Source organism: Filicampus tigris, chromosome 15, assembly GCF_054856515.1.
Source record: "Filicampus tigris isolate MCC_2025a chromosome 15, RoL_Ftig_1.0, whole genome shotgun sequence".
NCBI lineage: Eukaryota > Metazoa > Chordata > Actinopteri > Syngnathiformes > Syngnathidae > Filicampus > Filicampus tigris.
The window spans coordinates 2,095,001-2,214,410 of record NC_141231.1 but is presented as its reverse complement, the minus strand read 5'-3'; the positions used below and the strand labels follow the sequence as shown (position 1 = coordinate 2,214,410).

Below are 119,410 nucleotides of genomic sequence, written 5' to 3'. Positions count from 1 at the left end.
TAACAATACTGTAACTACAATCAATTCAGTTGTAAACAAACGTGTCCACCATAGCGGCACGAGGCACTTCCAGAAGCAAGAAAAGCACTGATGAAACACTTTAGGTTATGCCCATCACATCACATCACCTCACATCATTTTCATTAATTCATCGCAAATTTCTGTAATGCGTCGCTAAAATGCCTGTTTTTGTTTGTTTTGGTAGGCGTATCTTTATAAACATTTATAAACATCAAAATGACCCCTTATGATGAGAAAAATTAATGGACCACGTTTTCCCTCGCCCGGACGCGGGTCACCGGGGCCCCCTTCTGGAGCCAGGCCTGGAGGTGGGGCTCGACGGCGAGCGCCTGGTGGCCGGGCCTGCACCCATGGGGCCCGGCCGGGCTCAGCCCGAAAAGGATACGTGGGTCCCCCTTCCCATGGGCTCACCACTGGTGGGAGGGGCCAAAGGGGTCGGGTGCCGTGTGAGCTGGGCGGCGGCGGAAGACGGGGACCTTGGCGGTCCGATCCCCGGCAGCAAAAAGTAGCTCTTGGGACATGGAATGTCACCTCTCTGGCAGGGAAGGAGCCTGAGCTGGTGTGTGAGGCTGAGAGGTTCCGATTAGATATAGTCGGGCTCACCTCCACGCACCGCTTGGGTTCTGGTCCCAGTCCTCTCGAGAGGGGTTGGACACTCTTCCACTCTGGAGTTGCCCAGGGTGAGAGGCGCCGAGCAGGTGTGGGCATACTTATTGCCCCCCGGCTTGGCGCCTGTACATTGGGGTTTACCCCGGTGGGCGAGAGGGTAGCCTCCCTCCGCCTGAGGGTGGGGGGACGGGTCCTGACTGTTGTTTGTGCTTATGCACCAAACGGCAGCGCAGAGTACCCACCCTTTTTGGAGTCCTTGGAGGGTGTGCTGGAGGGCGCTCCACCTGGGGACTCCATCGTTCTGCTGGGGGACTTCAATGCTCATGTGGGCAATGACAGTGAGACCTGGAGAGGTGTGATTGGGAGGAACGGCCCCCCCGATCTGAACCCGAGCGGTGTTCGGTTACTGGACTTCTGTGCTCATCACGGATTGTCCATGTTCAAGCATAAGGGTGTCCATATGTGCACTTGGCACCAGGATACCCTAGGCCGCAGTTCGATGATCGACTTTGTAGTCGTATCATCGGACTTGCGGCCGCATGTTTTGGACACTCGGGTGAAGAGAGGGGCGGAGCTGTCAACTGATCACCATCTGGTGGTGAGTTGGCTCCGATGGTGGGGGAAGATGCCGGTCCGACCTGGCAGACCCAAACGTATTGTGAGGGTTTGCTGGGAACGTCTGGCAGAATCCCCTGTCAGAAGGAGTTTCAACTCCCACCTCCGGCAGAACTTTTCCCACGTCCCGGGGGAGGCGGGGGACATCGAGTCCGAGTGGACCATGTTTCGTGCCTCCATTGTTGAGGCGGCCGATCGGAGCTGCGGCCGCAAGGTGGTCGGTGCCTGTCGTGGCGGCAATCCCCGAACCCGCTGGTGGACACCAGCGGTAAGGGATGCTGTCCAGCTGAAGAAGGAGTCCTATCGGGCCTTTTTGGCCTGCGGGACCCCGGAGGCAGCTGACGGGTACCGGCAGGCCAAGCGGAATGCGGCTCTGGCGGTTGCTGAGGCAAAAACCCGGGTGTGGGAGGAGTTCGGGGAGGCCATGGAAAATGACTTCCGGACGGCTTCGAGGAAATTCTGGTCCACCATCCGGCGTCTCAGGAGGGGGAAGCAGTGCACCATTAACACTGTTTATAGTGGAGATGGGGTGCTGCTGACCTCAACTCGGGACGTTGTGGGTCGGTGGGGAGAGTACTTCGAAGACCTCCTCAATTCCACCGACACGCCTTCCACTGAGGAAGCAGAGCCTGGAGACTCTGAGGTGGGCTCTCCTATCTCTGGGGTTGAAGTCACCGAGGTAGTCAAAAAGCTCCTCGGTGGCAAAGCCCCAGGGGTGGATGAGATCCGCCCGGAGTTCATAAAGGCTCTGGATGTTGAGGGGCTGTCATGGTTGACACGTCTCTTCAACATCGCGTGGACATCGGGGACAGTGCCTCTGGATTGGCAGACCGGGGTGGTGGTCCCCCTTTTTAAGAAGGGGGACCGGAGGGTGTGCTCCAATTACAGAGGGATCACACTCCTCAGCCTCCCCGGCAAGGTCTATTCAGGGGTGCTGGAGAGGAGGGTCCGTCGGAAGGTCGAATCCCGGATTCAGGAGGAGCAATGTGGTTTTCGTCCTGGCCGTGGAACAGTGGACCAGCTCTACACCCTCAGCAGGGTCCTCGAGGGTGCATGGGAGTTTGCCCAACCGGTCTACATGTGTTTTGTGGACTTGGAGAAGGCGTTCGACCGTGTCCCTCGGGGAGTTCTGTGGGGGGTGCTTCGGGAGTACGGGGTACCGAGCCCCCTGATAAGGGCTGTCCGGTCCCTGTACCACCGATGCCAGAGTTTGGTCCGAATTGCCGGCAGTAAGTCGGATTCGTTTCCTGTGGGCGTTGGACTCCGCCAAGGCTGCCCTTTGTCACCGATTCTGTTCATAACCTTTATGGACAGAATTTCTAGGCGCAGCCGAGGTGTCGAGGGGGTCCGGTTTGGTGGCCTCAGTATTGCATCTCTGCTTTTTGCAGATGATGTAGTACTGTTGGCTTCTTCAAGCCGCGATCTCCAACTCTCGCTGGAGCGGTTCGCAGCCGAGTGTGAAACGGTCGGAATGAAGATCAGCACCTCCAAATCTGAGACCATGGTCCTCAGTCGGAAAAGGGTGGCGTGCCCTCTCCAGGTCGGGGATGAGATTCTGCCCCAAGTGGAGGAGTTCAAGTATCTTGGGGTCTTGTTCACGAGTGAGGGTAAGATGGAACGGGAGATCGACAGGCGGATCGGTGCAGCGTCTGCTGTGATGCGGACCCTGTATCGGTCTGTCGTGGTGAAGAAGGAGCTTAGCCGAAAGGCGAAGCTCTCAATTTACCGGTCGATCTACGTTCCTACTCTCACCTATGGTCATGAGCTGTGGGTCATGACCGAAAGAACAAGATCTCGGATACAAGCGGCCGAAATGGGTTTCCTTCGCAGGGTGTCTGGGCTCTCCCTTAGAGATAGGGTGAGAAGTTCGGCCATCCGGGAGGGACTCAGAGTCGAGCCGCTGCTCCTCCGCGTCGAGAGGAGCCAGTTGAGGTGGCTCGGGCATCTGATTAGGATGCCTCCTGGACGCCTCCCTGGTGAGGTGTTCCGGGCATGTCCCACCGGCAGGAGACCCCGAGGACGACCCAGAACACGCTGGAGAGACTATGTCTCCCGGCTTGCCTGGGAACGCCTTGGGATCCTTCCGGAAGAGCTGGAGGATGTTGCTGGGGAGAGGGAAGTCTGGGCTTCCCTGCTGAAGCTGCTGCCTCCGCGACCCGACTTCGGATAAGCGGGAGATAATGGATGGATGGATGGATATCTTTATAAACAACTATTGCCTGCATGTGCGCCCGGCTGTTTGATTGACAGCATACCCCTGCCTCTCACAGTCCCGCACGCAGCCAGTCACAGCCGCCCGAACACCATACCAACACGCCCCCCCCCTCACACAGACACACACACACACACACACACACACACACAGCCCGAGACCCGCCCCCATAATAGCCTCCACTGTGTGTTGTCTGCTCTCAGCACACAGGCGTTTCGACGCACGTTTGAAAGTTGGTGCCTGCCGATCACACATGTGGGACAGCGAGTCAATTTGCGGGACGCATTAAAAATCATTACAGTCCCTCGCAAATCGGGACATATGGTCACCCTACTACAAGGCCTTGTCAAGGGGGCGTTCCGTACCAGGGGGCGTTCCGTACCGGGGGGGGGGGGGGGGCGCAGGGGGCGTTCCGTACCGTGGTCTGCGGGCTGCAGTCTGACCCTTCTCAGAGGAGGAGCACTTCCTCTTTGGATCCATCACAACAAAGCTCTAAACGTGATTAAGTGAATGCTGGGAGTCGAGCGTTTGCACTACAGCCATCAGCAGATATTGTGTAAATATATATTCTTGCACACTTTTATTTTTTTTTCAAATAATAAAATCAATTCACATCGGTTTAATGCAAGTACATATATATATTATATACATGTAGACAAACAACCTCCCCCACCCCAAAAAAAATCTCTCTATATATGTATATATACATCTGATATGTATATATATACATATATATATATATATATATATATATATATATTTATATGATATATATATATATGATATATATATATGATATATATATATATATATATATATGATATATACATATATAGCTGATATATATATATATATATATATATATATATATATATATATATATATATATATATATATATATATATATATATATATATATATATATATTAGTGCTGTCAAGCTTACAATTTTTAATCAGAATCGCATTTTTTCATGAAGTCCGCTGATAGTGTAGTGGTACACACGCCTGAGTTGTGTGCGGGCAGCGTGGGATCGATTCCCGCTCAGTGACAGTGTCGATGTGTGCCCTGCTACTAGCTGGTGACCAGTTCGGGGTGTAGTCTGCCTTCGCCCATTGACGGCTGGGATAGGCTCCAGCAACTCCCCGCGACCCTATATAGGATAAGCGGTTTGGAAGATGACATGACATGACATGGCATTTTTTCATAGTTAACTCGTAGTTAATCACATATTTTATTTATTGTAAAAAAATCCCTTGATTTTTCTGTCCCATCATTTTTCTTGAATTTTAATACCCTTAACATGAATAAGAGGATTTATTTTCTTATGCAAATACTTTATTCAATCGAAGTCAACCCAAACATTTTTTAAGAATATGCTCCATGCAAGCCCACTAGTTGAAACAAGGTATTCTGATAAATATTGCATTTGTGGAATAAGAGTTACTCCACCTGTTTTTAGTCATCACTGGGGGCGGCCATTTTCAACTGAAAATGATATCACAGTTGCTCAGGGCTCACCTAAAGAACAATCACACCTCACTTGTTTTCTGAAACTGAGCCATGATTGGTCGTTATTTGAGCCCTCATCTGTGATGTCATTTTCAGTCGACAGAAGTAATAAAATGGCCGACCCTAGAGAAGATTTATGGATTTTACAACTTAACTCATATTCCACAAACACAATATTAACCAGATCGCCTTGTTTGAACTACGGGGTCTGCATAGAACATATTATTGAAAAAAAAAATTTTTTCATTTTTTTCCCCTTCAATTGAAAAAACAAGCATTGGATTCAAGTCACACAAACAGCCCCTCAGCCCTTTTCAAACACACACACATACACACTCCCCTTCGGACCTGCCTGTGTTCTGCGTGACGTCATCCTAATTTGCATGTTGTGCAGATTCGTCCTCACAAAAGTGATTCGTCCTCAGTTGGCAATTCGTGCGTAGTGAAGATTCGTAGTCGTAGAAGCGAGAGTTGCATTCACAAAACTATGGTACTCATAGTTTGTATTCGTACTCACAAGAAAAGAAGTCAAACCCTCACAATTTTGATTTGTAGTCACAAATTATTACTATTACGGATACGAATCTTTAATCACGGATATGCCTGTTACAATTACGGATACAAATCTTTAAATCACGGATATGCCTTTTTGACAGCGATCTTAATCTTACATATGCCCAGAGTTGCTGCCGCTGCCCACGCTTGCCGGCCGGGACGAAGCGAGCCGAAGAGCTGAGTGCGAGTGGGGGCGAGCTAACGTGCTATTGCTACGCAGCTTCGGCGGCAGGAGCCCGAGGTTGCGCGCCATGCTCGCACACATTTTTTTTTTAATCGGTCGTACTTCGTTAGTAGCTCTTCCGCGCGGCTAACTAGGAATCGAAACTTAGCACCGACATTCTAAAATTGGAACGGTTTCGGGTGAACCGTAATGATGGAACCGATTCCACTCGATTCTGGGGTTTCGGTGCCCAATCCCAAGGGGGACACAGCCGTCCATGTGTCAGCCGAGCAATTCATCCTCATCGTCAATATTTTGAAGCAGATGTAACACCTCCTCTACTCTAAAGCTTTTTTTTCCCAAGATACATGTATAGATCATGGTGACCAGCAGCCTTTATCAATGCAGCTGCTAGTAGCTATGGAAACCTTAATCACGCGATCAAAAAAATTGACAGCGTCAAAAGGGGTTTGGATTAACTTCGAAAATGACGCGCTAAATTGACAGCCCTAATCTATCTATCTATCTATAAATGTATATATACTATATGTATATATGTCTCTCTCTCTCATATATATATATATATATATACACATACACACATACACACGCACACACACACACACACACATACACCCATACATACATACATACATACATACATACATACATACATACATATATATATATATATATATATATATATATAATCCATCCATCCATTATCGATACCGCTTATCCTCACAAGGGTCGCGGGGCGTGCTGGAGCCTATCCCAGCTGTCTTTGGGCAGTAGGCGGGGGACACCCTGAATTGCTTGCCAGCCAATTGTAGGGCACACAGAGACAAACATCCGCACTCACAATCACACCTAGGGGCAATTTTAGAGAGTCCAATCAATTAACCATGCATGTTTTTTTGGAATGTGGGAGGAAACCGGAGCACCCGGAGAAAACTCCACACAGGGAGGCTGGAGCCGGGATCGAAGAGCCTTGGTGAGAGGGGTTCGAAGGTTCACCTTTCAACAGGACAATGACCCGAAGCACACTGCTAAAATAACAAAGGAATGGCTTCAGAACAACTCTGTAACCGTTCTTGACTGGCCCATCCAAAGCCCTGACCTAAACCCGATTGGGCGTCTCTGGAGAGACTTGAAAATGGCTGTCTACCACTGTTCACCATCCAACCTGGCAGAACTGGAGAGGATCTGCAAGGAAGACTGGCAGGAGATCTCCAAATCCAGGTGTGAAAAACTTGTTGCATCATTCCCAAGAAGACTCATGGCTGTACTTACTCAAAAGGGAGCTTCTACTCAATAAAATATGTCAGTGACAGCGTGTTTATACTTATGACCATATGAAATTTCTGTTTTTCTTTTTTCATAAATTTGAAAACATTTCAACATTTCTGATTGTTTTTGTCAAGATGGGGTGCTGATTGTACATTAATGAGAAATAAGATTAACTTTTTTCATTTTGGCAAACGGCTGCAATGACACAGAGAGTAAAAAAATTCAAGGGTCTGAGTACTTTCCGTACCCACTGTAAGGCGCGCCTCCCCTGCAGGAGGCTGCCATGTTTCGCTGCCATCATTGCGCTACGGATAATCGAAGGAGACAAATTTAGCGAACGTAGTTCCTCCATGACTACTGCATGTGTAACAGATGCATTGCATTTACTTCACGCCTTCAGGGAATACTGGAAGTCGTTTGTGATGCCATTTTTCCTGCACCTCTGCTGACGAAAACTGTTGATAGGCTTGGGACGTGTGGTCTCTCGGAGGCATTGTCGTGCGTGAGCTTCAAAATGCACAGGCTTCCATCTTAGGTTGATGCATTCTATTAGTTGACCACTAGATGGCACTGAATTTCCCCCCACCTCTTATGCCATTCTGCTCTGTGAAAGGTCAGAGTCTTCCTCCACCAGAGGTACACTTCTGGTGAATGAGAGTAAATGATAGAAATGCTAACAGTGCATTCGAGAAATGGTCCCCTCCTGTAGCCAGAAATGATCACGTTGAGTTATGTTGAAAAACAATTATTTTCACCTTGCCTTTTCAAAACTGGTCCTTTAAAATCATAAATACTTTGCATGATTAAAGGCTAAGTCATTCAAGTTGAAAGAAATGCCAGCTATGGAACAAATAGATGAGTCAAAATATATGGTGCAGTTTTTTTTAATTCTCAAAAAGCATTGCTCAAGTCACATTGATGTCTTTACAAAGTTATGGAGAGCCTTAGATTTATTCGTGTTTCAAACAAACTATAAATATTTGCCTTCAAGGATGCAATCAGCAAAACTGGACAATCATATTGGATATTTTAAATCAGAAAACCGATGTCATCCTTTAGAATTTCACATTCGTGCATTGTAGATTCACTGATTAACTGACATTCAGGTTGAAAGAAAGTTGACAAAGACGGGACTATTGACAGTATTCTTAGCAGCCAGAACTCACTGATTACATCCGTAGTTTGCTTGCATGTGTTAGCTGTAATGTATTTCACTGACAGGTATGAACATCTCTACATATTCTGATAACAAATATGATGTTACGACAAATGAAACCATCCAAATCAGTCCAGTCTGTGCTGCGGTTTGATGTTGCATTTGGAGCACAATGGACAATGACACTGATGATTGACTTGGCAGATCCAAATGGCTTTATGACACAAAATCACCATGTAGTTCCAGGACAGAATGTAGCATGCATTTTCATCTTTGTTACCAAACTGATATATTTGAGTTTCTTCACTTCAAACTATGAGACACTGAAGGCAGCTAGCATGTAATTCTTGATTATAAAATGATGATGGTGAATATATGGCCCTGTTTGCCTTTGCAGTTCCCTTAAGCATACCTAACAGAAAGGCACCATTGATATTTTCACACGCTACTATATACATTGATATTTTTACACACTGCTACATACTTGTGTATGGCACTTCATCTACATCAAGAATTTTGTACATTTTTTCTTAATTTATAAAACTCTATATTCACTACATCATTAAAATAAAAGTCTTGCTTTTCATTTGTCATTAAAAGTCTTTTTGCCGCAAATAATTGAGTAGAAAATAAAGGTTAAGTAGTGACTGTAATTTTTCTAAACAAGCAACTTTGCGCCCTTCTTTACACAGTTCTTGGGTCTTGTTTGGTGGTGGCACTGGATGACATGAGTTGCAGGTCACCATTCCGTGTTGCTGCAGTAGTCCTACTGCTATCCTTAGCCCTTAACAGCAGGGCTTTCGCGTTCTCGATTGAAATAAATGGTGTGTGATCCCCCTTCGGATCCTCTGGTTCACTGGCCAACATGCCGTCGATACTGAACTCTTTACTATGAAGCACATGGCCGTTAATGACCGCTGCTTCTGTGATGCTGTGGTTATTGATAATGTTGTTTGCATTAACTAGCTTCTCTGTGGATGCTGAGATCATATGGCTAGCTGCAGTAGTGACCGTGACTTGGTAGTTATCATTCTCCATGGCACACAGCGGGCTAGGTGGTAAGCTATATGCTTCTTGGCCATGGTTGTAATGCGCAGAGGTCCTCTTTAGTTCATCTCGACTTAAGGACTTGGGTGGCTGATGAGCCTTTGACAGCAGTAGTGGGCGCTTCTCTTCAGCAGAGGGGCTTAAAGCCACAGAGGGGACAGACATGGCTTGGCTGGAAAGAGTGGCTGACATCTCTGAGGGAGGAGAGCTTGGAGTTGCAGGAGGGCTGCAGGAAACTGTAGACGGATGAGGCGGGGTTTCATCAGCTGATAGATGCCTGTAACACAAACAAAAAAAACCCCACAAGAACAGATTAGGGCTACCAAGATCAGTTGACTAGTCACGTGGACGATCAAAATCGTCGACAATTTAATAGTCGACGAGTCATTTATTTATATATCTTTTTGGCGCTTTGTTTTTCTGTCAAACCTGCCTTATCTCACGCTTTTCCCGCTGGCTGTAAGCCTTGGCTATGATGCACATGCGCAGTAGTGGTAAAACCAGATCATCCGTGATGTAGTAAACATTTGAGGCATTTGAGGGTGATACAGCGTCATGGCTAACCCGTGTTAGCGACAGAGTCCGAAGGTTCGGGCCCATTTCACCAAAAATACTTGATACTATACTATCCCTTTCATTGCAGCACAGCAGTGATAAACAAGCATCTACAAAGGAAGCACATTGTGGTTGACGCCTGATTTCATTTCTGGCATATGGACAGTCGTGTCTGCAAAGCATTAGTACACACAGGCCAAACATGTCACCTAGAATTCATACCAAAGAGTTTGATCTTTCTCATCACATGAGACAATTTTCTTTTTCATGGTATTAGAGTCTTTCAGGTGCTTTTTGGTAAACTCCAGGCGGGCTGCTGTGTGCCTTTTACTCTGAAGTGGCTTTCGTCTGGCCATTCTGCCATACAGGCCTGATTGGTGGAGTGCTAGAGAGATGATTGTCCTTCTGGAAGGTTCTCCTCCCTCCACAAAGGACTGCTAGAGCTCTGACAGAGGGACTATCAGGTTCTTGGTCACTTCCATGACAAAGGCCCTTCTCCCCTAATTGCTCAGTTTAGAAGAGCAGCCATCTTTTGGAAGAGTCCTGGTGGTTCGGAATGTCTTCCATTTACGAATGAGAGGCCAATGTGGTCATGGGAACCTTCACAGCAGCAAAATTTTTCTAAACCCTACCCCAGATTTATGCCTCGAGAAAATCGTGTCTCAGAGATCTACAGACAATTGCTTTGACTTCATGCTTGGTTTGTGCTCTGACATCCATTGTCACCTGAGGGACCATATATAGCGGGGGGCGGGGGGTCAATTCCGGCGTATCCTGCATGTTTTCTATGTCGCCCTGGTGCAACCCACCTGATTCAAATGATCAGGATCGTTATACAGCTTCTGCAGACCTTGCTGATTATATGATCACTTGAATCAGGTGTGTTCCAGCAGGGAGAGTTGGAAAATAGGCAGGATACCGACCCTCGAGGGCCGGAATTGCCCACCCCTGATAGCTGCAGAGGTGGGCATTTTACAAAAATGTTATTGTTTATCGCCATCCGTCTGCAGCCTGGGTACCCTTCTGCCGTCCGTTTATCAGCCTTTTTGTCCGGCCGGACCAAATAGTTATCCTATAAGTCAGTCCGGTTAGTGTTTTCAATGGAATGTTTTTAACGGGCTTCCGTTTGCGTTTCCGTCAACCAACTTTGGGCTCCACCGCCGCCCACCGCCCACACTGAGCTAAATTTGAGACGAAAAACTCACTGTGGAATGGAATCCTCCCCGTGGCCGGACTTAATGCATCTCCTTTAGGACCCAGAATCTGTCAAAAAGCCTCACTGCGCCCAACGGGAAATGGAATCCTCACCATGGCCATAGACTATAAACAAGGCATCGACAACCCTTAACACTCCAAAAACCTTTTCTACCCGGTTTCCACGGAAAACAAAACACTGGAAGCCGCAAACACTTTTTCACATCTGAAATGAAGATGTTAGCCTATTTGTCATTAACCGCATCTATAAAGTGCATCATACAATAAAACTGACTTACCTCACGACACACGAGACACGATTGAGGGGGGGTCGTTTTACAATGAAGCATCATATTAAGCAAACAAGCCAACATAATCCAGCGTACCTTACTATTTTCATTTGTTATTGTCTAAAAAAAAAAAAAAAAAAAAAAAAAAAAGGGAAAATAAAACACTAATCAAAAGTAAATAGGGGCGGCCATTACGCCACACTGCTTCCGCATTCCACAAACGGAGGACATGTCATTGTGTTGTACACACCTCCAGAAAACATACACATAAGTTGCGGCCAATCGTGCTTTATTTGAATATTTGCTATTTTCACCGCATCAAATTGGCTAGAATTGCATAAAATTTACAGAAGAAGTAGGAACGGACCATTAGAATCGATACGTGGAAAATAATTAATTTGAGCATATTTGGACTTCCGAGATTTTTGGCCCACAGAGACGATATACAATTTAATTTTCATATTTCATGATCACAATAATCTTCCAATTTATAACTACATTTAAAGCGGAAGTCAACCCAAACATTTTTTTCCAAGAATATGTTCCCAGCAGTCCCACTAGTTGAAACACGGCATTCTGGTTAATTTTGCGTTTGTGGAATATAAATTAAGCAGCAAAATGCACTCGTTGTTAGCCATCTGTGGGGGCGGCCATTTTGTCTTCTGTCGACTGACAATGACATCACAACTGCTCACAACGACCAATCACCGCTGACCTGTATTCTGAATCTGAGCCGTGATTGGTCGTTGTGAGCAGTTGTGATGTCCTTTTCAGTCGACAGAAGCCAAAATGGCCGCCCCAGAGATGGCTAAAAACTAGTGGATTAACACGTATTCCACAAATGCAATATTTCTCAGAATGCCCTGTTTAAACTAGTGGGCTTGCATAGAACATATTCTAGAAAAAAACTTTTTTGCGTTGACTTCCTCTTTAAACAAACAAACACACAAATAAAATACTTTGTTCGAATATTGTGCCGCGTATACCGGCTGCCTCCTGACACGTCAAGTGCTGTCAAACGTCTGAAGAAGGCGAATGCTGATCACAGAAATTGCACAAGGTCTGAAGAAAGAAGTTTAAAAAATGTGACTTAAGGAGACATGATACACGTTTTTGAGACATGCTGTAACAAATCATGTCACAATTTCAGTTTTCCTGATTCTTTAGGCATGGCTAAAACATCACTGGGTGACACACCTTGGAATCCGGTATGAGTTGTCCCTCCCAAACTATATAAGAACTTGAGTGACTTCACTTGCGACAGCGGTTATCTGGCACAATTGCAATGTGCAGTTAGTTAGCTAGCTATGCCTACACCCCGAAAGTACATCTTCACTTCAGATAGTCCTCTGCCGAGGCCACTTTAGAGCACCTTGTCGTTGGCTATGAGCGGCATCACGTCACGAGACGTGTTGCACAGTCGCGTGGAGAGCATAATAGGAGAAAAAAAAAAGTCAAACATTTCTGAGCATTCAGCAGACACATCCACAGCGTTCAAGAGCGGCGTGAACGGCTTGATTTTTCAAGATAAGTCCTCATTTTAAATACTTATACTTAAAGCTACTTCAAATTTGGCAAGGTTGTTAACACTATTATCTGTGGTGTGTCATCTTGAAAAGTATTTATTCTATTTATTTTCTTTACACAAACTTTAAATGTACATTTGACTTGGATTGTAATATCCATCCATCCATCCCTCCATTAGCCATACTGCTTATCCTCATTAGGATCGCGGGTGCGCTGACTTCTGGCGAGATGCAGGATACACAGGTCCTTGATTGATGCTAGCCAATCGCAGGGCACATATACTGGAGACAAACAACCATTTCCACTCAAATTCACACCAAAGGACAATTTGGAGTCCCCACACAGGAAGGTTAGGCCCAGATTCGAACCCACAACCTCTGCACTGTGATGCGGACATGCTAACCAGTCACCTAGTGTGTTGCTGGGATTCTAATATTGTATGTTTTTTTTTTTTCTTATTTTAGGATGTTTTACATTAGAATTTTCTTGTATGCGTTCTCTGGAAAGTCTGGCAATTTTTGTTGGTCTGACTGGTTCTTTGTGACGCAAAGTTGAAATTAATCAGTTACCTCATACGTTAAGGAACATCCCTGTTGGAGTTGGATATGTCCCTGCTCTTCTTTGAATGAGCACTTAGGTCTTTGATGCCACCAGTGGCATTCAGCCGACCCCTACGGGCTTGTGTAGCATGCTGGCTATTCTCCATCAATGACATCATGGAGACAGAGTCAGTGTCAGACACAACACTGTTGCTCCAGTCATTACTCCAGCTGTGGAGACAGGGAGGGGGACGTTTATATGTAGACAGTTCTCAGACAGGCTTCTTTAAAAGGACATCAATGTTTTGGAGGTCAAATTGGAATGTTTTTTCTTTTTTTTTTTTTCCTTCTTCATTTGTCAGACTTACTAATCCAACAGTTCATCATTTGAACTTTTCAATTATTTTTCTACATCAAAATCTATATCAGATGTGAAAAGGCGGGCACAAAAAATATGATTCAATTCCGTTAATGGTTGTTTTGGTCATTATTGGGAGGACATGTTACACAGAACATCATAAAGACTCAGTGTTCTGTTTTTATCTATTCAGAACATTTCCAGGGATAATATTGTTGGTATTGGTATTGCAGAACTTTGCAAGACACGTTGCCATCCATCCATCCATCCATAGTTGCATCTTACATGCACACACAAACCAAATTGTTGGTGCACTTTAATTACAAAAAGAAAACCCCACAAGCTCATTGTTATAACACAAAACATATGAATTAGGGATGTTACAATATCTGAAATATCGTGGTATCGCGATATTAAAATTGCCACAATATATCGTCGTCGTCATGTATATATATATATATATATATATATATATATATATATATATGATATTAGGGGTGTAACGGGGCGGCACGGTGGTCGACTGGTTAGCACGTCCGCCTCACAGTTCAGAGGTCGTGGGTTCAATCCGGGCCCCGGCCTCCCTGTGTGGAGTTTGCATGTTCTCCCCGTGCCTGCGTGGGTTTTCTCCGGGTACTCCGGTTTCCTCCCACATTCCAAAAACATGCAGGGTAAGTTGATTGGACTCTCTAAATTGCCCCTAGGTGCGATTGTGAGTGCGGATGTTTGTCTCTGTGTGCCCTGCGATTGGCTGGCAACCAATTCAGGGTGTCCCCCGCCTACTGCCCAAAGACTGCTGGGATAGGCTCCAGCACGCCCCGCGACCCTTGTGAGGATGACCGGTATTAATAATGGATGGATGGGGTGTAACGTAATCTTTTAATTCCTCTTGTAGGGAACACTCAAACTGACAATTTTTGAAGCATCATTTCGTTTTCAGAAGATTGATCCGATGATTCGAGCATCTCCTGTTGACAGACCTGTTTCAAGTAACGCTAAGCTGTAAAGCTTTTTGTCCAAAATAATCTTGACATGCTGAAAGTCTGTATGAAAGGGTTAACTTAAGCTATTCGTAGTGAGAAAACAGTCTCAAGACCTTTGGCTCCCACCACCGTGGTTCATCAATGTGCTATGCCGGTACTGAACATGAGCCTTTCAAGTTACTCTTCCACCAGTCTGACGCCAAGCCAAAACCATGTTCACATGTGAGGGTGGTACATATGAACCACTTGCCAGAAAATCTTGAAGCTCACAAAACAGTTCCCAGTGGTAGAAATGTGTGACGATATTTACAGACACATGACGACAGGGGTCTGTGCCCAAGAGTCGAGAGTGACGGCCCTATTTGAGGCAGTATTATCAATTTATCTCCCTATACTGACAAAGCTACCACTGGCATGCTGCAACAGCCAGAGTAAATTTTCACGGCCAAGGATTAAGGTCACATCACGTGCAGCAAGTAAATGACTGCATTTTCACCCAAAAATTCAATCATTAGCTCAGTCAAATCTTAATCGTAGTTTTAAACCCTGAAAATGCTCAAAGGCCAACACATTTGAACTGCCCCACCATCTTAATATCGCTCCCGTGGCTGCATGCTTAGAAAATGGTTTGTTGTGTGGTCCAATGTATGAAACACAAAAATGAATACAATAATTTTACCAAAGAAATAAAATGTATAGCTGACTTCATTTGTCAGCTTTGAAAATATGTGAACATTCTGCAACAGCAGCAGAGGTAATGTGTTCTGTTCTCACTGTGTTTTTTAAGATAAATACGGAGTATGAGCCAATAGCATTCGCTGTAAAGTCGACTACAAAACTGAAACGGTGTGGTATGAAATCAATCCATCTTTACTGGCAACCTCCACATGATGTGCCAGTGCAAACATTTGATTTCAAGTCCCCCTTTACCTTTGGCTGGAGATGTTGGTGAGCGTGGTAGGTTGTTGTGTTGATAAGGCATATTTGCTTGCGGAGAACGTTGTCTCTGTCTCTTTCTCAGCTGCATGTTGAATTGCTGTCCCATTACAATGCTATTAAAACATAACAAATAAAATAGATGGAATTAAGTGATTAGTATCAAGCAGAGTATAGTATACCTTTGAGGCATATTATATGCATGTCAGTGAGTTCAAGCATACATTGGTCTGCTGCAAATCCTGTAGAGGCAAATTGGAAACCTGACGTCGGCTTGCTGATTTTGCCAGCTTGTTCCTCTTGGTTCTCAGGTTCTGCCTGAGACGGTCATGGAGCTTTTTCCTCTGCTTCCTGTTTTACAAGAAACATACTACATTCTGGGGCTACTCAAAGCACAAGAACTAGAATTTATCTGGTTACCCTTAAATTCAATAGACTTATTATGTTTTGACTGTGACAGCGGCCGCATAAAACATATAGCTGGTTGGATTTACACACCACAATTTACTGTAGTTATAGCGTCCAAAAGTCAAGGGAAAGTCATGTCTTCAATAGAATATCAAGGAAACTGATTGCAGAACAAATGCTGTAATTGGTTTTGTCATCCAAATGATGATATTTAAGTTCTGGACCAGAAAACCGGTAACTTGCATAGATTTTCGGACACTAATGGACACTATAATTAAATCATTGACTTTACTTTTTAGTGATACAAAATCATACGTAAGAATGTGGCATACTGTACTTTGTTTTGCAGTAGGCAACCACACACATGATTCCAACGACTAGGAGTGCAATGCAGATTCCCGTTATTGTTAAAATACGTTTCTGATACAGCTCCTCAGCTTCTGAAAAAGAGGACAGTACATCCTTTAAAATTCATGTCTGAGAAACAGAAACTCACACGCACACACACACACACAACTGGCACAGGTTTCTGTTCATTATTGGGACCTTTAATAGTGCTCATAATCAATGAACATATGGGTATGTATATATATAATATATATATATATATTGCTAGTATATGTATGTAAATGTATATATATATATATATATATATATATGTATATATATATATATGTATATATGTATATATGTATATATACATATATTTATATATATATGTATATATATATATATATATATATGTATATATGTATATATGTATATATACATACAGAAAGATTATAATTTTCTAGCGCTCCATGCCAGCAAACACACTTTGTAGAAGAGAGGTAGAACTAGACCTACAGCACTGGGGAGGGTTGATATCACGACCATGGACATAGAAATGAGGTTGAAGAAAAAGGAAGAACGAAAAAAACAGTAGGACAGCGGTGTATATTGAATCCTTGATTGAATCACACTGAATAAAAACTACAATAAGTGGGAAGAAATAGTTGAAGGGATGTGAACAAACAGTATCAGATCATACTACCGTACCCTTTCGTGGAGAATTCAGAGAAATAAATGTCTGACTTACATTTTCAAAATGGATGCATTTGGTGTAGAAAGCACGCACACAACAACCAGTTGTTTGTTTGTGTGTGTGCTTTGTAAAGGAAATTATTCAAATTAGTACTCATTGTTTTGTTCGTTATTTATTTTCAATGTGTAAAGAATTATATTTGTGCAAGTGGTCCTGAATATACAATCCCTTTATTTAACAAGCATAAACTAACTAAGGGCTTACATTTTCAAACTACTAAAGTAAGAAGCAATGGTCCATACCATTGAATTAAATTCCAAAATATTCCAACATAGCAGTCAAGTGGCAGAGAGAATATGGAATTTTCAGATGAAATGGATTTGCTGAGTCTAAAGTCTGATAAATCTGAAAATAAAGTTGTGTTCTGTAATATTGTGACCATTCAATATAAAAACTTAATGGTTCATGATTTTATTGCATGGAGGATTTGAGTAAAGTTTGAACATACAGATCAATGTAACATTTTTTAGGATTATCCATTCATTGTCTTTAGCTACTTACACCTCTTCAGATAAAAATCGGCTCAGTGCGCTCCTCACTATATCACAAGATTACCGATTTGTAATACTAATTCCATTGGCGCGACAAACGTTTTAGGCATACGAACACTCCCATGTTAGTTAGATTCCTATTTTTTGAATACTTCCAAAACTCCAGTGTAGTACCCTGTTGTGTTGCAACATACCAGGTTGCACGGTGGTCTGGTGGGAGAGATGTAGCATTATTAAGAGCACCAAAAAGGGTCAGAGAGCATCCTCAACTTACTTCTGCTGTCTCCAGTAATACTGTTGTCACTGTTTCAGAGAGAATATATTCCTGTGAGTATTGTTATACGATTTGTTTGTACTGTATGTGTTGCTGCCCTGTGTGTGTTATATAGCAGTTGTTTGAAGGTTCATAATCAGAGCTGGGCAATTTACTACAAATTGAGCATCCGTTATTCGTCATCCGTCTGCAACTTGGGTACCCTTGCGTCGTCCATCATTTGCCTTTTTTCGGGGGACTAAAAAAATAGTAACCGCCTATAGGCCGGTCCACCTCTGATTTTAAACGGGCTTCTATCAGCGATTCTGATTGCAAACTTTAATAGCACCCCCTCTTGCTGCAGAGTGGGCGGGGCAAGGGGAAGTGGGCGATGCGCTTGGGCACACGCTTGCGGTTTCTCCGGCACTGGAGGATGACCCGCGGGACGGCAGAGCCGTCACCTGAACACCGGCACGAAGCCAGGTGCCCTTCGATGGCGTGCGTCATGGCTGCCATTTGGTGTGGTGGTGAGGGTGGCGACTGGGATGTCTGGCTGACCGATGCGTCACGCCAGTCGGTCTGCCCGGGGCGCTTGCTGGCAGGCTGAAGGAGAGAATGTGGAGCAGCATTTTTGGGAAATTGATAAAAACATTCAGTCCAAGTACCGTTCCAACATGACTGACGTTGATTGGGAGGTGTGCACACCGCTCGTTATCAGCAGCTCCTGTCCGGACTCCATCCCCAAGCTAATCCCATTCAGCCCAAGTCATCAAAGTAAGGAGAGAAAATGTAAACTAGTTGTATTGTGCAATACGTAGCTATAAAGAATCCTAAATACAAATTGTATATTTAAACGACAATATATAAATAAATTAGAGCTGTCAAAAGATTAATCGCGATTAATTGCAAATACGGACTTTTATGTAGTTTTACTTTAAAAAGTTACATGACGGCTCATTGGAGAAATCCAAAATAATTTGCACACTTTACACAGCCAAATTCAAAAACCATATTTGTTGTAAATCTTTGGTGTATCGTTCAACTGTTGTATTTTACAAGAAAAGAATCGTATTCAAGGATCAAAGAAAGCTATTAGAACAGTCTTTGAATTGAAATATACCTTTTTGCACATTAATTCCTAGATTTTACTCAAGTAAATAATGATACAAAGCTTCATAAAAAATTTAGTTGAAAAATACGATTAATCGCGATTAATCTTTAGACAGCGCTAAAATAAATACATAAGTAAAGTAGGTAGACCAATGGGACTTGATCATTTTATAAGTGGCTCGCAAGCTGACAAAGTGTGTGCACCCCTGATTTAAAGCAACTACATTGCCTTCGCTACCTGAACACTAACATACGATGGGAAACTCCACAGGCACATGGGCTAAAAATTTGTATGTATGTGGCGGTGTTTGGTACTCTTTAACCCATTAAGGCCGGGAGTGCATAACCGCATTACTAGGAGTGCTGTTGCGTGTTTCTACCTTTAAAGCGGAAGTCAATCCAAACATATTTTTTTCAAAACTATGTTCCCAGCAGGCCCACAAGTTGAAACAGGGCATTCTGATAAATATTGCGTTTGTGGAATAAGTGTTAATCCACTCGTTTTTAGCCATCTCTGGCCATTTTGTCTTCTGCAGACTGAAAATGACATCACAACTGCTCACAACGACCAATCACGGCTCAGATTCAGAAAACAGGTCAGCCGCGATTGGTCGTTGTGAGCAGTTGTGATGTCATTTTCAGTCGACAGAAGACAAAATGGCCGCCCCCAGAGATGGCTAAAAACGAGTGCATTTTGTTGCTTAACTCATATTCCACAAACGCAAAATTAATCAGAATGTTGTGTTTCAACTAGTGGGCCTGCTGGGAACATATTCTTGAAAAAATATGTTTGGATTGACTTCCACTTAAAAGCCAGGCGAGTGTATATGTTTTTTCTTTTTTTAATCAAATTCTAGGTCTCTTAGCCAATAAAATGCATCAGAATATACACGCAATGGTGTCGTGAGACCGCAGAGGATGATTTTTTAGTGTAGTAATGGCGACGCAGACGATCGCGGGAGCTCTGAAATAAGTGACGGCAGCGAAAAAGACGACGCGCTGTGAACTAGTGGAACCAGTCGAACGTGATATATGGTTAAGATATACGTTTGTAGAAAATGACAATATCAACGGCTTAGTAACAAAATAGAGGATGGTAATTACCACTCCATTTTTTTTGTAATTAAAAGTAGTGCTTCTCTTGCACTGACACTTTATTTTTACATCTTTGATTGAAACATTAAATAATAATAAACTCGGGCCTGTGTGAAAGCCACGTATAAGCTCTCAAATTCTTTTGGAATTATGTTTATCTGCTATAGGGGCTCAGATAATTATTTTGCTAGGTGTTGAATTTCTGGGAGAACCTTAGGTTTAAGAGGGTAATTCTATAGTCGCCCTTAGGTTTTGGGGAGATGTTGAGCAAGGCGCTTTAAGCCTTAATGGGTTCAGCAACAGATATTTGAACACAAACTGCTGCAACACAAGTAGACAGACCATGTAACAATGCTCACAGGCATTATATTACTTATCCTCTGCAAAGAACAACTAATATTTGACTCTCCAGTATAGTATAACTTCTTGAACATCTTATACCTGCCTAGTATATGCCTAGGTGGCCAAGGTGCACATATCAGAATGTGCTGCTTTAATTATATTCAATTGCATTATAAATACATTTGCAATGTATTATATTGTATGTTTTTAAAAAGTATAATATTATACAGTGCTATTTTTCTCATTGTTAACCATGTTATAATTTTTTGGTTTGTTGCTTTGTTTGGGATGCTGGAACGTATTAATGACATTTCCATTCATTTTGTTGGGAACAGAGGATTTCAGTTACCAGTGTTGTAAGTTACAAATGTGGTCAAGGGATAAATAAATTAAACCACTGTACTGTAAAAATGCCTTGTGGTGGCGCTAGTGGAATGCAAGGTCACTCTGTCTCTCTGCATTTTTTTTTAACGTGTTTTCAAAGTATGTTCATGTGCATATTCAGAACTCTGCAGCTTGGGTTCTTCCCAGCACAAAGAGATCAGAACATATTACTTTAGTCCTTAAAGCAACACTTGACTAATTTTGCAATTCTCACATCATCACAGTTCACATAACGCTCACAAGCTGAGTCGTGATTGGTTGTTACCTGAGCCCTCAACACTTGTTCAGTTGACAGAAGTGACGAAATGGCCGCACCCTGAGATGGCTAAAAACGGGTGGATTTTGCTGCTTAACTCGTATTCCACAAGCTTAATCAGAATGCCTTGTTTTAACTAGTGGGCCTGCATTGAACATATTCTTGAAAAAAATATGTTTGGGTTGACTTCCGCTTGAAGACTTTACACTGGCTCCCAGTCAACTGTAGAATGTTTTTTTTAAAAATTTAAAATCGTGCTAGTGGTCTATAAATCATGAATGAGCATGAGCATTTAGCTGTTTTGCTGCACGCAAGTGTGCCTTTCTGCTTGGCTCTGAACAAAGGCGGACACTTTTTGCTCTGCTCATCTCCCCTTTGATTTGGTCTTTGTTTGTCTTTTTGTCTCAACTCTCATCCTAGCCTCCTGCTGTATTTTTCTTCCAAGAATATAACCATGGAATTGGTCAGCTGGACTCTTGACACAATCGACCAAATTTTCTTGACGAGAAGAGAAGGCAGCGGTGAACCTTCTTGCTCCTCTGTGATATTTATTTCTGGGTACACCCTCGATTCCTGGTATAGGTGGAAATTTGTGTGCCTATCTATTCCATCCATTGAGGATGTGGATTATATCTACATTATTGGGATTATGATAACAGGTTTGGTACTGTTTGGAGCTGGCAGTCTCCTGATCCATCCCAAAATTCAGAAGAAGCTCTATTGGAAGTGAACAAGCTGCAGGTCAATGTGTGTTTGTTTTCAATCCATCCGATTTCATATTCCCCAACAAAGGCCTGCTATGTTTCAGCATTTTTCCATCCTCTGACTGGTTGACTGAGATAATAACAATGAATGAATGGGTGACAGAGGAAGACGAATGTCAGACTCAGACATTATTCAAAATACATTTTCAAGGCTGACTTTCCAGATAAAACTGGACATTGTGTGATAGGTCGTCCATCACGGTAACCGGTTGGCTTGTTTCAAACCCGAAATTGATTTATTCTGCACTTCCAGAGCGGCACGTACGAGGGGGGCAACTCGCTATCTCTGAGTGACTACACAACACAACAACTAGCTAGCGCTGATGAGCAAAGAAAGGAGGAAGTATTTTGTATATAAAAAAATAAGGAACTCTTTAGTACTATGTATTTTATTTACAGATTTTATTTTTTGTCATGTTGTTAGATAAGTATTGATCGTGAACTGTCATATTGGAGTGTAGTGTTTTAGAGTTGTTTAGTGTGATTAGCGTGATTAGCTGGATTAGCTGTTTCTTGCTTTAGTAATATTGGAATTCATCCTAAAATATTTATATATATATATATATATATATATATATATATATATATATATATATATATATATATATATATATATATATATATATATATATATATATATATATGTGCCCTGCGACTGGCTGGCGACCAGTTCGGGGTGTAGTCTGCCTTCGCCCATTGACGGCTGGGATAGGCTCCAGCAACTCCCCGCAACCCTATATAGGATAAGCGGTTTGGAAGATATATATATATATATATATTTTTTTTATTTTGTGTTAAAATTTGTTGATATTAAAGCATAAATCAAGTAAAAAATGTCCTGACAATAATGTGTTCTATGTGCCCACCCACTGGTCTGAATACGGTAACGACCATCACGGCTCATCTGTTTTGTGGGCTTGGTCATTGGACGTTCGCAAGCTGAGCTCTTAGGCACTGTGATGTCATTTTCAGTCAACAGCAAATGGTGGTACAGTGCAAAATGGCAGCCATCTGAGATTGATAAAAAACAGTGGATTTTTCTGTTTCATTTATATTTCACAAAAGCAATACGAATCAGAATACAGTGTTTTGACTAGTGGGGGCTCATAGAACATATTGAAAATAATTTTTGGACTTGACTTCCCTTTTATGAACTGGATTGGGTGACTTAAGTCCCCACTGACGTCCCAGTTCTGAAATGCAACCACCTGCCGCCGATGTACTGCATATGTACAGCATTGCGATTTTCTGTATGTCCAGGGGATTGATGGTACCTGACTTCGACCCCCCTCAGGCTAAAAGTGTTAAATAGAGCGGGGGGGGGGGGGGGGGGCTGGGGGGGCTGAATGGTTCTTTCATTTGTGCACTGCATGAATTAATGTTCATATTTATGTCTCTTCCTTTCTTATGATTTTTTCTGTACACCACTGGGTTGTGTTTAGCCATACATGCATGGTAGTTCCCTATCCATAGGCTCCTTAATTGTGTGTGTGTGTAGGTGTGTGTGTCCAGGTGTACTTAACTTAATCAATATCGCATCCAGCTTTAACCCACTGAAGCAAACTTTGACATGCAAAAATCATAACTGCACACATCACAGCTTTGTGGTGAAACATAACTTGGAAGGAGTGACAACACATATACCGCTAATGAAACATGCACCATTAAAAAAAAGACAGAGACAAGTGGAAATAGACATACTGTAAAAGCTGGCCATTACATAGTTTTGGCAGCGATCACCAGTAAATTCATTTGGACACCTGATTAGGAGAAAAGAGAAACAGACAAGAAAAGACAGGCAGTTAGTTTATAAAAGTGAAGACGAACCCACAATGGTCATCACTGGTGTTGGCAGGAAGGGCTAGCCAGACAAATGTCTAGTTGGAATTCTTAAATTTGAGTTCAATGAAAAATGTCTTAGACTTAGGTCGTTTTTCGCTTTAAGCAGATGACTGAAATATGCATGTAAACAGGCAGCCGCTTGGGCCGAGTATTTCTGTAGTTCCTAAATACGTTTTTTGGTGAAGCCCAACCCAAGACTTACATTGGCCCAGATACACAGGACTCATGAAGACCACAGGAGGAGCCTCAGCCCCCAGTGGTCACTTGAGTCCCAGTGTTGTGAGATATTTGATCCAAAACTTTGTTACAAATCACAAGCTAGCATTACGTACGTACGTGCATGTGTTAGCCTACACGCTGGTGTCAGGGGGCGTGCTGAATGAAAAATTAGTAGGGGTTGAGTAGTCAAAAAAAGACACTGTTTTTTCAGTGACGGACACCAGAATGGGATGTGATGAAGTGGAAGGTACATGCAAGTTTCAGTTCATTGTTGCTCGTAGAGAGGACTTTGGTCCTTCATCAAACCCAGATCACAGAACTTGGATTATGGCTTTCTTGTGACCAAATTTAATCATCATTGTTCATAAAAGACAGATGAACTTCTCAACTTTAACAAAAAAAATGAGGGTGAAACACCAGTAATGACATGTGGGATTGAATACAGTGGTCACATACGTTTTTGGTTTGAGACTTTCTTAAGCACAGCTTGTTCACATCGGTGCCCAGTGAATCCGGTCAAGCACCTGGTCCATGGGTAGAAAGGACAAGAGAATAACAGTACTGACATGTTACACACAGGACAAACAAGATGGACAAAACAAACAAACTAAAACACGGATAATGGGAGTAAAATCTTGGAATGAAGTATTTTTAAAGAAAATGTCAACTCCTTACTTCATGGGCCACATGTGGCAGTGAACATATGGCCAAATGATTGAAGTAAGATAAGACAAATGACCTTCTAGTGCACACTAGACAACTCCAGCACAATTTGTCTGACAGCACAAACAATATTATTCACCAGCTGAGTTACATGATGACTCACGAACTGTGTTGCAACCCCAACACACAATTTCCATCTTACCAATGAACCAGCACTGGACAGGAACGCATCGGTTTACTCATGCGGCACAGCAATAACATTGCACTATTCTTTGTTTGTTGTGTTTCAAACCAATAGACCTACAATTGGCTGCTTATATTCACAAACATATATACTTAAACTACTAAATCTACTACTAAATCCCTTAAGTATTGTCAGATTATAAAATAATAATACTAAAAAATAAATAACCCTCATTTTGTAGGGATGTCACAATACTGGCAATATCTATGACGATATTGCGATATTAAAATCGCCACAATATATCGTTATCGTCATGTCACGGTATTAATAGCAGCAAATCTGTTGTTTTCCATATGTGCAGTTCCAGCACCTTCTGGTGGTTAGTTTATTAGTGCAGTTTAATTTGATGCCACCTATGTATAAAGGCCTAGATAGAGCAATCCGACGTTGGCCAACAGTGACAGACGCTTCCCCCCGTAGCGTCCGGCCGGCTGTCGGCACGTCACGCTGGAGAAATACACCACAACGACAGACAGCTACGCTGACCATTAAAGTACCTTCTGCGCATGCGTGAGATGTACCATCGGCTGTTGGATTATAAAAACGTAAGCAATGCATTCAGCTATATTCTTCATTCACGATGAACTCGCATGTGAAGTAAACCATCATGTTCTTGACACGGTATTGTGGAATACTTACATTGTCAACCCTCGCTCTTGTACTTGTAAGAAGATTAAGGCAGCAAAGGTGTGCTCACTGTTTTTCCGCATTTGTCACTTCCCGTTGGTGCTCCGAGCGCTGATTTGCTTGCTAACAGCCAATCTGAGTGACCAAATGTCACGACTGGGGATGCCGATTCAACATTCAACAAATGCCCCCCAGACGCTTACTGACAAGTTACAACACTACGACGGTGGCCACTACACTAATCAGACGGCGCATTCAGACGCCACGACGCTTCACGACCTCCGACGTCGGTTTGGTCTAGGCCTTAAAACCCACCCAAATTGCCAGTCGGAGCCCATGACTGGCCAAGCCTATTTCTTTGTGAATGCTGTTATTATGTACAATCCCGCCAACCTCCCCACAATATCGTGCTAATTATTGTGAGGTTCATATCGTGATATTTTCGTATCGTGACATTTGGATACTGTGACATCCCTATCATTACTATGCAGTGGTCTACATTTCTGAGAAGAACCAAGAAAGGTCCCTTTCTCTCTTGGACAGAAGCAGTGGTGCTGTGAAAATATTTTTCGACTTCTCAAGTGCCTTCAACACTATAAAGTCTCAGCTACACAGGCACAAACTGTCAGAGATGTGCTTAACAACCACGGGGGACCGTCCTCTCTCCAGTCCCGTTCACCATGCACACATCATCAGACTGTAACGCTGAGCTTTGCAGATGTTTGCGGATGACACTGCGATCGTGTGCTGCATTAGGAGTCAGATGGAGGAGGAGCACAGGACACTGACTAAGGACTGATTAAGGACTCCCAACTACCTGCACACACACACACACGGACTCCGAATGGAATGCATCTATAGCGTTAATTCTGAAAGAATGACGCCGTATCATTTCCAGCTCATACTATGAAATAAAATCTGCTAAATGAAATTATACTTTTGATGTGAAAAATGCAGCACCAGATGGTTTTTTGATCAGACATGGGCACTTGACCCTTTTTTGTCATCCGTCCTCCGTCCGCGACCCGGGTACACTTCCGTCCTCGTCCCTCTGTCCTTATTCATAAAAATAGTCGTCCTCCGAGCCCATGCATCCTTTTCCTTTTAAAGCGCTTCCGTCCTTATATTCCGTCGGTTCGACCCACCTCCCATCCCCCCCAAAAATTACAAAATAACAACGTTCATGCACTCATAATCATTATTCAAAGCTCATTAGCTGGCTAATTTCCTATGCATGTCCACTTACCGGCTGGGAATATTGTGAGTGGATTGAATTGTTTACAAATGTTTAACCAAGATAGCATTTATCTACCAACACAAGACTGTCGTGATGTAATGATGATGATGATGATGATGATGATGATGATGATGCGGACAGTAGCAAACCAGGGGACATCATGAGAATATTGAAAATTGCATATAAACGCATTACTATTGCGTTTTATTGCAAAGCATTTGCGTTTTAACTCAAGAAGTTTTACGTTTTTATTGCATAAAAACAATTATTGCAAAATAACACCATGTTATTTTAGGAGGAGAAAGAATGTCTTCCACTTGCGGGTCATAGCTTTCAGTGTACGGCGGAGGTGGCATGACCCGTCAGGTTTGAATAGATTTTTATATAACCCATCATGTTTGAATAGATTTTTATATAACCCGTCAGGTTTTGATAGATTTGTACGGTCTACAGATGTCCTAGACAAGCACATACTTCGCATGCAAAGGGAAAAGGTTTGTACTAAATGTTAACAATTAGTTAACAAAACAAAATTGCTATAATTTTTCCTTTTTCCTCATCAGTAAAATGGACGTCCACTAGAAGGCAGACTATGCCTGTGAGAACAAAAGTGCAGGGAGGGAACGCACCTGAAAAAGAACACTGTACAGTGTTGTGCAGGCTTAGTCATGGCTCCTCCGTGGTATCGGGGAAGAGAAGAGTGGTCTTTGTTTTTAAAAGAACCCAACACAACACGTCAGCCGGTAATTGACCCGGTTAGGGACGAATAGAGGGACGGACGAAAATCCACTTCCGTCCTTGCTTAGTCAGTCCTTTTTGAAAAAAAAAATATTTTCCTCCGTCCATCCGTCCACAAAATGGTCGGACGGACCGTTCCGCCCCTAGTACGGAATGCCTATCTCTGCTTTTGTTGGCACAAAATACACATTGGAGAACGAGTGGACTAGGAAGTGGAGCAGACATGGTTCTCAATTGCCAGCTACACACACATGACTCTCTCACAACTCTCTCAAAGCTGTAATTAATACAGCATGTCCTCCTACCTTACGATGAACAGAGTGCTGCATTGGTCTGGCGTCTCAACGGCTTAATTTACGTGCGTGGCTCTTCTCGCATTATAGACATAACGACCCACAAGCCGCAGCCTGTGCTGGGCATCACGAAGTGGTGAGACTCAGAGTAAGCACAGATCCTCCATCTCGCTGATCAGCCCGGGTCTGGCTCGTTAAAAATACTCGTTTGTTTTTTAATGTCACCTGCCTGACGTATCTTCTCCAACTGTACATCACTCCTTGTCCAGGAAATGTTCACTGAACACGTGCGCGTGCCTGTCTGTCCTTGAGCACACCAGGAGCTTGGCAAAACTTGCATAATTACACTTTTTGTAAAAAAATGTGGAATAACACGCCAGTGTGAAAATTGTTTGCCGGTTCTGGCCGAGCCCTTGCAAGTTTTTGCACGGCATTTTGGCATTCTTTACGTCCTCCTTGTTGTCCAATGTGTGTCTATTCTCCAGCAGTGCTATGAACCCAAATGTTGCCATAAATGTGAAATACATCAATATAGAGGTGTATTTCTCAGCTGTTAGGCATTTTTCCAAGCTAAATTGATTAATTACTACCAATCAAGCCACACATGTAATATGAATGAAGCCTTCCTTTAAGGAACTTGATTGTTGAATTGCTACTTTTGCGAAGGCAGGATGGATCTTTTATTGGATATCCAACGCTTAAATTGTGAGAGTACTATTTAGTGGCTGGTCTAAGGGTCAGTGTCAAGAGAGTGAAATGAATTCTTTCCAGAATTGCTTGACAGAATGAACACAGTAAAACACCAAAACAGCAAACGGATCACACATAATCACAAAAGCTTGAATCAAAGCCAGCAAGTCCAGCAAGTCCCAGTCCTTACCTGCACAAAAACTTTGTGCTGCCAGGCATGATTTCAAGGGTAAAGCATTCCCCTCCATTGACACAGTAGTTCTTCTGGCTATCACTACAGCGCGTCACATGGCTGGAAGTCTTGGCTGTCGTGGTTGTGCTGGTGGAAGCTGCAGAAGACACCCATAAAACAGAATGAATCAGGACATGTACTGCAATCCATTCATGTCTTGTTACAACTGACACCCGGCCTTCAGTAAAACACCAGAGTTGACTTTGGTGGAGGCTCATCACAAAAATGATTGTCTTCATTCATTTTTAATTATGCATTAAAATATCAACTTGCACTCAAATGAAATACTGCTAATGACTTCTAATATAGACACTCAGGAGTGTGAATGTTTTGTGGTGCCTGACCACCCTTATGCTGATTGCTGATCAATATCGAGCAGTTGTCTCTGTTCTTAACAACCTAAAAGGAATACAAACATAATTGTCTGATATTTTTTGCTGTTGAGTCCAAATTATTAAAGCAGTGTTGGAACTTAGCCAACAGGATGTTGTCTTCATTTTTCTGATGGTCCAAAATCTTGGCACGGCGCGAGGCATGTGTTTTCTGCTGCAGTGGCTGGTGCTACTGTTAAGTCATGTTAAGGACAAAACATGATGCACTGCACCAGAAGTTGAGGAATACTGTATCTCACTTGCGTCGTCCCACTCATTTGAAAAGTTATTCAAAAACGGGCAAATTTTGAGTGCTAATTCCCATTCAAAGAAGGCAAATTAAGGCCACAGAAAATTTTGTGTCGGAAGTCAATTATTATATAGTATAAACAAGTGAAAAACGGAACTGCATGTTGACATTCACTGTATTTTGGTACTACTGCGCAGAGTCCGTCAGACTGACAGAATCGTCCGTCAGTCATTCACCGACAGACGTCCGTTTTGCTGACGATTGACGGGAAACTAAAAAAAGACGGACTAAACACCGACGAAAGTGGGTCTTTATCCATCAGCGTAATCGTAACTAATTGGGTCAAGTACCGACAGACTTCTCAGTCTGTCACTGATGAACAGCCATTTTGCTGACGACTGACAGAAACGTGCTCCGTCTGTCTTGTGTGTGTTTGTTCGCGGGGGTTTAGAGAGGACTACATAGATAGACTATATACTGTATGTGTGAGAGTGAGTGCTCTTGTTTTTAATAGGATCTCTGGCGGGGACTGTGATGGAACGGCTGCGATTGGCTAAGGAGGCGGAACCAGAAGATGTCACTTCAACACAAATCTACAGTGTCCATTATTTTGTGCATCTCTCTTTCATTTTTTTGGGAAGAACTAATTTATATTTATTTTGTGTAAAAGTTTATGTTTGCTCAATTTTCCTCCATGTGCTCATTGATACCCACTCGTTTGCATGCCACTGAACTCACCATTTCATTACAATAGATATACTGTAGTACATGAACAAGAGATACAGGGCATGCCCTTTTGAGTAACTAGCTGGAACCAGCCGGTTGAGTAGAAGCCTGTGCCTGGAGCACCTGTAGCTAAAGCCAAGCTGTGGCAGGGTTTTTACCTTGAGCACTTGGATTTCCCATTATCAATTTTATATTTAATATCAATATCAGGAAGGGGCATGAATCAAAAAGCAATACACAAAACTATTCTTACAAGTTCATCTGTATCATTCTGATAATAACAAAAGCCAAATAAAAAAAAATGATGACCATTGTATTATATTGTATTGTATTGCAAATGCATGGAGGAAATATTCCTGGTGAAATATCAAATGAACTACAAAACATTCTAAATAAAATTGTAAACCAAACTGCAATTAAGATTGGTGACAGTGTAAGAGCATGCTAAAAATGTGTCATATGTACTAAGATGCAAGCTTTTTAAGGGGCACGCCCTCATCCAAATAGTCAGAAACAGCCACAAGAGGGCGCTATCTCTCCGTTTTGCTATCAGTTGGCTGAGGCATGAGGGTTAGTTTCTCACACAACCATGAAAAAAATGATTACTCATTCAAGCCATTCTGCTTTTCTCATTAGATGGAATGTGTTCAATTTCAAGAAGGCAGTTATGGCAAGCCATCACAGCAGTGACGTTACGACTTGGCATGTTTGCTAGGAAGCATAGAACGCCAAAATCCCCAACCTATCTAAGGATTGCTCACTAATACCTGGCATGCCGAAGCCGAATCGTGAAACCTGAATGAGACGGTATTTGCTTACCAGCTTTTTTGGCTTCCATGATTTCTGTGTGAAAAATCAGCACAAATAACTACAAATTGTTAACTCCCTGTAAGCAAATACAGTATATCTTGAATGCTGACCCCAAATTGACAGCTTTCCAGCACACATTAGGATTCCTCAGAGCACTGTGATAATAATCAATAATACATTTCACATTAAAATAACAGCTGTCCTTTTTGTGGCTATCGTCACCAGAGCTGGGCATACCGCCTCTGTGACGTACCGGTCCGCCTATCCGTCTTTGACTGACGCCCATTTTGTAGGCGATAAACGATTGACGGAAACTTACAAATATAGTCGGACTAAGCATAGTCAGAATCCCCTTTTTCCCCGTCTATGTAATCGTCTACTTTCGTGTGATCTTTGGTCATTGTCCTGACGTGAGGCATTGTAGATGCGCTGTTGGCATTCAAGCAGAAGTAAAGAAAGCTATCAACAAGATCGCAGTTGTCTCACGTTTTTATTTGTTCAATTCACCCAGTAAGGACGGCAACGCATAGCCACTAGAGCCAGGAGCACTGTTGCATCTTTATGCCTTTGGAGCCGGTAGAGCGGATACATCTTTTTCCTTTTTTAATACAATTCTTGGTCTCTTAGCCAGTTAAATGCATCAGAATATACACGTGAGGTGTCACGAGACTGCGAAGGATGTCCCTGAATTTTTTCAACCCGTAATGGACGTCGATTACAGGAGTTCTGAAATAAGTAACGGCAGTGATAGAGACGACACCCTTGTGGACCTTGGACCAGTAGAACCAGTCGAACGTGATACAGTATATGGATAATATATACATTTGTAGACAATGGCGATATCGACGTCTGCCTGAAAAGAGAGGATGGTAATTACTATTTGATTTTTTTAAATTAAAAATAGTGCTTTGCCCTGCGACTGGCTGGCGACCAGTTCGGGGTGTAGTCTGCCTTCGCCCATTGACGGCTGGGATAGGCTCCAGCAACTCACCGCGACCCTATATAGGATAAGCGGTTTGGAAGATGACATGACATGACATGACAAAATAGTGCTTCTCTTGCACTCACTGTATTTTTACATCTTCAATTGAAACGGTAAATAATAATAAACTTAGGCCTGTGTCAAAGCCACATGTCGAAGCTCTCAAATTATTTTGGAATTATGTTGCAATCTGCTGCAGGGCTGAGATCTCAATTATTATGTAGATGTTGAATTTCCGAAAATGTCAGGTTTTCAAGGGTTATTCTGTAGTCGCCCTTCGGTTTTGGGGAGATGTTGAGCCAGGCGCTTTAGGCCTTAATGGGTTAAACAACATGACACACGACATAAGTGTAAAGAAGAAGAAGACTAAGACGAAGACAAAGAAGAAAAAGAAGAACGGAGATGGAGGAGTGGAACTCAGTCGACAACATAGTCAAGCAGCTTAAACTTTGAAAAGAGGGCATCCTATCAAAAACTATTTTTTTCCGGCCGGACAAAATTTGGGGATAAACGGACATCGGAGGGGTACGCCGGCTGTAGGCGGAAGGCGATAAACGGACTGCAAATTTTTAGTAAAATGCCAGCTCTGATCGTCACACACATTTACCAACTGTACATATACTTGTAGGTCTTGTATTATGATATCATAATATTTTTATAGAAATGTTACGTACATTTGCTATACAGTATGTTTATCTGTATTCAACTTAAGACATATTTTTACATATCACTGGCATAGGGCTGGGACCTCATGTCAAAATTTGGATATGTCACATTTTTTTCTACATATCAAGACTATACTATTGGACTGTCCACACGTGGTGTTAATTTGACAAATTCTTGACCAATCTGAAGTGTTGAAAATGGCTTAGCGTACTCTCTTTGAGATGATCTTTGAGTCTGCATGGAAAAGAAATGTATGGTGGATTTATGACCCTAATCATAGGTTTCTCAACAAATTACAGGCTATGGTGGACAGTTATCACACTTGCCGGCTGGCTGAAGCAAGGAATTGGTCTGGTCAGGGGCATAGATGGGATTTCGGAAATATAATATGTCATACCTGTATATGTGTGCGTAGGTCATGAACAATTACAGGATTTCAGTGTAAAAGTTTGACAATATTGTGAGCAAACACAGTGTTGTTTTTTATGTGATTTGATGACATGTTGCTGTAAATGAGTTTTTTTTTTTTTTTTTAAATTGCTCCTGAAAAATCTGTTTCATTGTTAAGTTTTATTATGAAGCAGGTAATTAATTTTTACACAGTATGTGTAATGTTGAAACTTTGGACATTTCCTGTCCAGTTAAAGGGTTTATGATGGCAAGACTGTGACTCTGCAATATATTTATGATTTGCTATGAGAAGACTTGCTTCCAAATTTAAACAAATCAGACTTTGAAAGTAGAAAATGACAGGTCTAAGTGCACACTCTATCTAAATATCTTGCGTTTGCTTGGTTCAGGAATCCCTAACGCCTTGCCTTCATCAAATAATGATAGTATGCAAACCACAATTTTCAACAGAATGATTTCCCCGCCCTCGGATCCTTGTCAGTCCTGTTCACTTAAACATGCTTTACCACTGTCATCGTAGATCTTATCTGTAAGCGTTCTTTATCTGACAGTCTCTTCCTCCGTCCCTCACTCTGACCCTCTGTGGCCTCAGACTTCATTCAAGCACACTTTGATGCAAATGTTTCCTCTCTGGGGTCTGTGTGGAACCGTGCGTTCATGCATGCTGCACAATCAGCAACTAGCCGTGTCTTTGCTCTTTTTTTTTTTCACTCTGCCGCATCATCCTACTCCATTTTACTCTGTGGTCTTCCTCTATACCAAAGAGTGGTATGTCGATTAAAAAATGTTTCTCTTTGTCACTAGCCTTTTCCTTACAAATGTGTGTTTCTATTTCTGTAATTCCTAGCCTATTCTAGTTAACATGCCTGGTCGACTTCATCAATCACTCACATCTATTATGTCTATGGGGCCTTGTAAAAGTGTCTTTGAGGAAAAAAAAGAAAAGAAAAAAAACCCTGACCTTTCATTAGCTAAGTACGTATATCGTATATGGTGATGTGTTAATCAATTTGAAGGGTCAACTTTATTAATCCCAAAGGGGAATTTGAGCATCAGATGCTGCAGTATAAGCAGCAGAAGAGAATGTAGTGTCATTGTAGTGCAGCTCTGTTGAGAATGTGAAAGAGAGTGTGGCAGACAGAGGTAATGCAAGAGCAACATTTACTGTTGCAGTATTGGGGTGTGGCTCGGTCTGAATCACGTTTGGGGAGACCTTGTACAGTAGCGCTTAAAATACGGACAACTCTAAGGCCCTACTTTGATAAATGACTGAAATGAATGAAACGTTTCCTGAAATACGATATCAGGCTCTATATTTCAATCAGTTATAATATATGTAACTTGCTGTACAGAGCACAACTCAGTTTACCCCTTGCTCACCGGGCAGTGATTCAAATACTCTTCTGCGGGTGCTTCTTGAAGCAGTTATTAGCTGATAACACACACCAGAAAAATCTGAATCAAGATTAGCATTTTATATGTCCTGATTAACGACTCATACCATTCGCCCCACACGCTGGTAAATTAAAAACCGAAACCAGGGAGCTGATGTCAGATTTGGTTGTATTTACTAAGCAACCGATTGTCGTTATGACTCATAGTATAATTATATCCTGAGTGGGATGTGAGTAATCACTCGTACAGACATTGTCTAAAAATTATGCTACAATGAGTACATGCAGTTAGGCGTTTTTCTGCCTTATGAAAGTCCAAGATGTCAACACCACCATGAGACAAACACAAGAAGATTTCCGCAAATGTCTAATATAATATTTGTTTCCCTTCATTAAATCATTTGTTTCAACCTTAATTCATTCATTCATTCATTATCCATACCGCTTCAAGGGTCGCGGGCGTGCTGGAGCCTATCCCAGCTGTCTTCGGGCAGTGGGCGGAGGACACCCTGAATTGGTTGCCAGCCAATCGCAGGGCACACAGAGACAAACAAACACACTCACAATCACACGCAGGGGCAATTTAGAGAGTTCAATCAACTTACCATGCATGTTTTTGGAATGTGGGAGGAAACCGGAGTACCCGAAGGAAACCCACGCAGGCATGGGGAGAACGTGCAAACTCCACACAGGGAGGCCGGAGCCGGGATCGAACCCACGGCCTCTGAACTGTGAGGCGGACGTGCTAACCAGTCGACCACCGTGCCGCCCATCAATCTTAATTCCCATGCTTAAAACACATCAAAGTCTACATCATAATGATCGCTCCAAGTCCTCACACATTCCTTCTAATGCAAAGGACTAGTACATCATCTGACTGCGCATGTACAGACTTGATTCAGGAAGAGAGTAACAATTATCAAAACAAACAAGTTGCCACACAGAGTAAAATTAAGTGGAGAACGTGAGAGGGAACACAGCTATTGTCAAAACTACCAAAGGCTTCAATTCACAGTGACACTAACTGTGCGTAACCGACAACAGCGAGCGCCGGGCGATCTTGCCAGTAGCGGTTGCACTGCTATTAGTGTCAACCGAGGAGGATGCAGTAGAAATGAAGTAGGGAGTGACACAAGTCCGCAATTAAGCACTTCAAGATGATGTACGGCCTTTATGACAGCAGGTCAAATGTACTTGGAAAGACCTTTCACCTACATCTACACGAAGAGTCAATATTAAAGTGTACTTTTGTCCCAAAAAGGCAAGAGAATCATTAGAATGAAGAGGAAGAACGAAGGAAACGCCGTCCATGTTGAACCCTAAACATGACAGTTAAATGCTGTTATGTTTAGTCATCATAACACCAGGAGTAATCTTTCAATGCTACATATTCACCTGCATGACTCTTGGTTTCGCCATGAGGGTATTCACGCTAGACAAGTGAATTCAAGGCACTATTTATGTTAGTATAACAGACAATAACGTTCACAGGCACTTGTTTCCTAAGAAATGTCCAAGACAAGTTGATTCTTGCAAAGGTGGTTGTGGTACACAATGAGAGGGGAAGACAGCAGATTCCAAAGAGGTGACACATGGACAGTTGTGAACTCCGACCACACTTGACAGCGACTAAAATGACAAATCTGATGAGACTGGAAAAATGGTAATTATTACCGTATTTGGATATTATTGACTTAAGCGCAAAACGATCCATACAGTTACTACCTGTACTACACACCAAGAGCCTCGGGGGCATCACTTCGCTAGCTACACAATTTGTAACCTCCTATTAGGGTTTGATTTGGGATTTACACAAGAGGCTGTCAAAAATAGAGCCAATGATGTTGAGTTAACTTGATGGATCACATCAAGTTACTGACTGGCCGTTGAAAACATTTAATTTATTTGCCAATATAGATAAAAAGATAGGAAGTCAGAATGTATCAAATGGCGGTATGGAGAAGTAAAGGAATAGCTCATGATCCAAAGCATACAAGATTGTGTTCCCAAAATGGTGGTGGAAGTGTTGGTAGTACGGAACGGGTATGCGTCAATGCTAACTGAAGCGGCTCACTTGTTTTTACTGATGATGTGTTGTGACTGCTGACAGAACTAACAAGATTAAGTCGGAGTCATATAAGGCCCTCTGGTTACATTCAGTCATACAAAACTGATAGTATGGCACTTCATTGTTTAACATAATGTTCTACAAAAGCAATTTATGACTTTTTGAAGCAGGTGGGACATTCTTCTATGGCCAAGGCAGTCCCCTGTAGTGGTGGGAAATAATGATGTAAAACTATGAAATATACAGTACATAGATTACTAATTGCGTAATGTTTTTCTGACTACTTTTTACTTTTATTCCATACTTTTTTTACTTTTATTCCATACTTTTATTCCATTCCATCATACATTCTACGACCTTATTTGGTCAAAGAAGGCTTGGTACTTGATGACTCTATGTAAAAAAAATTACGAATAAATCAATGTAAAGGTAATCTCGGTTGAGATTTTGACTGACTGATCTGGGGGATTGATAAATCTGCAAAAATGTAAAGCAGCGACACAGCATATGTGAACTATGTACAGAGCAGTTATGGATGATGCAATCAATCCAAATACACAAGTATTCTCCATTTCACAGACTGTACTTTTTTTTTTAACTTAGATTTAAGTGACAGAGTTGAATAAGCGCTTCTACTTTTTTTTTATGCAAGTACTGTATCTGTATTTCTTAACCACAGAATGTATTTGCCATGCCAGGTCCCCTAATCATAACTCAACAGAGCATGAAGTTGTCTCCATTTACTGAAGCAGTAAGCGAACCTAAGTATAAAAAATTCAGTATGAATATGTTAATTATTCAAATACTTTTGAGATACCAAAAATGGATGTGTTCTAAATAAAATGGTTGTACTTTGTCATTTCTGAATGGTAAAGGCTCTATGATTGTAAAAACTGAAAAAAGATGAGAGTCTACAGTAAAACTGTCAATAGGTATTTCATTCAAATAGGAAGGAAGGAAAGTCAATTTCAACTTTGACTTTGGGAAACGCTGCTACAGACCAGAGGGAGGGTGCCAGCAATTTTTTTTTACGTTTGTGCTGAGAAGCATTTGTGATTTTACATTTTGTGCAGTTACAGTATGCAGCGGTATACAGTCAAGTCTTGCAAGACCTCTGCTGGCCTAAACACCATCAGAAGCACTGACCAGCTTTTTTCAACATAAAGTGGAAGTCAACCCAAACATATTTTTTTCAAGAATATGGTCTATGCTGGCCCACAAGTTGAAACACGCCATTCTGATAAATATTGCGTTTGTGGAATAAGAGTTAATCCGCCCATTTTTAGCCATCTCAGGGGGCAGCCATTTTGTCTCTTCTGTCGACTGAAAATGACATCACAACTATTCTGAGCTCAGGTAACGACCAATCATGGTTCAGCTTCAGAAAACAGGTCATCCTTGATTGGTCGTTACCTGAGCCATGAGAAACTATGATGTCATTTTCAGTCGACAGAAGTGACAAAATGGCCGCCCCCACAGATGTCTAAAAATGTGTGGATTAACTCTTATTCCACAAACCCAATATTTATCAGGATGCCTTGTTTCAACTAGCAGGCCTGCAAAGAACATATTCTTGAAAAAACTATGTTTGGGTTGACTTCCGCTTTAAGTAAAATTGTAATATGTTTTCAACAGTCGATTATTCTCATTTCATGGCATGTCTGGCTGCCCAGCTTCCGGTGATGTGAATGTTCTTTTTTTTTTTTCGTAGAATCAGATTTCAGCTCCTATGTGTTCCCACGTCAGTGTAATCTGCCCAGGGTCTTCACAATCATTATCATAACATATACACACTATTAACTATTAACAGTTTTATTTTCTCTTTATTTCTTTTTTGAAACCAAATCAGATATCAGATTCAGCACTCTTGGCCTTCGTACAGGCTTTGAGTGGCGTCAGCATTTGTCTGCTGTCCTCTGGTTTAGCTAAATAGTCTTACGACGTGCGCAGTGTGTGACAGAGGAAGACGGATGCCAGTCATTAATAAATACTCATTTCACTTGTCAAGAAAAACTGCACTTTGTGAGGATAGGCTGGCCAACACTGTTGCTGGCTGGCTTGTTTCAACCCCGAAAATAATTTATGTAGCACTTGCACATCAGCAAATGTGAGTGCTAAAGCTAGTCTACAGGCTGGAGCAAAGAAAGAAGTGATATTTTATCATGAAATAATCAGCATTGCTGGTGAGTATGATGTATTTCATGAAGTTTTATATTTTTTTCATGTAATTAGATAACGGTTGTGAACTGCTGCAAATAATATTGTAGTAGGAGTTTGGAGTTTTTGGGAGGAAGATAAGAGGTTTTAACTGTGTTTCTTGCTTTAGCAATATTGGTATTCATCCCAAATATGTTAAGCGCATATGTCTACCTCTCTCTCACTCTCTCTCGACAGGTGACGGCTGCTGACTGTTGTTTGTGCCTAAGCACCAAACAGCACCTTAGACTCCCCACCCTTTTTCCTTGGAGTCCTTGGAGGGTGTGTTGGAGATTGCACCCGCTGGGAATTCCTTCATTCTGTTGGGGGACTTCAGTGCTCACACGGGTAATGACAGGGAGACCTGGAAAGGCGTGTTTGGGAGGGATGCTCCGCCCCCATATCAGAACCCGAGCGGTGTTCTGTTACTGGACTTCTGTGATTATCACGGATTGTCCATAATGAACACCATCTTCAAACAAAAGGATGTCCATATGCGCACTTGGCACCAGGACCCTAGGTCGCAGTTCAATAATCGACTTTGTGATTGTGTCATTAGGTTTGCGGTCACATGTTTTGGAGGTGAAGAGAGGGGCGGAACTGTCAACTGATCAGCACCTGGTGGGGTATTGGCTCAGATGAAAGACGCTGGTCCGTCCAGAACCAAATGCATTGTGAGAGTTTGCTGGGAACATCTGCCCTCTCAGAAACAGATTCAACTCCCAGCAGAACTTCGCCCACGTGCCCGATGGGGTGGGGCACATTGGGTCCCATTGGTCCATGCTTCGCGCCTCCATTTTTGCAGTGGCCAATCGGAGCTGGGGCCCTAAAGTGGTCAGTGCTTTGACGGCGGCAATCCCCGAATTTGCTGGTGGAGACCGGCGGTAAGGGATGCCGTCAAGCTGTAGGAGTAGTCCTATCTGGTCTTTTTGGCCTGTGGGACTCCGATGGCAGCGGTCACTGAGGTAAAAAGGCGGGCATGGGAGGAGTTCGGCGAGGGCCATGGAAAACGACTTCCAGACGGCTTTAATGAAATTCTGGTCCACCATCCGGCATCTCAGGAGGGAGAAGCAGTGCACCATTAGCACTGTAGATGGAGCACTGCTGACCTTGACTCAGGACGTTGTGAGTCAATGGGGAGAATACTTCGAAGACCTCCTCAATTCCACCGACATGTCTTCCTTTGAGGAAGCAGAATCTGGGGAATCTGAGGTGGGCTCTCCTATCTCTGGGTTTAAGCTTAAAAAGCTCCTCGGTGGCAAAGCCACACTGGATGAGATCTGCCCAGTGTGTCTCAAGGCTCTGGATGTTCTGGGGGATGTCCTGGTTGAATAATAATCGAGGACAGTGCTTCTGGATTGGCAGACCAGGGTGGTGGTCCCTCTTTTTAAGAGAGAGATTACACTCCTCAGTCTCCCTGCTAAGGTCTAATCAGGGGTGCTGGAGAGGAGGGTCCATTAGGAAGTCGAATCATGGATTCAAGCAGTGTGGTTTTCGTCCTGGCCTTTATAACAGTAGACCAACTCTACACTCCCAGCAGGGTCCTCGAGGGTACATGGGAGTTGGCCCAACCAGTCTACATGTGTTTTGTGGACTTCGAGAAGGCATTCGACCATGTCCCTTGGGGAGTTCTGTGGGGGTGGCTTGGGTGTAGGGCTGGACGATTTAATTTATCAATTTATCTTTCACAGCTGCTTGGCAGTGCTGGCACTACACTACCTTGCTTGCTCCGCAGCAGTGCGGACTTTATATCTTATGTTAGTCCGTGTGCAGCAGCAGCAGCTAAGAGCTGCGTGATGCTGATCCTTTCCTCCGTGGTGACAAAATAAACTACCCTACTAAAAAGTAGCGCTTTCACCGAGGAGGCGAACGAAGAGTCGCTATGCAAGTTAATTGCAGGGTTGGGAAAGACCCAAAATAAGTGCTTAGGTGTACAGTAGACTTTTCACAGAAGTCTGTCTAGAACTCCGTTTTTCATCCGGAGAGCCAGCAGCCATGAACAGAAAATGTGTATTATAATTAATACGTACAGTATCTAGACATAAAATAAGACAATGGCTACATTAGCAATTTAGCACACGCTCGAATACCGAATTTCAGCGCGTGGACACCCAAATTGGGTGCACCCAAAAGCCCTGCTACATCTACTTTGACCTGTACAAACAATGTATTTGTAATTTTAACCAGAGCTGGGCATGTTATTAAAGACTTCAGTTTATCACCTTCTGCCTAAAGCCAGGTTACCCTTCCGCTGTCCGTTTATCCGCCATTTTGTCCGGCCGGACCAAATAGCAATCGTCTATAGGATCCTAGAAACCTTGTTTCGTAGCAGCCATGTCATCTGTTGGCTTTTCTTAATTGGCTGCTGCTTGAGAACCTCGCTTCAGTGCGACACACATTAAGAGGACTATAACTCCCAGATGACTGTTCGACCTTTTCTTATTCCGGCTAACGACCATGCAGTAATATCGAAATAAATGTATTTAAAGTCAACCCCAAAGACTCGTGTATGGACAATTCCGAATATCGATGCAACGCACCTTAGTTGGTGAAATCAACCCACCGTATTGGATTGCTTTTGCTTGTGACCAGCATATAAAGCTCGCAGAAAATCATGCCTAGTAGTTATTGTGCGCTAGGATATCCCAATCATAACATGATGTAAACTAAATTATTATTCCATATAACTGTGTGACCGTTGGAGAAAGTGGGTAAAAGGATTGAAGAGACTGGATGGTTAGGAATGTAAGCTAACCAAGACAGCAGTGCTTTGTGGTATTTCTGTCATCCATCTAACGTTAGACTAATTACTTAGATTTCTGTTAAATTCCCACTTTTGCTGCTGCAGGCACATTGTTATAGTAGTCAAATGACATTTCATCACAAAGTCCACTGATAGTGTAGTGGTACACACGCCTGAGTTGTGTGCGGGCAGCGTGGGATCGATTCCCGCTCAGTGACAGTGTCTATGTGTGCCCTGTGACTGAATGGCGACCAGTTCGGGGTGTAGTCTGCCTTCGCCCATTGACGGCTGGGATAGGCTCCAGCAATTCCCCGCGACCCTGTATAGGATAAGCGGTTTGGAAGATGACATGACATGACATTTCATCACATTTTGAAATCAAAATAATCCTGGCAAATCAAATGACAACGATCCAAAGTTCAATGCTTTTCAATGAGCGGACAGTTTGTTTTCACCGACTTGACCGCCATCTTGACTAGTGACGTCATTTTGTCGTAAGCTCAAAATTGTCCATTAAATGAATTTCCAAAGACGAAAACAAAGGACATTTTTACAATAATTATAGTTAGTTTTAAGTAGAAAATGTAGTTTGACTTAGTTTTTGTCTTTTTAAAAGCATTTTCTTTTATTTTATTTCGATACCGAAAATGTTTTTTTCAATTTTAGTTTTAGTTATTTCATTAGTTTTTGCTAACTAAAATACCTTGAGCAGCATCAGATTTAAATGGAGGCTATTTAATTCCCATAGTGTTGACAAGAGGTTCAGTTTTCAGTTCACTTTTAGCAGGAGGATTCCTAGTCATTCATTATTTACATTATAATCCAATAGAAAGCTGACCTGATCATCTTCAAACTGTCTTGTGTTTTCAAAACCTTTTCAACTTACCAACATCATGTAGTCCAGGCCCGGAGTTTGGGAAAATCATGTCGGTCATCCTGGCTCATCCTGTCATTTTACCTCACTAAATGTTAGACAGCAAATGGTGGTCCGCTTAGACCATCATTCTCCCCTTTGGTTATGTTTGTCTTTTGTCTGTCATATATTAAATCCAGTTATTAGACTGCGTAATTCTACCAGAGAAAGGACACAAATGAACGCATATTGATTTGTTTGTATTATGTGTACTGTTCAGTGCTCCTACGTATACTGAACATAGCGCATTCCACCTCCGGAAGATGTCAGCAGACTAATGGAAGAATTTCTTAATTTCTTCTATCTCAGTTGGATTCTTCTTTCATGTCTGACTCATTTAGGCTGAGATCGCTGAAGTCACTGAATACGCTGAATACCTACTCCACTTCCACTCCAGTCTTCTTTAAACTTCCAAGCAATCATTGTTGAATGGAGGCGTTTAGATTTTTTTAAAAAATGTTCTAATGGATGGATGTACTTTTCATTTCTTGTTATTAATAATGTATCCTAATGTGTTCTGTTAATTTAAATGGATATTTAAATTTGATTATTTTCCATCTTGCCCTTTTTAGAGCACACATGCTAATGTATATAGTGGAGCTGCTCGATTATGACAAAAATATTAATCACGATTATTTTGGTAATAATTGATATCACGATTATTTATTTTTTTGCTACAAAACAAGAACAGGTTTAAACATGTAAAAAATATTATGACAGCATTTTTTGAAACGCTATAATAAATTAAGTTCATTTTGGACCCAACAACATTTATTAAATTCATTATTTAAAAAAAAAAATTAAGTACAAATGTATAAATTAAAGTATGGTTTCCTTGTATAAACAAATGAGTTAACTTGCTATGCACTTATAAATTGCCAAAGTAGTAAACTGCTTGGAGTAAAATGCCAATTTTGACAGAATAACAGACATGATATTCATCTATACATTTAGACCTTTGTCTGGAGCCTTTTTTGTTTTGTTTTAAAGTAATATTTACACAAAGTTAAAGTAATTTGATTCTGATAAATTATAAATTTAATATGCTGATTGGGTCAAACTAATTTAAATGTTGACTGTTCCATACTAGTACGTAATCTATACAATACTTCTAAATGACAGTAGGCCATATATTAACTGTAGTAAAGTATAATGACCAATAATATGTATGCAAATTGCATTTGAAGCAATTTGAAACAAAAATGAACACAAAAAATGTGACTTCATATTATAGACTACACAAGAAATTTAACTTCAGTCAGAGTAATAATGTTTAGCATGGTTGCTATTTTTGTGCTGGTAAAAGTAGTGTGTAAGTAGATGTGTAATTTAAAATAAATCCCTCATGCCGATTGCGAAGTGGAGTCTGTGCCCTAAACATTTGGAGGCCTTGTCCGGGCAATAGATTCTGTTATCTTTTTGTGTCTCTCCGATGTTGATAAATGGGGGTTGCTGCGTACAGTGTTTCTACGACTGAGATCTGCGTTGCAGACGACGCCAAATCTAACTCGGTGTTTTCTTGCTTTGGTGTATCATAACATCATCGTAAACCAAACGATGGTTGTATAGATTCGTTGTGTTGCCGGTGGATGCAGCGACAACTTGCATTTCATACGTCTTTGCTCGCCGTTTTCCAAGGCAAACCCAAAATGTAACCAGATAAGCGATTTGCCTTGCCTTGCTTGTTTACAAGTCGTTTCTGTGGCGGGTCTTGTGCCATTTTTAGGTCTGTTACCAACTTAAAACGTTGAGTAGGAGCGTGTGATGTGTGACTTGCGGGGTGCGGGCTGGTTGGCTAGCTAGCTAGCTAGCTTGGAGAGGGCGGCGCCGCTGAGTAACTCGTGTGTGCACGCCTCAAAAAACCTCCAAATTAGTAATAATAATAGTGTTTATTTTTTTACGATTATGCCAATTTTGTAATCGTGGAGTGTAATAATCGAAATCGTATTGAATTTCGATTAATTGCACAGCCCTAGTATATAGCATTGGGCATACTGTCTGTAAAGGGTTAGGGTTATTGTTTTCTGCATTTAACCATTCCCCAAGGAGCTGTAGGCATTAACCAAATTGGAGGCCAAATTCAGATCCTGTTCAGTGAAGCTCACCGGAAATTAACCCAAAGGTGAGTGGACTGAAGAGGGATCCAAGCTGGAATCAAACCAATGATTGTTTTTGCTGCATGGGAGGGAGCAGTGCTCAATAGTACTCTTCCATTACGGCACCTACCTTCTAAAATAAAACAAAACATGTAAATCCAGAGTTACACACTTGAATAATTATTAGGAGTCATTTCACAAGCTAATTTTCCTTTTGAGTTTTCCAAAAATGTGATTCTTATAATTGCATGAAATGCTAATGCTATATTATTGTAATAAACTAACGTTTCACAATATTCCATGACAATTCACTTACATTTTTCAAAATTATACTTATTCTTTCTAGCTGGTTTGCTGAGACAAATGATCTGTTTGTGAGGAATGCGGGCTCCATTTTGAACACCTCTATCAGGAAGGGCACCGGGTGTAAAAACAGGGCCAAACATGCAAGTGATTTGCTGTGGCGTCACCTGACAGCGGAAAGCTGCGGCTGCTGCTTCTTAGAAAATAATTGGTAACCACAGCTGCTCTGATAACTTGGGATCCATTTCTTGGTAGCTTTAACTCATCAGTATGGGTAGTTTTTAACCCATGTCGGATCAAAATCTTAAAGCAATGTTCTGGGTTAAATCCTCAACCCAGAGTGATGGGCATAAATAACCCAGCATTGGCTCACTCCATTTTAGACACAGTACTGGGTTTGCCACACCACCCAAATCCGGTTACTTTTGACCCAGCAATTTTAAGAGGGAAACTTTAGTGTGATGAGCTATAATTTTGTATCAGATAAAGCGATCAGCAAGTAATCATGTAATGGAGTCCAAATTGGACACCTGAGCTGCCATCCCTCACCACCATCTTTATCACTCATTAGCCACCCAAAGAACGATGCAATAAATCCGACATATATGTGACTACCATTGAATCATCATGCTGCAGACAGCATTAGCGTGTCGTGTTTTTTCCACCTGCGGTAAAGGGATGCCGGGGACATCAATTAGCCTCCAGCCGGCTCTGACCTTGAAAAGAAGCACTGGCAGTGAACAGGAAGTCTCCCTGTGCCCACAGGCTGGTGTTTCAGTTTGTGTCATGCATTATTGATTTTCACTTTTTCATATGACGGTAATATCGTATGCTGCCTCCAAGTGCAGATGTGCAAAGTAGCACCAGCTCTCCATCCATCCTCGTGTGCCAAAAAAATCAAAGTGTAAAACTTGAAACAATGATAATTACATTCAGTCAATTATATGTTGAAGTCAGTTTGACTCGCACACACCTAGAGGGGAGCAATATTTCAGAGGCTTAGTCATGCACCTCCATGATGCTCTCTGCAAGTCACAACCTGTCTGCTCTAAGGCAAAGGCCAGACAGCCTATACTTCCTGCAGTAGTCGATAGAACAGATAATTCCTTTGGAACAAAACACCCTTTTTGTTTATATTGATCAAAATCACACTTTAAGATGCAGATGAAGAGCTAGTACACCTCTCCTATCGCAAATTCCTGTGCCATGATGTGAGAGGGGCAGTTCTGGAACAAAGGAATGAAAAGATAGCCCGGGCCCAAGTTCTTTTCAGAAGCAAGTACTTACAGATTGTTGGGATGAGGATGTCGTTCACTTCTTGTGTTGTCAAAGGCAAGGGGGTCTGCTTTGGGACGGTGGGAAGTTCAGCAGTGGATTTAACCGTGACAGACGGTTGAGATTGGGTCCCTCGCGGGGGCACGTAGGAACCTCGTGTAGACTTGTCCTCCATTAAAACCTCAGGACGCGCTGAGGTTATGGCGGCAGTGGTGGCCAGGGAGACAGTTGACGTTGAATGAGGAATTGACATAGTTAGTCCCAGAGTGGGGTCCACCGATATGATAATAGGGTCCTGCCCTATGCGTTTCGGATCTAAATGAGTGGGGGGTTCATACTCAAAGATCTTATCGGCAAAGACCCATTTGAGTCCAGCTGTGCATAGAGCTAAACTAAGCAGGCAGGCCAGGATGGGCAGAATGCAGATTTTCTCAGAGTGCAGGCAATTGTTAATCTGTTCCATCTCTATGCACACACAGCAGGTGCCTGGCAAGGCCATAACTCCCAAAGCTGCCGGATGCTCCCCACCATCATCATCATCTCCTCCCTCTGCAGTTACCTCTGCAACCTCCTCCCCGTTCTCTCCAGCTGCCTCCGTCTCCTCTGGTTTCTCCTCAGGGACTTGTCCAGTATCAACAGTGGAGCCGGAGGGGGAAGCTAATCCAGGAGGGGGAACTGGCCCTGCAGAGAAATCCTCCACTCCCTCAGTCATCTTTTTTTAACTGCTGGATGCAGGATCTCTGAACGCTATTAACTGAGACGGCGTAAGCCACCAGTCGCTTGAAGTATGTTGTCCATCATGAGGCGAGTCAGGATAGCGAAGGAAAGTGGCGAAACGTTCTGGATTCTGACCTTGTTAACAGTCTGGGTTGTATGTGGACGGCCTTCCATGCACAACGGAAAGGAGTTCCATACTCTCAAAGAAATGCACTCACGTGGCTACAAGTGGAACATTCGGATATGCTGCAGGAAAAAAGCAGAAAAGATTTCATAGATTCCTCGGATGTCCCGCATAGTCTGAGAGGAAGGATGGCGGAATAGTGTCGGCTCACTCACCTGAGCACTTGGACGGAGGAGATGGCGTTGTCGTGATGGGACGTCTGCAGCTGCGGTAGTTGAAGTGCATAGGACAGGACGGCCGGGCACTGCAGAGGCAGGCGGGACATGCTGCCTTGTCTGTCTGTGAAGCTCCCGGCAGCAGAATGGCTGAATCATGAGGGAGCGGCAGGTGTCCTTCCTCTCCAGAGCAACCGCAGAAACAGATGAGTAAGGGAAAGAAGAGAGAATGATAGAGGAGGAGGCGGGAGGGCGGGAGGGCGGGAGTGGGGAGCTTGGGAGGGAGGAAGGTTGGCTGCAGCAGCAGCAGCACACAAGGGCAAAGAAGATGGGTTCCTCCCCTTTTCTTCTTTCACCCCTCCTCTCTCAACTAAAGTGGTGAGCGGGGCAGGCCTCCTCCCTCTCTCCTTCTCTTCCTGTCTTGCCGCTGCGTCCGGGCTCTCTTGTGCAGCCTGCTCGCAATCCCAGCACAAAGCATCAAGCTAAGCAAGTTCCTTAATCCAATTAAGAGCCCATGTCAGCGAATCACGGGCAGGCCAACCGCTAGAGCCACCTCCTCCAACAGCACTCCCCATTGATTATGCCCAAACCAAAGGGTGTGTTTTGTGTCTAGGGGAAGGAGCCAAGCAAGCAGACACATGATCCATCCCAGGAGGATACAGCCAGTGTTTTCTAGTCCTCTCAAGTAACTGAGTAATAACGCGGACAATAACGATAATGAATAAGACGAAGGCGCTTTGAACCACGACTGTGCATTAATACCATTAAATCATAAACACAATTTCAAGAAGTAATTCATTAACTGCTGGATCGAATCATACACATATTTGTCCGACAAGGACAAATAATTGGGCGTAAAAGTCAACGAGTCACTTCAAGCATTATGGTGGTCACCATTAAAACTATGAAGTACCTGCCCCAACCACACCAAGTAATAGGCCGCCAGAAAAACCCAAGGACTTCTGGGGGATCGAGGGGCTTAGACAAGATGAAGAAAGGTCAGGTCACCTCCACACGGAACGCTGACCCTGCTGTGACCCTTTCCAATCCTCAGACAGAATTAATATCAGTAATGGTATCTGTGGGAGAGGACTTCCTGTCAGGCCCTTGAATTAGGGACCTGAATATTGATTATACTCTCAGCATTTTCGTCCCTTCGTTTTTTTGAAGGAGACACTTGTCACAAAGGCTAATCGACAATAGCTCGGAGGTTTTTCCAGTTTTAGAATCTTTTTAAATTGTGTACGATTTGCTAATTATATTGATACAGTAAGGGTAGCGGTGAACACAACCCTTCTCCAAAAGGCCCACCTTTGCTTAAAGCCTAACACCAAAAGCAGAAAAAAAGAGCAAGCCCAAAGCATGATTCGGCCATTACTATGATCACATTGAACATGGTGCGCGATATTTTGCAGAGCTGGGCATTCCATCTCTGTGACGGTCGTCGGTCCGTCACTGATGGATGCCCATTTTTCTGACAGTCTACGAATGACGGGTCATATTTTAAAATAGACGGATGTGACGAAGACCCCTTTATTTAGTTCATCATTCGTCTGCAGTCGGTCAGTAGTCTTTTTCGAGGCGAGGCTTCGATGGCCGCAGTGAGCGCGAAGAGGAAAATAGTGAGTTGTAGTTGCTTGGGGACAGATTTGAGTGAGGGACCAGCCTGGGAAGAGGCTTCCAAAACGCAGTGAGTCACTGTTTCTCTTCAAACCTCGTCAGATTCAGTTCGCTTGACTTTTCACATTCAGTTTAACAAATACAAATTCAAATTTTCATTTCAAATTCATTTTGTGTGGCAAACATTTGGGTACTTGATAGTGTTGTTTCGATGCCATTTTTTGGCCCTGATACCGATTCCAATACCGAGCTGTGCGGTATCGGCCGATGCCAGACTTTTGAAAAAAAAAAAAAAAAAAAAGATATATCCATCCATCCATTATCTGTACCGCTTATCCTCACAAGGGTCGAGGGGCGTGCTGGAGCCTATCCCAGCTGTCTTTGGGCAGTAGGCGGGGGACACCCTGAACTGGTTGCCAGCCAATCGCAGGGCACACAGAGACAAACATCCGCACTCACAATCACACCTAGGGGCAATTTAGAGTATTCATTTAACCTACCATGCATGTTTTTGGAATGTGGAAACTCCTGGAGTACCCGGAGAAAACCCACGCAGGCACGGGGAGAACATGCAAACTCCACACAGGGAGGCCGGAGCCGGGATCGACCCCACGACCTCTGAACTGTGAGGCGGACGTGCTAACCAGTCGACCACCGTGCCGCCAAAAAGATATATTTGCACATTTTTTTCTTGTAATTCTAAAGAACTGCATACTCACTTGGATGTAAAACCATTGCTATCATGGCTTGGTCAGACTTAAAAACCTTTGTGAAACAGGAAAAAATAAGAAAAAATATACACAAGGTATCTTTGAGAGGGATTGTGTCGGATTGATTACAAAAGCTTGTTTTGAGTATTAGTGACCCAACGCAACAACTTCTGCTCCCAAATCCACTTTCAAAACCAAAAACAAGCAGTAGAAAAATCCAACAAGTTCAACTCCAAAATGCAAAATTGAGCAGGGTTTGTTGCTGCGGTCCATTCCCCTTGTTCATGCTCGCTGGTGCTGCCGCCGTAAGCTTTTGGTGCTTGTTCACATGTTTCGTCCTCAAATGTTTTATCAGGTTTGACGTATTGAACCTGGCCACTTTTGTTCCACCTCTTGCAACTTTCGCACCGCTAATTTTGCACTTATCTGTTGTACTCGCTGGAGTTTCTATGTTGAAGTACAGTAGTTCCATATCGCCACCGACATTATTTCTCCTGTAGCCTGACTGGTTTTTTTTTTCTCTCAACATGAAAAAGCAGCCCCGCCATTGGTTAAGAGCATCCGGTCTGGGCCAAGAGCGACGGCTAATACTGAACAGTCACCACACACCAGTGTCGTGAATGAGCAAGATACTGTACAAGGCGCTGCATTCAATATAAATTGAGCAGGGTTTGTTGTTGCGGTCAATTCCCCTTGTTAATGGGTTAGGCCTAACCCTAACCCTAACCCTAACCCCCCGCCTCTTACAACATTCGCTCTAGCTGGAGTTTCTATGTTGGAGTAGTTACATATCGCCGACATTATATCTCCTGTACCCCACTGCACCCCCCCCCCCCCCCCCCCCACACACACACACATGAAAAAGCAGCAGGGAGCAAGATACAAAGCGCTGCCTTCAACGTTCTTTACTAGTACAGCATCGGGAAATGGCATCGGCACGTCATTTTTAAGTACTCGCAGATGCCGATACCAGTGTTTTAAATGTGGTATCCAGTATCGGTATCGGAACAACACTAGTACTTGAGGATGAGCAATCGATTACAGAACTCAGATCTCCTCTTTGTCCAATCAGCATCTTGGTTTTGAGCATGTGACACAAGTTCTCCGGAAAAGATGTTATCTCCTAAGCAGCTCTTAACCTTCACAACACCTTTCTTTCTTCAGGTCAGGGAGGGATGAAAAGGTGTTTCCTTTCAAATTTAGGAAAGGAAAGACGAGTTGTTTCATGTAGATATGCGAGAGAGAAGTTTTACCATTTCAAGCAAAGACATGAGTTGACTCAGAGGCTTCGTTAATACACTCATACAAGGTGCGTAATTGGTTCCCGGTAGGGTGACCATATGTCCCAATTTGCGCGGGACTGTCCCGCATTTCAATGATTTTTGATGCGTCCCGCAAATTGACTCGCTGTCCCGCATGTCTGATCGGCAGGCACCAATTTTCAAACGTGCGTCTAAAATCTTGTTTTTTATCAAACGCCTGTGTGTTGAGATTAGCCCCTATTATGGGGGCGGGTCTCGGGCTGTGTGTGTGTGGGGGGTGTATGGTGTTCGGGTAGGCGTGACTGTCTGCGTGCAAGACTGTGAGAGGCAGGGGTATGCTGTCAATCAAACAGCCGGGCGCACATGCAGGCAATAGTTGTTTTTAAAGATACGCCTACCAAAAATAAGCATTTTAGCGACGCGTTCCATACATTTGTGATGAATTAATGAAAATGGAGGAGTCTAAGGAAAGTAAGAAGACTGCAAAGAAAATGAAATGCAGTTACAACAAGGTCTGGGAACTCATTGTCCGTGGGTGAAGCCAGATAAAGTCAGATAAAGCTTTCTGTGAACTTTGAGGCTGCTGTTGCTGTTATGGAGAAAACATAAAGACTTGAGTTGTGATGGACATAACCGAAAGTGTTCATCAGTGCTTTCCTTGCTTCTGGAAGTGAAGTCAAGTAGTAGTGTGCTACTAGTAGTGTTGCTATGATGGATACGTTTGTTTGCAACTGAATTGATTGTAGTTACAGTATTGTTATCTCCTGACTATTTTTGATATACTTCTTGTTTAATTTTCGTTTTATGCTGTGGCTGTTTAATTTGAAAATAATTTGAATTGCAGTAGTTGTAATAGCCTGTCTTTGTTTGGATTGTCTTTGTTGCTGTCATAAATTGTTACTGCACTTCATGCTCTACATCGTAAATGTCAAAGTAAAGGCCCGCGGGCCACATCCGGCCCGCGAGAAGGTTTTCTACGGCCCCTGGGATGATATTGATTTATTATTAGAACCGGCCCGCAGACCGCAGCAAGCCGGCGTGAGTAGCAGATGTGATCGGGTCCTTCGCGCCTGTCGATGACGTCACGCATTATAATATATTGTAGCGTCTTCCGAAAATACATCGTCAGACGTAGTTTTATTATCACGTTTTTATTAGTCCAACCGGCTACTGTGGGCCGCAACCGACGCCAATACAGTTTTTCCGTCAAAAAAATGCAACAGCTCTCCTCTTCGTCCTCCGCTACTCTCGCTCGCATGCCCTCCCATCCAGCGAGCCGCGCGATGGCATTCATTAACCTCAGAAACAACACAACTCGGCAAAACATAAATTCGACCACAACACAGATCACCCAATTTGTTACACTATTTAGGTAATATATTTCTTTGCGTCTGTGTTTGTCAACCCCTGGCTGTTGTGTTTGCTAAATAAAAACTAAAATAAAATAACGAACATTACCGCTACTTTTGCGAGGATCGTCCTTCGGTCGTCTACGTGTCGACTGAAGACGTCACGTTACTGTTTTGTGGGTTTCGGAATCGGATTGTAGTGAAAAGTTATTTGAAGTAAAACACGTTTTATTAAGAAATACTTCACATTATGTACATTTCATACAATCTTGCAGCCCGAGTGAACCAGATAATTGTTCCCAGTTTGGCAGGAGATGGGGGCAAACGTCCCGCTGATCTTGTTTCATAAGACAGGCAGCGGTTTCTTCTTGGGTGGAAGTGACGTCCTTTTCCTTTTTTTTCTTTATTTTAATCTTTCATTTATATACATTCTTGAACAAGAAAACATTTGGCATTCTTCAGAAAACATTGTCTTGAAACATCAGAAACAGAAAAAGAACATTTGCAAGGCCTTTTCAAAAATGTCTTTGACAAAAATTGATTTAAATGTTTAAAAACATAAAATAAAGTAAAAACGAAATTTGAAGGTAACAATCATTGAGACTCTTCAAATTCAAACAAATTATATTATTTTGCAGTTTCCACCAAACCTTTTATCTTTTCACTTCTTTCTACCATTAGGATTAATGATCGGAAATATTTGTTCAACTCATTTTTGGAAACATTTTTGTGATGGGCACTTATTTCTCCATTTGCTGGAGTGAATATGGTATTAACCTAGTATAATTATTATGTTTATCAAATTTGACAACGGGGGGATTCATCTTTGAAGAAAATAATTAGTTCTTTATTAAATGGAGTGATATTTACCATATTGTGTTTTAGCCAATCAAACAAATATTTCCAAAATAGTTTGATTACTAGACATGAGTAAAAAAGATGTTAAATAGTCTCATTGTGTGCATGACAAAAAACACATGGCTCCACATCAAACCCAAATCTCTTGCGTAAAGTGACCTACGAGATGCCTCGCAAAAGTAGCAGTAATGTACTTTATTTTATTTTTATTTAGTAACTCAGAACATACAGACACAACAGCCAGGGGGGTGACAAACATCGAGGCAAAGATTATATATATATATATATATATATATATATATATATATATATATATATATATATATATATATATATATATATATATATATATATATACAGGCCCACCCAGATTGACAGACTGCCCACCCTGTGAGATTCATGAAAAAATATATACTTTTTACATTTTTTGTAAATTATTATGAAATTATTTTTGAATTTGTGTTTCATTGTGGTTTTTTTTTATTGTATTGAATATTAAGAATGGCATAATTGTGGTTGTCTAAGGAGGATCTGAACTTCATATTATTCAGTTTGTCATTTTATTTGAATATACGATGTGTCGGGATAGGAGGATTGTGCTCAGTGAGAGAAATATTCAGGCCCACCCTGATTTTTCCAGGCCCACCCATTAGCCACGTTCTGCCTCCGCCCCTGTCCTATTGATATTAATGTCTCAGAGATTTCTCTTTTTACTAGCAGTTTGTGTTGTATGCAGATAATTTCAACTGCAATTCTGTGTTCTGTGTTTTTATTGGTAGATCTATTATTTTGTTACAGTTTATTATATTATATGTTACTGAACAGTTGACAAGCTGTGTCATATGCATTTTTGGTGTCTGTCGCGAGCCTCAGCTGCGTCCCACATTGTCCCCCACAAGCATACTCCCTGTCCCACATATGTTAAGTTTGGATTTGGTCACTCTAGTTCCTGGTGTGAGATCGACCAATGAGAACACCAGAGCTGGGTAGGTCAGGACTCTAGGTGGGCCAGTCAACAACAGTCACGGAGTTGTTCTGAAGCCACTCCTTTGTTATTTTAGCTGTGTGCTTTGGGTCATTGTCCTGTTGTAAGTTGAACCTTCGGTCCAGTCTGAGGTCCTGAGCACTCTGGAAGAGGTTTTCCTCCAGGATATCTCTTGGCCGCATTCATCTTTCCTTCAATTGCAACCAATTGACCTGTCCCTGCAACTGAAAAACACCCCCACAACATGACGCTCCCATCACCATTTTTGACTGTAGGGATTGTATTGGGCAGGTGATGAGCATTGGCCGGTTTCTCCACACGTACCGCTTAGAATTGAAACCCAAAAGTTTGATCTTGGTCTCATCTGAGCTGAGAATCTTATTTCTTATAATCTGGGAGTTCTTCATGTGTTTTTTTTGTTAAAATCTATGTGGGCCTGCATGTGTCTTGTACTGAGGAGAGGCTTCGGCCACTCTGCCATCAAGCCCCGACCGCTGGAGGGTTGCAGTGATAGTTGACTTTGTGGAACTTTCTCCCATCTCCCTACTGCATCTCTGGAGCTCAGCCACAGTGATGTTTGAGTTTGGCTGGACGGCCAGGTCGAGGAAGAGTTGTGGTTTTCCCAAACTTTTTCCATTTGAGGATTATGGAGGCCACTGTGCTCTTAGGAACCTTGAGTGCTGCAGAAATTCTTTTGTAACCATGGCCAGATCCGTGCCTTGTCACAATTCTGTCTCTGATAACCTTGGACAGTTCCTTCGACCTCATGATTCTCATTTTCTCTGACATGCACTGTGAGCTGTAAGGTCTTATATAGACCTTTCCTAATCAACTCGAATCACTTTAATTAAAAACAGGTGGACTCCAATAAAAGAGAAGAACTATCTCAAGAGGAAAAGAATAAATGGACATCATTTGAGTTAAATATGAGGTTTTTTTGCAAAGGGTCTGAATACTTATGACCATATGATATTTGATTTTTTCTTTTTTCATAAATTTGCAAAAATTTCTACATTTCTGTTTTTTTTTCTGTTATGATGGGGTGCTGAGTGTACATTCATGAGAAATAATGAACTTTTTTTGAATCATTAGAATCAGTTCATCAAAAAGAACCATTCAAAAGATTCGGTCATCGAATCGTTCGCCACCACAGTGCAACTTCCCCTCCCCACACAGCCCACCCACACACGAACACACCACCTCTCCTCCATCACGGACGGAGTAAAAAAAAAAAAATATATATATATATATATATATATAAATATATATATATATATTGTGCTCTATGTGGTCACCCTGATGTTGCAGTAATTGTAATTTGTGTGTTTGTATTATTATTAATATTACTATCAAAAACGTTGCAGCTATAATGTATGAACGAGAATGGCAGTACAGTACGTTCATTCACTGAATCGTTGGTGAATGGGAAATGGCAGCACGTTCTCTTACTGAATCATACGTGAACAGGAAACGCAGTCCGTTCACTCACTGAATCGTTCGTGCAGGAAAAACGCAGTAAATTCACTAACTGACTCGTTTGTGAACGTTAAGTTACGTCACTGATTACTTTGTGAAGGGGAAGTTACCTTACTGATTCCTTCGTGAACGGGAAGTTACCTTACTGATTCCTTTGTGAATGCCAATAGTGTGGTAGTATGTTCAGAAAATCCCTCCTCCCTCTGACGGCGGCTGCTGATGGTTGTTTGCGAAGATTGACGACGTTCATATGAACAAACAACTTGAGGAAGTGATCCATTCACTCTCGTTCACTGAAAAGATTCGTTCTTTTTGAACGAATCGTTTGAGAACAACCCAACACTAGTGTGGAGAAACAAATCGCACACAGGAGCAGTTTCTATGCTACTATGTTCAATTGAATCTGGTGGCGCGATTCAATTAAAGTCACTGTAGTTAGCACGGGCGAGCACGGTTACATGCGGGGCGGCGTGGATGATGCGTTTGGAGGGGTGGGACGCGGAACAAAGCACAGAAAATCCACCCATTCGTCGCGGCTAAACAAATGAACTTTCTTCCCTCTTCGCCTCGTGCCAGCCAATCAGCATTAGGGAGTACTGCGTCACACACAGCGTCCTGTACATTCGGCGGGTCTTGTGGAGAGTGCAAAATGGAGTAAAAGATTATCGTCGCGGTTTGTGGACATTCCCAGCTATATAACATGGCTAGCTACAACTGGCGGGACAAGAAAAAAAAGAGACCAGGCTTGGAGAACCGTGAGCGGAGCTTGTTATAGCTGGTATGTTTTGACTTTCTTTCTTTAGTTATTTAACGCTGTTGAACTTTACCAAGACGCCAATATTGTTTGCATGAGGTTTAGCACAGTGACGGCCACTTGCTTGTCAAAACTTTTTTTTTTTTGCCAGTCGTTGTCTACTACCAAGCAAAGCCCCTACGTGCACACGGGATGGAATGCCTAGAACTGTGTGTATATTTATTTGTACTTATTTGATAAATATACTTCATTTCACCTCATTCATTTTTTTTAAATAAAGAAAAAAATAACACTTCGTTTAACCTGAGATTTATTTTCACTCACGTTTTCTTCGTCTCTTCATGCATTGAAAACAAAGGTACAGTATAGTAAATAAATGATACCAGAATTATTTGAAGATGGGTTATAAAATGCCAGATTTTGTTAAAAACTACAGTATGTTACAACATGCCGACTGCAAAGCATAGTTTGTATAATCAAAAAGTTAAAAGGATGCAGTCACCAATAAGAATTATTTCTCTAATGATGATAAAATACAAGTGTAAAGCCATACATATTGATTCCATGGAAAGTGACATTAAATGTGTACATATGCATCCCTTATAGCCTACAGTTCCCGTGACTCACCTTGACTTCTCATACTATCACGAGTGAGAGACAATTCAAACACAGTACATGATAAATCCCTTTGACTTGTCTGAGCAGGAATAAACAAACATCTAAAGTTACCTTCAAGTAACCTTTTATCACATCGCAAACCTACTGGCTGCAAGACAGAACAAAGCAGGAGACTGCATAAATATGTAATTGAATTCCAGGTGGATGTTGTACATGTCTTTTTTTTGATGACCACAAATGATAAAAGTTGGACGATGGCACACCGTGGCCATGAACATTAACACATTTTATTCTCCCTTAAATCCATTTAGAGATTTTAAATGTCCACCACGTTTTAACCCTGCCAGGGAATGTGCGAGTTTACATGAAGAACTGAGCCACCAGGTTGGTCATACCCAACAAGATAAGAAAACTGTGAAAGACCGCTGACGGCCAGCGGAGGGCACCCTGTCGTCTCAAGGAGATCATGTGGATCAAGGAGGGGAATACAAACACTAAAGCCAAGCCGCACGTTGCTCCAGAAAACCTGCAACAAGAGACATTGCCACAAGTACCAAACAAGTCACAGAGATCTATGCTGCAAAAAAATTTAGACAACCACTTTAAGAATGAAATAAGACTTAAAAAACATACCGAATAATGGATCCGATGTTGGGATAAAACTTTGCCATCAGCACACCGGATCCAACAATAAAGATGTTCAGAGTGAGGACATGAAAGAAACTAAAGTGATAGAAAGATAAAAAATCCTTTATTATGAACCCATGATGAAGCACTGAATGATTCAGTGACTGAATCTTTTTTAATGACCTGATTGTAGTGGTTCAGTACAGTCAAAACAACTGCCGTTCCCTTCACTAAACTGGAGAAGCGATTGACATTGTGCGAGTTAACTAAAAGCCCTTTTCAAAAGCCTGAACATAGCCAACTCTTTAATGCATAGCATAATTCATGAGTTAGTGCCTTGTGAATATTATGTTAGCTTTTTAAACTGAAAACAAGTGGCCGCACTCCGCCCACTGCTACTTAAAATGTAAAATGTGTTTTTGTTGCACCGGAGCGGGAATGTCGCCGGTCAACACGAAATATGAACGATGAAATACTGAAAATACAGAAAGTTATTGGAGGAGGTGATAGGCTTAAAGCGGAAGTCAACCCAAACTTTTTTTTTTTCAAGAATATGTTCCCAGCAGGCCCACTAGTTGAAACACGGCATTCTGATTAATTTTGAATTTGTGGAATATAAGTTAAGCAGCAAAATGCACTCGTTTTTAGCCATCTCTTGGGGCGGCCATTTTGTCTTCTGTTGACTGAAAATGACATCACAACCGCTCACAACAACCAATCACCGCTGACCCGTTTTCTGAATCTGAGCCGTGATTGGTCGTTGTGGGTAGTTGTGATGTCATTTTCAGTCGACAGAAGACAAAATGGCCCCCCCCAGAGATAGCTAAAAACGAGTGCATTTTGCTGCTTAACTTATATTCCACAAACGCAATATATATCAGAATGCTTTCTTTCAACTAGAGTGCTTGCATAGAACATATTCTTGAAAAAAATATGTTTGGCTTGACTTCCGCTTTGCTTTAAAATGGAATTCAACCCAAACATTTTTTTCAAGAATATCTTCTATGCAGGCCCACTAGTTGAAAGAAAGTATTCTGATTAATATTGCGTTTGTGTAATACGAGTTAAGCAGCAAATTCCACCCCTTTATATCTATCTCAGATGGCGGCCATTTTGTCACTTCTGTCGACTGAAAATGCCATCACAGCTCACCTGTTTTCTGAAGCCGAGCCATGATTACTTGTATTAGACAGTGTATTACTCGTTCAGCCCGAATCATATTGCATTGGAAGTGTGAATACAGTTGACACAATCAATACGACTGATATGTAGCAAATTCCAATTTGGAACCATAATGAACTATGAACATTTACCTGGGGTAATGATTGCCAAACATCTGTCCCATCATCTGCACTCGCACCAAGTATCCCAGCAAAGGATAGACCGTGATCATTTGGAACAAGAGGAAGGCCCGGGCCACAAACACCATCACATCACCACTGGAGAAATTATCTAAGAAGTTCTGATGAGCAGGGGGACGGCAATAGTATGTTTCACTCAAAACTTTCTCTGCACAAGTATGCTCAGTTTATCTTAAAATACAGCTTTGAAGAATAGGAGACAGGTGACAAAGAATTATGGCATGAATTATGATGGACTTGTTTCACAAAAGCACAACCATTCTGTGTTCAAGCGTATAAGAGAACATTTTTCAGTCTTACTGGTTCAATGCAGTCTTTGCTGAGAGGAGGCGATGGAAAAGCAGCAAATATCAACACCCCCACATAGAGGTACGTCAGCCCCACAAGGAGATAAGCCACAGACAGGTCCCGTACCTGAAAGTACCAAAACTCGGTCACATTGTGCTTGTGAGGCAAGTCGAGTTATTAGAGCAAAACAAAGGTTGTAATCACTGAATGGAGCGACAACTGTTATTTGGAGGCGGATTCTTTCCTGTGTCCGGGGTGCAATTTAGAACCCTGGCGGGCAATGATTCACTCAGAGCTACAATCAGCTTACAGAGTTCAACGTATGTTTACATTCTGTGAAGCTGAGTATAAACACGAGTGACAAAGGCTCACATTATTCTCTTGATGTTTGTTGTTCTTCATCAATGTGATGATACAGTTGTGAATGAAGAAAGCCAGCGTGAGGACACCCGTCAGCTGAGGGAAGAGCAGCCGCAATTCTGGAAGAACAAAAATCATGCAGCTAAGATGCATCTCCCCAACATGCAGCGAGCTGCTTTACTCCAGTCAAAAGTAGTAATTGTTTTTTTTTATAGTAGGTTTATAGACACAAGGCAGGACAGCAGGAACTCTAAAATGACCCATAAAAAGTCAACATCAACTCAACATTTTAAAATTGTAAGACAAACTCACCAGACACCTCATTCGTAAGGTGCAGAACAAGAGCTACAAATTAACTATCATACTTTTCGAGAGCGGGAGTAAAAAATAACAGAGAATTTGGTTGCTCACGTTTACACAGCCTTTTATAAGTGGGGAAGTGGCTTTGGTCAAAATCTAAATTATGTTAAATGGGATTACACAGTCGCACGTAACCGCCACCATTTAAAGTGCAACCCTAAAGAAAGTGAAGATGTTCTAGTCGGCTTTTCTGTCAACAATGACCGGTATTTAAAACTGTTCATAACTCTGAATACAGTCACACCCCCAGTTATAAGATTGCATTGCACACTTGTGTTTTATCATGGCATTGGAAGTTCAAGGGGTGTATAGACTTTGACAAACCACTTTATATTGTGTACGGCAGCTGTTGCTTCTCCAATCAGGACAGAGATTTTTTTTAAAGCCCCTTTTGTGTAGACCAGGGGTCTCCAAGTCCGGTCCTCGTGACCACCTATCCAGCCTGTTTTATATTTAATCCTGTTCCAACATACCTGATTGAAATGGTCACGATTGTTATCAGGCTTGAGCAAAGATTGCTGATAAGATGATCATTTGAATCCGGTGTGTTGGAACAGGGTTACATATAAAACAGGATTCATAGGGGCTCACGAGGACCTGACTCAGGTGTAGACCAAGAGGTATCTAATCTGATTTTTTTTTTTTTTTTTTCATACCCATACAAGTGTGAATAGATGTCCTCCGTACCTACGATGACAAAAGAGCTCAAACTTGTCAAACTGTGCCGTAGACAGGCCCGCCTTTACCGACGGGCTTACCTGGGTTGAAGGCCAGGGGCCTGCCGTACTCAAACGTACTCAAACGCCTATCAGAATTTGTAAGATTAAAAAAAAAAAAATCCAAATTTGTTGGTTTTCCTGTCAATCACTTTACATTCTTGAAACGAGTTGACCAACACACAGGCGATTCTGTGCAGTGGCCGTAATTATGGTGTCTTAAACGTCTTAATAGTTTCATGTTATTCTGCCACTTTCTATCAGTCACTTTGCCGCAGGAAATGTTTCCAAAGAAGCCCGCTCTACGGGGCCGACAGCTTCATGCCAAAGGGCCTGTCGAAGGGCAATGAAATCCACATTATTCTGCCATTTGTTTATATATCAAGTGACTGATCCCCGCGTGCATTTGTTTATGCAGCCAAGCTAACGGGACCGCTACGGTAGCAGTTTTCAGTCAATATTCTGCCCAAGAGAACTGACATCTCACTCTGGCTTCTACTGGAACGCAGCGGAGCAGAGCTGGCCGGCCTCGCTCGGAGGGCGAGAAACGCGGCTCGCGGGGCATCCCGCCTTCGTCACGGTGGCAACCCCGGCGCTGGAGAGCAACCCACGGGCCTGAGGAGCCGTCTGCCCGAACGCCGGCGCTACAACTTAATTGGTTCTTCTTTTTGTAGCTTGCCCCATCTTTTGCCCCTTGTTGTTGGGGCACCCTGATGCACACAACAACTATCTACCATTGTCCAAGTGTGGTGTTTCCTCAGATTATTTCAATATAATTCCTCAATTACAAGTTTTCTACCCTGCCTATATTACACTGTTTGCATTTGGCGTAGGCCAGCGTGGGATGTGCGAAGCCAACGTCCAGAGTTCAGGTTTTGTATATTTTTGTACTTTAATATAAGTATTGTAGGCACAAATGTGGCTAAAGTGGAAGTCAACGCAGACATTTTCTTTTTCCAAGAATACGTTCTATACAAGCCCACTAGTTGAAACAAGGCTTTCTGATAAATATTGGGTTTGTGGAATAAGTGTTAATCCACTCGTTTTTAGCCATCTCTGGGGGCCCTCCATTTTGCACAACTACTCACAATGACCAATCACGGCTCAGATTCAGAAAACAGGTCAGCCGTGATTGGTCGTAGTGAGCAGTTGTGATGTCATTTTCAGTCAACAGAAGACAAAATGGCCGCCCCCAGAGATGGCTAAAACTGAGTGCATTTTGCTGCTTAATATATATTCCACAAACGCAAAATTAATCGGAATGCCGTGTTTCAACTAGTGGGCCTGCTGGGAACATATTCTTGAAAAAAATATGTTTGGGTTGACTTCCGCTTTAAGTGTAGTTGTTTGTTATATCAGTGCAATAATATTAAAACAAATTTCTTATTCATAGAAGTGACTGGAAAAAATACACTATTGGTTTATAAAAAGTATAGTATGTGAACCTTTGAATTGTTGGCTATTCTATTTGTTAAAATTGATTAAAAGCATAAATATGCGTACTGATCTGTTTATCAAAGTAGAAAAATGAGCAGTTGGGGTTGGGGAGAGGGGTCGACAGTATATTTAATGGTGAGCCCCTGTGGCCTATGAGGAGGTAAAGGCGGACGTAGACTATCACTAAACTACTCTAACGCAGTAGTAAAGTCATAATTACATGTTTGTATGAGAAACATTACAAGAAATAATCAAGTGGATGGATGAAAAAACAGTAAGTACATCACAATGAAGAAGGTATTTGGATTACCTGGAACATAGAAGTTAGTACTGTCAAACCAGTGGAACTCGAGGTGAAAGCCAAGACGGGCAGCTTTAATTGTGACCAGAACAATCAGGTAGATCACAGATATGGTGCCTGGACAAAGAACGACAGAGCATCCGTGAATGTACTGTTTGGATGATGCAGCACAATACAATATTCACAAACTAACCGTTCTTTTACTTGGTAATGCAGTAACAATTAACATTAAAACATCAACTCTTGGTAATTCATAATAATATAGTTGCTAAAACGGATCCAAGACCACTGACAAAATAGGAAAACAGGCTGTTTGAATGATGAGAAGGTGGCTGGGGTCGCGAACTAGTCAGATTACACCTAAAATGTTTATTTTTTGTTAGGATTATTTGGGAAAAAAAAGGATGGATAAGAGTTTCAAGACACAAACAGTCAGCTGGGAAAAATATTCCTGTTCAGTCTTACCCAAGAAAGTGAATCTTGCAAAGAAGGAGGCTGATCGGAAGCAAAGTAGTGGCAGCAGTAGAATAATGAGATAAAATGGTACAGTATTGGTTTTGCTCCACCAGTGTCCAAAAGAGTTGACATCGGATGTATCATTTCCACTGGTACTGACGTAATGTGTGCTGAAAGTGTGGTTCCTTCCAGGGTCAGTGTTTGGGTATGGACAAATGACTGGTGGAGAAATAAGCAAAAGTATTATAATCCTAACTCAAAGTTGATCAACTCAAATCAATATTTAGGCATGTCTCTGGAAGTGCAACATAAGACATAAAAAACAAGACCAAATTCATGATTTCAACCTCCAGAACCTTTCCACATTGTCATTTTACAACCACAAAAGCATGTTTTATTGTTATTTCATGTGACCAACACAAAATGGAGCATAATGGAGAAGTGGAAAGAACATATGCAGTGGAGATTAAAAATACATGCACACTTTTTTTTGGCTTTCTGGTAGAGCAATTGGTAGAGGAAGGTTGCGTGCTAACATTGAATTGTATTTGGAATTGCTCCTAATTCTCTTCACTTCAAAGGCCTCGAATGCGTCTGGGCTAAAATGACGAGAGCAAAGCCGCGGGGCTTTGGGCAGGTGGACTCTTCCGACGGCATCTTCCCACTGTTTTCGTATTGTATTGTATTAACTTTATTTCTTTAGGAAAGCCATGCAGGTTTACCTCACTTTCCTTATTCCCCTTTGATTGAAAATGACATCCAAAAGCCTGCATGGTGTGTGGCATTTTGACTCCTTTTCGCTGATGCTGGGAGTAGTTCACAACTGTTTTGCTTTGCTCGGCTGAGGGCAGCAATGTGGGCAGAAACCAAATCACGTCATCATCCAAGAAGGCATTGCGCATGCGAAAACTTGGCGGCAAATGTGTGTCAAATTATATTGTAAACAAGCTATTTGTAACTTGCAAGAAATTAATATATTTTTCTAACAATGTGTTTTAATAGTAAAGGTCAGTGGTTGTATTTTGAGACCCTTTTGTCGTTATGCTCAAGGTTAATTTTTAACACGTTTCCCTTTAAGCTTTTTGAAGATTTTGAAGTGTGCACACTTTGTGCAGCTACATTAACTGTTTATTTTTATGTTCTTATACTTCACCTTCAATTTTATTTCATTTTTCAACTCATTGAAGTTTTACGTTTTATACATCACGTTAATGGTGGAAAAAGCTTTGAAATTATGTCTTGGTCTCATCTTTTGATATCACAAACAGAATGGAATTAGAAAAGCGGTGTGTAGACTTTTATATCCACGGCATGCCTCATTAAAACAAACAACACTTTCTCAATATGGAAAGATATCAATGAATACACTGTTTTAATGGGAGCTCAGGTGTGCTTCATGAAGGCTTGGCTCCCATGTAACTTCAAATGTGGAATTAATTAATATCACTGACTAAATCAATAAATGAAAACCTGCAAAATATATTCATACATTGTATATGAATGCTTGAGGCTATGAAAGCTAGGTGTTGCGTAACTATCAAAAAAAAAACTAAATTAGTCACTGAGATGGGAAAAGCAGGGCTCTGTCTGACACACTGAATCCAAGATGGAAGCCTGAAGACATTACTGCAGTTTGTTGGTGTTTATTTGACTCCTCATTAAATTATACTTCCAACTGTACAATGAATCAAGACAAAGATGCAGTGTTGGACAAAAGGATGGGGAAAAACTAGCGGTCAACCGAAATATCTGCACCCTGCCTTCTCTCTCCCTGTACCAAGCAAATAAAACATTTCCAAGTAGACACAGGTGGTATTAATTAGGCAATCACGCCACCCCAGTTACACGCCCCAACACACTTAGCTCCGCCCATACACGCACAAAGACACCTCTCATCCATAGCAACATGCAAGAAACATCACTGCCTCTACACTAGGTGTCTTCTGACCAATTTTGTCGTGAATCTAATGTGTAAATAAAATTTGAACACACTTATTTCTGACTTACCTCTATCTGTGCCATTGGTTCCAAACTCTGAATCTGACATGTTAACATTATGAGCATAGTCTGTAAAACAGGAGAGGGAATACTTTGGTCAAAGCAAATTCATGAATACAATTAACGTAAAATCTACAAGACCTAAAAAGTAATACAGTTGCCTCCAAATTCTCACATCAGTTTGTTTTTACTAGCCACGATACTAGTTTTGATGAAGATTAAATAAAACAAGAGAAGGAAGTAGCCTGCAACTAAATTCTAACAAAGATGTAAAAGTTACATGCTGACACAAGTCTAAAATGCGCTTCTGGTTTGATAAGAGTATTATTGTCTTACTGTAGATAAACTGGCCGGTGTTGTAGAGGAAGTTGGACATGAGGACCCAATAAACCACCATAGCTCCAATAAGAGACACCATTGAGAAGACCAAGCTGGACCACTGGCCAAACTTGCCAAAGTAATACCGACAAACATCAGGAAATTCCCAGTCGGATGTGTCCACATAGGCTGCACAAGACATAAGGACAGAGCGGTGACAAATATTTCATGGTGTCAAGTTCAACACTTAGTTGTTAGTTGGCTACAGCTTGAAATTGGCATGCAAAAGCCACCTTTCCTGAACCACAGTCAAACAGCATAAATGGGCAAAATGGCACAAATTGAATTGCACTTTGGGGTTTAAGGGGAAGTCAACCCCAACATGTTCTTTACAAGTAGTTGAAAACACTGCATTTTGATTAATATTGCATTTGTGGAATATGAGTAAAGCAGTAAAATCCACAGGTTTTTGTCCATCTCAGGGGCAGCCATTTTGCCACTTGCTGTCGACTGAAAATGCCTGAGAATGACATCACAGTGGCTCAGGTAACGACCAATCACGGCTCACCTGGGAGCAGGGAGAGACACCAAACATGCAGGCAAGCGGACCTCAAGAAACTTATTGTTTACAATAAATCATTCAATTGGTCAATGTTGCTGTCTGTGTCCTCTCATTTTTTGGCCACAGAAATTTAACAACCTTTTCATGTAGTTTATACTTGATCCAGATTTTAGACGCAACTGACTGTGAACAACCAATATCTTGTGCAACATTGCGTGATGATTTACCTTCTTTAAGAAATTCGACAATCCTCTCCTTTATTTCAATTGACATCTCTCACATTGGAGCCATGATTCATGCCAGTCCACTTGGTGGAACAGCTCTCCAAAGTGTCCGGTTTGTCTGTTTAACTGCAGATTTACGAGTTGATCTAATCTGATGCTGGTGTTGGTTTTGGGAATGGAAATTTACAGGGGGAGTCCATGGCTGTGCCCGAATGTCCACCCTTATCCCCTAACCCCTAATTCACTATATATTCCCACACTATATAAAAGCCTATACAATAGTTCCCTCATTCTGTTTGGGGATTCGACCAGCCAGCTAACTACTTGTTCCGCGTGACCACCGGACCTGTCACGATTATTTCATGTGAATAAAAAAATATTTATTTCAAACGGTATTTTAATTCCTTTGCTGTACATATTCTGTACATTGTAGTGGTTTCCTTCTTTGTATCTTGCTTTTTTGGGGACTTTGTTAATTTTGTATTTTGATATTTTCTAAGTACCTTGTTTTTGTTTTGGGTTTTTCTTAATTTTTTTTCTGAGATTCATTTTGTCCTGCTTCCGTACATTTGGGCCCTCCACCTTTTGCCATAACACCAGGCAAACCCACCTACCCGCTTTCGTGACTCAGAGCCAATAGACAGAATATACAGTACAGTGTAATGTCAAGTCGAACAGCAGAGCGATCATACAAATTGGACTTGACCAAACATACAGCAGTGTTGTATGAATAGGCTTATATATCCCAATGTAGGTAATTTTATATCTCGACATTTATTCAGATATAGTATTTTTTGGGTTGTTCATTTGTGCCCTGCGATTGGCTGGCAACCACTTCAGGCTGCCCTGCCTCTTGCCCAAACACAGCTGGGATATCTCCTGCACGCCCGCAACCCTGGTGAGGGTAAGCGGTTTGTCGCATGAATGAATGAATAAATACCGGTAGTATTTTTTACTTTAAATTAAAAGCAATTTTCTATTTTTTCTCCAATCATTTATAAAACACATACATTTTAAAAAGAAAGCACAATACAATGAACTCACGATAAATAAAAGCAAACAAAACACAAATTAATACCATTCAAAATATCTGGCAGTACAACCAGTTGTCAAGGAAGGCAATAAAGTGCAAAGAACTGAAATAAATACAAAAATAAGGTAGGTCAAGTTACATTCAAATATGCTAGAATTTAACTAGTAAAAATGCTAATAAATTAGCTGTTTGAGAGCTTGAGTTTTAGGAAGCCCGAGTTTTACAACTCATTCTGAAGGCCCTGGTTTACCCAAAAGTGGTGTCTCAGTGTGAACACTCGGCGCATTATGTAAAATGAGTACATACACAAGAGATGTACATAGGAAGAAGAAATAACAAAAGAAGAAGAAATAAAAGATGAATTGCGCGGATATGCAAGTGAGAAGATAATTTATATGGAGAAATTTTTTATACTCACATATTGCCTTTGGTGATTTGAGGACAATGTAACAACAGTAGAGCATAAGTAAGCCTACAAAGATAAGGATGAGGATCCCAAGAGTGAAACCAGCCTAAAAGCAGAAAATAATAACAGTCTTTCTATTAATGGGACATTTTTAACATGTCAGTGTTACAGTATAATGTATAATACTTAAAATATGTCCAATTAACTTGTTTTACCTGCTTTATACCCCAAGGTATACTGAGTATGGATGTGCCCATCATTGTGTTCCAGATTGCAAATCTGCAAGAATACCGAAGGTAATGATGTAAGCCTGGAAAGACGGCGACTGATTTCAAGAAAGACGCTCACAGGACTTACATGGTAATGATACTGGGGTTTTTTGTCATGTGATCCTTGCCAGACACCTTAAATGCTGTCCCCAATGGGCTGTAGATGTAGATCTCCTCTGCCCTGGGGATCACATGGTTTGGCGGACTCTAGAAGACAGGAAGAGGGGAAAAAAAAAATTCAAAATCAATATGCTCCAAATGAATGGACCTTAGCAATACCTCAATATTTAATGGAATATTTGGTTGCAATTTGAAAACATGACAATTTCAATACTACCCGACACCACCCCATCCCATTTACCTAGAATGAACATTGTGACAAACTGAAAAGAAAAACAACCTAACCACAAGGTCATGAAATTTAGAGCCCGACCGATTAATCGGCCTTAACGTATGTATTCCATCTGTGTGTGCGTTCACTAGAAGGGCAATCTCCTGCTTTGGTGAGTTCTAGCTGAAAGGCGCATCCAAACTACTGCTACTATCAAGCTTTACTGCAATTTGGTGTAAACACACTGTAAAAAAGGGCTCTTCTCAGTTCACAAAAGCCTGAGCAAGCACTGAAGCTTGAAGTTTTGCATGACAACTTGATGATACTGCTTAGCATGACTATTGCCAAAACAACTGCTTGTCCAAAATGCTTTCACTCACACATTGGGATAAGGAGAATCTACATGCAGGTGGGCACTGCGAAAACAAAGTACAGTGTGGAGTGGGGTGTATTAAGAGTATTAAGAGTACGTAAACACACCATTATTTAAACGAGAACATCTCTTAATGGTGGTCTACCTGAGGAAACACTGGAAAGTTTTGCCCTGGTTGACGCAAGGACACTTGGTCGAGTTTTCTCCCAGGTAAACCCAACAACCTGCCTTTTGGATCCAATTCCCACATTTCTTTTTAAGACATTTTATGGATTCTTTGAGGAACACATTTTAAACATAGTCAATATTGCTCTCTCCAGACGGGTGTCTTCCCCGCCGCCATTTTAAAGGCCTTTAAAACGGCGGCGGTGAAGCCCCCTCTGAAGAAGAGGAACTCTGACCCCAGCGTTTTTAATAATTACAGACCTGTATCCAACTTACCATTTTTAAGAAAGATTTTCGAAAAACTGGTGTTTCTCCAGTTAAATCATTTTTTAAACACAAATAATATTTTAGAGAAATATCAATCTGGTTTTAGGATGAACCACAGTACTGAGACTGCTCTTTTAAGGATTTTAAATGATATTAGGTATACTGCAGACGTGAGAAAACCCACAGTCTTGGTGCTACTGGATCTAAGCGCTGCTTTTGCTACAGTAGATCACCAAATTTTATTAAATAGATTTAAAAACCTAGTGGGCATGTCTGGTACTGTTTTTAACTGGTTTTATTCCTATCTCACAGACCGATCTTTCTTTGTTAGTATGGATACTTGTTCCTCGAGAACGCATGAAATTAAATGTGGGGTTCCCCAAGGTTCAATTTTAGGCCCAATACTTTTTCATCCTTATATGCTTCCCCTTGGGGATGTCATCAGGAGACACGGCGTCAGCTTCCACAGCTATGTTGATGACACACAGCTGTATATTGCCGTGTCTCCTGATGACACCCTTTTAAATTGCATTTTAGATATTAAGTCTTTGGCAGAGAATTTCCTACAGCTCAATCAGGACAAAACTGAGGTTTTAGCTATCGGCCCTGAAGTTCAGAGAGAGAAACTTTTACCAAAACTACTAGATTTTAAACCCTCAGAATGTGTGAAGAACCTGGGCGTCATCTTTGACTCTGAGCTCAGTTTTATTCCTCATATTAAAAATGTAACCAAGATAGGTTTCTATCACCTTAAGAACATCGCTTCCCTTCCCGCGGGGGACGTCATCGTAGGGGCTTCTTCGGTCCAGGTGGCTGGGGGCCTCTACACTAGGTGTGGGGTCTCCCCGGCTAATTTGGGCCAGGGGTCTCTATGATGGTGGCACTCTGCACTCCCCGTGGCCCGTGGGCTGTCATTCCCCTCAGCGTGAATGAGCCCCCCTTGGGTATCCTTTCATTATATGGTTCCTCTGTGCCTTGTCATGTCTTTTTTAACAAAGTTTAGCAGGTTGTGTGCTTTGTGTGTGTGTGTGTGTGTGTGTGGGGGTGTGTGTGGGCGGGGGTGTGCGTGTGTGTGTAGGTGCGAGTGCTGATGTACTGGCGGATATATATCTTTGGGTTTGTTGGGAGGGAGGGCAGGAGCGGGTCTTCCTTTTTATGTTGTGTTTTGGACATTTTTACTAGACAGCAATTTGAGTTGAATTCTTTTTGTATGAAAAGTGCTATATAAATAAATTTGATTTGATGATTGATGGTCTCAAGTTTGCAGAGGATTTAAGAGACATTCCTTGTGTACAGTTTGTGTACGCTATGATTATTCAACTATTATACGTAACTGCATGATGATGAGACCTACCAGCAGCCTATCAGAAGAACCCGTTAGTTTGCTATAGTAATGCACTCTGCTGCTGAGGATGGCAGCCTCGGCCGACACACGCTCCTGCGGTTCATCAACTACGATGTTCCTTGGCTCCACGTAGAAAGGTCTGGAAATAATGGACAAACACTGAAATTAATTACAGTTAATATTTGTCTGTTTGTGAGCGTGATCAGGCAGAACATGCTTCACCAATTTCAACTCTGGGGGTGGGTAGGGTATGGCAAAATTTAAATCTCATTCCATTTATGTACAGATCTACAAATGTTTATGTGAAGAGGCCTGTGAGACATTTTGTCAGTAAATTATATATTGATCTTAATGACAAAATTAGCAGGTCAGTACAATTAAACGTGTACAATCCTGAACGATAAGAGGACTGTTAAGCCTCAGCTGGCAGACATTTTATTGTCTTAATAAATGAATGCAGTCAATTAATTTATTATTATTATTATTATTGATAATAATAACACCAATAATTATCATATACATAAAAGATCCACTTGATTAAATCTTTATATTTTAGGGGTTTTGGCTGAATTTTTAAATTAGGAAAAAAAGGAGTCATTCATATTTTACATTTCAATTACACTGAACACAGTAAATAATCTTTTAGTTTCAAATGGCCAACATTGTATTGGCACAATAATGTGACATAGTCGGTGGAGATGTTTTGAAAGTTAGTCAGCCATTGTGAAATTCCCAACTGGATTAAAATTCCGGAGAGACTTCTAATGCAGTTGTGATTGATGAGGATAGCACAAACACATTAGTAATTGCATGTCAAGTAAATTCCTGGAAGACCAACTTGAAGAAAATACCCAATTTATTATTTTGCAAGCACTATAAAAAATGCCAGACATGCATGATCATGAACAGTCAATTGAGTTGTCTGGGGCCCATTTTTGTCTGAGCTTCTTTATTGACTTGACTCTTGCCTTTTTTCTCATAAAAATAAACCTGAGTAAACATATCCCATAAGCTTATCTGAATCAATGTCTGAATCAATCATCAATGTCTTTCATTGATGATGCAGATAACATACCGGTATAAGATGTATTATTATGTAGTACTGTGTTGGCAATACTATAATAGGAATATTTTTTTCATCATGTCTCCTCATTACTTTTATTTGTCGTATACAGTGGACCTCCGCTATTCATGGGTTATAGGGAGCGGGTTGGCCCACAAATACAGAAATTCCATATAAAAAACACCCAATGAAAAGCATGAGGGGGCGAGGGTGGTTGCGCTCGAAAAAAAAGTGAAGAGAGGGGTGTATTAGAGATCAAGACGTGCCTATAGACCCCTTTCTGTCATACCTCATCAAAAGCTGCGTGCGAATCACTGTAGCAAAAAACGTCAGACATTGGTTGTGTGGATGGTGAAGATACAGTATGTTTTTTTAGTGTGCCGCTGTTATAGTTTTTGAATAGTTTCATACAATATCAACATGCCTAGTTGTTGTGTGTATATGGGTGTACGAATTGGAGTGGAAAGCGGTTAAAATTGTGATAGAGGATACAGGCCATTTAAAAAACCAGGGGAGCCCGTGCCTGCATTAAACACAGACTGGATCGAGGACATAATTACATTTGCGGTGCTCATTTGATATCTTTAAAGTTCTGTTGAGTAAGTGGTCAGTAATTGTGAAATACAATGCAATGTGTTTGCTACTAGTGATAACTCCTAAGTGATAGCCAACTCATTCAGCTATGATGAGCTTCAGTGCAAACTAGCTCCATGTAACTTGAGCTTTGAATTCATCAGCATTATTGTTTGTGATGTTTACCTTAGCCGTTCGTCCCTGGGCAACCTAGAACACCTCTACAACTTAAAAGTAGCCCTAGAGTACTTCTCAGTTCCCTTTTATGTAATACTGTATAACAAACAACAAAACAAACTAGCTAGCTGTAAGGAGGTAGTTCTTCCTGTCAACCATATCCCAAGCAGGGGTTTCTCTCTAGTGAAGAGCTGTAAGTATTAGTCTTTATTTTTTTTATCTTATTTTGTCTTACTGATCTTAGCCTTTCTGAGTTGAAAAATTGTAAAGGTCTTAACTCCAGTGTCAGCTCATGTGAGACTCCACACCATGAGGTGTGCTTGGTCTTCCCGTGGGGATGACATCCTGTGGTGCGGGGAACTGGGAGGGCTCTTCACAGCAATAATAATATGTGACAGTGTAGAAACATGGCAAGACACTGAGGATCCAGATGAGGGAAGCAATCTGTGGGAGCAATCCACACTGAGAGCTGCCACAGTCCGCAACCACACGTGCTTGTAAATGCGCTTAAAAACGCACTTAAAACGTTTCTAAACAAGCAATAAAAAGTCATGTTTACGCTACAAGCCATTAATTAAAAGAAATGATTTCGTAAAAATGAGGTGTTCACTTTGTGGCACAGCCCAGAAACATTTCTCATATAATATCTGATAATTATGTTTTATCTGTGACTGAGTTCTTCAACACCATTTGAAGGCATAATGTTTAACAGCTCAGTGCCACATGCGACATCCCGCTGACGACAGCATAGATTGTCTGCTATTGTTTTGCACAAGTACTACTTCCTCAAAGTTACGCAATAAATTCAAGTAAAACGCTGATTTACAAAACTGCTGAGCCCTTTCAAATGAATGAGAGGACGTCTACTTCGTAAGGTTGGTGGCTTATGTGGAAATACTTGGGATCTAACATTGCAAACTAAAGATACACCAGTTGAAACAACACAGGGAATAATTCAGTAGCAGAACACGGCCACCTTAAACTTAAAGCTGCCCTGAGCCACTTAAATTCTCATTTTAATGCTACAAGCCATTCAAGGCATCTTAATCTACTGATTATTGAATTAGTTATGTTGAAAAAATATTTGCTGTTTTTTCCTGAAATTCCTGAAATTAAAAATGCATATAAGAAGTCTACACACCCCTGCTCTCCTGCCAGGATTTTGTGATGTAAAAATGAGACCAAAATGAACCGATTTCCCAGGACCAGCCGGGGGCGGTGGAGTGGCTACCCGCCCTTCTTGCCGCGGGACACTACTTCGACCCAGCTGGCACCGTGCAGCGGTGTCGAGCATGATGGCACGTGACCGAAGATCCAGCCGCCTCAGCCGTCATTGTCGCCGTCAGGATCCCACTAACACGCCTCTTCATGTCCATGGCGGAGAGCTGGGGGAAACAGGTCGTGAAACAGGCGATGCCTAACTCCTTTTCCTGGAGTTCCTCTCATAGACGATGAACATCCTCCCGCAGGTCAGAGATCGTTTTATTTGCCTTTTCCAGCATGGTTTTCTGTTAGTCGCTGTCATCTGTTGGCATTTTAATATGCCTGTCTTAGTCCCAAGCTAGGCTATTGCCGGCGTAAGCTAGCTGTATGCTAGCTAGCCCGTGAATCCATACGCAATTTACTAAAAAGTTAAAAAACAAGATAAAATTGTCTCAAAAAAATAAAAACGCAATGCGTAGGTGAGGTAAACACTAAGGGATAGAGTGCAAAACTGCAAAAAGAAAAAAAAAAAAAGTGCAAGAGTGCAAAGTCCAAATCGTTTCCATGGTGCAAGTTCCTTATTCGTCAGTCATCATTATTCGCACGCGTGCGTGTGCAAAAAAATGACAACAACAGTGTAGTCGGACTTTTCCTGCAAAACTATTTGCTTAGTGATAATATAAAAGAAATATCTTTTATCTTAAAAAATTCAAGCATTTCTACAACAGCGCTTAACCGGAAGACTTCCGGGAGGCTAGCCTGATGCTATTCACGGGGTCGTGGCTAACAGCGCTAACGCCAAACGCGGTCGTAGAACTGGACGGCATCCAAATCATACGTGCGGACAGGACGCTGGAGAGTGGTAAGAGGAAAGGAGGAGGGCTGGCTGTGTTTGTGAACGAGAGATGGTGTAATCCTGGGCACATCACGATTAAGGAGCAGCTTTGCCGCAGGGATATTGAGCTGCTAGCTGTTGGCATGAGGCCATTCTACATCCCGCGAGAGTTTAGTTATGTGATCGCGATGACCGTCTACGTCCCCTCCGTTGCCAGCGGTGTCTTGACTGCAGCCGTGAGCAGGCTATAAACACAGTACCCAAATGCCCTGCTACTCATCTCTGGGGACTTCAATCATGCCTCCCCTTCCTCCTCTCTGCCTTCATTCCCACAGTATGTCACCTGCCACACCAGAGACAATAAAACACTGGACCTTTTCTATGTCAATACCAAGGAGGCATACACATCACTGACCTTCCCCCCGCTGGGCAAAGCTGATCACAACCTGGTGGCTCTCCAGTCTGTGTACAAACCTCTGGTCCGCAGGCAGCCAGCTGTGACCCGCACGGTTCAGAGATGGTCTGGAGAGGCCGAGGAGGCCTTAAAGGATTGCTTCAGCAGAACTCTGTGGGAAGTATTCAGTGATGCTCACGGGGAAGACATTAGTAGTCTAATGGACACTGTTACAGACTATATAAATTTCTGCATGGAGAACACCATACCCACCAGGACAGTAAGGTGTTTCTCCAACAACAAACCCTGGATCACACCAGACATAAAAGCTCTCCTGAAGGAGAAGAAGAGGGCTTTTGAGTCAGGCAACAAAGAGGAGCGGAAGATTGTGCAGCACCAGCTGAGGTGGAGGATCAGAGAGGGGAAAAGGTCCTACAGGAAGAGGATGGAGGAGCAGCTGCTGCAGAATAATGCCAGGGGAGTCTGGAGGGGCCTGAAGATCATCTCAGGCCACGGACAACCCAAGACCCGGACTGGGGGGGGGACCTGCAGTGGGAAAATGAGCTGAACCTCTTTTTCAATAGGTTCGATCAGATGCCTGCCCCCACTCAGTCTCTCCTGCTGCAGCCTCCACCTACTCCTCCTGCTGGGTGGGTCACCTCCTCCCCTCTTTTCTCCACAGTCTCCAGCTCCCAGCCACACCAGACAGCCACCACTCCCTCCTGCCCAGCCTTGGCCTTCACAACATCTTAGGGTGAAGAACCAGCTGAAGAAGATCAGGCCCCAGCTCCTCAAATCCTGCGCAGACCAGCTATGTGGATTTGTCCAGCACATGTTCAACCTGAGCCTGAAGCTGGGCAGAGTCCCCAGCTGTGGAAAACATCCTGCCTGGTCCCGGTGCCAAAGACCCCCCCACCCAAAGGAGCTCTACAGCTTCAGACCAGTGCCGCTGACATCTCACCTGATGAAGACCCTGGAGAGACTGGTCCTTGTCCACCTGCGCCCCCTGGTGAGCTCCTCAATGGACCCACTCCAGTTCGCATACCAGCCTGGCATCAGTGTGGATGATGCCATCATCTACCTCCTCCACACTTCACTCTCCCACCTGGAGATGGTGGGAAGCACTGTGAGGATCATCTTCTTTGATTTCTCCAGTACTTTCAACACCATCCAGCCCACCCTATTAGGAGACAAGCTGGAGCGAGCGGGAGTGGCCCGCCACATGGATCCAGGACTACCTCACAAACCGGCCACAGTATGTGAGGACACAGGACTGTGTGTCTGACGCCCTCCTCTATAGCACGGGAGCCCCGCAGGGAACTGTCTAGGCTTCCTTCCTGTTCACCCTCTACACCTCGGACTTCAACTACAGCACCCCTACCTGTCACCTGCAGAAGTTCTCTGACGACTCTGCGATTGTCGGCCTCGTCACAGGCGGAGATGATCGGGAGTACAGAGAACTTACTCGGGGTTTTGTGGACTACTACCAGCAGAACCGCCTCCTGATCAATGCGGGGAAATCCAAAGAAATGGTGGTAGATTTCGGTAGTCGCCGTCACTCTGCACCTGCACCAGTGAATATCCGGAGAACAGATGTTGAGAGAGTCTCAACTTACAAGTACCTGGGTGTTCATCTGAACAATAAACTGGACTGGAGCAACAACACAGACGCTCTCTATAGGAAGAGTCAGAGCAGACTCTTCCTACTCAGGAGACTGAGGTCTTTTGGGGTCAGAAGACACTCCACAGGAACTTTTATGACTCAGTGGTTGCATCTGTCATTTTCCAGGGAGTGGTCACCTGGGCAGGCGGCGTCTCGGCCTGGGACAAGAAGCGGCTGGACAAACTGGTCCTGGGCTGTTCCCTGGACTTTGAGGACTCAGTGGGGGACAGGAGGATGATGGCCAAGCTCTCATCAATGTTGGACAACCCAGCCCACCCCCTCCAGGGCACCCTAACAGCACTCCACAGCTTCTTCAGTGACAGACTGTTACACCCTCGCTGTGCAAAGGAGAGATTCCGCCGCTCCTTTTGCCTGCTGCTGTCAGACTCTTTAACAAGAACATTGTGTCGTCTCTACAAACTGGCGGACATTAGTGTAATTGTGCAGTCCTGCACCTGAGCTTATATCGTGCAATACTCAACATTCCCCACTACTGTTAGTCTAGTTTTATTTTTATCCAATGCTGTTCCTTACATTTCACTGCAGCACTGTCAGAGTATTTTTCCTCTGTACTATGTACAGGCTAAAATGAGTGTTTCTCATACTTTATATGTAGATGTAGGTTGGTGTGTATATATACATAGTTACTGCGTTTGTTTGTGAAGGATCCCCTGAAGATATTTTCCATTAATTTTGTTATTACAAAATTTTGGAAAGATGTTTATAACATTATTTCTGAACCACATAATCGAAAGCCTCTCATGTACATTTTTGAAAATGAAGTAAAACAATATAATAGGACCATTAGACACGCCACAAATGCAAAAAGCATTAAAACCTTGGATCTTTGAGCTTTTTGTATTTTCGTAATACAATAGTCCGCCTTTTTGCCACTGATTCTGTCACCCTGATGATGATTGTGTTTGGAGGCTCCGTTTTGTTGAATAAATAATGTCAACAATTCTCTAGCTTGCTTTCTTTTTTCTTTTATTTTTCTCTCACTTGAAATGATGTCCGTCACACCAATCAAAGCTGCGCGCTGAGCAATTGCGCACTTGTCTCACTCTTTCAGCGCACAGACATTACGTTTACAACACTGATTCCTTCATTTCCACTCCAGTGTAATCTACAAACAGCACACCACACCAGTCCCACTTCCCTTACAGTTTCAGTACCGCGACCGAGCGTACACTCCTGTACACCCACACTCAGCAATGACCAGACGCTGCAGGCGACACGCGGATTGCTTCATTCAAGAAGTCCAAACTGGGGCGTATTTAAAAGCCCCTTAACTCATTCAATGCCATTGACGAATTCATTTGTCTTTTCAGTCTAGCCATTCAATCCCAGGAATATAATAAATATATATATATTTTTTCCATTTTTTTTCAAACGTTAGGGTAAAAGAGGGTCTGAAAACATCTGGCAGTGAATGAGTAAATTAACCTCATGAATTTCAGAGGTCAGGTGATTAGAAATTGTTGTGTTCTCCTAACTCATTCACTGCCATTGACAAATGTACTTGTCTTTTCACAGTCCAGCCATTCAATCCCAGGAATTTATTAATATTTTTTTCAAATGTTACGGTAAAAGAGGGTCTGAAAATGTTTGGCAGTGAATGAGTTGAATCACAAGTTTTCTATTATTTATGAGTAGAGTGGACAGTGTGGGACCACATTTATACAAATTGTATTGAGACTTGATCACACTTAAAATGACCAGTGTGCTACAATAAAATTAACAAACTAGGGTTGATTTTAATTGTGTCACTAATCTCTATTCAATGTTCTATTTTGTGGTGGGTCTTTTTTGTGTGATTTGATTTTTTTTGTGTGACATACCTACAGGTTTTGGACAGGTGTGATACACCCGCGGTTTGGCCGCTCTTACATGTTTGATGCTGTCACGGACTTCTGCATGACTCAAGGCTGAAGCCACAGGGCAGCCATCTTATGTTGCCATTGGTACTGACAACTTCTGTTGTTGTTTTTTCCACTGAAAACAATGTTATCAGCGCATGTTTTACGCCAGTATGCAGTAATGAGAGCCGCTCAATGCATTAACTTAACTGTTTGCATCGACCATTCAGAGTATATTATCGCAGTTTCGTGAATCTGGACCTTCAGAGGTTACGCTTAAAATTCGCAGTGAATTTTGCACCGATGGGTTTTGCTTTCATTTCATTGTTGATGGTTCTGACTAGGGATGTGCGCGACTAGTCGGTTAAACGCTGCATTAGTATCACGCAAATTGTTCCTCACGCCTCTGCCTCAGCCTCTGTAAACAAGCTGAGCACCAAGAGAGAGATTTGATGCCCCCCCGCCCAAACGCACGCATAGTTAAGGGCGGGGACACTAAGTTTTGGGAAGAAAAGCACATACAAAGTATTTTGATGCAGCAGATGACAACAACGTCGTCTGTAGGCTTTGTAAGCATAAACTCGCTTACAACCAGCGATGAGAAACCACATCCAAAGTAAATCTCGATGTGAACCAGCAGGTCGATTGCAGCGGGGCCAGGCAGACGAGCATGAGAGCATTTGTTCCAGCCAGGCGCTGCGATGCTCACCGCACAGCAAAGATTACCCAACTAATTTGTAAAATGACGTGATATGCTGCCGCTTTCTTTTGTTGAGGGCAAACAAAAAATTCGAAAAAAAAAAATTCCAAGAGTAGCCATAACCAAATGAAAGAGTAGATACTACGAGCGTTTGAGCGCGTCAGCTATGTAGCCAATGCCTTAACTACAGACGGATGGACGTCCATAGCCACCGAATCTTACATGACTATGACGTGTATAACGTATGTAGACGAAGGACATCTCCGCAGCTGTGTGTGTCATGCGCCTTGGAGGAAAGACACACAGCTGAAAACGTGGCTGCTCTCCTGCGGAGTGTGATGGGTACGTGGGCACTAGAAAATAAAATCGTCGCCTGTGTGCGTAATAATGCACCTAACATATGGCAAATGAGACCCTGCTGGATTGGGAGTCGGTACCATTACTCATTACATTAGTCATAATAAATGCCATGCATTGCATTGGCAAATGTGTCAGAAATGTATTTCTCTTTCAATTGTTCACTTTTATTCAGTCAGTTGTTGTTACATCCATAGAATTTAAATGAACAAATTGTCCTGAATGTTTGGGCTGAAATGGCCCCTACTCTAAATACACAAAACATTTGCACTTTAAACTTTGAATTCATTGTATTAAATTTCAAGTTTTCTTGCTTATAGACTAGTCGACTAGTCGCAAATAACATTTTAGACTAGTCGGTGGGCAAATTAGTCGAAATTCCCATCCCTAGTTCTGACAACATGAAGCAGAAAAATCTTTGAATAGCACTTGCAGATATACCTTATGAGAGAAAATTCATAACTGCATTCTTACAACTGAAAATGTGGATGTAGTGCTTCTTCCAGACTTATTGGTACAACCGTATCCCATACAACGGTGGCATTTTCGCCGTAGGGACAGAAACATTTGAACATTTTTGTAAGTACGTTCAAACATATTTGGCAGTTCCATGCTTTCGTAGTATAGATAGTAATGTTAATGTTATGATTGAGGCAAATTCTCATGTTTAGATTTACTAATGTTCACTGAGATATATTCTTGATGCATGTCTATCTTTCTTCTCTAATTTGTTTTTTTCAATTGCGTTATACCAGTTATAAGTCACATTAATCATGGAGCGAATGGAATGATTTATCTTGGTGTCTTTTTTTTTTTAATCACAACAATTTGACATATAAACAAGGGTGTGTAGACTTTTTATTTCCATGGTTTATATGTAATTAGGAATGTATATTCAATTGAATTACTGTGATTGATTAATTGAGGAAAATTAATATATTTTTAATTATTTCTATAATCAACCAATTGTTCAACATTGTATCAACATTGTTCAGAATAATGTTACGCTGGGGAATTGTGACATTGTGTCGGTCACTTAACCTCCCGTAGTCATGTACGGTAGTTATGGTTGTACAAAATAATGCAATCATTTTACACAGGCACGTAAAGAACCCAAGGTTATCTTAAAGTGTCAACCTCAGTGTTGGGCAAGTGACATGTTAAAAAGATAAAAGTCAGTCATATGACAACATCTTGATAGTGTTTTGTTTTCAAAAACCCTATCAGTGTGGAGATGGTATGCAACTTTCATATGCATGCAAGTCACTTATGTTATGTCTATTGAGGGTGGAAAATGTGTGTGTATCTATCGAGACCAAACCTATTATTAGGCTGTCACAGAGGAGAAAGTGCAGTGCTGGTAATAAGAGGATATTGATGGGTTGTGGCTTAGTGAAACATACCTTTTAGCTCTGGAGTCCAGCGAGTCTGTGGAGCCTCTGTGCGAGAAGCTCTCTCCAGCCTGCTCTGAGCTCAGCAGAGGCCTGCTGTCGTTCTCCATGACACCTGAAGCACTCTGTTAGGTCCTGATAACTCCCATCACCTGACTGGGATGAATGTGTCATAAAGTTAACAACTTTCTGCAAAGAATGATGTCATCAAATCGGAACAATAAAATCAGAGGAACAATAAAACAATATTTGTGCAGTATAGTCAGGAGAAGCGGTTTTCTGTAGCATGTCTTAATTTCTTTTGATTTGTATAACATTTTCACCCAGATGGGATTTTGAGTTGCTGAATCTGAGTTTACAATTAAACTACTAACAGAGGGTTATTTTGCCGTGACCAGCAATTTGCCACCTTGCGTTATTTTGCTGTGAATCGCATGAGAACTACAGGAACAATGCACAAATTCTGCGCCAGTGGAAGTGTGCAGGGGTCGCCCTGAAGGTGATGCCTTCCATTGCGTTACAAGTTCAAATACCACTTTGTACCTTTTTTATTTAATTTTATTTATTCATACAATTTCTTGCAGCCAATCAGGAGCTGCAAACGAGACATTTTGTTTCACGTGTTTATTTAAGAATTGAACAGTTATGCAGTTGAACAATTTTGATGTAGCTTTTGTGAATACAAAAATAATTGGCAAAATTATTAGGGCCCTACAACAATAATAGGGTATGGTTAGGGGAAGACTATAAGGGTAATAATAAAAAAAATAGGCACAATTAATTTTCAAAATGAAGCTGGGGTTACAATTAAGTAAAGTTCAAGAGTTTAACCCATCCAAAAAAAAATTTAAGTTATAGTAAGGTTATGAAAAGCAAATTACTCGACTGACATTGCCTTAACAGCCACAGCTGTACTCGGGAGCCAGTTGAACATGGCAGCCTACACATCACGTTAATAGGTTGTTTACCTATTAACTAAAATAAAAATAAATGAAAATAAAAATATAAATAGGCAGGCCTAGATTTCATCGCTCTAGGGATTGACCAATCAGAGAAGTTCACGGCAAAATAACGCTTGCAGGAGAGTTGCCAGTCACTGCAAAATAAGCACTGCATTCAACTAATTCTCCAAATAAACGACACTGCTCATCAATTAGATTTGAGTGAGAAAATCAAGAAAATATGTTTGGTGTCCAGGACGAGTTAAAGCATTAAAGGAAAAAAAAATAGAGAGAAACAGTGAAGGCGTTAGCAGATTATGAGTTTTTCTTACACATCGGCTAAAACGCTTAATACCAAATACTTTTTAAAATACAATACAATTTTAGCACACTAATGGTCCGTTTACAGTAGATAAATATTTCATTCCTGGTGTCTAAAGTTCATAGTCTACGCTTCGCTGTGTCAGAACGTGGTAAAATCAAATTGTCGTCGTTAAGGAATGCAAACATAAAATTTTGAGATTTAAATGCATCACATTATTAAAGTACACAAAAGAACATCGCGTCTTTGAAGGAACAAGCGTTCAATGACAACTGTAAAGCGTAAGGCTAAATCAAAATTCCGATTTTTTTTTAGGTCAAACCTCAACGTTATTCAACGCAAAACATTTTCATTCTTGTCAATCATGCTTAAAAAACAACAACAAAAACAAAAAACCTACCAATGTTCCCAATGATGAAATCTTTCCCGGTATCTTCAGTTCGTCTCAGCTTTGGTTCCGTGGTAAAGTTGACTAACTACGGTAAAGTACAATAGTAATCGAGTATAATATAATAGTAATCCAGTCAACGTACAAGGAAACCGATTCCTGACCATTAACAATTGCGTGTTGTGGTTTCGTCTCCCTTCGCCTTCCGTCAATTTACTGCATTTGATTTCTTCTTCTGCTTCTTCGTCTTCTTCTTGTGCGCTATTTAATGGCGGTTGTCAACCATTGCGTTGCATTGCTGCCGCCTGTCGGTTTTTATACGCTCTTCACTACATTTCCAATGTACTTATAGTTATCAAATTCTTGCACTTCACTACATTTCCAAACTACTCCCCAGTTATCAAATTCTTGTTCTATCATATTATTATTCTCTGTAGTAGTTTAATGTGCTGTATTGTCCTAGCTCTGTCTCCTCCTTCCTGCTCCTGCCTCCTCTACTCACGTTGCCTTCTTTATTTTGGTGCCGTCTTGTGGCAGTCATGTAACGTTGCAATGTTTTGTTGTGTCTCTACCGTACGTCGTTGTCATGACATCAGTTGACGCTGAGTTGAGAAGTAGGGTTGCAAAGGGGTGGAAAAGTTGTTTTTTGATATCGTTCCATGGGCAGTTAAAATAGGAAAATTATTAGAATTTTTGGTAAGGTTTAGGACTGGATAAAGCAACTAAATTGCCCTAGGTGTGATCGTGGGTGTGGATGTTTGTTTGTCTCTGTGTGCCCTGCAACGATCTGCAACGATGTGCGACGATTGGACTCTTATTACTCTTACAGTTTAAAAAAAAATAAATAGACATTGCTCTGACGTGCACTGTTAGCTGTAAGGTCTTATATAGACCTTTCCTAATCTAGTCCAATCAGGTGAATTAAACACAGCTGGACTCCAATAAAGGAGCAGAACCATCTCAAGGAGGATCAGAAGAAATGGAGAGCAAGTGAGTTAAATATGTCGCTGCAAAGTGTCTGAATACATATGACCCCATGATATTTCAGTTTTTCTTTTTTCATACATTTGCAAAAATGTGTGTGTGTGTGTGTGTGTGTGTATATATATATTTATTTAAGATGTATCTGTTGGTATGCTAATTTCATTAATGTTAGAGATCCAATGTGACACCTGTGATCGGTGGTATCATGAATACTATTGGGGATGAAAGAAGATAAAATAAAAAAGGCTACGGAAAGGATGTGTAAGTGCCTTTTGTGCCAGTAATTTAAATATGTATGGTTAATGTAAATATTTATAGATATGTTATAGATTTACAGTTAAAATATGCATGTTTTTGCCAATACTTTAAATTTATATTTAAAATGTTAATGTTATTGTATATTACATTACTAAAAAAAAAAAGTTTGTTCTAATGTCCAAACTTCACACAATGATATTATAGGCCACCAGGAAGAAGAATCCACTGGAATGATTTTGTACTTATTGGAGGAATGGTTTTTTTATGCCAGATCAAACATGAGGGAAATGATGATTTGTGTACTGTGCGTACTGTATTTTGTGCAGACTTTACCTCTAATTTTTGAAAAAAACTCTACAGTAATATAAGTCCAAACTTCGCAAGATGATAGTATTCCTCTTCAGGAAGAAGAATCCACTGGAATGTTTTTCTACTTATTGAGGGAATGGTTTTTATGGCAGATCAAACATAAGGGAAATGATGAATTATGAACTGTATTTTGTGACATGCATGAAAGCATTTACCGTAAGGTTTAGAATACGCGCGCACTCAAAAATTTAGGAGAAGATAGCTTGACCACGGTGGCCGACTGGTTAGCACGTCCGCCTCACATTTCAGAGGTCGTGGGTTCAATCTCGGCTCCGGCCTCCCTGTGTGGAGTTTGCATGTTCTCCCCGTGCCTGCGTGGGTTTTCTCCGGGTACTCCGGTTTCCTGCCACATTCCAAAAACATGCATGGTAGATTGATTGGACTCTCTAAATTGCCCCTAGGTGTGATTGTGAGTGCGGATGTTTGTCTCTGTGTGCCCTGCGATTGGCTGGCAACCAATTCAGGGTGTCCCCCGTCTACTACCCAAAGACAGCTGAGATAGGCTCCAGCATGCCCCGCGACCCTTGTGAGGATAAGCGGTATCGATAATGGATGGATGGATGGATGGATGGATGGATAGCCTGACCACGGAAAAACCAAAGAGTGATAGCTTGACTGCAGTCTTCAACTGAGCCCACAGTACCCTCTGTTCGATTTCTCCCTTGCACTTTGTGATACTCATACGACTCCTTCAGTAATTTGGGTACCTCAAAAAAAAGAAAAAGGCTATTTTTTTGCCTCCATTAAGAGTTCATTTGGCGTGTGTGCCATAAATTTAAAAAAATTCAAGGAGGATGCAAACTATGCATACTATCACACTGCAACATGCCACCAACACAAAGGCTAACTTCCAAATAAAAGCAGACTTGATGAAACTCTGTCAATAAATTGACCATTGACCTGACCTGATTGAATTCTAAAGTTAAAAAAACAGCCCTCGCACACAAACACTGATGGACCAAACAGATGATAATTTAAAGGAGAGCACCATTTGAGTCATTGCACCAATTTTGATTAATCCGGTTAAGCAAATTGACTTGGAGAACGATAACTTTTTTTCAACAGGCAGTGCCGATAAATTGAGGTCTGAGTGCAGCCTTAATCTGACTGACAGACATGTTGCTATGGTAGCCACTTTTAATCACAGGATAGGCTCAGACTAGACAATTCCTGCTTTATCTAAGAGAGAAGGAAACACCAAGGTTCATGTACAGGGCACAGCACAGGAGGAAGAGACAATAAATACAGCTGACAAAAATCAGTGAGATCTATTCCTTTATGTTTGCTGACTGAAAACATGAGTTTGACATCACTAGGCAAAAGATCAACATTTCCACTTTTATTTCCAGGTATTGGCAAATAGATCAGATTTTTAAAAAGTCTCAGAATTACAGTATTTGCAGTTATACATCAGTTAATTAAAAGTATGGGAACACACAGACTTAAAATGGACTACAGAAAATAAGACAATATCTAATTTTAAAATCTTTGCTTGTAAATAAAAGCATAAACCTGTGACCGATTGAAGTCACGCATGCAGGAATGCTCAGCCCGGGGAGGATGGACGGGCAGAGCCTCACCTGCTTGTGAAGAGTAGAAAAAGAAAAAGAAGATGACAAAGACGATAAAGCCCCTCCATGAGCCTTATCGTAGTGGAGGACTTTGTGTGTGCCAATGATCCAATGAAGTTGTCTGAGGCTTTCTGCCCCTGGCAACCTTAACCTATGGCAAACAGGTCCTAGGGGAGGGACCAGACTAAGGTCGGCTTAGTGACCTCTTATGATGAATAAAAAATAATTTGATCCGAGCAAATATGATAGGTGCAAAAGCGCATACGTGTGCTTATTTGGTTTAAGCGGAAGTCAACCCCGAAAAAATTCTTTACAATGTTATGCTCTATGTAGCCCCTCTAGTGGAAACACGGAATTCTGATTAATATTGCGTTTGTGGAATATTAGTTAAACAGTAGTTTTTGTCCATCTCAGAGCCATTTTGCCCCTTACTGAAAATGACACAGTGTCTCAGGGCTCAGATAATGACCAATCATGGCTGAGATTCAGAAAACAGGTGAGCCGTAATTGGTCGTTACCTGAGCCCTGAGCAACTGTGATGTCATTTTCGGTTGACAGAAGTGACAAAATGGCTTTCCCCAGAGATGCTTAACTCATATTTACACAAACGCAAAATTAATCAGAATGCCATGTTTAGACTAGTGAAGGTGCATAGAGCATATTATTGAAAATTTTTGGTGGGGTTGACTTCCACTTTCAGTGTAGTTGTTTGTTCAGTGCAATACAGCGATCCCTCGCTACTTCGCGCTTCAACTTTCGCGCCCTCGGTGCATCGTGGATTTTTCAGAAGCATTCATAACAAATGAAAAATGAAACAACAGCCATATCGGGAGCTATATTGTAGAAAGACGCATTGTTTCAAACATATGAGTTGACTCGAAGGCTTTGTACATACCCGCAGGCACTCATAAAAGACGACGACAAGCGCTTTACAGTGCAGGATTGGATAAATTACACTATGGCATTCTAGTTAAGGTAAGTCAATTTTATGATAAAAAAGAAAACTTTAACGTAGTTTTTAGCGAACGTTCCGTCGTGATCGTCAGCTGCCGCGGTCGAAGCTCAATTCTTATCACAGCCTGCATCTTGGTATTTATTCTTCAATTTGCATTTTTAAAGTGAAGTTGTCATGTCGGGGGTTCGCAACAGTGTAACAGAGGCGCAAATCCCCCCCAAAATAAAACTGTACAATAAATATCATATAGAATAATAATAATAACAATAATCATAATAATAATAATTAGTCCGACGTTACTTCACGGTTTTTCACCTATCGCGCCGGGTTCTGGCCCCCCATTAACTGCAATAAACGAGGGATCACTGTACTATTAAAATATATGTTTAATTTATAGAAGTGATTGAATAAAATTGGTTTATAAAAAGTATATAACCTTTGGATTTGTTGTCTATTTGTTAAAATTGATGAAAAGCATATGCCTGCTGATCTGTTTGTCAATGTCGAAAAACGAGTTGAGCATCTCGGTTAGGGTTGGGGATGGGGGGCCTATATTTGATGGTTAGCCCCAGGCCCAATGAGTAGGTAAAGGCGGGCCTGCCTGTGGTCGTGGACACTGTGGCTTTCTCCTCCAGTCCCAAAAAAAACATGCAAGTTACGTTTACAGAAGATTCTGCCCACATGTCCACGAACGTACGGTTAGCATCTCTTTGTTGCAGTACTATACTTTGGTATGCTTGTAGAGCTGTGGTCTCCAAGTCCGGTCCTCGGGAGCCCCTATTAAGCCTGTTTTCTATGTTTCCCTACTCCAACACATCTGATTCAAATGATCAGCTCATCAGCAAGATTTGCACAAGCCTGTTTACGATCCCTCATTCGAATCAAGTGTGCTGGAGCTAGGGAAACATCTAAAACAGGCTGGATAGCGGGTCCCGAGGACCTGACTTGGAGACCCCTGTTGTAGAGAGTGGCGCTAGAGAGACTGCTGTTCTGACTTGAGTGAGATTTAGCTACTTTAGCCATACCCTACCTAACTAGAAGTAGTTTGTCTGAATGTGCATACTGTAAAGTGTTGAAAGGAAACAATCCAAAGACGTATTAATTTTGGAAAACATTTAATAACCAACTTTTATTAAAGAAAAAAAAAAATAATTAAACCAATAAAATATTCATCTTTTTTCCACACTTGTTTCCTGCATTATTCCACTCATTGTTTTCTAAACTCAAATTACAGTAAGACAAACTTGATGCTTCATGTTCCATATATTTGCTACATCAAACTATATTTCAACACATAACCATCTAAATAATATTGAATGTTTAAAAAAAAAAAAAAAAAGTTACAAGATTGTCTGTCTTTGAGGCTCCAGGCTCAAAGGCTATGCAACTGTTATCAGACATGTAATTGTTTTCAACAGGTAACCTTTATGACCGACAGACTTTCTTCCAACTGATCTTTTCAAATATTACAAATGTTTGGGATGTGGGACTATTTGAGAACAGCAGTAAGACATCAAATTATTTTGTTTTCCTAATCTGATAGCTCCTCTCGGCATGCATTTAGCTTGGGTCCAAAGAAGCACCTTTATATAATGTAACATAGCACCATTTATTTTCCCCCATATATTTTTTCTTTTACACTGGAACCCAACCAATGGCATGCAGACACTCTAAAATGTTGCTGTCTCGGTTACCATTTCTAAACATAGCTTTATTTCAAACATTACAAGGCAAGTAATGATTACTGATAAAGTACTTTACATTGAGTGGATGAGCTTGTACAGTACAAAACCTGTTTTGATTTTTTTTTTTAAGTCATACTCTAAAGGATTACAGGACACACCAATACTGTATATGCAACATTTACCAAAAATGTACACATCTTACTGTGTTTTTCAGGTCAGTTCACTTTCAAACTAAAACCCCAATTTATCTCTAAGTTCCATGCTCCAGAACTGTGGAGAGGGCAAAACTAAACAGCAAACCATCACTTCTTCAGTATGCAAACATTCACATGACAAGCACAAATACATTTTCACTTTGTCACCACTAGTCCCACCTCTGTACCTTGTTTTTTTGTTGTTGTTCTTTTTTTATTTTTATTTTTTTAGATGACCATTTTCATCCCATATGTGACAGTCATGTCCAAATTCATGGAAATAACAGCACGAGAACTACTTTCCTCAGCGGACATCATCGTTCCCAGCTGAAAACAACACACAATGAAAATAGGCAAAATATACAGTCGCATTGTAAAGGTACTTTAATTAAGGCGTTGGGGTTGGAAACATCTTTGTTAGAAGTCCGGATTTCTCTTCATGAAGTTTTTCAACAACGTCCAAAAATTCTACAACCACAATGCTGACTGGAACCTTCAAACAGTTGGGTTAAAAATAACCTAATTTTTGTCAAAAATGGACCAATTCACTACTTGGGTAAATTTGACCCAACGTTCTTGGTTGTTTTTGCACAAAACAACCCCCCAAAATTGGGCTGTTTCGTAACAAAAGAAAAAAACAACAGCAAGAAGGTTGGTCAAATTGGCCCAATTAATGGATTGATCCGTTTTTTACCCAAATTGGTATATTTTTGACCCAAGTGTTTTTAGAGTGCAGCTTAAGTATTATTTCCCCACCTCAGGCCTTAAACCAACAACACTAAATTTGTGTCCTTTACATCACTTAGCTTCTGTAGCCTTCTTTGTGTTGTGCTGTCACTGTCACATATTCAATGTATTAATTGCCCCTAGTTACACTCTAAAAACAGCTGGATCAAAAATAACCCAATATGGGTCAAAAGGGGACCAACCGATTTTGGGGGGTTATCCATTTCACCCAAAAAGTTGGGTCAAAAGAATAACCCACAAAACAATACAAAAATGGGTTTGTTTTGTACAACACAATTCATTTGACCCAACTTTTGAGGTTAAATGAATAAGACCAAATTATGTCGGTTGCTTTTATTTGACCCATATTGGGTTATCTTTGACCCAACTGTTTTCAGTTTGTTGTCATTGGTGTTGAAACAAATGTTTCTATTAACGAAGGTTTCACACGTATAAATGAATAGCGGTTATTAATTTAACCACTCTTTCTGTCAAGGTACCGAGCAAGCACAGTAGGTCAGAAGACCAACGTAGCTGTCGTTTGGGATGTGTCATGTCTAACAACATCATATCAACACATATTTAGAAACGCATATTTATACAGTGTGTAACACATTTATTTGTAGTCTGTTCTTTTTGTGTGCAGTTGTTACTTATCTGTGCTCAGCCATCAAAGTTGGAAATAGTATGATGGTAGCTGAACACAAATACACTATTTTTAACAAATACACTTGATTGTTATACAGTATAAACTCTATGAGTTTTTGGTTCGTCTTGAGCCATATAGTAAAAGGAAAAAAGAAATCGGTCTGCTTATGGCATGCTTTGGGAGTAGCCGAGTTGCTGTTCATGTTTTACAGGAAGCAACGCATGCAGTGCGATCTCGAAAGACAAATAATCTTATGGTTTCGGACACCATTCAACATGCTCATCCATAAAAAATGAATGTTGTCTTTTGAAGTCATGAGGTAGCACACACTGATTCACTATGGTGGTGCCCTTCAAACACTAAAGATGTGTCTGTTACGAGCATGAAACAAAGATTTAACCCTGTCATCTCCCTCAAAATGCAAAGACCAAAAAAATAATATTCAAAAGGCAGCAGTATTTTGGCAACTACAATGAAGACTCCCTATATTTAATTAGTGGCGATATCCTTAGGTGGTTGAACTAAGTCACATTAGTTAGCAGTCAATAACAATTTTTGAAGAATAAATTGTACTGTAGTGGATATGACTGTCACGTTATCTGCTGCTTTTTACACATTTCTGTTAAATGTACTTCTAGTCTTATTCAACTTGATTATTATTGAACTTGAACTGATTTCCACAAAATTGGGAAAGTGTATTGAGTCAAATCAAAAGAAAATTGTGTTGAACAGCAGCTCATCAGATTGTTACAGTTCAGGATTCATGGTTGTCAAGACATGAATAGAAATAGTCCTACCACATTAACTGATTACAAAAGCAGTAGAACAAAAAAAGTGCAGCTTTCATTTAAAGTGCTTTTTTAAAGAGCATATTTGGAATTCAAGCGACAGATTCCAAGGCAATTTTCAAGAAATTCCCATTTTAATCTCTGGTGAATAAACACAGAATATTTTGCGTAAATTATTGGCTAAAGCAAGATTTAAAACTTGCCTCCTGAGCCAAATTCACCGGTCTGTGAAACCATTTCTACTACATAATTCGTTAATGGAATAACTAAATTGCACTCAGTAATTTTCGAATAAATTGTGCTTAGAGTTATACGTTCTATACTTCCACTTGTACGAAAATAAATCAATTCACCATATAATTGTTCTTCACACTCTCAAAGACAGCTGACCCAACACAACAAACCCATCAAACTGTGCTTACACCCAATGTGATCACAAGGACTGACTAACCAACCAATCCATCTTTTAAATGCCAGTCTTGATGAACAGTTGATTATTTTTTTTCTTCTTCTTCCACCAAGATCATATTATTTCATCTCGTCACTAAACTGCAAGGTACGAGAATCAAGAAAACAGAAGTTAACAGGGCAGACACGACAGAGGGTCTGATGCACCTACATGAACTATTAAAATATCCTTTAAAGGTCTGGTTTGAGCTATAAATGTCTGAATAGTTTCTGCTCGGGCGTGGGAGGAAATCAAAAGTAACCCAAATTAGGCCAAACGGCTAACCCAGCGCTGGGTCCAAAAGGAACCGAGTCATTGGTTTATTATACCGAGCGGATTGGGTTGAGGATTTATTCCAGCACGTTGATTAAAATTTTGATATAACAAGGGGTAAAAACTACCCATGCTGATGAGTTCAAGCTACCAAGAAATGGGTAGTATACTCTACAAACACTTTGGCCAAGACCCCAATTGGGGTCAAAAACGGACTGATCCACTAATTGGGTCAATTTGACCCACATTCTTGTTTTTTTTGCACTAAACAGTACAATTTGGGGGTGTTGTTTTATACAAAGTTACCTATTTTGGGATAATTTTCTGCAAAAACAACTCAGAAAGATGGGTCAAATTAACCCATGTAGTGGATCGGTCAATTTTTTACCCAAATTGGGTTATTAGTTAGTTATTAGTTTACTGTTTTAGGAGGGAAAATAACCCAGTCAGGTAATTTTTAACCCAACTGTTTTAGACGAAAATAACCTAATTTGAGTAAAAAGCGGACCGATCCACTAATTGGGTCAATTTGACCTACCTTCTTGGGGATTTTTTCTGTACAAAACAGCACAGTTTTGGGGGGTTGTTTTGTACAAAAATGACCCATTTTTGGGTCGTTTTCTGCAAAAACAACCTAGAAATGTGGGTCAAAGTGACCCAAGTAGTGAATCGGTCAATTTTTTAGACAAATTGGGTTATTTTTAACCCAACTGTTTTTAGACGAAAATGACCCAATTTGGGTCGAAAGCGGACCGACCCACTAATTGGGTCAATTTGACCCAGCTTCTTGGGGGTTTTTTTCTGTAAAAAACAGCCCAATTTTGGGGGTTTGTTTTGTACAAAATGGGTCATGTTCTGCTAAAACTACCTAGAAACGTGGGTCAAATTGACCCAAGTAGTGGATCGGTCCATTTTTTAGACAAATTGGGTTATTTTTAACACAACTGTTTTTAGACGAAAATGATCCAATTTGGGTCGAAAGCGGACCAATGCACTAATTGGGTCAATTTGACCCACCTTCTTGGTTTTTTTTTCTGCACAAAACAGCCCAATTTCTGGGGTTTGTTTTGTCCAAAACGGCCCATTTTTGGGTCATTTTCTGCAAAAACAACCTAGAAAGCTGGGTCAAATTAACCCAAGTAATGGATCAGTCCATTTTTTAGCTAAATTGAGTTATTTTAAAACCAACTGTTTTTAAAGAGAAGCTGTGGTTGAAACAACAATAATTTTATGAACCAACATTTTCTATTTGAACCCAAGTCGCTGTGTCTAAAGTCTACAGTGGTACCCACCAAGCCATTCATCAGCCATCAATGTTTTCTAAGAATGTTACATTATATTCACTTCAGATTCTCAACACATAAAATGGCCACCAGCTTCATCTCTTTAGCCTGCCTAACCCAATCTGCTGGGTCAAAATAATGACCCCAACTTTGGTTAAAAGTAACCCACTCTGATTAAAAACCTCAGCTACCCAACGAGTTGGATCAAAAAACAACCCAGCATTTTTTTGTGAGAATATTAATCCACAAAATGGCACATATACAGTATGTGCAGTACAAAGTCTTTCTAGAAGACTGCATGATGTTCTGACTTTCTACCTTTTCGTTATAAGTATCAATTAATACATGCATCATTTTGTATCGATATATGCTTTGCGCTATTACAACCTTTGGTCAGTTAAGCAATAAAGAATTACAGGTATATTGAATACTGCTGATAAAGCTTTACAGATTCATATGAGTATGGAGATTGAATACAATAACACATTGAAATTAGGCCCCTCTGTCTTTAGTCTTGACCCCTTTTCCATGCAGCTCATATACATTATACCAAGTGCTCAAAGTACAGCTAACTGCTATTCAAGTTCTAATTAAAAGAAGCACTTAAGAAGATCTTTTGAAACAAAAACAAAACACCAACATATTTATATATACAAGTTAGAATTATAACCTCTCTTTCAGTGGACAATATACTGTAGATAGAACATAACTTTGGACAAGCCAAGACATATGGAAGGTATAAAGCCCCATGGTAGCAGGATATCGAGCCCTTTCTATGCTCTCACTTTTGTTTATCTAACCAGTGTGCACTGAGGTGCTCAATGAGTCTGATTTTACCTTCACTTCTATTTTTCTCATGTTGACACTATTGACCTGAGCTATCCTCCATGGGGCAACTTAATACAGAAACCAGAAGAGGGTGAAAATTTTATAGCACCATGTGTTTTTGTTCATATTTCAAGTATTTTTCAATGGAATACTATTGTTCTAAACATTCATCTGGTTGAAAATATGAAATGAAGAAATTAAAATTACCCCTCTGTAATTTTGTTCCTGTAAATGTGACGTGCCAAAGTCTTTGGGGGGTCGTCTTGGTGGTTGGGGCAGATGGGAAATAAAATATAATTATCCTTCTCTTTTGAATATCCAAAATAGTTTTCAAGGCATCATTGACTTTGAGACCAGTTGGTGGTCCAGATGTGAGGCACCACAACTGGCCAGAAATAAACAAACAAAACATAAAGTGTCGTCATGCAAGCCTTCTGATAATTTGGTCCATTTATAATATTGTCATATTTGTTTGCTTTCTTTCTGTTGTACTTGTGTCCTCTAGTCTGGTGATTAGACCATGCCATCATAAAGTACTTCACAAGAGCAGGATGTTATAATATAAGGAAAAGTGAAGTCTGCACATAAACATGTCATTTTTGTTCATTTTGATTTTTCTATGACAAGGTAAGTGCTGTGGCAAAAAAAAATAAAAGAAAAGGTTTAACAAGACCTCTTGGGTCAACCTGCCTGCATGGTAAAATGTCTGTGTATGAAAATAAGCAGTTTAAATAATTTATTTTTAAGTGTTATGTGTTCACTACCACTACAGGGCCAGTTAGTAAATCGATCGGCTGTAAGGGAAGAATCATGAACGTGAGCTCGGCGCTCAGATTACACGTGAAATTCATTTTAAACATTAGCAACAATGGTTATCTCTGCTGCAAACGGACACAGAGCAATTTTGAATGATATTTCGTGTTGCTTTGAGGGTGGGCGAATCAGACAGAATATGAAAAAAATACTTGTGTGTTATTCACTAAAGACAGATGAAATGTTCGTGCTAATTGGACATTTCTAGGAATGAACCACAGATGACTGAGTACTATAGAATTCAAGAAGGGATGATGGTCCTGTCAGGCATTCGCGACCCCATTCTGATTGCAGCTGAGAGCAAGCTGTTAAATACAGTACATCAAAAAGTGGCTTCACATCCATTAAAGAAAAAAAACAGTGCAGACAACAGACACATTTCAGCCATTGTAGTAGCAGCCAGTAGCTTTGTGTAATTGTTTGTCTGATACAAAATAGGCTATAACTTTTCTATTATCTCCAGTAATTGAACCCCCAAACCTCAAACATTCACCTATTTTCATCCTAAGGATGGGGATTTCACTGAATTTACTTGATAATGGGAAAAAATAAAAGTTGAAAAATTAATTGTTGTTTTTTCTAATGAAATGGGAGATGTCTTTGATGATTCACCGTGTATCACTTGCTCATGGTAATTTAAATTTGTTTTCGAAAATACTATAGATTATATAAAGTATTACATAAATAGCTACACCGGGGGTATAACACAAGTTAGATCAATTGTTTTGTAGTTACAGGATTTTAATCCATTCAATGTACATTTGGGGGAGATAAATCTCAAAGTGCTTGTGTTGCATTTCAGGATAAATGTTAATGCACCAGTTAGTAAGCCTGTAAACTCTCTCTTGCCTTAATGATGCCAATATCAATGTGGCAAAAGAAAGTGAGGGGCTTTGTTGGTGCTCCACCATAATTTAATAACAGCAATAAACACTTAAGGTATAGACTGTGAGATTGCCAGCCCCAAGATGGTGAGGTAAGCAGTATGTGAAAATTGCTACATTTGATAAACACACATATACATATATATATATATATATATATATATATATATATATATATATATATATATATATATATATATATATATATATATATTGTGTGAGGGTGGGAGGATTTGGGGGGGCATTTGGTGTTTTTGACTTGGTAGCTTGGCATTTCTGATTTATAAGCGCTAAAATTCCATCTACTAGTCTTTCGTGGGCACACACACAGTACACAGTACAGTACATTACACAATTGGACGATTATGAGCTTCCGTCCTACTGCCAAGGTCGCTCAGTCCTCTTGCTCCTCGCTGTCCTGCCGAGCGTCTGTGCTCTTCTCTTTGTGACAATTAAAAATTCGCCGCATCTCCTCCTCGTACCTGATGAAATTCTCCCCGAATCTCGCCCAGGCTTTTAAAGGGACGGTGATGGTGTTTCTGTACGGCTGGCGCACTTCGCTGATCTTTAAAAAGACGCCGTAGCGGTTGGAACCGACGTCGAAATAAAACCTCTTGTTGTCCACGCGAAAGGACGCGGCCTCTGGAAGCTCGGGGCTGTCGTCGTGGTTCCTGGTCGCGGCTCGGCCGCGCTCGTCGCACTCGTCGTCGCCGTAGTCCTCGATGAGCTGCGAGAGCGCGTCCCTGAACTCGATGAGACCCTGTGCGGGCAGCACGATGGTTTGCTCGATCCCTTGGCCGTAGTAGCCCATGGTGCCGTGCCCTTTGCTGACAGTCTGTCGTATGCGCAGGAACCTCCCTCTCTGGTTCTCCTTGAGGTCCAGAAAGTACTTTCTGTTGTCCCTCTCGATGAATTCGCTCTTGAGGACGCGGTGCGCGTGGTCGTCTGACGCGGCGGAGCCGGTGGGAGACGACGCGGGCTCCTGCGCTCTCCTGCGGGCTTCGAGAGCGCGGCCCTGGTCGTTGCTGCCGTGCTCGTCGAGCTGCGGCGCGAGGCCCCCCCGAAGTCCAATCCGGGCGTAAAAGTCGATGAAGTCTCCCAGGCAGTAGCGGAGCGCGGGCGCCATCGACATGGACAGAGTCAGTTTGCTTTTGCGGATGTTGTCGTGGCGGCCTCTGCCGATCCACACCTCGGCGATTTTGAGGAAGCGTCCGCGAACGCTCTGCTTCACGTCCAGGTAGAAGCGTTTCTTCTGGATATCGACGCGTTTGGAGGCGAGCTCCTGGATGTCGCTGCCCTGCTGCTGGGGGCCGGTCTGCACATATTGCTGAGGATAGATGGCTCTCGGCAAAGAGTCTGACGCAATCTTACCCCTGACTCTCTCCATTCCTCTGCAACATCCATCGGCCAGCATGATTTAGATTCAGCTTCGAGGCAGCTCAGGACAACACGATTTCCCCATCCCTATGCGCCTTCATCGCAACATCTGGCGTGGAGCTTGGAGACAAGTTTGCCGGATGCCTCGAATGACCTAAAGATGGAGGAATCAGCTGATCGTGTTGGCGTGTCCCGAATAAAGGTCAAGCTCGATTATTTAGCCACTGCAACCCAGCACAGCTTTATGCATCACCTATATGAATTGCAGCAAGCTCATTCAGAGAGGAAGCCAGGGAAGCAGCCGACCTGAAATGGGAGGAGGCGTGCAATCTACTACATGAACCCGATGAACCCATCCACCCCCTCCGTCCTGAGGATACCTCTGTTCAAGATTTACACAGTCACTGTGGGAAAGATGGAGTGTTCGCATCAGACATCATACACACATCTGCTGTGATTTAAAATAAATAAATACAAATCTAGATTTATGATAGTGTCTTAACACATGGGCATCTTTTCCAGTTGCCCACTAACACGGTGGATTTTAAGGAATTAACACTCATTGAAATGCATTGGGATTTTTTTTTTTAACGCCGGAAAATTCTTAAAGAGGAAGTAAACCCCTAAGAATTCTTTGGAATATGTTCTATGCACCTTCATTATTCTAAACATGGCATTGTAATTAATATTGTGTTTGTAGAATATGGGTTAAGTAGCAAAATCCACCTGTTTTTAGCCATCTCAGGGGGCGGCCATTTTGGCACTTCTGTCGACTGATAACGACGTCACAGTTGCTCAGGGCTCAGGTCACGACCATCCATGGCTCACCTGTTTTCTGAAGCTGAGTCATGATTGGTCATTCAGTAAACATTAATTTTTCTTTCATGTCATTTGTTCAGCCTTAGAAACGTATCGGCAATGCAATTAACTGAATCGGACGTCCAGAGTGAAAATGAATGGTGGGAACTAACAAAGTGCAAATACTTAAAGGGGGGGAATCAACCCCCAAAACTCTATACATTAATATGATCTGTGCAGCCCCACAAGTCTAAACACAGCATTCTGATTGATATTGTTTGTGGGATATGAGCTAAGTAGTAAAAAGCCACCTTTTTTTAGCCATTTTGCCACTTTCTGTCGACTGAAAATGACATCACAGTCCCTCAGGTAACAACTAATCAGGGCTTATCTGTTTTCTGAAGCTGAGCTGTGATTGGTCGTTACCTGAGCCCTGAGATGTCATTTTCATGTGACAGCAAATGGCAAAATGGTTGCCCTCTGTGATGACAAAAATTTTGCTGGATTTTGGACTTGGATTTTGCTTCTCAACTCATATTCGACAAACGCAGTATCAACCAGAATGCCATGTTTAGACTAGTGGAGGTGCATACAACATATTACTGTAAAGAAAATTTTGGGCCTGACTTCCACTTTAATTACTGAACTTAAGTAGATTTTTCAGGTATCTGTAGCCTTAAGCATTTATTTTTCTGACAACTTTTTAACATTCACTCCCTACATTTGAAATGGATATACTGTATCTCCTTTCTACTGTTAATCAGAGCCTTCTTGGATGACGACATGACATAACAAATGAATAAAGACAAGGTCAACGTAAAATAAGTCCCAAATATCTGCCGATCCGCTCCAGATCTGTGTGATGTTGAGTTGAGATCATGGGGACTTGCACTGAACAAAAATATCAATGTAACACTTGTTCTATCTCCCATTTTCACAAGCTGAGTTTACTACTTTTTGTTTGTACACAGAAGGCCTATTTTCTATTAAATACTGCTTTCAAATCTGTACGGGAACACTTCATTGCTGAAATGATTCATCCACCTCACAGGTGTGGCATATCAAGATGCTGAATAGACAGCATGATTATTGCACAGGTGTGGCTTAGGTTGTAAATAAAAGCCCACTCTGAACTGTGCAGTTTTACTGTTTTGGGGGTGTTACAAAACCAGCAATATATGTGACCACCCTTCATCTCACAAAGTGCAACAAATCTTGCATAGGTTATCAGTACAGTACAATACAATACAGGTAAACTGCACATTTTATAGTGGCCTTTTTTGTGGACAACCTAAGGCACAGTACATGCACTATGCAAGGAAATATAAGAGGACAACTATAGTGTGCAGGCAATTCTTTCCCATCATCAAAACAGCTTTTGTGGAGTAAAAATTCATTTTGACCTTTTATTTCAGGGTATCTACTTTTCGTTGGTACGTTCACTTCTACGTTAAGCGTCAGCACTTCTGCCACCTCTGCTGTAGTGTGATACATCTTTATTTTCATTGTGAAAGGCACTCAAAAACACATTTAAATGAACACTGACTATAGGAATATGTTGTGACCTTGTGACTTGATACGCAGGGAGTTCACAAAGAAGACGGTGACCGACCGATGTTACAAAAACAACAGAACACAAAAGAAACAGGTCACCGATGGTGTTGTGGTACACACGCCTTAGTTGTGTGCGGGCACCGTCGGATCGGTTTCCGCCCAGGGACAATGTCTGTGTGTGTGCCCTGCGACTGGCTGGCGACCAGTTCAGGTTGTAGTCCGCCTTTCGCCCATTGGCAGCTGGGATAGGCTCCAGCGCCTCCCCGCGACCCTGTACAGGATAAGCGGTTTGGAAGATGACATGATGACAAAAGAAACAGACTATCTCAAAGATGCTTAGTTGAAATGCCACACACCTCTGCCATGCTCAAGAGATATTTTGAAATGTAATATGTGGTGTAAATTAGAAAATTGTATTTCTGGTATACCTGCAGAGCTGGGCATTTCACCTATGTGACGGAGAAATTTTAGTAAAATGCCCAGCTCTGTACACTTGTAATACAAAGTCTACTGAACATTACACCCTGGATCAGTCACGAGTCCGTTGTAGGGCAGATATAAAGCCAGACAACTGTTCACACTCACTTTCACAGCATTAGTGAGTGGGAACTGAACCCACGCTGCAAGCACTTGAAGTCAAGCAAGTGAAGCACAGTGACTAATGCAAAGTCATGGAAATGGAAATGTACAATGAAAGCAATTCATTAACTAAATACTAATACTGTCATTAGAAAGCAAGATTATTATACACTCCTCAAAAAATAAAGGGAACATACAGTAGTCACCAAATGTGACTTGCCCTGACTGGAACCAATAACAATTTTGAATCGATTTCACCAGCTTGTGTAACTGGGAGCAACACCAGACAAAAAGCCCCCAGTGGACCATGTGTCATCTCGTCAGGGCCATGCCAAGTCATTATACAGCGGAACCTCGATTTGGACAGAAACTGGACAGAAAATAGTGTCCAGTCCGCTGAAACCACCACTTTCACTGGCTGCAATTGGCCACACTAATGTGGCGGCCATGTTGACGGTCACAATTTTCCCAACAAAAGCAATGCCATGTAAGCAGGAGCGACTGTTCCATCAAGGGTAATGGAACTCATTACATTAGCTTAGCATCGCTGTAGGCACGCAGCTCATAAGGAGCGTGTCGCATCTACGTATTCATAGCAATAACTGTTTTGTTACTCAGGTTCTAGTCGTGTATACATATCTCAAACATTTTTTTGGTACATTTGTAAAGACTTTATCTATGACATTTAATCGTAATGGAGGTGAAAAAAAGTAAGTGCTATGTTCACATCGTGGCTCATGACTGTGACCAGATGCACACCATTAGCCTCCCTTCAAGCACTAGCAAGGTAAGTTTGGTAAGGTACATTTGAAAACGTTTCATATAGTTTCAAGCATTTTTTTTTTTTACATTAATTTACAATCATTTTGTACCGTGGTGGGTATTTTTAGGCTATGAAAAAAGGACTAAACAATTTTGTACTGTATTGGGTGGTTATAAGGCCACGAAAAAAAAGTGCTTGGGTGCAATGGACAATTGGCTCTAACGGACGACTCCTTAGTCCGCTGAATCGAGATTCCACTGTATAAAGTACAGCAAGTAGCAACATGCATGCATACATCTTTACTACTAGACAGACAGCAGAAGTCAAACCCAAACATATTTTTTTCAAGAATAAGTTCCCAGCAGGCCCACTAGTTGAAACACAGCATTCTGATTCATTTTGCGTTTGTGGAATATAAGTTAAGCAGCAAAATGCACTCGTTTTTAGCCATCTCTGGGGGCGGCCATTTTGTCTTCTGTTGACTGAAAATGACATCACAACTCCTCACAACGACCAATCACGGCTGACCTGTTCTCTGAATCTGAGCTGAACGAGTGCATTTTGCTGCTTAACTTATATTCCACAAACACAAAATGAATCAGAATGCCGTGTTTCAACTAGTGGGCCTGCTGGGAACATATTCTTGAAAAACATATGTTTGGGTTGACTTCCGCTTTAAGCCCCGATCCCACTGAGGCGCAAACATTTCCGACTGACGATGAAGGTAAAGAAAATGTGCGTTCAACGTAAGGGTTCATTCAAGGTCGCAAATGTTTACAAAGTGGTCGTCAGACGTTCGCTTGTACTTTTCTTGTCACGAGGAAATATTGAACATGTTCAAAATGTCCTCGCGCCGAGAAAAATCACTAAAACTGTTGCCGAACGTTTTGCGACATTGAACGAACTCCGACGCCAGCGCAACATCCGCTGCCTTCAAAAACACTCGCAATTGCTCAGTGGGATAGGGACTTTAGATATTGAGTGATTTGTGTATGATTCAGTGAATCCAGTCCTTAGTGGCGTTACGACTTGTGTTCCAGTGATCATTCCGACAAAAACGTTGTTCTCGATTCAACAACATCTTCAGAGGATTTTTAACTGGCATATACGCGTTCCCATTATTTTTTTGGAAACCTTTTGTTCTGCTTGGTTAAGCGCAAACAGAACTACAAGTATTTTTTGGGATCACCAAAGACTTGAAATGAACATGCAACATTAAAACATTATTTGTCAGGTAATCTCCAGACCACAAGCTTGTCCTGTAAGTGTTCTCACTGTGGCCTATAGCCACCAAGCTGAGGCATGTAGCTGGAGAGAGATTGGCCGTCTGAAAGTGTTTTCTGCTCATTGGCTTCTCCCGAGGGACACGTGTCCAGCGGCAACAGCACCTCCCGTGGCTCCACCTCAGGAAAGCTGCCATTGTCTTGGTTCCATGCAGAGTGCGTGAAGCAAGGCAGTCGTGAGAACGGTTGGGAAGCTCTGCTGCCCTCCTGCGCCGAGAGGTCGGCGTTCTCCTCAGAGTCCAGAAGCGGCTGCGTGGACTCGGAACGGGAGAAAATGAGCTGCTGAGGTTGGGCGCTTGGGGTCTGGCCTTTGTAACCATTGGAGGCCACCACCGAGGAGTACTGAACAGTGCTGGCTGTGGTGTCAGCGATGTCGGCGCCCTCGTCGCTGTCGGACACACTCTGACGAGGTGAGGACATGCAGGAGGAGCCTCCGATGCCGCTGCTGTGCTCCTCAGACAGATACTTGTCCTTCTTGAGAGCCAGGCTGGTTTTGTCTTCCTCACACATTGATTTTCCGTCACTTACGTCCACGTCAAGCACGCTGATGCCAGACAGACAGTCCTCCTTTGGTGCCTCTGGCTGTGGAAGAACATGAAGAGACAATCTTAAACCAGCAGTAGCGCAGGATTCAGTGAAATGTATAATGCACGTTAACATTCCCGATGACCCCGCACTAGATGAAATTCACCAAGTATTGACCATGGCTAGGTTGACACCGCAGGTCTTAATGCTCAATTCGGATTTTGGGAAAAAAAATCTGTTTTTTTTTTTTTGTGTAACCGTTCATATTACATTATAAATGCGACCTCAGACTTGTCTGCTGTATGAACACATGCGTCACCAAGGTGGCCCGCTTGCGCAGAAGAGACGATGTCACTCCCGAGTGATGTTTACTTTACCGGAGATATGCAGTTGGGTACCAAGTACTGTACTGTACAACAATAATATTATCCATCCATTATCTATACCGCTTATCCTCACAAGGGTCGCGGGCGTGCTGGAGCCTATCCCAGCAGTCTTCGGGCAGTGGGCGGGGGACACCCTGAATCGGTTGCCAGCCAATAGCAGGGCACACAAAGACAAACATCCGCTCTCACAATCACACCTAGGGGCAATTTAGAGAGTCCAATCAATCTACCATGCATGTTTTTGGAATGTGGGAGGAAACCAGAGTACCCGGAGAAAACCCACGCAGGCACGGGGAGAACATGCAAACCCCACACAGGGAGGCCGGAGCCGGGATCGAACCCACGACCTCTGAACTGTGAGGCGGACGTGCTAACCAGTCGACCACCGTGCCGCTAATAATATTATTAGTTGTTTTTTTTTTTTTTTTAAATCAGTGATGCACAGAACCAGCAATAAATGAACCCAGATACAGCGAGGGACGATTGCGCATTTCATATGACCAAAGGGAGTAATAAGCCAATTTAATAATAGGTTATCAGTTGCCGTGGTAGGTTGAATGTTAATGTCGTATGTTAACTTTCATATTTATTTACGACATTAATTAAAAATATTTTAATGCTTGTGGCACATCTACAGCACAACATCTTCAATAGAACTAGAATGTTTAGTGTGGTTTATTGTTTCGAAGCAGTAATATTTGAGCTGTGAACATTATACATATTTGTATGCATGCATGATTGGCATGACAAAATTTTACGATGCTAATGTAATGTAAACAATGTTACTCAAAGCGGAAGTCAACCCAAACATTTTCTGTATAATAAAATGTTCTATGCAGCCACACTAGTCTAAACACAGCATTCTGATTGTGTATTGTGTTCGTGGAATATGAGTTCGGTAGTAGAAATCCACCCGTTTTTGGCCATCTCAGGGGGCGGCCATTTTGTCAATTTTTGGGGTTGACTTCACCTTTAAAACAATGCCTGCATAGTTTACGTTTTTATAATGGCAACGGACACTGGATTGTACCGATTATTTTAATGACAGTCCTTACTTTCAAAGGATAATCAGGGGACCAGTCTCCAATGGTGCTCTTTCTGGGGTTTGGGATCCAAGGCCATAAATTCTTCCTGATCCTGTGTGGGAGGAAACAGATGACTAAAAATTAGCTGCATTCATAAAAGGGATGAAAAGCTGCACATAGTAGTGAGTCATAGTTCACATTTTTTTTATTGACAGCCCACCATCGCGTACCCACTAACTCATGGTGCATACACCTACCCTACTTTATTTTTGATGAAGACTGACTACATTAGTGTTTGACATCAAAAGAAGAGATCAAAATTTCAGCAAGTGAACATTCAATACTCATCTGAATATTAAATCTCATTTCAGTTTAATCTACCTCAAATTTATGTGTTCAAATTATTTTGCTTCCTTAAAATGACATCTTTTCATTACGTACAATGCGATCTTCTAAACTGTGTATCAGATGCAGAAAGCAAAAACAAAGGAATTGGCATCACTGTTGGTTACAATGCAAAGTAGCTAGGGGTGTAACGGTACGCTAAATCACATTTCGGTTCGGTTCTGTTTTTTGGAAACTTCGGTTGGGTATATTTTCGGTACAAAAAACAGATTAAAAAAAAAATGTTTTAATATTTTTATTTTGAAAAGATGACAAGTAAACGGTGCATTTTTTTTTTTTTAGAAAAAACAAAAGCAAACCATTCGGGTGATATTCTAAGAAATTACACCAGAATAAAAAATACACTAACAATAGAGATCTCTTAATTTAGTAAATTATTAAGACACTGAAATCTTTCAAACTCAGCAGCAAAAGCCGATGACACACCTAAGTATTCAAATTAAAGACAAGTTGTCATTACAGTACATGTATACACTTTTTGTGATAAAAAAAATACATACAATAACAGTTACAATTATTGCCAACTATATTAAAACTCTTTTTATAATGAAACATTTTTTAAAAGTCTTTATGAAATGATATACACTTTTTAGGTATGGAAATCTTTGAATGTTCAACAGCATATTGTAATGAATTGGGTTACCTGTGTTGTGGTCGGATTTGTGTGTTACTGAACTGTGATGTTTCCGAGGTTCATGAATGCATCGTACGGCGAGCGAGAGGAGCAGCGGAGAAAGAAGAGCGCGAGCAGTTGTACTTGGATTAATAAAAACGTGATAATTAAACTACGTCTGACGGCGTGTTCCTCTGGAAGACGCTATAATATCGAGCTGGCTTGTTTGCGTATGCCATAATAATGCCATTTATCCCTGCATTTAGGAATTATCACGGCTTCTGGCGTACTGGCTGCTCTTTTGTGCCGCCACCCTCCTCTCCCGCAGTCAATAGGGCCCGTGCGTAAGCTCGCGCTAATAATAAAAACTGTTCAGAAAAGGTACGCAAGGTGGACCGAACCGAACATGCCATACCGAAACGTATTAATACACCCACGTACACCGTTACACCCCTAATAGTAGCAAAGAGGTTTGAAGCTTTCTGGTTATCAGACAGTTTTGTAAAGCTCTAGCTGTAGTGTCTAAGACAGTATTGGATAAAAAGTCTATTTTTAGATGTCATCACTAAGAGGCAGAACTCCTTCCTCAAGACATGCAAACAATCCTTCTCTACTTACACGTCTTTTTTGTAGATGCACAGCAACATGCTGAAGAGAACCACAAAGAGAACGCCAAGACTAACTCCAACCACAATCATCTCGATCTGCCCTGGTGCTGTGGGAAACAAACAATTTCAGGACCATTCTACCACAGATTCAATATTCAATGAGCCACTGCCATTGTCAGCTACTGTGTGTTAGAAAAGAAATATGGTGTATATATTTAAAATATAGCGATACAAAATGAAACATCCTATCTTTTAGGTTGCCTTCTAACCTAACATCACTGGTCTGAATGCATTAATTTTTAAAACAATTCAACACATAAACCTCAAGTTTACAAATTACCTTTTTTTTTTTTTTTTATTACCGGTAAAAAAAATGTTTTTTTTTCTAGAAATGCTGACAATGAAAATTAATTTAATCTAAAATGAGAAATAATTTGACTGGACTATCGCATACAAAGGTGCTTTAGAGTAAGACAAGGTACCTATTTTACATTAGAAAAATCTCTCAACACACCAAATGAAAACGTCACACAAAAACATCAATACTGAAATAGCGATCTCATCTGAATTTACTCTTTATTTACAAATTTATTTACCCAGTGTGAAATGTAGGCCTTTTTAATTCGCAGGAAGCCATGACTTATTCTGTTGTATGATATATATATATATATATATATATATATATATATATATATATATATATATATATATATATATATATATATATATATATATATATATATATATATATATATATATATATGAATACATATGAATGGCATAAATACATATGATTGGCATAAATAGCTGGACAAGGATTCAGTACCTGTAATTAATTAAGCAATATCACACTCAAGGTCATGTTGTACTATACTGTACATCATCATGGCTGCGATTTGGTTGTAGGTCAAAGATAAATACAACCGTGAAGACATCACAACATCGAGTGTGATCTTGACTTTTTTTTTTACAGTTCCCCAAGCATTAACTACTAGTAACAACTGACATTTACGATTTATTATGGTTTATTTAATCATTTTTTCTGCTCCACCAACACCAAGAGTTCCGCAAACAGTGACGTTAGTCACAGAGTTTAGATTAGCCAAAGCGACAGCGTCAACACTGACAAAAAAATGAAACAAATGAAATGTAGGGCTGCAAGTTTGCAACTAAAAATAATTTTAATTGATTAATCCGTCAATTATTTTTTCGATTAATCAAACTTTTGGGGGGGTTAATTTCTATCCCTTAATTAAAAAAAAAAGACATTATTTCAAATTGGCAGTGCAGAAAGGTGCACAAATTGATGCACGAACATAGAGCTCTTGAGGTCTTTTTTTTAAAGGTAAACGTTGAGCTCAAATTACAAAAGGACATGGACTGACTATAGAACAATATAGACTGTGTCAGTCTCTACTGCCACATAAAGATTTTCAGGGTTGCCCACAACCTCACCACCTATGTTAATCTAGAGACAAAATAATCACATTCACACGCTTGACCTCTTATGAATTCCATTTAAATCTTACATATTGTCGCTCATCATACTTGACCTATGAAAAACGTGCTTGCTTGGTTTATTTGTATTGAGTGCTGAGCCCCACTGCATTTCCATTTATGTCCACTGGGTGGCACAACTAATTTGAAAAGGAGTTTCAAGACACTCCCGCTTCACAAGCAAATGAATGAGCTGAAGCGCCTCTAAAATGTTTGTGCAACAAATGATCCCACTCACCATATTTCAGGGTGGTAAATGAATGATTTGTGCCATCCGTTGAGCCTCCATTGGTGGATGCCCTGATCCAGGCATCATACTTGGTGTTGGCTGACAGTGAAGTCAGGACATATGAGGTGACGGTAGCTGGTACGGTGATTGCTGCTAATAAGGGAAAACAGATTTGTGGGCAGTTTTTAATACAACAAAATGACTTGTACACTCCCCTACTAAAGAATTGATGGACTGAAAACGTGGGTTTGGCATCAAAAGAAGAATATGAGACGAGATCAACATTTCAGCTCACCCCAATCCCTCCCCCCCAGTTATTTACAACTGAATGTGATGCATAATTTACTGTGCATATAGTGAAACCCCACAAATTCACAGTTCGGCATCCACAAGTTTGCTGATTTTTTGGGACACCTATCCTCTGCTATTCCCTGAAAATTTTTTTCTTTAGTGTTTTTGGGCTAAAGCCAAAGCAATAAAAGTTGACTTTGGCACCATCTGGTGGATTAGCGGTGCTGTTGTTAGGGTTAATTTATTGATAGTGGGGTTTTATTCTGCTTTTGGGAAGCCCTTCATCTCCTTGTCCTTAATGAACTTTTTTTTTTTTTGCATGATGGAAGATACCTTGCTCCCTGCCCCGAATGAATTTGGTTGCATTTACTTAATTATTTATTTTAACAGATTAGGTGACGGCAATAGCATGACATCCCGAGAGCATGATTCTTTTGAATTGTCTTCATTTTGCTGCTGCTGCCATCACATGTTACATCTTTAATGACGGTTAATGAGGCCCTGCCAGGAGAAGCCATACAAGCCAGCGTAGAGCTTATCTGTTGGGGAACATGAGCACATCCTTGGTAAAGCCTGATCCTGTTTCATAAAAAAAACATTCAGGCTTGTTTTTGTGCTTTTTGGAATACTTTTAAAGATTCATCTGATCCAGTACTCTTTTACTGACTTTTTATCCTCAATTATAAACCGCTTTTAAGGAGTATGTGAATTAGGGCTGTGCAATTAATCGAAATTCAATTACGAAATTCAATTATGATTTCGATTATTACACTCCACGATTACAAAATTGGCATAATCATAAAATAACGAATATTAATACTAATTTTGAGTTGTTTTGAGGCATGCGCACACAAGTTACTCCGCCGCGTCCGGCTAGCCGGCAAGACCCGCCACAGGAACGACTTGTAAACAAGCATGGCAAGTCGAAATCGCTTATTTGGTTACATTTTACATTTTACAATCAGCATATTAAATCGATAATTTATCAGAAGCAAATTACTTTAACTTTGTTGACTATGTGTAAATATTACTTTAAAAACAAAACAAAAAAGGCTCCAGACAAAGGTCTAAATGTATAGCTGAATAGCATGTCTGTTATTCTGTCAAAATTGGCATTTTACTCCAAGCAGTTTACCACTCTGGCAATGTATAAGTGCATAACAAGTTAACTCGTTTGTTTATACAAGGAAACCATACTTTAATTTATACATTTGCACTTTAAATAAAAATAAATAAATAAATGTTGTTGGGTACAAAACGAACTTAAATTATAGCGTTTCAAAGAATGTTGTCTTAATATTTTTTACATGTTTAAATCTGTTCTTGTTTTGTAGCAAAAAATAAATAAACGTTTGAATGATCGTGATTTCAATTATTACCAAAATAATCGTGATTGTGAATTATTCGTTTAGGGCCACCTCTGATAGTTTCGAATGAGATATTTCCAGCCTATGCACGAACAAGTTATAAATTGTTCTCCGCTGATCAAAATTAAGTACCAACCTTGCACTGAGTGCTTCAGTTCGGTGCATACAAAAATTAGATGAATATCAAACTTTGTGCATTTCATTAATTGCGTCACCGTCATTAGTTAAACTTCTTCCACTTATCGGATAGAATCTTATATTATGTCTTCTATGTTTCAATAGCACTAAAATATAAACATTGTCCAAGCAAATCATCTTATTTCAAGCTGGTTTCTCATGTCATTCTTTTAATTTCCAACCCAAAACGTTTCGGTCTACAGCAAAAATAAAGGAGGGGAATATTGCAAAGAAATGTGCAAAACTGAAGCCTACTTCTGGAAGCCACTAAAGATACATACAGTGTTCAATCCCACTTGAGTAGAAAATTGTGTAGTTTGTGATGAAGCCTTGTCGTTGTTGTTGGGGAATTTCATTCCACACAAGCTCTGCTTCATTTCGTCCTTGTTTACCATTCAGTCGCACAGAGGGGCCCACCAAAGGAGCTGGAAAAAAAAAAAATAAATAAATTTTTTTAAAAAAGAATAGATCATCAAGAAAATATAACCAAAATCATTCAAATGGTTTATGTATGAGTAAAAGTAAGACACATATCAGGCACATAAAACAACGTTTCTCTGTGGGGAAGCAGGTAAAATTAACTTTCATTTTATTTTCTACCATTCAACAACCTTTTTTTTTAAACTTTTTTTTAAGGATTTCAATTTAAGAATTATATATAGTAGGGTGTATTCACAACAGAAAAGCGCCTCGGTCCGCTTGTTTGGTGTGGTTTCGTTTGGTGTAGTTCGCATTCATACACTACTTTTTGCAAGGGAACTATATTCTGTAAACACATTGACACGTGTAACGCTCGGTTCTCCCATTGGACAGAAATGATGAGGGTGGCATGCAGTGTACAGAAGAAATGGAGGAAAACATGGAATTACGACAGTACATGCTGCATTCCTGCTCTGCATATTTGCGCTGTTATTAGAGTTGCAAACGATTCATTTGTGTGTATTCACACCTACATAAAAAGTCCGGACAAGCGTGTGAAACGAAACCTGGTCCGTTTAGAGTGGCCCAAACAGTGTAGGTGTGCAAAACTGTGCATACACACATAGTTTTTGTTAAGCCAAAATTAACAATGTAACAAGGTTGGCATTTTCTATATAAAAAAAAAATACAAATACGGAATGAGCACTTCAAATGCTTCTAATACCCTCCATAACAGATAATGTCAAGATAAACTTGCTAAGAACGTATTGTACTCCTCTGTATGCTGCTCCTTTGTGGACAATGTTTAAAAATCTAACATGAATAAGGTTGCCGACAATGACTGCGTGCATATGCATATTAACTGGAATGCCAGGGTGGTGCAGTGCTAGTGGACTGTTCTGTAGTGCAGGAGTTAACGGGGAAGTCAACCCAAACATTTTCCTTACAATGCACATGCACTAGTCTAAACATGACATTCTGATTAATATTGTGTTTGTGGAATATGACATAAACAGCTAAATACAACCCTTTTTAGCCATCACGGGGGGCTGCCATTTGTCACTTGCTGTCAACTGAAATTGACATCACAGTTGCTCAAGGCTCAGGTAACAACCAATCACGGCTACCCCGTTTTCTGAAGCTTTTCCTGCTTAACTCATATTCCACAAACACAATATGAATCCAAATGAGATGTTTAAGACTGGTGAAGGCGCACAGAACATATTATTGCAAATCATTTTTGGGGGTTGACTTCCTCCTTAACCCTTGTATGGTCTATACTAATATCACATAACTGACACATTGCCATCCCACATCCCAAGTTAAAATGCAAACCTGATCTTAACGGTACTGGAATGGACCGCCTGGTGCAATTGTTAATCAACATTTCAGACATGATGAACATGCAGCCTTACCTCGTTCCTCAAGAAAAGCTCCAACTCTTGCTGGTTGTCCTGTCCATCCAGAGTATATGGGATACACAGATATGTTGTAGCAAATAAACTTCTCTAGGTTGCCTATGGGTAAGAGAGATCAAGCATGTTTTAATAATTAGAACAAGGTGACATTGAGCAGAAATTTTGACACGCTTCTTTTAATGCCCTCACAAATTCATCAAAGTGCAATATTCATTCAAACAAATGCACAGAAGGAGTGGTCATCCCATCATGGAAAAAACGAAGTTACCTTTAATTGTAGTTTGTTGGGTGCTTTTGTTTTCCCTCTGCCAGTCCATATCATTAGCACTAACCCACTCCACAACATATTGTGTCACATCTGTATTGTTGGGGGGATTCCAGTTTAGTAAAAATTGGCCCCCTTGTGAGTGCACTTTAAGCCCCTGCACTGGGTCAAGATCTGAAACGCATACGATAAAATAAGTCTTCCTATTGCCAGTTCAGAGCTTATTGCTTTAACAATGGACAGAACATGAATGCAAGTGGATTTGATATAAAGTACAATTTTCATACGATATAGAACAGGACTGTAATATTTATTTCTGATGCCTTTATTCTACTTCAATTGAACAGAGCCACCTACCAAGCGCTTTCTCTGGGATACCGAGTGATGTCTGAGGAGACTGCCCCTCAGAATTGATGGCGGTGACATGCACTCGAGCACTCATGTTGTCCGGCAGGGTAATCTGTTTTAAGACGGTGAATTTCTGGCGAGGGAAGCTGTCGGCCTCTGACCCGCTGACAGGAATATTTTCCCATGACATATTTCTATTCATCAAATCTTCTTTTCGGGTTTGAATCTTTATCTTGAAGCTCGTTATCCTTCCGTTTGAAAACACAGGATTCTGTCATGGCAAAGTAACAGATTGTATGTAACAATTTCAAGGAGAATCCTATCAACTGTTGCAGAGAGAAGCCACTGATTGGATACATAAAAGAAGGCCGACCCACGGACGACCCACGGCCTTCCATGTATTCAAACTTCCACAATTCAGTGCCATTAGCACTTAAAACGATTCTGACAGTTGAGGAGAAAAATTCAAAGCGTTATCTTCAAAAAGAGACCAAAACTATGCCGATACTACAAATGGTTCAAGTACAGCATCAAATTTACTTTGGTGCACCTTTTTTTCAGGTAAAGCTGCCAGGTGGAATTGCAAAGGGCTACATAAAGTCAATTTAAAAATATCCTTTGGGGGAATTACGACACAGTTTGGGTTTAGTAACAACTTCTACAACCGTGCATTTTGCACTCATTTATTTAAACACGTAATGCCAACATTTCCAGCGATAAACAGAATCTAAAAGACTTTCCTTCATCACTTCATCACTAAATACGAGAGGCGGGCATTCCGTCAGACTGACGGACCTGACAGACGCCCGTTTTGCTGACGATTGACGGGACGCTTTTTAAAAATGACAGACCACGCCCTGTGGAAGTGGATTTTCGTCCGTCGACGGACCAACAGACTTGTGACGGATAACTGACATATTGACTGACGAATTGACTACAATTCGGTTTGTCACAAAACATGAAGGACTGATGAATAACGGATTGGTATCCTGGCCGCTGACGGATGACGGCCCACCTCTGTTAAATACCTGTAAGACCTTAATGACAGGGTTGTTTACTTGGGTTGTAGTTGAATGAGATTATGGAACTTACCTTACAAACGAACTTCACTTGACGCTCATTAATGTGTTCACCTTCTGTAATTATCTTCCATAAATCCGGTTTACTTGTTGGTTCTATACCAAAGGAGAACAAAAAACAAACGGTTGCGGCAGGACCTCTTTAAAATTCTTGATTAACTGAAAGATTTGCTTGCTACCAATTAATAATAGGTTTTGCTTTCTTTAATGGAGAAAATAAATTTCTTCGTAAATGTACCGGTAGTCTTATATAATGTTCTTCTGTCCGTACATAAGTACTACTGTACTGGCAACAATGGATAAACTCGTAATATTCTAAACCAGGCGTGTCCACACTTTTTCAGCATGAGAGCTAAATGACCAAGTCCAAATTATCTACCTACTTTATTTATTTAAAAATATACTTAGTAAGTACAATGGTGAGGCACACAACAAGACGTATGACCGGATGCCCTGTATGTCAATCAAATGACAAAAACAGATGATAGGCGAGTTTACTTTACGTTTGTTTCAAAACTCATTCACTGCCGTTGACAAGCAGCTACAGCAAATTATATCACTGGAATAAAACTGGGAGGGCTGGCAGTGATTTGTGTTAATGAGAGCTGCCAACACTCCCTTCGCGAGCGACTGGTAGCTCACGATCTACTTAATAGGCACCCCTGTCCTAAACAAGCCCCCATGATACTCACTGTATTTGTGTGTTTTCTTGGTAACGTTGGCACTCCAATTGCTCCAATAGCCATATTCCTTGTCGACATGTTTGCAGCGCACTTGAGTGGTATAAACCGTGTCTGGTTGCAGGTTTTGGAGTCTAAAGTACTCTGTGTCTTTGGCAATATCAACGACAGGTACCTAAATGACAAAGAAAAAAAAGTTAGAACCTCTAAACTTTTCAATTTGTTACATTTATCCCCAACAATGATTCTTGGCTCTGTAAATAAAGCATACTTACACTAATCCAACTGTTTGATCCATTTAGGCAATACCTGATTTGGTATTTCAATGCAATCTTTTGTTTAGGAATTGGATGCTTCCAGCTTATGAGAAGTGATGTTGGAAATGTCTTCTCTGAAAAGACTTCAACATTTGATGGAGGGTTTGTTTTAGCTGCAACAAAACAAACAGTAATCACGCAGTGCAGTCATCCTTAATAACAATGCCTTCTAAGCCTCAAATGTAAATGATTGTCAGATGCACTTTTATAGTATATACTACAAACTATTTTCTTTACATCTTAACTGTTACATCAGTACACAGGTCGCTAAGAAAATAATTTATTCTGATTAAAAGCCTGATCAGAATAAAAATGCTTCATGTACATATCCCATTTGGAATATTCTAACCCGATCAAGCCCATTCGGATCAAGACTTTATTCTGAACGAGAGGGGTGGTTCATGTCGATTGATAATCCAATTGGCCTGCATGAAAACACTTACTCCCAAATTTCTGAACAAGCCGCACGTCTGTGACGTCAGAAAGACAGCCAGCTGTAGGAAGAGTCCTAGTGGTCCAGATCTAACTTCCATTTAAACATCATCACTGTTGGGTGGAAACCTCCCACGTCCAAGTTTGGTCTATCCATAATTTTTCACAAATCGATACTGTTAGTGAGTCCCCATGTGGGTCTGTTATTTTTACAAACTAATTGAAAGTGTTAAAAACTGCTTGTTCTGTTTGACGATTAAATATGAATGGCTCAACAAACATGACTTTTTTTTTGTTTCCTAAAAAGTGATGGTTTTAGAGATGCAAAGATTCTGATGGAGGCCACTGTGCCCAATGGTCCAGTCCAACCGCAGTTTGTTTTTGTACCTATCCACATATCTCTGCCTTGAGACGATCCTGTCTTGAAGGTCTACGGACAATTCCGTTGACTTCATGCTTCAACTGTGGGGCCTTTTACTGTATACACATGTGTGTCTTTCTAAAGCATGTCAAATCAACTGAATTTACCACAGGTGGACAGGTGGTATTTTTTATTATTTTCAGTAAAAGTGGATTAAAAAAAATCATATTGTAATAATGAGTTGTATGATTTCATAATAAATGTAATCCATTTTGGAGTAAGTCTGTTCCAAAACAAAATGGGGGAAAAGTGAAGCACTGTATAATTTGCGGATGCATTGTACGAGGAGTGTCAGAAAAGTTCCAAGATTATTGTCAAATAAAGATTTTCCAAAACATTAGTCATCGTTAATGCTAAAGCAGAGCTGTGCTGACCATAATTATTCAAGGCCTTACCAAACCAGTTAGTTTCTTGTCTCAGATGTTCAGACTCGACAGTTCCCAGATGATTGTGAGCCACTACCCAAATGTCCATGTCCAAATGAAACGGGAAAGATTCCATGGTCACTGTACCATTGTTTTCTTGTGTTGACACAACGTAGGCCTGATTGGTCCTGAAAATGCACACACGCATACACACATGCAAGTTCCAGCCTTAAAATATCAAGTCAATATAAAAGTCATTAAATCTGCTGCCAATGTTTTAAATGTTTTTGATTACCAGTAGATCTTTTTTTTTTTTTTTTTTAACAATATCTTGTAATTTACAATGCGAACTCTCATAATGTACTACAGAATTGCTGAGATACAAGGTAAAAATATTTTTCACCCTCTCAATCCGGATTTTTGGGCAGGGCTTAAACGGAAGCGCAATTGATTGACACAATCAAAGAACAGCATGAGTCACCACTCTGCCACTATATAAGTACTCAACGCCCTCATTTCAGATGTTGATAGTCTGCGCAATTGTTACTTCCTTATTGATAATGCACTGCAGACAATACGCTAACAACTAATAATAAACTAGAAAAAAATTTAATAGAATCTAAAGAAAACATCTTAACCAGGGGTGGGTGGAGGTTGCTGTTTAATTGTTCATCCCTAATGGCTGTCCCTTAGAGATAGGGGTGAGTAGATAATTTCTGAAAATGTGCAAATACGCAAATGCGGTATATGCGCAAACAACCTCTGCATTCGTCAAAACAGATGAAAGAACTTTCTTCCGACACGGGTAAATAGCGGAATCCTATATCAGTCGACTGTTACAGAGCACCCGTAGGAACTTGAAAAAAGATGTCTTCAACAACTACCAAAGATGACAATATCCAATGTTTAGGCTTCATACCTGTTTACTTCATATTTGCATAAGTAATCATATATAAATGTACCGGCGGTAAGTGACACAGTGGTATGTATTCCAGCCACCGGAGGCATTAAGCGCAAATATTTTCACAACTCAACCGTGTCGGGACGTAAGAAAGTGTGACATTTGAGTGACAATTGAAAGGAGTGTGTTTTCAGTGCATTCAGCGAATGCATACACAGCGTCTAAAAGAGGAGAGAACAGCTTGATATTTTACGATTTTGAAGCCTCAATTTACATTTATATACGTGACTATTTTCTTAATCATTCAAATTTGGCAGGGTGGTTAACAACACTCCTCTCTGCAGTGTATCAAATTCAGAACACATTCAGATGGGATGAATTATACTCACTGGATGACTTCAACATGTAACGTATATGTTGTTGGCATTTCCTTGGTGTGGTGTTTTGTTGGTTCCCATGAGCACTTGAAGTATTTTGACATATAATATACCTCCTGAAGTGCAATACAGGTCAGATTCTTGGGTTTCTCTGGAAGATCTAATGGTGGCATAGAAAAAAAAACAAGTCAAAGGTAAAAGGCTATATTTCAGGAATTCAGACATTGTGAAACTCTGAAAATGAACACTGTGGTTCTGATATACAGGTCGTGTACATCATAATAGGACATTTAATACTACATGAAAGTCTGACGAGTAGTTGAAATTTGTGACTGGCATTGCGGTAACAAGAAATACTGTATGCCCTGATGTTACCTTAGCTAACTTGGCCCTAGGACATCTTTTCAAATCGAAAGGCTTAAATGAATATTAGTTCAAGAGCTTCAAAACCTTAAAATTTAAACAGCAGATCTGTGGTTGACAACGCGCTTGAAAGGGACATATAGTTTTTGACTGGTACTACACTTGTCACATAACATTCAAATTTTTGTTTACAAGGTACATTTTTGCTTGTGTTGTTTCCTATCTGTTTAGATCATTGATATTAATTTTAGCAAAGGTGGGCATTCCGTCAGACTGACAGAACGGCCCGTCAGCCCGTCACTGACAGACGCCCGTTTTACTGAAGACTGACGAATGACGGGGCCCCTTTTAAAAATGACAGAATGATGAATGACGGAAGTGGGTTTTCATCAGTCAGTGTAATCGTCACTAACTAACTAGCTAGCTAACTAACTGACGGACTGTCACTTACAGACCGTTGATCCGTCACTGGCGGATGCCTGTTTTTTGGACGTTTTTTGGGGGGACCGACTGACTGTCCAACGGACCTCTGACGGACTAACTGACGGACCTAAATGACAGACTGACTGACAGACTGACGATTACAAGTCAGATTGTCAGAAAAATGACGCACTGACAAATGACGGACGGGTACCCTGGCCGCTGACGGACGAGTAAAATGTAAAATCCCCACCACTGAATTTTTAAATCAGTAGGATTAGTTTCCCAAGTGAAAACGAAAAAGGGAGGACGGAAAAGAAGTCTCTTTATCCTGATGAAAAGTGAAAAATAGACCAATGACGTATACTTCAAAGAGAACTTAAACTGGAAATCAAGTAAAAAATGTTCTATTTTGTATGTGACCCTTGACCTCAGCTTGCCCGAAGTGTCTTGATCCACTGTACGCATAAAATTACGATTCTGCCACAGATTTAACTGATGTTTTGACCTTTGTTGGGGTGATAAGAGTATTAATTTGGGATACACCAAAATGAAAATTCTTGGCTGAAACCGAAAACTGAAAAAAAGGAAACCAATAATGAAAACCAATACTCTGAAAGAAATTCTAATACTGTAACTTGATTTTTTTTTTTTTGGAAAGGCTATGGTCCCTATTGCAGGACAATTCCGATTTTTTTTCTTTTGCCCAATGCGTCATCATATCTGATTTTTACGTCAATGTGAAATGGAATTGCCATTATTATTTTTTTTCTACCCCAAATACGAAAGTGAAAATGCACTTTGGGGCACTGCTCGGCCGAACATTTTCGGTGGCTGAATTTTCGGTGCATCCCAAGTATTAATCATTGGAAAAAGGACCCAGAAAGTCAATTCAAGGTAATACAAGAAAATTCTATGGTGCAGTCACAATATACAAAAGTGTATGGAACTACGTGTGGTTCTGAGTAGTAGGGAAAGAAAAGATGAGTGAATTTATCAATAAGAATTCTGCCGGTTGTGCGGAATGGCTGATAACGGCCATGTTGAAGAAAATGCAACAAAATAAGTGCAGTACTTGGCAACTTCAAGCAGAATTATTCTGCACAAGGCATCTTGGCATTCTTTCATAAAATTCAGAGAGATTCTCCAATTCAATACTGTGTTTGATTATCCAAAAAAATCATCATCAACCATAGTTGTTCGGGGAACTTTAATCAGAGGCCAATTTCTAGTCAGACAACAGGTTGATCCAGAGGCCTTGGGGAGCAATCATTACGCATCTGCATCGAGGTAATCTTCAGCGAGCAACCGTGAGAGATTAGTACAGGTAGAATTTGATGTCACCACTTTATAATATACTGTATATGAGTTAAAAAAAACTTACAGGCTTTTGTTAGGCGGATCCCATTAATGAATTTGCCCCTGTTGTTGAAAACATAGGCGGACTTTATCTTGCAGTGACAAAATAACCACTCTGAGTCTTCATTGTCAACAGGAATAGTCACACTAAGTGCTGACTCGTTGATCTTAGTGTACTGATTGCTAGGGATAATGATCTGGGAAAGATTCCAGTACAGGTCGTCTGCTGTGGCTTCAGTTGTGTTAATGATCACACATGTAGCTGTGAAGTTAGTCCCCATCTGGAGCACTGGAGACTGCGGTGTTATCACCAAATGGCTTCCAGCTTCTGAAATAGAAATGATAACTGTGATTTTGAGCCATTCATTTTGACAGTCAACAGAGAACTCCCAACAACATACGTACCTATCTACCCCTGCGTAAAAAAGGAATTAACCCCTGAACCTAAAAACTGGTTGTGCTACCCTAGGAGGCGGGAAGTGCAGCAGCCCCGGTGGGTTCCTCACAACCCGTCTGGGACTTGAGCTCCGATCACGTGTGAACCTGTCTCTGCATCGAATTGAAGTATATTACTGTGATGTACGTATGAAGTAGGGCTGTGATATGGTTGTTGAATATAGCGATATGGATACGTACCTAAAGATATTAGGTTTTTTATTGTACGTCATTGCGATACGGATATTTTTTCTATATATTATGCAGGCCTCATTGGAAGTGTCAATGGTGTATGTATCATGCATTTCACATTAGTTCTCATGACTATCCCACCCAGCAAAAATTGGTTGAATAGACGTAGAATAGACATCACTTGTGTCCGTTGAAAAAACTTCCGAACTTGGTTGAAAAGTGAAAGGTGAAAAGACATAATTTTCATGTCGTTGAAAAGACATCCTTTTACAGTCTAAATTTGGTTGAAAATTGAAAAACAGAGCTGGGCAGTCCGTCCCAGCAAGAAATGGACTGGAGCCATTTTTGGGGGCAACGGCGAGGGTGTGACACATTTTGGGGGAAAAAAAGGGCTTGATTAAGTAACGGTGGAAGTGGATTTTAGTCCGGCCCACTCATCGGTCCTCATGCGTGTTACATGGTCACGAGGCAACCAATCTCAACCTACTCGGTGAAATGCGTATGTTAACATGGCAGGGAGGTCATTGTTTGTTGTGCGGTGCTCAGTCATGGTTTCATAAAGTAGAATGCATGTGTTTAGAATTGTGGCAAATTCATATATTTTGTGTCATGATACTTTTTAATATTTTTAATATAATAATTGAATGTATAAAACACCAACGTCAGTCTGCAGAGTGTGTCAGTGACAATCACTCTGATTGGCTGCCAGCCAGGAAGTCCATCCCCATTCAAAATGGTGCGCACGAGTGACATATATTTTAAATATCCATAATAAATTAAAATTACGATAGCAAAGAAAAATTACATTTTCGAGACAATAGTTTGTTAACATCATGCAAAATTAAAAGCAATTTAACTTTATTTATATAGCGCATTTCACAACAGCTGCAAATGTAACAAAGAACTTTACATATAAAAAAACAAAACAATAATACAACAACAAAGATGGCAAAACACAACCCAAATTCAAACGACTATTTTTGGGCTAAATTTGTACCATGTTGGATGGGCTACAACAATAGCCAGTTTTCAATGACTGTTTTTGGGCTAAATTTGGACCACAATGAAGGGATAAACAAAACCCAATTATCAACAACTATTTTTGGACTAAATTTGGACCACATTGGACGGGCTATAACACAACCCAGTTTTCAACGACTAATTTTGGACTAAATTTGGACCACATTGGATGGGCTAAACACAACACAATTATCAACCAGTCTTTTTGGGCTAAATGTGGACCACATTGAACGGGCTTTAACACAACCCAGTTTTCAACGACTATTTTTGGGATAAATTTGGACTATGTTGGAGCGGCTATAACAACCCAGTTTTCAACTACTATTTTTGGACTAAGTTTGGATGACCCAAACACAGCCCAATTTTCAACGACTATTTCTGGGCTAAATCAAGTCTAAAACGGACATACCAGATTTAGCCCAAAATCCAACGTCCAGAAGACGTCTGGTGCTGGGTGGGTAATAGCTGCCTTCACACTTTTGGGTACATCAAGTCGTGTAAACACATGCCCAGTTATTTTGCAAACGGGAGATATTTTTCTGCGGTTTGCCTTGTCATTCACACTCCCCCGAAGATTTTTTTTTTCCCCATCGAAAACGAAAGCTTCTGAAAACTTCAACTGTTCAACTTTAATCACGGGATTGGGATGGTACAGGATGAAAAGTTCACGGGAGCAGATGGGAGCGGGAGAGTCAATGAGGACGAGGGGGCAACAAACCTTTTTTTTCTTTAATGTAGCTGACCCCGAAAACAGGACATCCCTAGCTCGAAACATTGCAATTAAGAAACCTGAGACCCAGCCAGTCTTGTGACTCAGAAAAGGCAAAACACCACTGCCCTCACATTCAATCACACTGTGAAAAACACCAGCTAGTGTATGTCATGCCATCTCTGCCTGGTAAGCCTATTCTGCTGTTTCACAAAT

General features: G+C 41.2%; 4 protein-coding genes and 1 pseudogene across 9 annotated transcripts in view; 1 reads left to right on the top strand and 4 right to left on the bottom strand.

The window, feature by feature from the left end:
* The first annotated feature begins 263 nt into the window (after positions 1–263).
* LOC147135116 (uncharacterized) lies at positions 264–8,538 on the top strand (annotated as a pseudogene).
* Positions 7,845–47,139, bottom strand: nrg1 (neuregulin 1). Of its 3 annotated transcripts, XM_086053382.1 has the most exons (9): positions 46,794–47,135; positions 46,590–46,700; positions 45,750–46,418; positions 28,492–28,630; positions 24,266–24,333; positions 16,307–16,409; positions 15,786–15,912; positions 15,556–15,677; positions 7,845–9,456 (listed from the first exon to the last, which is right to left on the bottom strand). In XM_086053382.1, the coding sequence occupies exons 3-9, from the start codon at positions 46,234–46,236 to the stop codon at positions 8,817–8,819; spliced, it is 1,686 nt and encodes a 561-aa protein (XP_085909508.1). In that variant the 5' UTR covers positions 46,237–46,418; positions 46,590–46,700; positions 46,794–47,135; the 3' UTR covers positions 7,845–8,816. The 3 variants fall into 3 exon arrangements, with proteins under 3 accessions (XP_085909508.1, XP_085909506.1, XP_085909507.1); XM_086053380.1 differs by having other exon boundaries at positions 45,750–46,700; positions 46,794–47,139; XM_086053381.1 differs by lacking the exon at positions 24,266–24,333 and adding an exon at positions 23,450–23,508 and having other exon boundaries at positions 45,750–46,700; positions 46,794–47,139.
* An 8,961-nt stretch (positions 47,140–56,100) lies between these two features.
* slc38a9 (solute carrier family 38 member 9) lies at positions 56,101–81,923 on the bottom strand. 2 transcript variants are annotated; one of them, XM_086054329.1, is made up of 16 exons: positions 81,653–81,923; positions 81,501–81,576; positions 79,850–79,993; positions 69,632–69,761; positions 67,230–67,348; positions 67,088–67,151; positions 66,885–66,978; positions 64,666–64,836; positions 64,339–64,398; positions 62,341–62,550; positions 61,885–61,992; positions 59,074–59,180; positions 58,714–58,827; positions 58,366–58,514; positions 57,059–57,148; positions 56,101–56,951 (listed from the first exon to the last, which is right to left on the bottom strand). In XM_086054329.1, exons 3-16 carry the CDS (start codon positions 79,945–79,947, stop codon positions 56,786–56,788), a joined length of 1,680 nt encoding a protein of 559 aa, XP_085910455.1. In that variant the 5' UTR covers positions 79,948–79,993; positions 81,501–81,576; positions 81,653–81,923; the 3' UTR covers positions 56,101–56,785. The 2 variants fall into 2 exon arrangements, with proteins under 2 accessions (XP_085910455.1, XP_085910454.1); XM_086054328.1 differs by having other exon boundaries at positions 81,501–81,922.
* Positions 81,924–94,427: 12,504 nt separating this feature from the next.
* On the bottom strand, positions 94,428–95,948 carry purg (purine-rich element binding protein G). Its single transcript, XM_086053135.1, has one exon. The coding sequence runs from the start codon at positions 95,608–95,610 to the stop codon at positions 94,591–94,593; it is 1,020 nt and encodes a 339-aa protein (XP_085909261.1). The 5' UTR covers positions 95,611–95,948; the 3' UTR covers positions 94,428–94,590.
* Positions 95,949–97,850: 1,902 nt separating this feature from the next.
* Positions 97,851–119,410, bottom strand: part of il6st (interleukin 6 cytokine family signal transduce) — a 31,108-nt gene continuing 9,548 nt past the window's right edge. For 2 of the 3 annotated variants that reach the window (XM_086053132.1, XM_086053133.1), the window contains exons 3-16: positions 116,864–117,166; positions 114,709–114,856; positions 113,449–113,606; positions 112,159–112,313; positions 111,896–112,058; positions 111,217–111,299; positions 110,134–110,395; positions 109,780–109,950; positions 109,509–109,610; positions 107,955–108,098; positions 105,848–105,991; positions 104,123–104,219; positions 102,517–102,598; positions 97,851–101,132 (exon numbers count right to left, since the gene is read on the bottom strand). In XM_086053132.1, the coding sequence (XP_085909258.1) occupies positions 100,539–101,132; positions 102,517–102,598; positions 104,123–104,219; positions 105,848–105,991; positions 107,955–108,098; positions 109,509–109,610; positions 109,780–109,950; positions 110,134–110,395; positions 111,217–111,299; positions 111,896–112,058; positions 112,159–112,313; positions 113,449–113,606; positions 114,709–114,856; positions 116,864–117,166 (2,606 nt within the window). In that variant the 3' untranslated portion in view covers positions 97,851–100,538. The remainder of the gene's footprint in view (positions 101,133–102,516; positions 102,599–104,122; positions 104,220–105,847; positions 105,992–107,954; positions 108,099–109,508; positions 109,611–109,779; positions 109,951–110,133; positions 110,396–111,216; positions 111,300–111,895; positions 112,059–112,158; positions 112,314–113,448; positions 113,607–114,708; positions 114,857–116,863; positions 117,167–119,410) is intronic. The other variant, XM_086053134.1, reaches the window with a different exon arrangement.

What these genes read in the sequence shown, in the direction of transcription:
- slc38a9 (XM_086054329.1), bottom strand. Translation starts at nt 79,947, where the DNA reads ATGGAGAACGACAGCAGGCCTCTGCTGAGCTCAGAGCAGGCTGGAGAG. An exon ending in CAAATCACCAAAGGCAATAT is followed by an intron (nt 64,837 to 66,884) that starts GTGAGTATAAAA and finishes TGTCTTGTGCAG; the next exon opens with CCTATGTGGACACATCCGAC. An exon ending in TGCAAGATTCACTTTCTTGG is followed by an intron (nt 61,993 to 62,340) that starts GTAAGACTGAAC and finishes TTCTTTGTCCAG; the next exon opens with GCACCATATCTGTGATCTAC.
- nrg1 (XM_086053380.1), bottom strand. Translation starts at nt 46,449, where the DNA reads ATGACTGAGGGAGTGGAGGATTTCTCTGCAGGGCCAGTTCCCCCTCCT. An exon ending in AGCACAAAGTTTTTGTGCAG is followed by an intron (nt 24,334 to 28,491) that starts GTAAGGACTGGG and finishes CCCATGGACCAG; the next exon opens with GTGCTTGACCGGATTCACTG. An exon ending in GAAAGTCTCAAACCAAAAAC is followed by an intron (nt 16,410 to 24,265) that starts GTATGTGACCAC and finishes CCTCTTTTTCAG; the next exon opens with AAGCTGAGGAGCTGTATCAG.
- purg (XM_086053135.1), bottom strand. Translation starts at nt 95,610, where the DNA reads ATGCTGGCCGATGGATGTTGCAGAGGAATGGAGAGAGTCAGGGGTAAG.